Raw genomic sequence first — 144,179 nt, forward strand, 5'->3', positions numbered from 1 at the left:
CAATAAACAAAAGATGCTACTACCACTAGGTTGTATGTTAATATTGTCCAGTGGGAAATTCTCCAGTAACAGAATAAAACATGAGTTGACCTGACCTAACACTGCATGCATATTTTATCTCATAGTTACCTGCATCAGCCAGGTTACCTACAGGGCTCCTGAAAGTTTCAGCTTCTACATGAACCTTGTCTCTATTAGTGATATTAATATGGATTCTTTCCTTCAGCTCCTCAAACACAGGAGCTCTTTGACCGTCTGCTCTGCCAGAGACAATCACCTTTAATGAATATGCAGAGTGTGCATGTGTCCGTGCGTGTCCGTGTCTATAACCTCATCTACCTATATATTATACCTCACCAGTACCATGGACCAATGTCCTTCGTTCATGCAAAAGTAGGTTAGCTGACACTGCAGTTACCATGGCAACCGGCTCTTTGCTTCGTTGTTGAGAGGTAGTTAGAGAGGATGTTCTCACACAGACAATGTGTGTGGGGGATTCTAACAGGGGTATTAACAAGGTCACAGGGTCTGTTGTAGGTTGTATTTCCACAGCAGGTGTGTGTTCTCTGAGGTACGGGAAGAAAACAAAGAACAGTTGTTATGAAGAGCTTCAAGTTTCAGAGCAAATACTTTTGAAAGGATTACACTTAAATACGAGCTCATGAAGATAATTGTGCTAAAAGATGTTGTGCTTATTTTTTTTTTTTTACCAGATTTTTTTCCCAACATCTATAGGTCTTTTTGTTCAGGAGGTCAATATTTTAATAAACTATTACTCAGAAAATAATTTACATAAAAAGTTATACAGTGTAATTTTATTAATTTTTCATTTTTAAAAAAATGTTTTCCATTTATTTCAAATTTAACCTTTTATTGCAGTTTTCTGTTTTCCAATCTTGTGAATATATATTGTAATATAAATATGAATAATTTTTTATTAGATTTATTTTGTGAGATTTTTTAACATTTATTTTCTATCATCGTTATCATTTTGCCTTATTTTTCTTACATTGTTTAATTCCAAATCAATCTGTAGGATAAATAAAAATGAAAGAAAATTTTTTTAGTTAATAATAATAATAATAATAATAATAATAATAATAATAATAATAATAATAATAATAATTATTATTATTATTATTATTATTATTATTATTATTATTATCATTATTATTATTATTATTATTATTATTTTGGATTGAATTATATTTATTTTTCTCAATTTTCCTTTGTGGTTATAATAATGAATACAATATTGAAGAGAAATCAGAAAAAAAAGAGAGATATATAAATAAATATATATGTATTTGTATTTTTCTACCGCATAAATCCTGGGTTTCCTTTTTTTTAAAATAAGCTGTATATTTCCTTCCTCGTGCCACATGAACTGCTGTTTATTTCAGAAAAACATCAGCTATCACATTCATTTATTTTTTATCTGGTCTTGAGGATCCACAAAAAAGCAACCAGTTGACCATATTTTCAACTCTTCTCCAGAGTTCATGCCTCTGTGGGGCTCATGAAAAGCACAAGGAAGCTTGTTTCTCTTAATGATTTCACCCCAAATTAAAGTAGCCTCTAACTTGATTATGCTGAGCAGTAAATGAGGCCTCTACTGACTGCTCTCTTCTGTGAGACACATGACTTTGATGTGGTGCTGAGGGAGGTGAAAACAGGACAGCCTGTCTGTGACAGCTGCTGTACTACAGCAAAACTTTATCACTCAGATCTTTTAATGTATGTTTCTCTGAAAACTTTATTTGAACCTAAAATGAGTTTCGCTACTTATCACACTGAATCTGGTTTAAGAGTCTAAGTTTTTCAACCCAGTAAGACAGAGTAGGAACAAATTAAGAGCATGAGCACATTTTTTATTTGTATATAAGGTGGTACTGGGTGATTAGTGTTCACTGATATACAGAATAAAGAAAGTTTCTTTGTTGGCTCAGGTGTTTGCCCTGGAAGCTACAGACCATTTTTGACCATCAAAGAAGGTCCTACAAGTGGGTATTGCTTGTGTAGCTCTTCATGACTTATAAAAGGGAGGAGTGTTTTCCTGGCACATTTGACTCAGACTTTAACTGAAACATCAGACACTGATAGAGAAGGGTACTGAATTAGATACTTTCATAGGTACCAACCAAATGCTGTCTGTAGTACTGTGTACCGATCTGCATAAAATCAAACATTAGTACCTGAACACATCTTTGTGACTGTGAGAGAGTGAAAGAGTTGGTGATTTTCCATGCTGGATATAATTACAGCATTGCAAGTTATGTATTGAGAAACAAATTGTTAAAGGGGCTGTAAGGAGTTTCAAAGTGATCGTGACAAAGTTTCCTTCTATATATGCTTGATAGTAATGCACACTTTAAAATGAGATTATCAGCACCAATTTTACAGGTTACATGTTGTTAAAAATGCTACTTCTTAGCTTCCCGATCGGGTAGAGCAGGACTAAGTTTCTATGACAACACCACGCCAGCTGACAAAGTTTAGTAGTGAGAAGAGTGGTCGATGTTTTTCTCTGCTGAAAACGATTACTGTGATTAATTTTGTAGTGATGGTGGACACTGGAGCCGAACTGTCAGACAGAAAAAGGACAGAAGAGCAGAAGAAACAGGAGAGCGATAGAGCACAAGCTAGAGGCTAACATGGGAGCTAAACTGTTTGTGCTAATGTTGATTCCAACCCACAGTCAGCAGTTATTCTGCAGTGGTCTGTTCAAACTTGAGAGTCTATCAATAAAATGAAGAGTGAGGTTACGTTAGCTCTGATTGGTAGATGACTGGCAGGACATAACCAGGAATCACTAACGTTACACATTACAGACATGTCTTAGAGCACCGGGCTGCTAGCTGTGCTAAACATAAACAGCTACTAAACTGACAGTGTTTACTTGTTGTCATGTTAGCCTACAGATATGTTGGAGCACCAGGCTAAAGATAGTGCTACATATAGCTGGCTTTACTTGATGTCACGTTTCAAACTTTATCGCTATGTCACTGTACTGATATATACCTTACCTCGGCGCATTGTATTCAGTAAAAAGTAGTTGTGAACAAAGAAAATCTGTTTCGATCTGATCTCTATTTAATTCCAAAACAAAACACACCTCGCTAAAAGTCATTTACGACAGTGTGCAGAGACTCTGGGGCCAGAAGGTGGCGAGGCAGTCCGATTAAAACTGATCCCCCTCATAGCATCTTTAAGCTAAAACTTTTAAAATCTATTTCTTCATAAATTAATATTTATTACCACATAAACACACACACAAAAGTACTGAAAAGTGGTACCATTGAGTGCTGATACTGATTGCCAGGTAGTAAGCATCTGTACTTCATCGTTTGAAATGTGAAGCACAGACACAGAAATTCCCAGCATCTCAAGTGCAGCACCTCTGTGGTTTAAAGCCACAGAGGTGCTGCACTAAAGCCCTTGGTCTCTACAATAGAATCAATTCAATATTTCACTGGTAGATCTGAAAGCAGAGGGAGGTGTGCTTTGCTGGTATGTTGCTGATATTTTAGCTATTTATTTTCAATGAAATCACCTTTTCAATATATTTTACAGATTTACAGACTGAACCGATAATTTAACATGACCTACAAAAGCAGAAAAAAATGTTAAAAACTCAAATGTTTTTTTTGTGTGTAACTACTTTTAATGAATGCAGCTGCCATTTGGGCGCCAAAGGTACCGTAACTGTTGAGACAGTCTTTGCTGCTTTATATTGAGCTCACTGCTAGCAGTAAGGAATGCATAATCCTCAATCATTTTATGTTTTGTTGTTATTAAATAATCCCTAATCTCATCATATCTAATCTTGTTTTATTTTTTTTTTCATACAGTTTAATTCTCATACTGTATCTCAGCTGGCCTGCTTCATATTGTCTCATACATGATTAATGTCACATTATATCACATCTCCCTTCCTCTTATACCTCATTTCACCTTCTGCTGCTACATGTGTTTTTGTGTTCCTCCATCCATCACAGTAAACACAGGTTTTGTTTAATATGTGTTTTTTGTCGGCTGTGCAGCGGAGCAGCCATCATTCTCTCAGCAGAACTCATCAGTCTTCTTGTTATCCCCTCCTCATCCTCTCTTTATCCTCTCCTCTCATCTAATCTCTCCTCCTCTCATCCTCCTGTTCAGCCAGGAAGCCCCTGGATCCACATCAATGAGCCAAAAGATGGAGACAGGAGAGACAGAGGAGGTGGACAAGACAGAAAAAGTGTGGGAGATAGGGAAAGAGAGGAGAAGAAGGAGATGAACAGAGAAAGTGAAATAAAAAGAAGAGACAACAGAGTCTGAGAGAGAGGATTGAGTTTGATATAAAGAAATAAAAGGGAGAAAGAGTGAAAGACAAAGACAAGAGCGACAGAGGAGGAGAGTTAGTAATTACAGGACTCTGAGTATTTTCAAAGCCTCACTTTTATCTCACCCTTCCTGTGGCTGAGAAGAGGAGACGAAGCGGAAGGAGGGAGGAGGAGGAGCAGGAGGAGAAGAGGAAGACTAAAGTCCAAGCTTTGGTTGGACTCAGACAACAGGCACCAGTCACGAACATCACACACACAAACACACTGACTAATTTATGGCTGCTGTTTCAAAGACGTTTTATCATCTGAAGCAAGGTGTGTGTGTGTGTGTGAGTGTAGCCTGTAGGTAAGCTTCTTGTTTGGTACTTCAAAGGGGATTAACAGAGTTGTGCTATTTTCAGCATTAATGGAGCTTTCTCTGACAAACAATAATATTATGAATATGGTTTCTCTGTTTTTGACATTAGTGTGAGAAAAATGAGTATTGAGATAGCTTTAGTAGCCTTCATAAACAGTAATAGTTGGATCAGCTATCCTAGCACAAGTTGGATATAATTGACATTATTTTATACACCACTAACTGGACATTTATTATAAACTGTTTATTGTTAGAGAACATCTAACAACATTTACTATCCAAAGTACTGATTTCTGTCTTCAGTAACATCACTTCAGACTCTAAAAACTTGTAATGAGAACTTTTCACTATTTTCTTAAAAGTGATTGTGGGAAAAAAAAAAAAAAAATCCAGAGGCTTCCATTTTTCAGCCTGTGACCCCCCAAATAGCTGATTCCATCAAATTAGGGGTGTTTTGACAAAAAGAAATACAACAAAAAGTTTCAAAATTTTCTGTTGGTATGGTTTTAAAACATATTCAACCCCTATTTTTCTTTATGTTTCAAAATGAAATTCACGAACAAATTCACAAGTTAAAGATTTTGGGTGGCATTTTGCGACCCCCATTTTTGGAACCGACTGATTTACGGATTATTTAATAAAATAAAATTGATAAAAAAACAAACAAACAAACAAACAAAAAAACAGGAATAAGAAAAAAAAACTACACAAACAAACAAACAAAAAAAAAAAACAAGAAAGAAAACACACAAAAAGTTGCCGCCCCAATTTTTCAAGGTACAATGACTACAAATACACACTCACGGAACAGAATATCATTTTCAGCCTGTTATGAAACCAACACTGGTTTAATATGAAAGGTGGCAGAGATTTTCAGAATCATAGTTGAACAATGAGCCCAGCATTTAACCCCTTAATGCCTGTTGTTGCAAATTTGCGACACACCCTGCCAGGTCCTGATGCAGCTGAAAGGACCTTTGTATCTCATTTTTACCCATCGATTCATATTCTACACAACACAAAAATTGTGTCGAATCCACTATGTCACAATATATTGGGGATGAACTTCTCATTTCTATGTATATGATGTAATTTACTTATAACTATTGTGTGTACTGTACTCAAATTTACAACCCCAACTTAATTTAACATCTTTAAGAATGAAAAACAAAACACAACACAAAAACATCCTATTTTTTGTAATTGCACTGACAGTTTGAACTACTAATTAAAGACAGAGATAGTTCTAACACATTGGTTCTGTTTGTACAAAGATTTAAAATGATGGTTGTCTTTTTTTTTTTTTCTTAATTATTGAGCATTAAATGTGTGGCGCTTCAGTGTAGAGTCATTTTCTGTATGTAATGTTTGAAACTTTGTTCTTTGTGATATTTCTGTGACACTAAAACTTTAAAATAAATATGTATTTAAGTTTAATTTTTTTCCAAACAAAGTGTAAAGGGTGGGGGGAAAAAATCTCCAGCCTCAACCTAGACATTGGTTTCATCCCCATCACCATCAACTTGAAGGGTTTGGAAATTGTTAATGTTGACTGAAATAAACTGATACTACTTATATTAATTCTACAACAAAGTGAGAAATAAAAAATGTAAAACAAAAAGACAGTTGGCATGGGACTCCATGTCATGCAATGTCAAAACCACTTTTTTTCTTTTCTTTTTACCTTATTCACAACTTTAGACAGTTGATTTTAGTAATATGTATCACTGACTGATATACATTTTTTTTTTCTTTTAAGATTTTCAATAATGCAGATTCACAGAAACGTTTGAGTTATAATTGATAGGTGTATGCTTTCATTTCATCTGCAGTCTATTCACACTGCTGCACTACCGGTCTGTGGACACTGGGTGGCGGAGTTGAGTCGTAGCCTGCAGCGCGTTAATTGTCGCAGACTACAGTCTACCTGAGACACGTTAATGTGTTTCTCTTTCAGGGCGGAGGAAACTTCGCACTTTTTTTCTCATCAAGGAGGAGCCTGCAGACACACCGACACGCTCCAAAGTGGAGCCTGAGACACAAGCAACACTTTACGGAGTAAAAACTCACAGACAGCCAGACCCTCGGCGATGCTTCCCCGACAACAGGCGAGAGAGAGATTGATCACCGATCACCAGGACTGATCGTCGGCCGGCAGAGCCCGCAGCGCAGCGGAGACAGCAGAGCAGTGTGCCCCCCTCTCTGAGCTCCAGGTAAGACGTGCGAGCTGCTCTGCTCTCAGGAATGCGCAGACGGATTGCTGCAAGACTCCGGGAAATTCCTGAGAAGCTCTTATTATGCCAAACAAACATGTGCTTTACTGTAAAATCACTTTTGTGATGAGAAAGATGAACTGTAAGGGAATGTTAGGTCAGGACAGAAATACTGGGGATGGCTGTCAGAAAGAGGAAACACCTCAAACAAGTTTATTTACCTACTGATTTGAGTCGAATAGAAATATACTTTAAAAAGATTATCCAAACTTTTAGACAGCAAAGGGACATTTTGTATTTATTTATTACATTACAACCAATCAAAAAGTAGGTTAAACCTCTGGATATGAAGATGCATTATTTTGGATGACTACTTCTGATATAAGTGTTTGCATTGCTTTAATCTGCAGTCTAATGTTGCTTTGAGATGAGTCTGTGTGTCCCCAAACACCTCCTGGAGTGTGTTGAAGGTTCTGTGCGTGTTGCTGCAAAGGTTGTAGCCCAAGGTGGAAGAAAGTGAGACTGATTCTCACATCACTTGCTTCACTGTGAGGCCTGGGTTTTTTTTCTCTTTATTTGACAAGGCTGTGATTTTTTTTTTTTAAATCCCAAACCTGCAGATATGAACTCATAACTTCATTCTGGTGAAGAGATGACAGAAGCATGCAGCAGCAAAGGATTTGGGTTGGTTCTTTTAAAGTTATTAAGGAGGTTACTGAAAGTGTAGGGTAGTGTGCATGTGACACTTTCTCCTTGTATTGGAGAAAGTTAGCGTTTGTGACCTTGCACACCTTTCTCTTTCTGTCTGCATAATTGTTTTCTTGGTGCCGCCTGACTGTCCCGGGCCCCGGGGCCCCCGGGGGAAGTCCTGCCCGCAGACAGGCAGCTCGGCCCGGCTGGGGACATGCCGGGTCCTGCCGCGCCTCTGAAGTCTGCTGGCTGGCTTTGAACTGTAGCTGCTGGAGGTGGAAATCAATCCGTCTCTATCCCCCTCCCTCCTCTTTCTCCTCTCTTTCTATCTCTCTATCTGTATGTGTCTCTCTCTCCCCCTGCAGCCCCCAGCACAGCGTCTCTCCTGCCATCGAATCTTTCATGTTCACAGGTAGAAAGGGGAAAGAGACATGGAGAAGAAACAGGGGAGGGAGTGTAACTCATCTTCAAAAGAAGTTCATATGGTTTCTGAGGATTAAAGGGATGAAGGTGAAAAAAGGCTCACAAAGCCAGCGCCTGTAGTCATGTTCATCCTCCACTCGCCTGAAGTGAATAGATAATTTGTTTACTTACTCACTTGAAGCTGCTCCGTACTAGAATTCACACAATGGCCCTATTTATCCTGGAGTGATGTCATCCAGAGGAAAGTGTTGTGTTTTTCTTGTGAAAGTTATTGTTGAGATTTATGTCACAGCTGATTCTAATCCACGCTGCGTTTCCATTCCCCCCCTCGACTAATTTATAGAGCTCAGGAGGCCTGTTAGGCTCCGTGTTTCATAACGCTTCACACATCTAAGAGGAAATTCCTCCAAACACGTCAGAAACAGTTTACTCATGGAAGCTAAGTTATTTCAGCTCATTGGGCTATTACATTTAATTTATGGCAAAAATACTTTGTCGAGGCTTTTTATCTGAACTGTTTTACCAGAACTATCAACATGTGAGCAATTACACCCTTCACAATCACATCGTAAAGGATTGTAGTAATTGTCTTTGAGGAGACAGACTTTTAGATTTACGGGGTCAATCGATCCAAGAGGAGATAAATCCAAAGTAACTTATGTTTCACTGTAAACCTGATCTCTGCAGGGATACTTTGAGTCATTTTCAGGGGGTTTCATTACATCTGGAAAATGGTCAAAATGACTTCATTCACATACTTCTTCCTCAGAGTAATCGAGTTTCAAAACTTTGCATGTTGGACCACAGGAAAAAAAACTCCTAAAACTTGAAAAAGGGAAAAGTTGATAATAGTAATGCAGGTTATGTTGAAATCTAGTTAATACCATTTTATTTTGAAATAACCTAGAAAATAACTAACTAAATAAAAATTAAAAAAAAAAAAAAATCATACTCAAGAATCTTGAGCTCTGTCCGGATGCTGAAATTATTCTGCTCTTGTAATGCCCACAATCCTGAAAAAAAAGAGAGACACAGAGTCTCTAATGACACATTATCTCAGCTCTCTGCGGTGACAATAACTGCTGGATAAACAAAGTAGAGGCCACAGATCTTCACCAGTCCCTGAGGGGCTTTCAGCAGGTCCCCCACAAAATGAAAGGTAGCTGCATTTCATTACATTTTAATTACCCAGCAATAATCTCTGCATGGCAACATGAAAGAAGTAAAGATTTTTTTTTAATCATAGGTTTCACCCACACCATTATCATTTCCTCATGCACGGTGCAGTCAGTGTAACAAAGCAGTACTAAATCAGTGGCTGGAGCCTCTGCATGGAGGCCCCCAGGAGCAAGTGTAATCAAAATGACTTTTGTGGTCTAATTTCAGCAGATCTGACTCTTGTTAATCACCTTTTCCCTATATACAGAGTCTGACAATTAATGAATCACAGTGTGGAAAAACAGAAATCCTCAATGACGCTTGGAAACCTCAACGTTGTTGAGTATTTACTTTTAGAAACACGCTGGGCTGAACTGTATGTAGGGATGGGAACTGAATTTTGGTACCAAAGGGTACCTTGTTTGGGTACCTAAATGCATCCTTGTGACTGTGAGGGAGTGACAGAGTAGGCGATTTTCCATGCTGGACATGAACACAGTATTGCAAGGTTATATATTAAAGAATAAATATATTAAATTGAAAAACTTTGAGATTTCATTATTGGACAAATACATATTTATCATCGCATAAACACACACAAAAGTACCGAAAATTGGTACCATTGAGTACCAATATCGATTCCCAGATACTGGGCACTGGAACCGTATCTTTTAAAAGGTAAAAAGTTCCCATCCCTAGCTGTATGGTACTTAGTAGATAGTAGGATCTAGAGCAGTGTTACCCAATCCTGGTCCTGGGGGACCCCTGCCCTGCATGTTTTTTTATGTTCCTGACTCCAGCACACCTGATTCAAATGATCAGCTCGTCATCAAGCTCTGATGGAGCCTGATAACGAGCCATTCATTTGAATCAGGTGTGTTGGAGTGGGGTAACATCTAAAACATGCAGGGCAGGGGGTCCTCCAGGACCAGGGTTGGGTAACACTGATCTAGAGAGATGGATCAATCTACTTTCTTGTGTTGCACTCAGTCACAACTAAAAAAAGGTTTTAAATAAATAAAGCATGGTTGCTTTGCAGATTTTAATCCTCTATGTTATATCCCAGCCTTAAAGATTCCCCTGAACTCACACCTACACCTATTTAGAATGAGTAAACTGCAAAAAAGCAAATTTTATCAATTGTTTTTGTCTTATTTTTGAAATAAAAAAAAATGAAAAAATCTTATAAGACGTAATATGAGCAACATTCACCTGACCAGTCCAGACCGTAAATAGAGCTGACAGCGTGGCTCCTCCATTTAAAATTGTATAGTTTTGAAGTCAAAATACCCCCATCACAGGCGCTGCCAATGGTAGCTATTGTGCAGCCAGAGTCTGCGCACTGAAGACTGTGAGGGATTCTGGGAGAATTTGAGTTGAGTGGGAAAAAAAAAAAAAAAATAAATAAATAAATAAATATATATATATATATATATATATATATATATATATATATATATATATATATATATATATATATATATATATATATATATATATATATATATACTTTTGAGAGCCTTATCTCTTCTTGGCTCTATCTTCAAATATACAAGAACAGCAGCTGTCAATCATTGTTAAATATTACGTAAAGCCTCAGTTTTAACCTCTTACAACCAATGAAATCTAAACTTTTCAGAAAAAAAAGAGGACCTGAATACAAGGCAGCCAAATGATATTTTCAGAACACCACAGCAATTGGATGTGAGAAACATCCAAGAGGTGTAGTAATTTTTTTAAACTTTGACCACAGCCCATCTGGAATGACTGGAGAGATGGATGTTTTTACCTATTTTTTTGACCCATACTGCAGCCAGCCACCAGGGGGAGCAGTTTATATATTGACCTCACTTTGAACTGAGCAACATAACGTCAATTTTTTTTTTTTTTTTTTTTTTTTTTTTTTTTACAGTCTATGATACAGTGGGGGAAGAAAAATATGCTGGGTAACATTCGAATAATGTCTCAATACAAGCACATTTCTCTTTTTGTTTTACTTGTTACAGTTGATTCAGACCTCTTTCTTGTCTTTTAATAACATGGATTATGATATTTTTCTGGACTGGTCAGGTGAATGTGGCTCATACTAGGTCTAAATAAAAAAAAATACTGAGAAAAAGACAAAAACACTTGACAAGATTTCAGTTTCTTTGTAGAGTAGCTTGTGCTTGGAGAAGAATTAGCTAACAGCAGGAAATCTTTGGTGTCTGTTTCTAACTTGTGGTGTCTTCTTCAGTCTTCATGTGTTCACAAATGGTTTACGCAATCTCTTAATGCATGTTAGGATGAAGGGAGCCATAAAACATACAGACTTTTTCAGGCTTCCCACCTACATCCATTGCAAAACAAACAGAGACAGAGACGGGGAGAGACGTTCTGCCCCTGCAGAGCTAAAGAGGGGAACAAGGGATCAGGGAGAGGAGACGATGAAAGACAGATCACCGGCAGGCAAGGAATCAAAGAGACTACTGACTGACTGGAGCTGGGATAGGTGTGTGTTACTGCAGAGTGTATATGTGTGTACATGTGTGTGTGTGTCTTCTTTTCATGTGCCCTAAGAGTTTGTTTCTCCTGCGCACAGAGTGGGAAGCTGACACTAAGTCTGTAATTAAGGCAATCAAAAGATGAAGAAAGATGAAGAAGCATCACACACACATGCTTGCAGACACACACACTTTTCATATGGTGGCATTGATGTTAAATTACAGTAGGTGTGTTTTTCTGCTGTTTTAAAGTCTCCTCCTTTTTGAATATGAAGAATCTTTTAATCTTTCCAACACTTCCCACAGTGGGATGAGTTTAAATGAATCACAGTCTTCAGATGACATCTGAGCCGCTGTCTCTGTGTCCCAGTTACTGCAGCAGCAGCGCTCTCATCTGATTTGTCAATTCCAGCTAAGCATGTTTTGACACTCCTCTGCAAATACATCTCACACTGATAAACCGCGATGCTGCAGCAGGAAGGAAATTGAGTAAATGGATATTTAGTCAGCAGATGAGAGCCAGCTGCCGTCTGAGGTTTGCATCTGTCTCCAAAGTTGGAAATCACTTTAATCACGGGTTTATTTTCACATCAAAGTAAGACGGCAATCATGTTGAGCATTAGACTTATCTGTTTCTGGCTCATTAAACTTCTGACAGCGGAGACTTGATGGCTACTTTGTCCAGTGAGTTTGACTCCCTGCAGCTCTGATAGAGACTTATTACCACTGAGGAGTCCGAGGAGAATTCGCAAATACGCCAGAAGAAGTGCAGAGCTGTGATAAAATAATTAATGCAAATTCTTTTTGGTGCTCCTGCACCTCTTTCTAGTTGATTTTGGAGACATGTTCTGTTTCTTCTCAAGGTGAAAGCGGTTGGTCTGATTTGAGTGACAGCCCTGCTGCCTTCCCTCTATTTACTCCCCAGCTGCCTCCAAATCTGAGAAAGGAGACAAAGTGCCAGCAGCACATTCCTTCTTCATAATTCATCCCTCAAGAAAAAAAAAGAAAGACAGACAGGGTACTTATAATTACTTAAAGGTGGATTGACAGTGGATTGGCTAAATTCTTGAACACACACTTGGAATCATTATTGAAAGTCAGAGCAGAACTCTTGGTAACACTTGACTTAGGGTGGACTTTGATGCTTTTCAGGCAAAGTCGTAGAAGTATTTCAGGATGATTAGGGCCACTGTACAGTTAATGACATGGTATTACGCTGAATGGAATTACTTGATTCCTTTTGCTGATGATTATAGTGCTTTTTAAGATGAGTTTCTCTGATAATAATCATAATAATATCCTTGTTATTCAAAATTTACAAGTGAGGAGTTAAACACTTGTGAGAGCTGCATTTGTCAAGTACTCGGCTTCTTTTGTCAAGCAGGGATGTCAGCTTTTATTACAAGACAAAACAAGGAATCAGGGAAAAACATGATCGCACTACTAATTTCAAAAATCTAAGATATGATAACTTCTAGGGCTTGGATGGTATGCTTTTTTCATGGCTGGATTCCTTTACGATTTTTGGGGCACTGATTTGATATAAATTGGGATTCTATGATGTTTCTGATTCATGTGATTTTTAGTTCACTTTCTGAACACCAGACCAAGTGAAAAAGTTGAATGGTGATGATAATAATGTCTACAGACTATATCCAGAGCGATTTTTCCCAAAAAAATAAACACCACAAGTGAGTCAGTTTTTAGGATTTTTCAGGGGATCTGACATCTCAACTTTTGTCCAACCCAGCTTATACACACAAACTAAAATGAAAGACTTAAATGTAAAAAAGCAAAATGTTTTTTTTTTTTTTTAATAAAAAAAACTTACAATTTAACATTTTTAAACAAAATCTCTCAATACCAAAATACATCAATTTTTTTCTCCCATCCCTTATAAATGTGATGAGATCCTAGACTGCATGTTGATGCATATAGTGTCTGTGATGTCACCCATTTGTCTCTGATGCAGAGTTTTGAAGCCTAACATCAACAGATACCATATCGGGGGTCATTTACACAACAATGGTTTTAGGATGAAATACAAAGGTGTTGTTACATTGTGGCCTCTTGTTTGCACGAAGCTAAAACAGAAACTTTTGAAAACAGCCCCAAGAGTGGAAGTTTTTTAAACGCTGCGGCCACTGTTGCCATGTTGTTTTCCATTGAAAACTTCAGCTTGCTGCATTACACTTTCATCACGGCAACTTAAATTGTCATGCCCGAACAGGACAACGGACCTGTGAGCAATTGCGGACTACAGCGTTGTGATTGTGCTGCTAAATCTGCTGACTGTCTTTTTAACAAAATGTGCATCTGTTCCTCCACCTCTTCAATCAGCAAAGCAGTGACGCCCCCTCTACTTTGGCAGAGGGCTACTAAAAAACTCTACAGTTATATCGCCAACTACAGGCCCGGCATGCAAACAAATCCTTCAGCGTTTTCATGTAAATTCAGATTTTTTGCACTGCATTTTTTGCATTTTCTGGTGAAAGGTTGACATGCCAGGCCCTCGAAAAACTGAACCCAACCTAGCCTTGTCTGAATATGGAAGAAGTAAAGGCTTTTAGCCTCTTTGCAAACAGCTACAGGGTGCCTGCCTGTTATTCAAATCAGCCCTCACATGAGAAAAAGAGTTTGTGCCTCTAGAGAAACAAGCCAGTCAGAGCAAAGCTATTTTTAAAACCAGGCTGTAAACAGTTTTTTTTTCAGCTAAGATCTGAATTTCTTGAATTGTTGTGTATGTTGTCTGTTGCTTCTGCAGCCTGCCTCAAGTGGAGGCTTGATGAACTGTAATGTTCGCACTTTTGAAAAGGCCTTATTTATTTTAGACTGGAGGTTGTCACTTGGATGAGATAAAAAAAAAAAAAAAAAAAAAAGATAATTATCAAGGAAATTCTGTCTTAGATTGCCTGAACAAATAAATGATTAAAGAAAAAGTGGAACAAAGATTTAAGGATGGAGGGTAAAATGCAAAGAAACAATTCCTGAAATAGAGTTAGGTCGAAAACTTGAAAAGTTACAAAATATTCATGCATATATATTTTCCTTGAAAGGGATGATAATGTGATGTTTAAAGTCATATCAAGCATCAAGTGTAAGACGTAGAATTTTGTGTGTTGTGGTGTCTCAGAAGACTGTGGGCCTTAGTGTCTTTCATATATATCACAGAGATTTGAAAGTTTATAATGCTGAATTTACATTAAAAATTTAAAATTGGGATAAAGAATCTTAAAAAACAGAATAAGAAACTCAGAAGTGGTGACAAATTATGGGATGTTTGCTCAGCCAAATGAGCTGTTTCACTGAAAAGCCCTGGAATTCCCATCACCACTCACACAGACATACCGCAGTAGATAATAAGAGGCACAATAATCCAGTGTAAAGATAAACATATACAGTATAAGCTAAAATGAGTCTTGTCACTGTGATTTTTCCCCCCCGTGTTTTGTTTTAGCAGAGCTGTAAATGACAGACTGCAGACACTTGATAGAGGGGAAATCCACAATGTTGCTGTTTTCTGCTTCATGTTTCATCTCTGAACCCATAAGGTTGAAGTTTACCATAAAAACTGATCATCAATCTTCAACTGACAGAGGATTTTGTGACACTTTTTGCTTGTTAAACGCCTCGTTTTTTACGTTTGATGAATTTCGTCTTTCTTTTTTTTTTTTTTTTTATGAAGTTGTATCTGCATGATAACCTAATGAAGCATGAAAGCACCGAAATCATACATTTCTTTAATTTACTGGATTAAAGTGAACTGTGAGATAGTTGGAGAGCTTCCTGTAGACAGACATCTGTGTCATGTAAAAAAAAATAGAAAGAAAAGCTAATGCTTACCATGTCTTCATCTGTCAGGGGCTTTAAGATGGTGAGTTTGATATACTTGGTGCTTGGTAGCCTGGAAGACACCAGGATTTAGGGTGTTTTACACACACACATGCACACACTCACTCACAGGCAGAGTGGGTAACATATGTTAAGGATTTTACTCAGATTTAGCAGGTTGAGGCTTGGTCTATGAAAGGATAAAAATAACAGGGATACAGCTCCTTAACTCAGTATTGATTAACTGTGGAGCTTCTTTATGGCTCAGGAGCTGACAGATTATATATGTGAGTGTGTGAGACTGGGTTTAGGAAAGGATAGGCCTGTTTGGATCCCAATAGTATGGTGGCCGGTGGGTGTCAGTTTTGCAAATTTGTCAATTTGCAAAAGCCTCAATATGATAAATAAAGCTTCATAGAGGTTTCACCATGGGATATCCTTTATAGCAGCAGTCCCCAACCTTTTTTGCACCATGGACCTGTTTAAAGTCGGAGCGGCTCTTCTTCTGCCTCTTCACCTTTTTTTTTTTTTTTTTACCCTGCCTAAAGAAACTTTCCAAAGATGTTTATTTTTGTCCATTTTGTGGGGCTTTGGCGTCAAGAATGAGTCATAGACAGAAATGACGGAGAGAATCCAGTCATTTTTCAAAATAAAACGTTCTGAATCAGATAATGAATCAAACTGAAATAACGTAAGTTGAGTATTTTTTATGTGCGGCCCAGTACCGATTGACCCATGGACCGGTACTGGTCCACGGCCCAGGGGTTGGGGACCACTGCTTTATAGTACTTACATTTTTTTATGTACTGGAAAAATACGTCATGTCATCCTATTTAGCTTTATAAATTACTAACATTAGTATTAAAGCTATATTTATAAGATCTGAAGGTTAAAAAAAGGGGAAAAAAATAAAAAAAAACAATCATTCACTTTCCTATAAAACTTTTCTGTGTCTGTTAGGATTGTTGTGTCTGTACTTCCGTTGTGTTGTAGCCTTTTGCATTCATTTTTTTTATTCTTGCATATGTGTTGTTGCGTTTGCAAATCGACTGACACCTACCAGCCACCGTACAATAGAGCTATTCTGATGTTTCATTTACATGGATCGTAGGCTGACGGTGTGAAGACAGGATGTTTAAATGACAAACACAATATCAGCATGAGCAGTCCATTTTAACATTTATTTGAATGACAAGCATCAATAGCAAAATGTTGTTTATGGATCTCTAGATTAAGAATAGAAAGTATGAACAGAGAGGAGGAGAAAAAAAACAAGTCTTAGAGTTAAGTAAGATTTCTGGATAGAAACAGATTTTCCATGCAAAAACACTTAAACCAGGACCACTGGATGCATGTGCCACTGATTTAATCATCATCATCATCATCAGAAATTAAGTGTAATGGAAGAGCCCACAAACCCTCCTATAACTCTTTTCTTCATCCTTCTTGTTGGTTTGATTCTCGGCCAGATTCCGATGCCACTGATTGGTCTTTGACTTAACCGGGCAGGAAGTGATTACAAACCGACATAATGAAAATCTCTTGTTAAGGTTAAACACAGATGGTGCAAAGCCAATTCCTCCCACATTCCTCTGGTAATGGTGCTCAATGACATAAAGACAGAGAGGCTCCGAACTATCCCTTAAATTAAGAAGGGGAAATAAGGAAAACATCAAGGACGAGTGACTGGGTTTTAACAGACTCACAATAAATATCATAATAGAAAGGCCGCAATATGACACACTCTGATTTTATACAACGACCAACAGCTGTTTTGATTGTTTTAAATAATACCACAGGCGTAGGTTGTAGGACCCTGCAAATTAAAGCTACCAAGTGATTGAAATGATATGATCCAGATATTTCCAGACTTTTAAAGTTAACAGAATAGCATATTAACAGTTTGAGACACCATATGACTCTCTGCACACAGCTTGATGGCTCACCCCTGCTTACTGTCTGTCTCTTTCCCTCCTCATTTTATCCCTATGAATCAGTTTTCATAGCTGGTGAACTGTGTGTCTCTGGTGGTTTTTTGTAAAATCAATGACACATCAGTTAAAAACTAGAAGAAGTAGATTTACATTGAATAGTAAGCCTACACTTATAGTATAGGACCTTCCTTCATTTAGCTTACTGGATGGTTGTTGTTTTCTCAGATGTACATTTGCATAAATGTGAACTTATTGAATGTCCTGTGGTTTTGCTTTACATCTGCTAACAACTAATGCACCACAGTTACTGCAATGGCCGGATGAGTGGGGATTGCACAGCGTGGCTTCCACTAATCAAGCAGCTGCCTGAAGCCTCTGTTATAAACAATACTGTAAGTGCAACCCTCTTTGGATCTGATGACTGCAGTATTCAATCCTTAAATGCTCTCATAGCTTTGCTTTCAGTTTTGTTGAAGCTATATACTGCTCTTTCATTTGATTTTAAATGTGGTTAGCTTCTGCTGCCACCTGTTGCACTGCACCACAGGTGATGTGTCTCGCAAAGCTTTCATTGTAGCATCTGCTGCAGTATTGATCAAAGCTCTCACTGGCCAGGAGTGCATTACAACATATTGCATTAGGAATTTTTGAGCACAGCTTGACCCTTGATGCAGACCAAACCTACAACACTAGTTAGCTGTATTACTAAGAGCTAAAATTAAAAAAAAAAAAAAAACATCTCGCAATGAGGGAGGAATGTTTTACTTGTTAAGTTTCTTGAATTAAGTTTTTATTTCCATTTAAAGAAACTTGACTAGCAAACTTTCCTTTACCACAGTGGCAGATTATATGATTTATTTTTTGCTTTTAACAAGCAATTGAAGCATCATTTGCCTTTTAATTTCTTAAATAAAACATTTTTTTTCTAGACCTAAGTTGATTAAGATAAACCATAAACAACGGCTTAGATTTCAGTGTTTTGGAGTGTTGGCTTGGTTGTGTGTTCCACTGAGGTAGGGGCTCCACCTGGAGCTGTAATCGGTCCCTTGTGGATATCAAGAATATTTATATTATTAGAAAATTTCAGTTGGACAAGGGGTCTGCAACCTGTGGCTCTTTAGCCTCCTTGTAGTGGCCCCCTCAGGCTTAGACAAAGAAACTTATACAGACAAATAGAAGTTATTTCTCAATTTAATTCTTATTCATTTGGGTTTTTTTTTGTCTATTTTGTTGCACAGTTATCTTGAAGTTCAATCTGACACTTTTGTGTCATTAAATTGAATAAACGGGTTTTGATAATTTGTCATTAAGAATATGCATATATGTGGCCAGAAATTTTGCAAACAAGAAAAAATGTTGAGTTGAAAGACATTTTCTGAACAAGCCGTGACATAAAGAAGATCACACAGCACGCAAAAATGGACTTTGGTCACAAACACTCCTAATTCAGTTTTACAAAGCTGCTAAGCCACTGCTATATTATTATTATTATTATTATTATTATTATTATTATTATTATTATTATTATTATTATTATATTAAAGTGTACCAGTCTTTTTTTCCCATTGAGTTAACACAAATACTGAAATGACTCAAATAGGCCAGCACATTTCAATGTTGAATTCATTTCAAAGTAGGCCTACACACTACACTTCTATTTAAAGTTTTATTTTGTTATAAAAGGTAAAAATAGACAAAAAATAAAGCTTATGAAACTTTATAAGCTGTGCTATGTTTTGCGGCTCCAGACCACTTTTCTTTGGTGGAAGAAGGGGGAATGGCTCTTGTGATAGTAAAGGTTGCAGACCCCTGTCAGACTTGGACTAACAGAAAAATGAAATGTTGCAAATACTTCAATCCTAGCTCATTTGTGGATTCTGCTCTCACCAGAATACAGAAAAAAGAATAACCCAATAAAAATTATAATACACTGTTATCGTACAGTTTGGGCCCCGAGAATATTTGTTAGTGTAAGTAGGGTAGCAGAATTCTGACTGTTTTTCTTGAATAAAGAGCAGTGATGAATAGCCCATTTCCCATGAAAACAAGGCTCTTAGTTATAGAAGACTCCAGCTTGATTAGTTGACTTTGGGCTGTCTTTGCTGCTACAGCGTGAATGCTGTTTATAGAAATTAACACACAATGTGCTTACATAGTAAAGTCTATAGCATTAGTACAACAAACACAAACACAGCAAAGATAAAAAGAGAGTGTCTGGCAGAAACAGGAGGATGCCTGCTCAGACTGCCAAAAAAGGAGGAAGAGTGTCCTTGCCCATGAATGTGTGTGTGTGTGGGTGTGTATTTGTATGAGTTGATGTATGGGAATTTCCATTTGGCAACCTTTCAGCTACAGGGTCTAATGACTTTAAGTTAAGTCTATCACATTTGGCTGTCAAATTTTTGCATCGGCATGGACTGAATTCTGCTTTGAAGTTGTTGCAGGATAAATGAGGATAACGTGGTATTACGCTTGTCACCGTGGGCCAGGGAGCTGCGTCGAAAACAGTTTCATTTGTATGAACTTCTCGAGGTCAATTGGTTGTTTTTGTGGATTGTTTTAATGAAGCAGCCTTGAGGGTCCCCACATTGTTGTGCTGGAATTTGATATTATATTTCCTCTGCTCAGAAAGAGAGCAATCAAATGCAAGCAAATATAAAACAGGGAGGAAGAAGGAGCTAATGATGGGAGCAATGAGGAGAGGGTGTGTGAGGAGGGGGGGATAATGTTTATTTTTGCAGGAAAAAAAGCCATCTGGATTTTGCACACCCACCTACGGGTTCACTTATTCCTTCATGGAGCTGCACAGTACAATCCTTCCTATTCTGTTCCAGCCACACAGAAGTGCATAACTGTACCTGCTAATGACACAGCTAAAGACAGAAGGGTTATTTATCAGGGATTATGTGCTTGTTAGAAGATTAATACCCCAGGGGGGCGAAAAACGTGGGCTAGCTTTCATCTCAGACTTGCCCTGACAGAGAGAGTGAGGGTTAGAGAGGGTAGAAAAAGGTAGAACAGAGTGTCAGAAACACAGTCTTCAAACACTACTCTGTGTGTGTCTCGGTGCATGTGTGTGTGTGTGTGTGTCTGTGTGTATGACTGTAACCCCATAATGAGTAGCCTTGAGGGGGTCCAAAGCCATTTGGCAGTTATTCATTTCCTGATTGCAAAAAATGTGCGATCTGCCCTTTTATCTCTTCACACAAACACGTTCACACATGTACACGCACACACAAACACATGTACGCAGAGACACATACACACCGGTTGTGGTCGCACCACAAGGAATTGTGCAATTAAGATTATTTAGCCCTCAGAAGCCAACTCTCTGCTATATATCTAAGTGTAAATGTGAGTTTGCAGTGTGTGTGTGTGTGTGTGTGTAAGCTGTAATTAAGCGAGATCAAGCCCCTGAGGTTGAGGGATTAGCTGTCATTGAAGATCAGAAAGTTTTTCACTCAAGTCTCCGCCATGGAAGAGTGAAATCAGAGGTCTGGAGGCAGACAGACAGATTCTGACCCCAGATAGCAGATAATCGCTGCGTCTTCCTCATCTTCTCTCACACACACACTCACACAGACTTTATTGGGCCCTACAGCTCGAGGTGGGTTTCAAGTTTATCTGATAAAGCACAGAGTCGAACAGATTCGACCTCGGGACACATCAATCCAAACACTTACATTCCTTTGTGCCAAAGCTAAGGTGTGAGTGTGTCTGTTGTCTGGTTTGTGGCCCCTACGGTTAAGGTGTGGTAGGGTTCAGCTGGTGAAGGACGGGGAGTGATGTCTGGTGAAAACAAACGCTCTCTGTTGTCACAAAAAGTTTAAATGCTGGAGCCTCGATCTGTCCTGTGGAACACTGCAGCTCAGTTTTTTACTGTAAATCCTTTGCATTCACTCTCAGATACAACACACAAATATTTACTTATACTATTGTTTCCCATTTATGGACCTGAGTTCATCCACTCTGCAAGGCTGCTGATGAAACAATAGAGCTGACTGACGAAGAAGAGATTTATTGAGTTCCAGGGAATATGGATTGTTCAACCCAATTTCCAAAGAAGCTGAGGTTGATTATGTGGGTTTAATCGAAGATAAGAATCTATATAAACATTTAACCCTTATATGTATCTGTCTTTCTTTCCTTTCTTTCTTTTATATCCACTTATTAGGACTCAAAGAGGCTCCCTGAGAACCGCTCTGATAATAACAGTAATTAAAGGTGTGTTTGTGTACGTCTACTGTGTGTGGGTGTGTGGGGGTGAAACTTCCAATAGTACTAATGTTTGAACTTGCCATTTTTCTCTTTTACTGTAGATATATAAATATTCTCTGAAATCTCCTTTAGCTTTGGAAATAAATAGTAACCTGTGTGACTTTGAATGTTTTATCATAATGAAAACTTTGAATTTTTCAGATTTCTTTTATAAATTAATCTGGTTAGCAGTTTGTAAACTCTTCCTAGAAGCTTTCTACATGAAAGCCTTGTTGTGACATTGTTTGACCTGATTGTTATGGATTCCATGGGATGTCTCATCAGTGACGTGGGGTTGTTGAGAGTAGTGATGGGTACCGAATTATGTACTTTTATAGGTACTGACCGAATTCCATCTGCAGTACTAAGTACTGATCAAGCAGCAACCTCTGGCTGCGGAAATGCTCAAATCTGCTGTTTCTCCAGGGTCTGCTTGAGGCTGGCTCTGGAACAGTGGTGGCTGCTGGTCAGTCTAGGAGGGGAAGCTCATTTTCTTACGGCCTACATCAAAATTTGTTTATTTATTATAACGTAAATTCTACCCTCCTTGTCAGGTTGTTAGCAGCTGGAGCTACTATGTGAGACGATGATAGGCTGTAAGCGTGAGTGACAGGGGGAGAAGCTGTAGCTGTAGCTGCTTATTGGTGAAAACAGAGAGAATCCTTTAACACAACGCTCATCGTTTTTAAGAAAGGTAAACTCCAGTCCAGAACAACTGAGAAGATGCTCTGGTGGAGGGTTATACTTCAAGATCGCTGATTGGCTCATTTCACTGTCAATCAAAAAGGTAATCGGCCTCAGACAGATCATCCAATCATGATGCAGAAGCCCAGCGTCCAGGCCAGCCCACTGCCTCATAGACCCCCAGAGATGCTGAGCGTCCGAGGGCGGGACAAAGCCCAGTGTTTATCCAGTGACTGTCCAGTTTCCACAGTGGAACAACCCACCCTACACTTCCCCGCTGAAGTCAGAAGACGCTCAGCGTCCGACTGTGTTAAAGCGCTGAGACGCTACAGAGATGAATGAGAAGGAGGTGGAGCCAGTTACCTGTGATAGGAGCTGATTCTGAACAAAAGATGAAGAATTTCTAGCTCATATTTTGTCAATGAAATGTACACACAGCAGAATATATCACCACTTTTTTTAGGGACATTTTAGGGGAAGCTGAGCTTCCCTTGCAGTCTTAGAGCAATTGCCACTGCTCTGAAAAAAAGCAGAAATTAACATATTTACAGCCTGGTTCAAAAAACACCTCCTGTCTGAATTGCTGATTCTTTATCAGCACACACTATACATTAGGCAGTTTTGAGGATATTAAGATTGTGAATTTGCCCAATCAGAGGCTCAGGTCACATGACTGGCAGGGATCCTATAGCTGTGAAGCCTTTTCCACTTCCAATACAGCCACTATAGTGGATCTGCTTCAAAAATCTGTTTCAGAAACAGATTGGCAACATTGGGGAGACTACGTCCATTAGTTATACAATCTATGGTACCGATTCGTGCAAAATCAAAAGGTACCATGTTGAGGTACCTAAACACATCCTTGTGACTGTGAGGGAGTAGAAGAGTAGATAATTTTCCATGCTGAACATGAACACAACATGGCAAGTTTAAACAATAAGAAATAAATTTGTGAAATTAAAAAAGTTTGAGACTTTGTTATTAAATGAATGCATATTTGCTTCCACATAAACACACACAAAAGTTCCGAAAATTGGAACCATTGAGTACTGATACTGATTGCCGGGTACTGGGCATTGGTGCCGCATCGTTTCATATGTGAAAGGTACCCATCTCTAGTTAAGAGGACTAAACCTTACCTCAGGAATCTTTGTTCAGAAGACGCCGCGGATAATTTGAGGTTGCTACCTAATGCGCAGCAATTCCCACAGTGTTTGTGGAAGCTTCTGAGCTTCAGGAAGCAAACAGAAGAAACTTCCATTCAGTGTGTGCTCTTATCTGCACCGCCATGAATGCATGTGTGTGTGGTCTCAACACACACACACACACACACATACAGAGAGAGAAGAAGACTATCATCCTGCGAGATGGGGTTAAAGACAGTATAAACACGTATTGGCATGCTTTTTAAACTCTGTTGTGTCATAAAATTTGGATGATTTATTTCGTTTCCTGTGCTGTCTTAGTTAAGACATTAAAACTAAAGCAGATTGTTTGTTTTGTTTCATTACTTGTTCCAAGACCCAAGCCAACACACATCCTTTTAATTACAACAATAATCTTGCACATGTACAGAGAAGTAAACAAGCAATAATACTTTACAAGACAGACTCCCACTATCACATAAATTTGTTAATTTTGGCCTGACGGGGAGAGTTACACACAGACTTTATGAAGTGTCTCTATCAACATCAACAAAAGCACACACAAACAACAATGAGCGTTTTGTAAGTTCTGATCTTGTTATGTGCTGTATTAGATTTAAGCAGTCAGCATCCACTTTGGCATTTACATCATTGCTGTGTCTGCGATCACTTAAATGTTTTTATGTTCAACACATTTCATTGCAGCCAAGCTTCAGTGAACAATTATGTAAATTGGAAAGCGAGGAAGTTAAGCGGGGCTGTGATGTGAAGGCAGCTCAGAAACTCACTTTAAACTGAATGTTATCCCTGGTGTTAAAGGTGAGGTCTGCTGGGATTTTTGTTAATTGTTTGTAAACACAACATGCAAACTGGGCTCCTCCTTCTTGGCTCAGTGCCAGCGGCAGCACACACCTACAACTTTTAACCAAAGCTAAGTAAACACACTCACTAGCCCAGCAACTAACTGCAGCATTGCATTTCTACGTGACTCAGGAGCCATGCACCTGACTTGGCATGGTAGCACAAGCTAATCACAGGTATCCGACAAATATCTGGTTAGCAGAAAGCTAACTTGCATCACTCTTTTTCTCGTGCTGCTCTCCAAGTGCCCAAAAGTGAGTGAAAATCAAGCCAAGCCCCACCCTCATTTAGGAATAAAGCTTTCTTGGTCTGTACTACGTCCACTATTGTAGCCTCTTAGGACAGCTTTTTCCACTTACTGTTATGGGCACTTAAAGTCGCTTGCTCACTGGGCACACTGTGACCAAAACATCAACATCCAGGCAGGGGAGGGGGTTAACGCAAACACAGACACAGACACAGACACAGACACAGACACAGACACAGACACACATGTATAGAGGCCTGTAGGAGAAAATTAAGCAGAATTATTCCCTTAAAAGTTGACAACGTTAAGGTTTGCAGGGAAGACCCTACCTTTAAAGAAGATGATAAGGATTTCAAAGTAAGCCATAACTTGTGTAAACCATTGGCAGCTGTAATGACATCACCCATTGAATTCAGAAGCAGAGTAAGGAAGCCCAGCGAAGGCGATGGCCATAGAAATATTGGCTGTGTTCAAAACTGCCTACTTTGCTCGCAGTACGAACTGACTTAGCCAAAAAGCAGTATGTCATATGTGAAAAAGAGCAAAATTTCAAAACCTGCAGTATGGCAAAAATACCCAGATGTTATACTGAACTGGGTAAAACCTTGCATTCCAGTTCCCACAATGCCCAGTGCAAATAAGTTTAATCTTCATTTAGCGTTTATGGTACTCAGTTTTAGGTGCATTACTGCCACCTACTGGGATGGGTTATCTGTAGCACTACTTTGCTAAAAACGATTACATCTATTGTAAGTATTGTGAAAGACACTGATGGTTCTGTGGTTTTGAGTCATTACTAATCAATAGTAGTGGTGCTCTATTTGTCATGAATCCGTAAAAACAGGGAACAAAAAGGAGGTGAAGGACCCAAAGCAGATAAACAAAAAAGGTTTTTATTGTAACTAAACTAAACTAAAAAAAAAAAAACTGAACAAAAAACACTAGTAAAAATCCTATTAAAGCATACTGGCGCATACTGCTGAATCTGCTGAATCTGCTGAATCTGCTGAATCTGCTGACTGTCTTTAACGAAATGTGCAACTGTTGCTGGGGTGCGTTAGAAAACTCCTTTTTGGTAAGGAACCTTCCTTACTGAAGGAATGACATGGAAGTATTTCAGCATCAGCCATGATAGAGGCTGTTCGAATTCTCCAAACGTTAAGGAAAGGAAGGTTGTTGCTTCCTTTATTAGCTCCTTAAGCTTAGGAAACACTGGACCATCCTTTACGAAAGGAAAGGAGAAAGGACGCCCCATAATGCATTGCAGCAGCTGACGTATATAAATACGTCACTTTATGTACTTTGTTTACGTTTTAGTTTTGACGGACAATGAAGATATGTTGAGAATACAGAGTAAACATTTGGGCAGGCATAAAGAAAAATATATGCCTCAAAGATAACCTTCTGTTCATATCTTTAATATTTAATTTATTGGTGGACAGATAAATAATTTCATGTTATTATTCATAAAGCAGTTACTTTCAGAATTTACTTTTCTCCATAATTACCCATAATGTTGATCAATATCAAACAAGTGTGCTACTTGTTTCATGTGAGCAGAAAAGACAATGCATGGTCATAGAAAAGACACCTATTGTTGATGTTAATAGGTCACAAAACATCCCAGTGAGGTAAAGCAGATCTCAAGGACGGCTGTTGTAGTTCTCTTTTTTGGAAAATTGTAGTTTGTCATGGCTTACAGCGTCACAAGAAGCCATCGTCGCATAAATATGACGTCAAAGTGAAAGTGCAGTCAAATTCCTCTTTTACCGCAGTTCTCTTTTCCTTTCCTCTTACTCCCTCCTTTCCTTGACCCTGTGACATTTTCCATCGGAGTTAAGGTAAAGTCGAAAGCAAAGGAGTTAGGAAGGAGTTATTCGAACGCACCCCTGCTCTTAGCATTCACCAATACACCAGGTGATTGGCCCAGCTCTCCTTCAGTGGAGATCTACCAAAAGCTGCTTCTGGACAAGACAATTATAACTCCACCTACAGGCCTGGCATGCTTACTACAGTGTTTTCAGTCCCTCAGTGTTTCTGTGTAAACACATTTTTTTTTCACTGGATTTTAGCATTTTTGGATGAAATGTTGTGTAAACAGGGCCCAAGTTTAGGTAAATTGTTGTGAATAGCCATAACTGGGCATAGTAGCAATTAGTGTGTAATATACAAATGCTCATATAATTAAATGTTATTAAGTGATATCACTGTTCTTTATTGGATCAGAGGCCAGCCAACTGTGATGTGTTCTTACAGTTATGAGACTGAAATATGCCACAGGCTGTTCTGCTGCTATTACTTGTTTATGGGCGATGACGTGATGGCAACGGGACAGTGAACTCATCTAGGCCACACACACACACACACACACACACACACACACACACACACACACACACACACACACACACCACACACACACACACACACACACACACACACACACACTCTCGCATACACACTCTGGCATACACACTCCATGCCCACTGACAGAACTACTGTTGGCAGAAGCACTTGCATTCATGACTTTGCTGTTTTGTAAGACGATTTTGATAACACAAAACATTTGCTCTACAAGAAAAGACAATTCTTCTTTGTCGTCCCTTGTTCCCAGGAAGAAGACGCAAACATGTCAGAGAGGAGAAGTCAGAAGTCCATCTTTCTCTCATTATTGGTAAGTTTTTAATCCCCCCTTTTTTTCATCTCTGCTACAGGTGCAGAGAGCAGATACCTTTATAATCTAATCAGTGTGGCTAATCTTTGTTTTGTTACCTTCTGGCAGTGTTCCCAACAGCTTTTAGCTCTCTGCCTCCTCTGTGATCAGCTACTGTGTGCTCACACAGTCTGACACAGGAAGTCAAGACAGGGAAAGGATTAAGTCCGGGTATCAGTTTACTGCATTAGCAGTTGATGCTCTTTAAGGAGCAATGGTAGACCATTTAACCTGATCACAGTAGAGTTTAGACAATGACAAGTGTTGTATGAGTATTCTATAGCCTTGAGCGATAAAGATTAAAAACACTGAGACAGTATCAGTGTGTTTATTTGTGCACAGTTGTGTGCTAAGTGAGCGTAGCTGTGGAACACTGACAAAAAAAAGGTCCACAGGATGTTCAGCTTCTTCTGTGTCTGGAGGTGTTAAAAGGGACCTGTGACAGTTTACACATGAAACTGGCTTCACTTGTCACAAGAAGTCGTCTTAAAGAGAGCTTTGGAAAGGTGTGTAAGAGATCCCACAGAGCCCTGCATCACAGACTGAGGATGTGAGTTTGGAAAGAAAGGGTCTAATGAGAGATGCTTCAGAGTTACACAAAAAAGACTAGATTTCTCATCATCTACTTTTTATTCATCCTTTTTTTTCTAACTCTATTGTGTGTGTCTGAATATTAAAAAATGCAAATACAAGTTAATTCAAAAACTTAATGAAGCAGCATGAAGCAAACTCAAAAAACAAGTTAGCAGATTAATAACAGTCAAATTCAGCAGTTTTATGGCTCAGACCCTCACAGCAAACTGACAGGGCTGACATTTCACCCCATCACATTATGTTTTGTTAGCTGCTCTAAACAGAGTTTATTTATGTACCAACATTAGAACTGGGTTGGTGTTCATCAAATAGGGGTTTCATGCTTTTCCATGCTTAAGACATGGGTGTACAGTAACGGTAGTGGATGCCCATAGTAAATGTGTGCTGGTTTTAAATCACTTCATATTAATATTTTGTAGAAATCCCTAAATCAGTCCGGAAACTGCTCAAAATGGTCCATAATAAAAATTGCACGAGATCTCCATACGAGATGATGAGGTTATTGCATAAGGATCTCCCAAATAACTCCTACCCTGCCCATAGCTATGCCCCCCAGAAGGCAGACCTGGCAAGACATATAATTGGAACAAAGCATCAGCAGATATCTGAGCCAAAGCTGAACTTGAAGATTGACAATACTCATACTGAGCAAGTGAAAGAGACAAAACTCTTGGGTATCACCTTAAATCAGACTTTTTCTTAGACCAATCATGTTGATAATACTGTGAGCAAAATGGGAAGGGCTGTTTCAGTAACAAGGAGAATTTCTAAGGGTTTGCCCACAGATGTTATTAGACAGATCTTAAATGCGTTAGTTCTGTCACAACTGGATTATTGTTTTGTAATTTGGTCCAGTTCCTCAAAGAGTGATCTGAAGAAATTACAAGTGGTGTAAAACAAAGCCGCACGCTGTGCATTAAAATGCTCCTACAGAACTAATGTTAAAGACATGCATGACAGCCTGAGATGGTTGACGGTTTGTCAAACGTCCACTTATTGTGCAGTAAACTTTCTTAGAAACATAAGAGTAACACAGTCTGTTATATTTATATAATTATATAAAAGGTTATTAGAACACAGTGCCCATCATGGTTATGGAACAAGGAATGATATGGAAGGAAGGTTTAATCTGCCCAAAGTCAGATCATCAGTTATACAGAAAACAGTGATGTACAGAGCTGAAATTCTTTACCAAGGTATGTCATTCAAGCCAATACGAAAGAGGCTTTCAAAATGATGGTAAAGCAGCATCTACCAATATTTCACGAACTGTAATGACTTGTTCTAATAAGGCATTATTGAGGTATAATTTAACCCTTTTCCAATAAATGGGTATGAATTGTTGGACTATTCAATTGTAATGTAATTTTCTTTGAATGTTCTAACTTCTGTAAGTGAACCTTTGTCTATGTATGCTGTATGAGTGATGTGTATGTTTTGTATGTCTGGTTGGGTGTATAGGACCCCAGGAAGAATAGCCACGCTCTTGGCAAGTGCTAATGGGGATCCTTAATAAAGTAAAGTAAAGTAAAGTAAAGTGTTGACCTCATCTGTAGTGGTTGATGTCTTAAGTACAGTTTGGTACGAGTTGGATCAGTAAAACCTGATCCTGTTTGTGTTTCCACAGCCAACAGTGCCCTTCTTGGTAGGTGGTGTGTAAGCCAGGTGCAGATAGCCACGTCAGTTACTCAATGGCAGCATAACAGTTTACCCCACTAATAAATCCAAAGCGAAAGAAAAATGCAACACAGTAAACAAAGAGCAATGATGGAAGTAGAGATTTAGTTACTTCTATAGGTACTGGCCAGATTCTGTCTGTAATACCAAGTACTGATTTATGTAAAATTAAAAGGTACCATGTTTAGGTACCTAAATGCATCCTTGTGTCTATGTGGAAGTGGAAGAGAAGGCGATTTTCCATACTGGACATAAATACAGCACTGCAAGTTGCTATGTTCAATTGAAAAACTTTGAGATTTTATTATTTAATTAACATTTATTGCCACATAAACACACACAAAACCACCAAAAATTGGTGCTTCTGTGTACCAATACTGATAACCAGGTACTGGCCATTGGTACATACTGTTTTTAATGTGAAAGGTATCCACCCCTGGATAGAAGACATCCAGCAACTTGTCTTCTTTGTGATTGGCATGTGGCTCTTTGTTACAAAGAACAATCAAGCTTTGGGGAGGTGACAACTATTTTGTCTAATCAGTGGACTGCAGTGTTTCTAGCACCACCTTCTGGGGTTGGTATGTATTGCATCCCAACAGAAGTGGGACAGAACAGGTCAGTAATTTGGGTAACTGGTCCTGGTTTTAGTCTAAGGAAACGCCACAAAGTGCGTACTGTACCGAGATGGACTGAACTGAACTGCTTGGTGGAAACACGGCTTTAGATACCATTTTGATAATCCAGCTAAACAAAGGGGCCAAGCTCACTGGGGCCCCTGTAGGTAATACATACAACCCCTCCCCAAAACAAAACAAACAAACAAACTTTCCCTTTGACATCTTTTCCCTTCAAGAAACGTGTATTGCTGATAAGCAAACTGTAACCCACACTCTTTACAGGCTTATTCCATTGTAAAAACTGCTAATGCTTAGGTGTGACCAATAGGTCTAGGTCTATCCTGCAAAGTGTTCAGGTATAGTGGGTGTTCATATTCTGTTTATACTGTGCAAACACCCCTATTGTGCCCAGGGCTCGGTGCTTGGCCCCCTCCTCTTTATTCTCTATATCCTCCCCATTGGCAAAATAATCCGTCGTCATGGTCTCCACTTCCACTGCTACGCTGATGACATCCAACTTTACATTTACACAAATTCCATCACTGCTCCAACCCTTTCCACCCTGACCAACTGTCTAACAGAAATAAAATCCTTGATGCAAGCCAATTACCTTCAACTCAATTATGACAAATCCGACCTCTTAATCATTGGCCCCAAATCCCTCACCAAACCCACCAACAGCTTCAACCTCTCAATTGGCAATGCTTCCCTCACACCATCCTCTCATGTCCATAACCTCGGCATCATTTTTGACTCTCATCTCACTCTAGAACATCACATAAATCAACTCACTAAAACTGCCTTCTTCCATTTGAAAAATATCGCCCGTCTCCATCCATTCCTCTCCATTCCCACCGCTGAAATTCTTATACATGCATTCATCACGTCTAGACTCGATTACTGTAACAGCATTTTCTACGGTCTCCCTTCAAAACAACTCAACAAACTGCAATATATTCAAAACTCTGCCGCCTGCCTGCTCACGCACACCCGCTCCCGAGACCACATCACCCCTGTCCTCCAAAACCTTCACTGGCTCCCCATCAAATTTCAAATTCATTTCAAAATCCTCCTCCTGACCTACAAAGCCCTCCATAACCAGGCTCCTCCCTACATCAACGACCTGCTCCACCACTACACGCCCCCCCGTAACCTCCGATCTGCTGAAGCACACCTCCTCTCCCTACCACCTGCCACCAAGCACCGAACCTGGGGTGACCGAGCCTTTTCTGTCGCCGCCCCCACTCTCTGGAATGCCCTACCACTTCATATCCGTATCTGTCCCGACCTTCCCACCTTCAAAACACTAACAAAAACCCACCTTTTTAAAAAAGCTTTTAATGTCTGATTGTCTTTTAAATCCACTTGGTTTCTTTTCATTCGTGTTTTATTATTGTGTGTTGTTATATATTCTGTTTTATCCACTGTAAAGCGTCTTTGAGTATTGAGAAAAGCGCTTTTATAAATAAAATGTATTATTATTATAATTATCATTATTATTGTGTCTTGTAAAGACCTCAACCCAAAGACAGTCATCAGTATGACAGACCTGTTTTACTTCACCATCTACCAAAATGCCCCCTCACTTAAATGAGACTTACCATTTCAAGTTGTGTGAGTGTGTCTGCTGTGGAAAATATGTGGAAGGATTACCAGAAAAGATCAGTGCCTAGTCTTGACCAGAAAGTGTTAAAAGTGAGGGGTGCAGAGAAGGACTTACTGTACAGGGAGTGTGTTAATCATTCTTTACTGTATTCACAGTTGTTGGAGGTAAAGCTGAGTTTGTTTGAGTCTGGTGTAGATTACAAACACATTACTTGGACCAAAAGGAATCATCTCCTTGCAAACAAACCAAGGACATACTCATACACACAGGAAGAATACATTTGTATATCTAGGGAAGCAGCATCCTGTCTCTGCTGTCATGAGATGGTTCTGATGAAGAGGAGACAGAAAGGGAGATGTTATTAAAACAAAAGAGAGGAGATGGAGAGAATTAGTCATGCTCTTGATTTTTTTTTTTTTGCCTCCATTAGTTTCTGGACTGCAGATGATTTTTTAAAAGTCAGTTAGTTTGTTTGGAAAAGAACAAAGTGTGCTGGTTAAGCTATAAATACCAGCTGCTACGTATTACAGTAAACCACAATGACACAATGCCACACACATACACACACACACACACACACACACACACACACACACACACACACACACACACACACACACACACACACACACACAGAGAGATACCTGCACAGTGCACAGACATGCAGGCTGATGCGTCTCTCTTACACACAAACTCGTCTGGCAATGGCTTATTTTGACTTTCAGAGAATTACAGAAGAAGTTGTTGAGGGGAATGTTTGTTTTCTTTGCTGTTTGTTTTTGGCGGTTCAACTTATGATGTGTTTTTTTTTTTATTGTATGAATGAGCCATTGTCCAGAGCGCTCATTTATCTCTGCTGCTGGTGCAGATGTTGAGTGAGAGTCAAAATTGACTTCAAATGTTGACACAAGGACAAATAAGCACAGAGGATGACGTATGGCTCAATTGTTTCTCTACAGTAGGAAAAATATGATTTGATAAAACTAATATATATATGTGTGTATATATATATATATATGTATATATATATATATATATATATATATATATATATATATATATATATATATATATATATATATATATATATATATATATATATATATATATATATATATACATATATATATATTCATACCCTTGCTAAATCTTGTTATTTTTGCATGTAGTGATTAAATAAATGCTTGATGGGCCAACATCCCATAGGAGAAATGCAGGGAGCTTGTGGACACGTACAAGAATTGTCTGGAAGCAGTCAGAAAAAATAAAGGCTATATAATTGACTATTGAATAAAGTCAATTGAAAAGGGTATGAATAATTTCAAACACAGCATTTTTGGGGATTTCATCAATAAAATACCCCAAGAATAATTGGGTTTTGTTTTATGCATTGTTGCCATTCCTTCAATTGTTGGAAACATATAACTGATACACAAATTTGAAAACGGCTGGAGAGTGGTGGACAGGAAGTCGTCATCTAATTTCTTATGGACCTTTTTGCACTTTCTATACTCTTTCTTACTTTTGTTTTCTTAAATGCTGCTGTGACTCCTGAATTTCCCCTCGAGGATAAATAAAGTATTTTCTATTCTATTATATATATATATATATATATATATATATATATATATATATATATATATATATATATATATATATATATATATATATATATATATATATATATATATATATGTGTGTATATGTATATGTATATATATATATATATATATATATATATATATATATATATATATATATATATATATATATATATATATGTGTGTATATATATATATATATATATATATATATATATATATATATATATATATATATATATATATATATATATATACATATACATATACACATATACATATATATATATATATATATATATATATATATATATATATATATAGTTATATTCAGTGGAAAGTTTGAAAATTCATGTTGTACACAGCAGAAACTGAAGTCCTAGCAAGTGTTTGTGTTTTGTTTTTTCTAATACCTGCCTTATGAGACTTAATAAAGCCACATTCACCAGATATAACCAGAAAATCTTATTATTTCAAGATTTAGAAAAATAAGAAATATGCAAAATTGAAACTAGTAAAGAGTTGAAAAATGTCTGCCAATGGGGTTGAAAAATTTTGCTCAATTTCAGGCATCATTTTGGTCCTTCTATTCAGTACGTCAAAACATTTGTATTCAAGCTCTGTATTTACAATGCAAGATAAGTACACTGTATTTTTTGACATATAACAGTAAAAAGATAATGTCAATCAAATCAACACATGTACAAAGAGAATTGTAAAAACTCATTCAGCATGTTTGAAGAAACCAAACCCCTTCTTTGTGTTCAGATTATTAGGTTCAATAATGTGACAGTGAGCTCACTTCCTGTCTTTGCTGAGGCCAGTACAAATCACCAAAGATAATATCAGACTTCAAGATTGTTCAAATCCCTCTTTTTCACTGTAGTTTGATGTTTATGTGTAGAAAACTAACCCACACAAACCAAAAGGTCAAATGAATGTAGGGGAAAGAAATGATGAACTCATGAACCATCAATCAACACATGACTGACGAACCCATAAGTACAACTGTAAAGTTTGTGTGGACGATATTTTTGTTTGAAGAGATAAGAAAATGTTAAAGTTTAATGATCTTTCTTTGTGTTTCCATGCAGATGTGTTGCATGTTTGCTAGTGCTGAGTATTCCAGCTGTGGAGAGTATGAGTTCTACAACCAGACCAGCAACAGCTGCCAGGCCTGCCCTCAGTGCCAGCCGGGACAAGAGCCGCGTATGGTAAGACGTTCACACAACAGGTCGTTTGGATCATTCTCTTTGTCATTGTAATGAAAAAGTTCCTTTCTATACCTTAGGAGTACATTTTAAAGGAATCATTGCTACTAATCAGGGTCAGGAACCTCCCATGAGTCATCTGTTCAGACCACCCACACAACACTCACACAGGACAGCACACATAGCTGCACAGTGAAGGGTGCCTTAATTCAAATGAACAATGTTTTCTGGTTTATCACCCTCATTGACATCAATGTGGCATGCATTTCTGTGATTGACTTTCAGTAGTCACAGTGATTTAGCCTCTGTCAGACTGCAACAGCCAAAAACAACAGAGTGCAGGGGAATGCATGAGTGGGCACCTTGGGATGCCACACCCTATCAGTGAGACAGCAGCCCTGAAGGGTGAGCAGAAAGACAAATAGAGCCTATCATTTACTCAGGAGCTACACATGTTTTCAGAAGTGGGGTTTTGTTTTTTACTTCAGTCATTTCATTTTTTTGGGGGGGGATTAAAGTCCACAGTTTACTTCTGGCTCTATAATTAAAATATGTAAAATAAACAATTCAAAATATATCATTTTAACATACAGGTATTTTTATTCCATAAATGAAAGATGCAATCTTAACCCCCCCCCCCTTTTATTAATTCTCCAAAATCTTTTTACTTTTTTTTTTTCAACCGGTGACACATGTAGTAATAGGTCAGTAATTGCACATTTCTTTAAGGGTTAGTACATGCAAGACAGGAGTAGAACAATGATATAAACATCTTTAAACGGTGATAAAGTGCATATAACATAATTCCCAAAACATACACCCCCCACACCCTACAAATACTTATGAATACACTCACATGCAAACACATTCCCTTCCCTTCCTCTCGCCACATCATGGTCACAATCTTACAAACATAAAAAAAAAAATTGATAAGTAAAAGGTTCACAAATATTGGAGATGTAGATATATCAGGAGCAAACAAGATAAATGACAAGGCACCAAGACATATTTGGACCAAATAAAAAAAGAGAAAAAAAAAGAGAAGTAGATAGAGTTAACAAGTCACTAAAAACAAACAAATACAGAAAGTATCTCAAGGAATAGTCCCTTTTTTATTTACTTGTTTTTATCCTCTAAGAAAATGTATGTTTAAATCTGATGTTGTAAAAACTTTACCACCATCTGTAAAATCTGAGTAATCACACCATTATGATGCTACTATTACTTTCTTCAGATCTACACAAACACGATAGAGAAATGCGTTTAATCAGTGAGATCAGAGCTTTCTTTGCGTCTTTGGGTGCTACAGTCTGTAATTCACGTTACTTTGTTCCCTTGTCCTTTTGCTGCATGTGTGCAGTTCCTGACACCCTTTTAATCATATGATAACCAAAGGGCTCTTCTTCAGATAGAAAACATGGACAGTTATATTCACATGCAAAAACTTTAACAGATCACACTGAACAGAAAGACATCTGAGGATCCTTTGGAAGTGAGTCCAGGTTGGGTCTGATGTAACTGAGTTACATTTTGATGCTAGTTTATATGAACAGAAAACCAAAGCATTGACTTTTATTTCCTGTCACTGTGTTATTTTGAGTGATAAAAGAAACTAAGAGATGAGGATGTGCAAAATTGGGTATTGAACTTTTAAGTCAGATAACAAACTTTAGATTTTCTTTTTGGATTCTGTTTAAGATCTTCTCTTTGTGTGTCGTCACCCCGTTTTCTTCTACCACTTTTCCAGCATTCTAAAATCTCAAAATAAAGACCCAAATGATTTGCTCTTAGTGAAGGTTTTCCCATCCTTCTTACCTCTGTGATATAGGATTCAAAGAGGTGACAGATTTGCTTTGAAAAGAAAGAAGCTTTCAACCAGCCTGGAAGTCTTTTAAATGCAGAAGCGGAGCCATGTTGTTCAAAAGATCCAAAGGGAACTTTAACCCAAAGCGACAAGATCCTGCTGATAGCTCAGTGATGTTTTTTTTTTTTTTTTTTTTATCAAACAATTGAGCGGAGACTTGAGGACGTCAAACAGAGAAGAGGAGAAATATTAGATGTCTCAGAGAGTCGGGCTGCCGTAGCCCAAAGCAACGAGGCAGAGGCTTGTTTTAATAGACAGATGAAAGTAGGAGCGAAACGGAAGATGAAAGAACGTAAGCAAAGTAGAGAGAGAAAGTGTGTTTCAGCGAATGTGTGTGTGGCCTTGTGTTCGGCCACCCTGCTGTGAGAACCTCACATGGGGAGAAGGGAGGAGATCGATGGCATCAGGAGGGAATGATGAGTTGGTCATCTTAAACACTACCAGGCGCGGAGAGCTGTACTGACTTACAAAAACACACACAGGGACCTCTGTGGCCAATCACAAATTTCCTTTTGTCATCTCCAAACCACAATGCTGCATTAGCTCAGGACGGGGATTAAACCAGATGTGTGTTTCTGAGTGTGTGTGGTGTTCTTTTCTGAGTGTGTTTGTCCACAGCACAGTTGTAAATCATCATGTTGATCTAAGGATGAGTTCATTTAAAATTAAATTATAACAAATGCACTGCAGGAGAGAGACACTAACTGAACATGTGTGTGTGCGTATCTGTTCGTGTGTGTGTTTTTCACAGACCTGTGGATATGGTGTGAAGGATGAAGACTTTGCCTGCGTGCCGTGCCAGCAGGGGAAGTACTCCAAAGGAAAGTATGAGATCTGCAGACGACATAAAGACTGCGATGCCCTCTACAAAGCCACCGTACGCTTAGCGGGGACTCCTGAGAGTGACGCTGAGTGTGGGCCGTGTTTACCAGGGTACACACAACTCTCTTTCTCACACACACACTTTCACACAATGCAATGACAAAGGCAAATGAGCAGCTACTAAAATATGCTACTGGACGTTAGCTTAGCTGTCAGGGGATCAGCAGGTATTGCGCGGATGTGAGCCAGCTAGCATCCCTGATATGTGTGTGATCAGCAAATAACTCAAGGACAGATGATCAGTCTGCATTTAGGTTGTTATGTTGGCAAAGTAGGGGCCGTAATGAAATGGAAGTTGTTATACATAAATGAGGTCAGAAAAACAGTGATGTATTCGAACAAAAATGTGTGCCAATATAAATGATCAAATGGAAAATTTTATTAGTATACTGACAATGAAAAATTAAAGCTTTGCTTCTAAAGGTGAACAGCTGCAGACATTGTTTGTGACTAGAATTTAGGCCCCCTCTCTGTTTTAATTCTACATGTTGAAATCAAGCAGCAACCTCTGGTTTAAGAATATGAGACAATGCTGAAGTGCTAAAATTTGCTTTTTCTTGTGTGTTCGCTTGAGGCTGGCTCCCCTGGAAGTCACATACACACTAAGCCAAAAAAGCTGTTTTCACATCAGAAAATAACATATTTAGACTCTAATTCAAAAAACGTCAACTGTCTTAATCACTAACTTCACTATAGGCACACACTGTACAGGGGGTGAATTTTTTTCTAACTCGGCAGTTTAATCAATCAGTCAATCAATAGAATAGAATAGAATAGAATAGAATAGAATAGAATAGAATAGAATATTCTTTATTGATCCCCCTTGGAGGAAATTGTTTTGTCACAGCAGCTCACGAAAAAACAAAGTGCAGTAATGTGATAACTATAAAAAGAGAATACGTTAATAGAATATAAAATTAGAAATTTGAAGAAATATAAAGAAGTATAAGAAATATAGAAAAGTAGAAAAATATTACTATTTACATATTTATATAGGAGCGAGATATATACAAAGATTGGTTCTTGACAATAAAAATTTACAGTGGATACTGGGACGGTGAGCAAAAAGACATGTATTTATTGAATGAGCAAAAAGACATGTATTTATTGAATGAGCAAAAAGACATGTATTTATTGAATGAGCAAAAAGACATGTATTTATTGAATGAGCAAAAAGACATGTATTTATGGAATGAGCAAAAAGACATGTATTTATGGAATGAGCAAAAAGACATGTATTTATGGAATGAGCAAAAAGACATGCATTTATGGAATGACACTCAATCAATCAACTTGAATTTGTAGAGCCCTTATCAACACACAAGGTGGCAAAAGTGCTTTCCATCAAAATCAACATCAGGGACCAACAATTCAAATTCACTAAAATAAAATACAATAAAGTTCAGTTACTATGGCAAGAATATCTCATCCCATTACTGCATGTAAAAGCCAGTCTGAATAAGTGGGTTTTAAGCCTTTATCTAAAAAGCCCAAAGTCAGTAGTGGTGCATTATTCAAGGGGGAAGCTTATTCCAAAGTCTGGGCCCAGGGACTGAGAAGCCAGATCACCCCGGTGTTTGGTCTTTGCTCTGGGGACTTCCAGCAAGAGCTGATTTGAGGACCGAAGGCCCTACTGGGGTTCCGAACACACACTTAATCTGTCAGATAGGGAGGAGCAAGGCCATAAAAGGCTTTAAAAAAAGAAGCAATTTATTATCAATTCTAAAAGTTTAGAGGAAATCAAGATCGGGAGCTTGACCAATCTCAAAGCCCCCGTCACTTCCAATATGGCCGCGATAGTCGTTTTGCTTCAGAAGTCCATTTCAGAAACAGACGAGTGACTAAGTCCATTGAATAAACAGTCTATGGTTGCAATTAAGGAGTGATAAGATAATATCTTACACCAGAGGTCTTCAGCAGGGGTCCATGACAATTTTGGTTGATCAGGCAATTTTTTATAGTTTAAAATATTTTTTCCCAAATATTTCATTTTTTTCTCCATTTTATTGTCTTTTAACACATGTCAATGGAGAGGTGGAGGCCAAGGCTATTATCCTTTAGTCAGAAATGAACACATTCAGCATCAGCATCAGCAGCTCTCTCAAACTGACACAGGTTCACTCAGCATTAACTTCCAGCTCCGTAAGACAGAGGATGACCTGCCTCTACTGCTGCTCTGCCAATCACTCTGCCACATGTTAATGGGAAATGGTAAATGGACCAGTGCTTATGTAGTGCTTCTCTAGTCTCTCTGACCACTCAAAGCGCTTTACACTGCTGGTCTCTTTCACCCATCCACACTACATTCACACTCTGATAGTAGATGGTCAGTTTTAACATATAACATAACATAACATAACATAACATAACATAACATAACATAACATAACATAACATAACATAACATAACATAACATAACATAACATAACATAACATAACATAACATAACATAACATAACATAACATAACATAACATAACATAACATAACATAACATAACATAACATAACATAACATAACATAACATAACATAACATAACATAACATAACATAACATAACATAACATAACATAACATAACATAACATAACATAACATAACATAACATAACATAACATAACATAACATAACATAACATAACATAACATAACATAACATAACATAACATAACATAACATAACATAACATAACATAACATAACATAACATAACATAACATAACATAACATAACATAACATAACATAACATAACATAACATAACATAAGGACACTTCAGCATATAATTGCAGAATCTGGACTCAAACCCCAACCTTCCGATTGTGAGGCGCTGACTCTACCTCAAAGCCACACGCTTCATACTGGCTCAGTCGGGTTCCCCAGAATAGCTTAATACTGAATTTACACATGCACCTATATACATAGTCCTTGGTCTGAAAAATGTTGAGCACCCCTCTCTTAAACCTTTTAGGCAAAACTTGCAGGTGGATACTTGGCTGGGTGTCTTGCAGCTTAATAAAGCAGCTAAAACTGGAGGTTATTTTTGTTATTTGATTTTGAGACTATTGCATGCTAAGTGAAAATCAGTGCAGCTGGATTTGCCCACCCAGAACTAACTTACAAGAGCTGCTCAATCTTCTTTTTTGATACACACACAAAAAATAAATAAATAAATAAATCAGAAAACAAACTAAAAAAAGGCGAAAAGTTAAGCAAACCAAAAAATGTTGGAACATATTAACAAAACTTAACAGAAAAAATAGTCAATTCAGCTAAAGAACCTTTATGTTAAGAGCATAGACTGTATAAAACATGGACGTAGCCTCTGCAGCATCACATGAGCTGAGCTGTGTCTCTGATTGGACAATCAGATGATCCTAACATTCCTAAACTGCTGAGTTAGAAAAAAAAATCACCCCTCATGCAGTGTGTGCTGATAGTGAAATTAGTGTTTCAGATCCAGGTCTTTTTTTTTTTCAACCAGGCTATAAAAATGTTTTTAATGCCCCAGAAGTCTGTTTTTATGGCTGGGTGTAAACGCGACTTCCAGTGTTTCTGCATGATGTTTTTGGTGTTTGTGTTCTGACAAAAGCTGAGCAAGAAAAGTTAAGAACTTTTGCTGTTCAGTAAAATGCAGTGTATAAACACATGAGTGCAAGTTATAGAGATCAATGTTTTATAGAAATGTTTATGTTCATTCAAGTGATGTATTGCATCTATTATGTCCCCACCTTCTTTAACATGAGTTCACATAACCGCCATGTTTTGTTCATAAAAAAAACTCTGCATTCCTTTGTTTTCATCACACACTAAATCCTCAGCTTCATTTGCACATGACAGCTGCAGATGCATCTCCTGTCACTTAAAAAAAACAAGCCAATAAGGGATCTTTAAATGATACCAGACCCTCTGCTCCTCTTCCCCCTTCGTCCTTCCCATCATCCATCACCCCCTCCTTTTGCCTCTCTAGAGGAATTGACTTATTGTTTCAACACTGGATCTACAGTTACAACATACAGCGTGTTGTTAGGTTGTTTGTAAAGCTCTGATGAGCGATGGATAATTTACACAGAAATGTTCGCAGAGGATTTTTTTAATTCTTTATTTTATTTAATATCTGCGATTGAAAATCGTCTCTGTCGTCATCTCTGCTGTCCTTGTTTCACTCGGCTCTTGTTCCTTGATTAACCTCAAGTATTTTTGTGATGAGTTTGATGATATGATGTGAAAGTTTCCTGTTAAATCAATGGGTTTTCAGGTTATATAAATATACTTTCACTTTATAACAACATACAAAATTATGACACTATAATGTGAAACTGTGAAACATGTTGATGTCATGATATCACTTTCCGAGATAAGATTTCAACTATGGTAGACTCCCCCCTGTTAACTGGCACTTTGCCCTTTGTGATAAACCAGTGTCCTCATCCAAACATGGATGCACCACTGTTGATATTTCTGTAAAACGGTGGTGAACTGCTGTCTCATAGTACAATTTAATCAAACCATGCCACTATGACATATACCTTGATTTTTGCTATCAGTTCTTCAATTCCTCACTAAAAATAAGTTTAATTGTTGTACATGAGTTTTACATTTACTTAAGACAATGTTATCACATTTAAAAAAAAAAGGCAAAATGAATTGAAGGCTTTTTGTTTTAACAACAAAATGTTCTTAAAGGGGCTGTGAGGAGTGATCTTGAAAAAGTCTCCCTTCTAGACATATGCCTATTCATAATACACACTTTAAAATAAAATTATCAGCACCAATACTACAGGTTACAGGTAACTTTTAAACGATACATCTTAGTTTCCTAATTGGGTTGAGCAGAACTGGATGGATTTATGACATGTCTAAGTCTCTATGACAACACCAAGCTGGCTGACAAAGTTTAGCCGTGAGAAGAGAGATCTGTGTTTTTTTCTGCTGAAAACAATTTCTGTGATTAATTTTGTAGTGATGGTGGACACTGGAGCCTGACTGTCAGACAGAAAAAGGACAGAAGAGCAGCAGAAATATAAACAGGAGAGAGATAGAGCACGAGCTAAAGGCTAACACAGGAGCTAAACTGTTTGTGCTAATGTTGATTCCAACCCACAGTCAGCAGTTATTCTGCAGTGGTCTGTTCAAACTTGAGAGTCTATCAATAAAATGAAAAGTGAGGTTACGTTAGCTCTGATTGGTAGATGACTGGCAGCACATAACCAGGATTCACTAACGTTACACATTACAGACATGTCTTAGAGCACTGGGCTGCCAGCGCTACTTATGGACAACTACTAAACTACTGTACGAACATACAGCTTGATTGTTGTCATGTTAGCCTATGGATACGTCTTACAGCATCAGGCTGTCTGTAGGGCTACATGTAGCAGGCTATTGACATACAAACTTACGTTTGCTTGTTGTCATGTTTTAAATAACAGAGCTACCTAACTCTGCTGATAAATACCTTATCAGCTACTTAAAGAACTGACAGTTTGATTGTTGTCACGTTATCCTACGGATATGTCTTAGCACCGACTGCTAGTAGCACTACAATTAGCCAGCTACCAACGCACATTACAAACTTACAACATTAGCTTGTTGTCACACTTCAAACAACAGCGCTATGTACCTGCACTGATAAATACCTCACCTCATTGCGTTGTATCCAGTAAAAAGTTGTCTTGAACAAAGAGATTTTTTTCCAAAACAAACACATGCCTGGTTATAAGTCATTTTTAGGACAGTGTGTGTGAGACTCGAAGCCAGAAGATGGCGAGGTAGTAACAAGAAAACTTTCAAATTAACATAACAAGATAACATGCAAATATCTTACTCTAACATGAAAAACACCTTGTTCCAACAAAGTCTTTCCAGGTTATAATGTGATCTTCTAAACCTCTAAACTTTTTCCTGGAGTAGTGACAATATGCTTTCGTAATTTCTCTGGATGTAAAGCTTAGTTTACATTTTGACACATTTTTGTATTATAGCCCAGGGTGAGGGCTAGTTAAGGGTTTTATACTGAGTAGAAGATTATAATAAACAATTTTGCATTCAATTAACCATTTATTCATGATCAGTGGTGTGTTGTACAGATTTCTGACATTATGACATGAGTCAGAATAAATTTGCTCAGCACTCATAAGAACACATTCCTGATTGTGCAGACACTTGTAGTTAAATTATAGCGACTAATGTCAGTAATGCCCTCTGTCCAACAAATTCCAGAAAAGAAATATTAATTCTTGCATTTCTCATTCTGCTGATGAGCACAAGATTGAACCAGTTTCTTGGACTGAATCCAGATACATGAATGCATCAGTTAATAACCTGCACGCTGCATACAGTATGAGTACATTCTGCTCATGTTCTCAAGCTTAAATGATTTAATACCTCTACAAGCCACTGACAGACCTCCTCTTCCCACCTCTAATAGACGCGTCATGACTCAGGGGGATAATATGAACTGAGCTGTGTTTAGTGCCTTCAGGGCATCAATTACACACATTTCTCTACTCAGACAAACTTTTCACCTGAGCAGCTTTCTCATAGTTATGCCCCATCTAGGTGCAATGTCTGACAGGCAGGGCAGTCACACACACACAGACCTTTGAAGACTTTTTCGGAGGAATCTATTGTGTTATTGATAAAAATGACCACAGCTAGTGCATTCACTGGTTTTAACTTGTGCTTCTTTATGTCACCCAGGTATTACATGCTGGAGACCAGACCCAGGAACCTCTACGCAATGGTCTGCCATTCCTGCCAAAACGCACCACGCAACACCAAAGAATGTAAGACCAATATCCCCCCACCCCTTCCCTCCCTTCCTTCCGTCCGCTTCTTTTCAACTTCTCTCCAGAACATCCTCTGTTAATTCTACGAATTCCCCCTCTCCCCTTTTCAACCAGTATCTTCACACAGACCTGATTTCCGCTGGATTCAAAGCTAGCCAACATTAAAGTTGTCTGTCTAAATGAAAGGAAATAAAAGGGGACAGGATGTGCAAAGGCAGATGTTGAAAGCCTGGACTTGGTTTGAAGGAACGGTTGGAAGTCAGAGATTGTGTTTGCGTCCTGCCAGACCCTCTAGTTACTGTCCCTCCCTGTCAGCAGGCCGTGCTGATGGACACAAAAAAGCAACAACTCCCCTCCCATCCCTGTATCGCTGCTTTTTCTGGCATCAGTGGGGTGTTTGGCAGCTTAACCAAAACTTCCCTGCATACCTGACACTATATGGAGCTGCTGAATCCTCATGCATGGCGCCAACTGTTGGTGCAACTACATATCTTGATGTTAATTCTCACCAGAGGATGTCTGCTTTTTTTCTTTCAGTGTAAAACTTTTGTCTAATATACTCTTTATTCTTTCATTAACCCTCATTTTTACATCAATACACATTTGAATTCCACCACATTTTCATTTATTTAATGACTTTATTTCTCTGAGCTCACAGTCAGGCTATAGAATACCTGTGATAAAATAGAGGGAAATCCCCTCACCTCTCAAATGGTGCAGGGGATTTTGGGAGAGACTACATGTCTTATTCTCCAGTTTGTGAATCAGAAATTCACTCAGCCATAATGTCCCAATTTTACAGTTCCATGCTCAACTGTGTCTGTGTTGTTGGAGCAATTTAAACATCTAGAAACACACATATTTAGTGTGTAGAGTTTGAGTGTGTGTTGATTTTGATGCCTCCTGTTGATAAAGACTGCTGATTTTGCTCAGTGTATCTGTTTTTGAATTGTGCGCTAGTGACAAGCCATGCAGGCTTGCTCTTCTATGATATAGCCAACATGACGTCCTTGGTTTCCAAAAAGAATTTCAGCTTATTTGGACTCAAAGTTTTCTTCTTTGCCTGAGTCCATCCTAAAAAGGTTAAGATCCAGAGAAGACGGTGGTTACTGGATTATATTTAGATGGTTCAGTTCAAACCTTTGTAGTTCTACCTGAAGTCCAGAAAATGTCAGCCATCCATACTGATTGTCAGCCTTTTCAATATTACAACTGTGCCATTGTTGAAAAAAATCCTCCATTCTTTATTTTTTTCTGATAAATAGTATTGAAAAACGGTTCAACAAAGAAAGAGTCATGAACCTCCTCCCATCTTTACGACAGACCCAATTCTTTTGATTGAAAAAAAAAAAAAAAATACACAAATTAACTGGAACTGTTGGCAGATGTCACTCCAGTTATTTTTTTCTTTTTGAGAATAACAACTATCTAAGTGTTTTGTCATCCCCTTCCCAACTGTTTTTAGAAAGTAAGAATGACCTTTTTTACTTTAAAGAGGCTTTGAAGAGTTTGGAAGTGATCTTGAAAAATGCTCTGCACTAGATATAAACCTGATGTAATCCACACTTTAAAATGAGATTACCAGCGCCAACATTACAGGTTACAGGTGATTTTAAAATGCTACTTCTTAGCTCTCGATCAGGTCGAGCAGGACAGGATTGATTCCAGCAAGTCAAGGTCTCCATGACAACACCACGCCAGCTGGGAAAGTTAATCTGTGATTTTCTCTGCCTTCTGTGATTAATTTTGTAGTGATGGTGGACACTGGAGCCTAACTGTCGGAGAGAAAAAGGACAGAAGAGCAGAAGAAAGATAAACAGGAGAGAGATAGAGCACGAGCTAAAGGCTAACACAGGAGCTAAACTGTTTGTGCTAATGTTGATCCCAACCCACAGTCAGCAGTTATTCTGCAGTGGTCTGTTCAAACTTGAGAGTCTATCAATAAAATGAAGAGTGAGGTTACGTTAGCTCTGATTGGTTGATGACTGGCAGGACATAACCAGGATTCACTAACATTAAAAATTACAGACATGTTAATAGACTACATATTTGTTGGAGCACCGGGCTGCCGATAGCACTACATATAGCTGGGTACTACGTTTGCTTGTTGTCATGTTTCAAATCGTATAACTATGTTACTGTACTGATAAATACCTTACCTCTGCGTGTTGTATCCAGTAAAAAGTTATCTTGAAAGAAGAAAATTTGTTTTGATCCGAGCTCCATGTAATTCCAAAACAAAAACACGCCTCGCTAAAAGTAATTTACAAAAGTGTGTCTGACCAGGAGGTGGCGAGGCAGTCCAATTAAAACAGATCCTCCTCATAGCGTCTTCAAATAAAACAGTGAAATAAAAAAATCACAATCTTTTTTGTTACATTCAGATCCGAACTTTTTAGGAATTATTATTATTATCAATTTTATTTTTTAACCTAGTACCTCTACCTGCCCTCCTATTCATTCATTTCACCTCTAATTCTGCTGAGAAAAACTTAAGTCAGTCAACATATATTCCCAACTTTCTAGATATCACTTTAAGTACTGAAATGTAGCTTCATTGTCCAACTATTCAAGAGAAAAAAAAAAAAAAATAAAATATATATATATATATATATATATATATATATATATATATATATATATATATATATATTCTGCATCTGATTACTTTGCGTTTGTCTTCTCAACACTTATTGTAGCTCAGTTGTCAGTAGCATTGAGATAAATTGACTTTCAAGACTTGGATGTAATGTAATTGCACAATTTAGGTAGTTTTCTATGAAATTGAAAGTTTGACATAACTCAGAAAATAATAAGATTTCTTACAATACTTGTCAGAAAGAGTGATGACAGCAGAGGTGGAGGCTGATATTTTCAACTTTCAGCTCTGCCATTTGTGGGTTTGTGCAGATTTGACAAACGATCTTATTGATCCAAAATTGAGAGAAAGTCAACAGGTCCTGTTGATCCGTCCTGCTGTAAGGACAATATTTATGGTCCCATAATTGCTCGAAACCCCTTTGAGTATAACTGAAGATCTCAAAAACGAAGGGTATTGTCGTTGTGTCATTTTTAATGAGCATGTTTTGAAAGACGAAAACCCCAAAAAGCAGGCCGGGCCTGCAACGGAGAGAAGAAGGAAAACTGTGTGGGTGTGAGTGTGTATGAATAAACACTGGCTTTTCAACAGCAGGGTAATTGTTTCTCCCGGGCAAGGAAAGGAGTGATTGAGCGATACTGTAAAGGAGGGCAAATCAGAGCGATGGAGTGATGCAACAAGACAAAAACGTTGCCAAATTTATCAAGTGGTTTCATCTTTAATTTAGATGGATCAAGCCTGGTGGAAATTGGGTTGTTCTATTTTTAATTTCCTCATTGAAGTTTCATGTTTTAAGATATAACTGATTTTGGAAAGAGCATGTATTCCCAAAAGAATGAACAGATAAGACTTTTTTTTTTTAAATCTGTTTGGTAAGAGACCAGAGCCCGAGGCACAGATAAACTTAGCCGTATACTTTGCCAAAAGTTACATAAATGTAAAAATGTATAATAAAAACACAGTGTGGCACATTACCTTGTAAACCTAAAAAGTGCTCATCAAGGGCCATCATCAACTGGAGACACAGAAATGAATCTCATCTAAATATAAATATCTTGGTGTTATCAAACTACAAAGAGGATTCTTCTTCTTCTTCTTCCTTTCCTTCCTTTCTTCCGTCACTGTAAAAATGTCAGCCAACAAGTCCTGAGCCTCCACACTGATCAATTAAGAGTCTTTTTGTTCATCAAGTCAACTGGTTGCTCACATTATTGCATAAACAAGTGGTGTTCCCCCAGCAAACTCTTGGCAAAAAATGCATTTATAGTCAGATATTTATGTACTTGAGGGGCTTTCAGTAAACCAGTTCTATTTGTTTAAAAGTGACAGTTATTAGTTTAGCTCTGGTTCAATAAATTAAAAAAGAGCTAAAGCTGGGAGTTCTGTGTGCTCCGGGTAAAGGCAGGCCAACACTTGCCATGTAATCTGCAAATTACCTTGGCTCCTGCCTCGCTCTGTGTGTGATAATTAAAACTTCAGTGGGTATGGAGAAGAAAGATGATTAGCGTGTTAGTGCTTGTGCTGAAGCTACTCCTTGGCAGGCAGACTTTATGAGTCTGTGGGTCAACTTCCACCCTCTCCTTAAAATTATACTGATTTGTGTTTTTATTCCTGAAATAGGCAACAATACAACTGTATATTATGAACAGTACAAAAGCAACTGTTGGATTGTACCTGAGGCACTTGACACAGTAAGAGTATCAGGAGTTAACCTTTTGCCTCATACCTGTGTATGCAGGTATCACAATCCATGGCTGTGATTTTTCCCTTTGCTTTGTAATCCTACACCTCCAAGTTTGTTTGGAGCAAGAAACACAGATTGCCCTGCAGAGTTATTGTTCTGCACTGTGTTCAGCCTGCGAGACATGATTAAGAGAAGAAACCGCAAGACGCTAAACAGAATTCCAGTTCAGGCTCATATCCTTATCCAGAGAGTGTAAACACATACCCTGAGTTAATGTCTGCAGCCACAGGGCACTGATGTGTGTTTGTGTGTGTGTGATGACATGAGGCTCCTAGCCCATGGGAAGTGGCAGGGCACATGCCAGAAACGATCGACAGTATATCAACTTGGTGAAATAAAAGACTGATTAAAAGAGTTGATTTATGAGCTGCCAGAGGTTTACAGCTCCATTAGAGGAGGAGAAACAGTCCATGAATTATCCTGCCGCAGAGACAGAGGGAGGAAGGGAGGGGGGCAGTGGACAGCCTCCTGTGTCCTCACATCCCAATACAAGTTTGTTTACCATGGTGGGCACTGAAGGAGACTGCATTTATGGTGAAATTGTGTGGGTTTTATGAAAAATTATCTCTTGCTTTTCAATGCACTCTGCTAGAGAAGAAGAGTCTGAATGTGGGGGCAAAGCTGCCAGTCAATGATGTCTGTCCTCCGTGTGTATACAAGATACATGTTCATTATGTTTATCACTTCTAATCTGATCATGAACTCAAAAATATTAGTACAGAGATAAATCTTCTTTTATTTCACTTTAAAGGAACATTCTGCCATTTTAGTGGAGGCCCTGCCCACCCATGAGGTTACCACTGTCCGCTGTGAAAGTTGGTATAAAGCTGCACCAAGACCACCTAGACCAAGCAGGTCCTTAAAATAAAGCCACTGTGGAAGCGCCCCAAATCTGCAGTTCATGAAGCGTCCACTTGAGGAAGCTTTGAAAACAACATATACTCTAATTCATAGTTATAATAAACATGTTTACAGTCTGGTTCAAAAAACAGGTTAGGTCTTGATAGCACATTCTTAGGACATACTCTACGCGGGATAGATTTTTTTTTTTAAGTTATTAATTCTTTGAGTTTTTCCGCATGATTAATTAGTGCCATTGAAGGCCTCAACTCCACCTCTTTCACACCTCTTTAAAGGGGGCAGTTATGCTTTCCCATATTTTCAAAACAGGTTTAATGTTACAAGTCTAGCTGTCCACATGAAATGTGTGCTAATTTTCAAACCTCTACACATTCATATGTGGGGGTGAGTAGTGACAGGAACCGATCAATACAATATGTCTCGTGATACTTTGGTTACAATACGATAATATCACAGTATTGTGATATTCAAAACAGTTAATTGTTTGATCGAGAACAACTTTTCTATTTTATTGTGTTTGACATAATGAAAGTCAGACTCAGTGTTTCAAACACACACTTAACTTGGCAGTGTGTCAAGTTTAATTGACATTAAACCAATGTTTGAAAAAATGATTGGTTGAAAGACGTGGTCAGTTTGTGAAACTGATAACTGTCACTTGGTGTTACCAGTGTTACTCATAAAAGAAAACATGACTATGATTATTATTTTATCAGTCTACTACACTGTAAAAATTAAACTTTAAATTATTTTAAACTAACAGACCCAAGAATAGAGAGATTTTTTTACAACATTAAAACCCACATCATCAAGTTTAGGAATAAAATACTTTAAATATACTTTGAGATTATATTTATTAAAAGGTTTATAAGCAACATACAGCGGAGTAGCTCTTAGGCGCTATCTACTGCAGTGGAGGTGTGGAAGATGTATTGTACTTCCAACTCACCTAAAATATGAGTTTTTATTTTAACATAAATATCATTATTAAGAGATGAAATGTTGTGATTTTATCACAGGTCATAGTATTGGGATGTATTGCTGTATTGATATTTTTGCACACGTTGCAGAAATCCCTCAAACTGAGTTTTTTTTCACCAGAAAGTGCCTGGCCTTTAGAGGGTATCATCATCTAAAAAAGAACAAAAAACAGGAATTAGATTTTCACAAGACTTGCTGAAATTTTGAGGTCATCATATGAGGATCACCCATTTAGGTCATGACGAGTTGGAGAAATGGGCCTCAACCACCAAGGTCAGCCTATGGCCCTGCCCTTGATAAGCGCCCAGAGAGCTGACCAATCAGAGAAAAGGGGGAGACTTAAAAATGGTTCTCTCAAACATACTAAGGGGGTTCCAGGGCAACAGTATAAAGCTGTAAAAAAGTACAATATTCCCTTTTTAAATCCAGCTATGTCAGGTTTAGTGATGTTTTTAAACACGGCATCCAACGCTTCCAAAACTAGGTGATATGGAATCTACTGACCAGACACAGAGAACATCTGTGTGAGCATACAACCACCTTTAACACTTGAGAAAGAGCATGTCATGTATTATGTAGATGTAGCTGGTTTTGGTCCTGGAACAAGGCAGATACACAAACAGGATTAGAAGTCCATTTTTATTTTTCGCTAATGCTGACGATGCAGTGAATGAGTGTATTTTCTGAAATATGGGATTGTTTAAATCAGCACAGTAGGCCCTGCTCATTTGGAAATTATTTTTCCAGTCTGGTTGAGAGAAGTCATTTGGGAAAAGTGTTGAATGAGTGTCTGTGTTTTACAGGTAGAAAAACAGAAGTTCAAAGAGAAAAACCTCCAATTGACCCTGGCAGCACAACCAGGTCTCCTGTTGTGTCTACAGGTAAAAGTTTGAATAAAAAGTAATACAGACACACACACACAAACATACAAGCCTCATCTACACAATTTCAAAAGCATCCAGTATTTGAATTTAAGGGGGAAAACACAGACTAGCCCAGAAACACAAAATCAATCCACTAACACTCTATAACACCATTTATTTTACAGATCCCACTGGACAGGGTCACTTAGCGACAGCTCTTATTATCGCCATGTCAACCATTTTTATCATGGCCATTGCCATCGTCCTCATCATCATGTTTTACATCCTCAAGGCCAAACCCAGCGGCCAGGGTAAGACTTGCTCTATCTCACACACACACACACACACACACACACACACACACACACACACACACACACACACACACACACACACACACACACACACACACACACACACACACACTCACACACACACACACACACACACACACACACACACACACACACACACACACACACACACACACACACACAAAAAAAAAAAAAAAAAAAACTTGTGTCATAGGTTAGTGTTTATGTTTCATGATGTTGTCTCTGTTTGTCCTCAGCATGCTGTTCAGGACAAGTTGTGAAAGCAGTGGAAGCTCAGGCCAACAAACAGGAGGACAAGAAAGATGTTCCAGGTACAGTCCACTCCGACAAAATTTACCTGCACTGTTTCCTGCCTGCCCCTTAGAAGAAGAAATTAAATCTTCTGTAATGGTTTTGGTAATCTGTGAGAACAGGGAAAGAGGGCTTTAGCAAAATTTGTCATGAGTGGATGAGATGTTTGTTGCAACTAGTGCAAAACCCTGATAAGGACTGCAAAGTCCTGTTTCCACCAAGCGATGCGGTGTGGATGGATCAGTACAGTTTGGTATGGGTTGGATCGATAAAGCCTGATCCTGTTTCTGCTCCCACAGCCAACCATCCCTCCTCCTGGTAGGCAGCTTGTAAGTCGGAAGCCAATAGCTACATCAGTTACATAATAGCATGATGCCATAACAGCGTGACCCAGAGTGCCTTGCTAATAAATCCAATGAAGAAGAAAAACGTGACACAGTAAACAAAGAGCAACAATTTATACAGGCCCAAATATTCTCAGTAGATAAGTCTTTAATGAGAATCTACGGTTGTGTGAGAATGATGCATCTTGTTGAAAGTCGTCAATCAACAAAGTTGCTCTTTAATCCAAAACACCGGTAAAACTATTTTTCACTGGTCAACCTTCAACAACTTTTATTTCTTCTCCATACAGCGCTGACCTCATTTTAGTAGTCTTCAGGCCTGGGTGAAAACACAGACAATGATGGGCCACAGGGACCATTTAGTTCCTGTAAAAGTAGTTCTAGGAACTAAAAGTTTCTTCTAGTCAAAAAGCACAAAGAAGAATAAACATTTACAGATAAAAAGAGCAAAGATGTCTGCACATTCATACATTTGCATGCAGTACTGATGTTCTGACAAAAGCAGTAATCTTAGGTCTGAGGCCTCTTTTTCCTAAATAAACATTTAAGCAGACAGTGTTTCTAGCTAGATTTTTCAGTTTAGTTTCTATCTTTTCAATTAATGTTTAACCTTCAGAACTTTCATTGAATACAATAACAAACTCTGTCTTTTATTACTTTGTTTCACTAGTCTGCATATTTTCATATTTAAGGAGCACAAACGTTTCAGAGCTGTAAACCTGATTTATGCAGTCTTTGAGTGTGCACAGGGGTCATTTACATTTTAAAAGGTTGTAAATCCATTTCAAGTAAACTTTACCATGACATCATCTGCTTTAATTATATCAAACCTAATTATCCAACAACAGAACTGTGGCTAGTGAAAATGCTGAGTGGCTAGTTACTCTGAGAAACCACAAGCCACAGTGGCTGGTGGGCAAAAAAGTTAATGTCAAGCCCTGAACATCACACTAGGTGGGAGGGTGCGTGGTAAATTCAGAATGGTAACATAATTAGCACATGCATCACTACAGGAAAGATTGGATGAAGGTTTTGTGCAAGTTCCTTAAAAAAAACAAGAAATTTAAATGTGCTTAATTAAACTCAAACTTTATTTATAGAGCATATTTAAAATGACCTGCTGTACAGATTAGATGTAGCACAAATAACATGCTACTAAACTAAGATACATAAAAACCAGAGAAAATATAACATGAAATAAAATAGAACTAGAAAAGCACTCAGAGAGCGCAGACCTCCACCAAAGATATTGTGATTGTCACCAACACTTTAGTCCTACTTTAATGTTATACTCCCTTTCAGCAGTCTGTCTGCTACAATTTGGTGTTAGTTGCAGGTTTATACGATAATTTGTTTCCTGACAGTGTTGAAAATTATGATGACCCAGAACATATTACATGATCCAGATCTTAGAATGACTTTAGTCCATGATCATGTGTTTTTAATGACTGTACTTTGTCTCTTTTTGTGTTTCCTGTCTGGAACTTGGTGGTTTTGCTGCTGCCTGTCTTGGCCAGGTCTCCTTTAAAAAATAGGTTTTTAATCTCAATGAGGCCAACCTAGTGAAATAAAGGTTAAATAAATAAATTACTATCCTACTTAGGATCGTACTTTTACATCTGTCAGAAATATTGGTGAACTTGTCTTGTATTGTTTTGCAAAGCAATCTGACGGCCCTATCTCAAAATGAAAATAATCCTTTTTTAAAAAAAGTCCTGGATCCAGACAGTGATCCGGATCACCTCCAAATTTTTATCACTTCTTCCTTATTCCATTTTGAACATTTCCTGAAAATTTTATCAAGATTTGTTCTTTTTTTTTTCTGTTATGTTGTTCACAGACAGACAAAATCTCCGAAAACATAACCTTTATGGTGGAGGTAATTAAATAAAATAAATTAAAATGAATTAAAAGTTGTGCCAGATGCCTAGTCAACTTTGATTTAAAGCCAGGGAGAAGAGGTGAGTCTTGAGAGAAGATTTAAAAACCTCAATAGACCCTGATATGCAAAGTCAGGTTGTTCCAGAGCTGGAGTTCAGCAGACACAAAAGCTCTGTCACCTTCAGTTTTATGTCTGGTTTTGGGGGTGACCAGAAGCAGCCGAGCAGTCGATCTCAGTGTCCTGGCAAGGACATGAGGACGAAGAAGTTTGGTCTTTAAAAACAAACGATAAAACTTTAAAATCTATCTAAAAGCAACCGGGAGCCAGTGCAGAGAAGGGGAAATGTGGTCCGGCTGCATTTAGAACTAGTTGCAGGCGAGTTCCCCAGTCCAAAATACAGGGAGATTGAAGTGCTGTAGAATTTAGAGAAACAATCTTCTCTAAGGAAAACCATTCATGCACAAACCATGTTTTCTATTCTCTCAAAATCTGTGTTTTCGTTTTTGTAAAAATAAACAGTCACCAACTAACTATTATCACATTTCTACAAATGCAATTCCCACACTGCCGGTGTTAAAGAGACTCAACAAATACAGTATGCACTGACTTTTACACAAAGCTGCATAATAACAGCAACAAGATGAGCTATCATTAGTTTTCTTCCATCCTTTTTTTAAACTACAAAATGACTCCAAAACACTCACAGCGTACAATCTGCTCAACAGTCGGTTAAGACATCAAAGGATACCACCCAGCAGGGATTAGAGTGACGCTGTGTGTAATTTGACTCAATCCTGCTGCAAAACATTAATTCAGGTATCTGTGTGTCTTCTTTATTTGTTAAGCTCTATTTCACCTGAAAAAAAAATGTTCCCTTCAGGATTTTAGTTAAGTCAAGATGGAAGAGTCGCTGGAGCAGCGTGCATGTTTGAAATGGAACAACTTGAACTCACAGTTCATGTTAAGATCTGCCCTCCAACAGCCAATGCAAAGCTGATCAAGTCTATATTTAATATGTAATCAAACAAAGAGGATCACCGCGCGGCGTCTGACGGAATCATATCTAAATGTTAATCTGAGTTGGCTCGGCGTGTCAGTCGGGTGTGCGTGTGCATGTTTGTGATTTGGAGCATATGCAAATGAAAGGGTTTTTGCACTGTGTTAGTGCGTGTGTGTGTGTGTGTAAGTCGGCTGACAGACCTGCTGCATGATGAGTGCATCAGGGTGGAATGTGAAACTGCCAAAGCTGAAGCCATACGTTGCTTTAGGCGCCATTTCTCCTGACAATGATGCTCTGTTCAATTTCATTCCCAGACTGACTGACTAACCACTCACATGTGGTGTGGATGAATACACACACATACACTTACACACACCCACACAGACACACACCTACTGTAGCAGTGGCCACAGACACATTATGTGGTATAAAGAGGTCGCTAACTTAATTATTTAATAACCGAAAGGCATGATAAAGTCATTAAAGTATGATTAGAAACTAAATGTCGGCATTGTTTCTTCATGTTTGGTTTCTGTGTGTGAGTGTGTGTGAGTGTGAGTGAGTGTGTGAGGTAGAGAATCCCACCGCTCGGAGCTCTACCGGAGCTAGCTGTCATTCAAGCAGACAGTGAGTTAATAAGGCTTTGAGATGAAAAACACTGATGCTTGAAATCACAAACACACTCCTTCTTTCCTTCTCTGTATCCCATCCACACCCACACGCACACACACACACACACACTCACACACAGTATTTGTTCCACTTAGGCATCCACTCATTAAGCTGTCTTTCTCTATCAGAGCCCATGATGTAAGTGTGTTTTTCCATCATATCAATCTAATCATTTTATACATCATGCAGCTCTCCAAGTGGAGATACTCATCACTTAGAGATTTAGTCTCAGAAAACTGATCGCTTCAGTTCAATCCAACAAACATGAAACTATTGTGACTCTCCTCTGCATTTTATTTTATTTTTCCTGGTGTTTATTACATCTGTGTACACCCTTTCAAAGGGCTCTCAAGTTTTGAATGCAGACAAGAGACACCCCACCCCTGCGGGTTATAGGAATGGGGGTCTTTCATATTATTTATATTATAACTGGTGTGGTTGCTGTTAAAATAACTGCTCAGGCTTACAGAAGTATTACGCTAGGCACTGGAAATTAAACCAAGTAGAAAATCTTTATTGAATTTCTTTGTATGTGAATGTGCTGTTGGCTATAGGCTGAGTAGAGACCGTCGTGCAATATGGCTCATTCCAATTATCAATAACTTTTTTCTTTTTCTATATGGCAACTCAATCCACTGCTATTTTAGGATTTGACAGCCCTTAACATATCACAATACTGCAATTATAAAAAGAAACTCAGCAAATCTTCATCAACAACAACATTTTGTCTTAAAAAGACACATTTTCAGGTTAAAATTTCAATAGCTCTCTCATTTTTTAATTTGTTGACGCTGAATCACCTCTAATGTGTCCTGGACATCCTCTCACAACTTTCACAGAAAAAAGGGCAAATGTTAAATATGAAACTGTCTTCACCCCGGTATAAACAATTCGTGATGCAGGATACCTCAGGCTGAATTTATCATTTCAGTGAGTGAGTAAAAACAGCAGCTCGTACATGGAGTTTTCTGTCTGCGTCTTTACTCTCAACAGCACAGGGCACATACCCAAAGACTCCAAGCTTTTCGGGAGGTATTTAGGTACGATATTCACATGTACATCAGCTGCACTGTAAAGTGACATTACTGACAGACATCAACAGTAACAGCCACACTTTAAATGGAAGATACTGAGCCTGTAGTCCACAAAGCGAGTTGTGGTGGCATCAGATGTACTAATATGCAGGACGGCCATAGCCAATCAGAAAGTGCTTGGCTCCTGTCGGATCTGTGGCAGAAGTGGTACGCTAGGAAATGTAGGCTACATTTTTTCAGCGTAAGAAATACAATGTATGCCAGGAGTGCATGACAAAAGACCCAAGAAAGTGACTGTCCACACTTAAAAATGAGATTATCAGCGCCAATATTACAGGCTGGAGGTTATTTTAAAATGCTACTTCTTAGCTTCCCGATGGAGTCGAGCTGGACCGGAATGATTAACATGTCTTGGTCTCTATGACATCACCACACCGACTGACAAAGTTGAGTACAAAGAAGAAAAATCTATTGGAAAAAAAAGACATATGAGCAGAAGAAAGATAAACAGGAGAGAGATAGAGCACGAGCTAAAGGCTAACACAGGAGCTAAACTGTTTGTGCTAATGTTCATTCCAACCCACAGTCAGCAGTTATTCTGCAGTGGTCTGTTCAAACTTGAGAGTCTATCAATAAAATGAAGAGTGAGGTTACGTTAGCTCTGATTGGTAGATGACTGGCAGGTCATAGCTGTGTAGCCTACAGATACGTCAGAGCACAGCATTAAGTTTAGAGTCGATGCAAAGCACATTTTCTCTTTTGGCACACAGGTAGTGAATCTTTTCATAACTCATTTTCTGATTTATTAAACTTAGAAACATGTTTTGTACATGTAAGAGCATGGCTGACTTGACTGACAGGTGAACACTGCAGTTGTTCGCAATGAGGGTGAAAGCCTGCCTCTTTCTCTTATCTGAACTCGAAAAACAAAGCTGGGTTGAGTTCAGCATTGGCAATGATGAGCTTGAAAACTCTGAATTTTCTGTATTAAAATGTCACCAATCCCTGTGATATATTAAAAAGGATGTCAAAATGTCATATTCAGCACTTCTGCCAAGATTTAGATTCACTCTCTTCAAGTTGTGTTTTATTCTGTCCTTATGCTCCATTATAGCCACAGTATGAAACTCTGTGAAGTAGCAAAACCATCTCACAGTTAGCTCAAGTGTTGCTTTCTGGGTTAAAGCATTTTCCCTAAGTATCACAACAGAAACAGTGGCTTTTATGGACTCAATATGCCTCTTTTGCTATCAGAGGAAATACCCTGATGCAACCAAATGTCAATGGTTTTTGCCGGTTTTATCACGCATGGCAAAAGTGCACATAATCTCTTCATAAATCACTCATGTGTGCACAAGTTAATAACTTTGGCCCATAAGATTAGGAAATAGTCAACTCTACAGGACTTCATCGGCTAACTCTGAGGAAGAGTGTGAATAACATTGTTGCTTTTTGTTGATATTGATGACACTGTGCACTGGCAGCTGCAGCAAGAATTCCTCACATTGTTAACTTCTGTTTGTCTGTTTCTCCTCCAGACAATGTGGTGATCTACTCTGAGAAAGAAGAGTTTGACAAACCAAAAGCTCCTCCTCAGAAGACCGTGAAAAGGTGAGAAGCTTTTCTAATTCTAGTGCAAACAAACCAAAGCCAGACACATAAACGGATGATGAATGAATGGATTATGTTTGGTTAATGGTTTTATGCAGACAGGTTTCTTCTCTTAAAGCTACAAAGGTGTATTGTTTATATTCTTATCACACATCTCCTGATTGCACCGTCACTTTTGGCTGAATTACAACAGCTAAGAAATTTCCCAACTAGGTGTCTGTATGTCTGTGAGTTATATTAACCGTCACAGACACATTTTAACAAAATTCCCTTTTTTAAGTGTTTACAACTCTAAGCACATGCATATTAACCCTGGTATGTACAATTTTCTGCAGTGTTTTTGTCTCACAGTTTACATTTTAAAAGTCTTTGCATCAGTTTTTAGCAACATGGAGACTTGAAACAACATAAAGAGGATTTTTTTCTAGATTTTTTTTCAGCATCTGACTATAATTAAGCCACCACAGAACAAGTCAGAGCAGAAGAATTGTCATTATTTCTTTTTTTTCCTCCTTTTGCATCTATATATATGTCTGTGAGCATGAACCCAGAAAGCAATTTGGGTGAAGGTCTTTTTTTTTTTTTTTTTTTTTTTTACAAAGTAGGGAGCAATTATGTGGCTTTGGATAAGGTAGAGAGGTGTTTTTTTTTCTAAGGTAGCATACATGAGCCCTGGAGCCATGCAAACATGAAGAGACGGACAGAGGGGGCGGCTGCTGACGCCGATAGGGGTATTTATTCTGGGCTCTGCCTAAAACCACCACCAGGTGAAAGCACGCCCTGGCAGACAACAAAAGAACGACAGTTTTCTCACCTCCTTTCTGCACACATCTTATCGCCCTATGAGCAGACAATGCTGCTTTATGGGTGCTAGTTGAGAGAAGTGTGGGAAGACATGATAGCATACAGCGTTAGAAACACTACTACAGAGAGCCATTGTCCCCAAACGCTAGAGTACCCCGGTTGACCATGCTGGTATTAATACCCTGTTGAAATATAAAAGGGGATATAACTGAGAGAATAGGTGTGATACACACACATCCACACATACACACACCTTTACACCAATAGCAGTAAACAGTGTGGTAATGCTGCATGCCAGAAGATGTGCTAACTCACTGCTCTAGCTGCCAGAGTGGGTGTTAGATGTCTGGGAAACAATGCCATTCTGTGTGCATGCTCAGGAGAGTGAGCTTAGGATGGGGAAACAATGCTGTTCTGTGAGCATCCCTGTCAACAAGGTGCTTTTGGGAGAAAATCCAGAGTAGGCATAAAGAGGAAGAGGACGGGTAATGAAGTGATATTACACAGTATCAGGTTGTAAAAGGCACAGCTATTTCAGTCAGTCAGTCATGGGAATGGGGTGAAAACACTGGCAGCCATGGCAACAACAACAACCTCAGTCTTCATCAAGTCATTTTCGTCTGTCAAAGACCCAAGTGGAGAATTAGTTGGGACAAGTAGTCATTCTGTGTGCGTCAGTTGTCAGTCAGTGCGTCTCATTATGTCCGATTTGGTCATACAAGTTTTTCAACAGTTAACCACTCGCCATCAACAGCCTTACTCATCTTGTCACTAAACAACTAGAAGAACCCAAAGTTTATGTTTGTTTACTGTTTGTTGACTTCAGTTCAGCCTTTAACACACTACACATCTACTGATTGAGAAACTGAGGAACATGAATGTTGATCCTTTTATTTTGAAATGGTTCATGTTCTTTTTAACCAACTATGTACAGCACGTTAAGATTAAAGGTCCCATATTCTGCTCCTTTGCTGCAGTTTAATACGGATCATTGATGTCTTCATGAAATGGTAGTAACATATATTGGTCTAAAAACCCAGCAGCATCGTTTCCAGGCCCCTCTGTTCAGAATGGTCTGATTTAGTGGGCGTGACCTTCATATGTAAATGAGCCACCGCCGATACCGCCCTGCTCTTCAGCGTCACTGAGAGTGGCGCCACGAGCTCCGAGTGCACAATGTTTAGAAAACAGAGAAGCTCATTTACCGTAACATTACAGGCTAAAACAACAGGCTAACCGCAGCTAAAGTTAGCATCCTGAAGCTAACACAGAGACAGGGGGGACAATGAGGAAAAGCTCTTACATCTGCTCCACAGCACACAGCATTTAAAATACTCACATTTCCTGGATTCAGGACCAGTCTATTCACTAGCCCTCTGTTGTACTGTCCAAAGTTGGAAAAGCAGTCGGCCGTGAAGTGACTAGCACACACATGCACTGTTTTACTGAGAGTAGCTGGCACATTGATTGATAAATGAACTCAAGCCACTTAGTCTGGTCTTCTTCCGAGATGGGAAGCTCGAGCATGGAACTATGTGGCTGTTTACAGCCAAAAACAAAGCAGTGATGGCTTTTCAACTTTGGCATTCTCCTCCCCGCTGCCGGAGAGAAATCTCTCCAGCAGCGAGGAGGGGAGTAGGTGGGGAGAAAAAGGGAATCGCTGACTGAAGTCCCCAAATTCCAGACAGCTCGTTTTAGGTCAGGATTTTACATTCACAAGCACTACTAAGTACAGGTTTGTCATTAAATATCACATTTTGGGGGCTGGAAGGAAAGCCAAATACCCACAAATTTCACTAAAAGACTTAATAAAGTGATTTTTCCATAATATGGGCCTTTTTTTAAAAAAGCAAAAAACTACTGTTTTTGAGACATTACTATCTCATAAAATCAGAAAATATTTGTTTTGAATTTTTCTGTTTTTATGAGATACAATCTCATGACGCTTCACTGCATGATTCGTTGCTGCATGTTTTTGCCGCTAATCAGAGGTGGGAGGTCAATACAGGTATAGGTTTTTAATATGTTCTAGTTAACAGTTACATGTTTCTTCACTGATGGTTAAAGATTTTCAGGAATTCCTTGACTTTTCAGATTCATGTTTTTATGTTACTGTATCTCATAAAAACAAAAATCAAAAATAAGTATTTCCTGTTTTTACGACATAGTATCTCGTAAAAACAGGAAATTGAAAAATAAATAAAAAAGTTGTGTTTTTATGGGATAGTTATGTCATAAAAACATGAGATTTTTTTTCTGGTGAATGCAATATGCCAACATAGCTCATCTTTATTATGTAAGTGGAAGACAAAAATCATAAAGGTAGGGCTAATTGCAGGGCTGTTTAATTGTTAGCTGTGTACCATTTAATTAAAGGAAACCTCAGTCTGCCAGTAACACAACAAGAAATAACTGGCAGGAAATGTTTTCAATATTTTATGTGCACATGCATGGGAATGTTTAACGTGTGCTCTGGTTTGCAGTGAAAATGACGCGTCGTCAGAGAATGAGCAGCTCCTGAGCCGCAGCATCGACAGCGACGAGGAGGCATCAGAGAAGCAAGGATTAGCAGAGAACAACAACCCCAACGTGTCTCTCGTCAACATGGGGAACAAACCTGACCTGTGCCTGCTCTCTCTGGGCCTCCTGGAACGTGACCGAGCCTGCAACGGGAACCCCATCGTCACGGCCGATAACATCCAGAGCCCCAACCACGTCGGCAACCTCAACCACATCACCAGCACCAACCACATCAGCAGTGTGAACGCAATCAACAACAACAATAAAACCCCAGGGGTAGGAGGATGGAGCCTTTAATGAGCCCACCAGAATCAAAAATACAAAATCATGAATAAAACCTTTGTTCCAGCCTCCTTTGGAAACTTTAAGGCTGTTTTCTGATTTTTCCACACAGATGCTGCAGAATCGAAGGAAAAAGATTCTGGATCTCTACGCCAGAGCCTGCAGTGCTACAGAAGGTAAGTCTCCCTTACACAGACTAAAATATCCATCTTACCAGGCCTGGTAATTAATTATTGATCCCTGCTAACACTCTGAGGGCATTTTATTTCTTCCTGCTGAAGGTAATTTCTTTTTATGAACAGTATTGAAGTGAGACACGGAAGAAATTGAGTTATTTACGAGAAAATCTCTGTAGGAAGTGGAAATGCATCAGGAAGAAGTCATTACCTCTGTGCCCAGTGGTGCTTTCCACAAATAAACTAAAACTGTAGGCCTTTGATGACTGAATTTAAGAAAAAGTGAATGCATTTACATGTGTGCATGTTTGACATATGTGTTACTCTCGTATAAAAGAAAACACCAGAGTAGCAAAACTGCATCATCAAACCAAGACAGTAAGATTACTGTGGTGAGAAGGTGTAGAGTATTTTAGTCCCCTGACACTGAAACATCACTTAGATGAACTTAGAGCTCCTACAGTGGTATTTCAGTGTCAGAGGACGAAATTGTCAGAAATCTAGATTGCTACCATGTTCTGAATGACACGGCTAAAAAGTGGATGTCCAGTAGATCTCGTGTTTACAATGTTCATTATTTTGGTGGCATAGTGCATCATGAGGTTTGCCCTGAAGCGGCCTCTTCCTCACCTGTCACTCCCCACTCTTGCCCTGTTTCTTGCTCTATCCACTGTCCTCCCCTTAAGGCTTAAAAAGCCCTACAAAATCACTTTACAAGGAATAAAAATAAAAAAAGAAGAGTAAAACAATAAGGCAGGCTGAAACGCTAATCATAAGGGCCCATTTGCACGTTCAGTCATTAAACAAACAGGACCATCAGTCCTAAGGGTCTGCTATGGAATGGCCTGCTTGGCTGCAACATTAGCCGCATACAGGACTGAAAATAATCGTCCAGTTAACTACTTGCACCATTAAAGAGACGCAGGTTCAGATTCTGTCATAATTCAGAAAATTCAGGGAAACTCCATTAAGCAAACTCGAACTGCGCATGTCTACCACTCTTAAACAGTAATAAACTTGGGGAGCTGTAATGGTGTGACTGAGAGAAGATCAAGAAAAACATTTTTCAGAGGAAAAAATTGAGATTTTAGAACAATACACAAACAGTGATTAGCGAGTCAATCAGGTAAACAAAGAGAAAGAAAAAGTTTGGCGATCTTGAACAGAGTAGAAAACTTTACAACAACATAAGCAATATAAAAGCTGCCTTGCGAAAACAAGCGCTGCAGCAATGCCCCAGGACCTTGATGAACAACTCCTAAAGCAGTTTATGAACTCCAAAATTTTACTACACACATCTTGGAGCCCAGACGTATAAAAGCAAACAGCGAATCAAACTTGTAAAACTGACGTCAGCAAGCCTCACCACTTTAAAACTTCAATAGTGTCCCTTATCTCATCTGTTCACTGAAAAAATGTTATGTCTCCTAAATCTAAATTTAGGGTATATAGGGATGGGTACAGTATTAGGTACTTTTATAGGCACTGACCGAGTTCTGTCAAAAGCACCAAATACCGATTCACATAAAATATATTAAAGAATGAAAATGTTTAATTGAAAAAAATGTGATACTTTATTATCAAACAAATTGAGATTTTCATACCACATAAACAAAAAAAAGTACTGAAAATTGGTACCGTTGAATGCGGTACCAATTGCCAAGTACTGAGTTTTTTGAAAGTTTCCTTTCAAATGTGAAAGGTACCCATCATTAGCTGTATAGTTACACATCATCACCTTTCCAAAGGATTGTCCACTGTCTTTGCATAGTTCGTCATTAATGGTAACACTTTGTGTGATGTCTGCCTTTAAACAGCCGAACAGGGGCTGCAATCCTGCCATTAGCATCTGTAGTGGCAGGGTATACCTCCACTAAATTTTAACTCTTTTGGGCACACCAATGATCGGTTTTCTTACTTTTTTTGCCGTTAGTACAAACAGTCCGTTTTCCTCGCTAATGGCTGGTCATGCATCCAGGACCAGCACTCAAAACCATCATAAATCAGTGGATATCCATGTAATATTTTTGTCTAACTCCTGTATGTAATCTTTAGAATAAACCAAACAAGGGGAAAATGTTGCGCAAAATAAGGACAGAGTTTCCATTAGTCATCTTGGACCATGATATTCTGCATTGGATTTCACATTCAGTACTTGTTAACTTTTAAGCCAAACCAAGTTTTAATCATCAAACTGTCCGACCCTGCCAATCTCATCACCAGCCTGTGCATTACTGAAAATGAAACACCATTTGTATCCTCTGAATCATTCTTTGGCACTTCTAACCCTCCTCTCCCACTCCAGGCCTGAGCCCGACAGAGCTGCCCTTCGACTGTCTGGAGAAGGCCAGCCGCATGCTCAGCTCCTCCTACAGCAGTGAGGCAGCCGTAGTGAAGACATGGAGGCACCTGGCTGAAAGCTTTGGGCTGAAGCGGGACGAGATCGGCGGCATGAGCGACGGCCTGCAGCTCTTTGAGAGAGTGAGCACTGCAGGATACAGCATCCCTGACCTCCTGACACGCCTGGTACAGATCGAGAGGCTGGACGCTGTGGAGTCGCTCTGCTCGGACGTCCTCGGCAGCAGTGAGATGGCAGGAGGAGGAGGACGACAGGGCATAGGCAGTTTCCACAGTCAGCTGGTGTGTCCATCACCTTGCCCGTCTCCATCCCAGCGCTGTGCTAGTGTCTAAATGTGCTGAAGCAAAGACTTAATGGACTTTGAGGCCTTACAGTATACAAATGCATGGACAGACACTGCTCTGACAAGGAGGACAGCACATGTATAGAACACACTATGCCCCCATCACATGAAGAATTTCAGTTGACTTTTCCATGTACAATCCTCTCCTGCTCTTAGAGGTTTTCTCTGTCAAGAAGCTAGCAAACCAGAACACTGAGTGCCTTTATCATTTCATCATTCTGAAAGCGCATAAACCAAAGTCCAAAGACACAGAGGCAGAACCACAGATCAGATGTACTATTTTCTTACAAGCCAGTACAGATATTTTTACTTCTACAAAAGAAAATAATCAAAACTAGATTCTCTTACAATTGATTTCTTTGTTTCATGTACTCCAAAAGCAAAAATTGGCTCCTGTGCGCTGGACGCAGACAGGTTTGAACTTTTTTCCAAATTTAGTGCAGCTTAAAAACTGTCCTCAAAGTATTGTATTGACCCAAATATAAGTTGAAAATAATGTAAAAAGGGGGACCAACAGTTGGGCGAGTCAACCAACAACTGAGGCGGAGTTCAGACGCTGATTTCAAGATAATGATGATCAGTGCAGCGGAGACGTTGAACAACTTTCAGGATGACAAAAAATATGGAGTTACAAGGTGTAATTCCCATAGATCGTGTGTGACTGTTATTGAGAAATGTAACAAAGGCATTTCCATTACTAGAGCTGTCATCAGAATAGCATTTGAACACTTTAAAGAGGGATTATTAGCACCAATTTTTGCTATTCCTTAATGCTACATCATAGCTTCCTGATCGGGTGGAACCCCGCCAGATTTATATATTTTGATTTTTGTCTCTATGGCAACAACACACCAGCTGATGAAGTTTAGAATTGAGAAGAGAGATCTGTGTTTTTCTCTGCTGAAAACGGTTTCTGTGATTAATTTTGTAGTGATGGTGGACACTGGAGCCTAACTGTCAGACAGAAAAAGGACAGAAGAGCAGAAGAAAGAGAAACAGGAGAGAGATAGAGCACGAGCTAAAGGCTAACAGGGTGTTTACTTGTTGTCATGTTAGCCTTAATATACGTTGGAGCACCAGGCTGCCGATAGCACTACATATAGCTGGCTACTACATTTGCATGATGTCACGTTTCAGATTGTAGCGCTATGTAACTGTACTGACAAATACCTTACCCTGGCGCGTTGTATCCAGTTAAAAGTTTTCTAGAACAAAGAAAGTTTCTTTCGATCTGATCTCCAATTAGTTCCAAAACAAACACACACCTAGTTTAAGGTAATTTAGGAAAGTGTGAGTGAGACTCCAGGCCAGAAGGTGGCATGGCAGTCCAATTAAAGCAGATGCTTCTCATAGTATCTTCAAACAAAGCAAATTTTGGTTATTAGAGTCTTTTTTTAAACTTTGTTCTCGAAAAGACGGTGTCGTCTTATGATTAGAGTTATCCTGTATTTGGGTCAATACGGTAATGAACTCTATGCCAAAACTGGTGCCTCTTTGTTGACACACACTTCAATGAGGGCATTATGGGTAGGGAGATCATGAACTCATACTGAGATCAGAATGAAATTAGTCATCTGGATTTAAGTACTCCAGGTAATGCCACAGCCCTCTGTATCCATATACGGGAAGCAAACTGGTCAAACATCAATCAGTGGCCCTCAATGACTTGATACTTTAAGATTTTTTTTACCTACCCTGGTGGATTTAGGGACACTTCTCTTTTCTCATACTGAGTTCTGATGCAGGATTCTGGACTGACTTTTCTGAACACATCAGGACAGTATTTTTTTATTTCAAAGACATCATGTTGTTTCTTTGTGAGCTGATGTGTTAAGTACTACTCTGCTGTTCAAGTACTGCCTTTCCCCTCAAGTAAACCTGCTTTCCACAGCACAACACACACAGCAACACACTCTCCCTTACTGTAACTACTTCCTCAGCAGTGACCTAGTCTGTGACCCCCACCCCCATAATTCGTCCTTTCCCCACATTTTCCCCTTTTACCTCAATGCTGTGGTCTTGTGCTGCAGCCAGACCTAATTATTTGGCGTGTGGCTGCCTGGGCCCCTAATAAGCTGAAGTGTTGTGGTTTACAGAGCGGGTGCAAAGTGCCTGTGATTTCCAGCACCCAATTAAGCATTTAGGGCCACTTAACCACTGAAAGCCCAGTGGAAAAGCTTTAAAACCCTGTATTAAAAAGAGGGATGCCACAGCAGAGGCATGACTAACTGCCCCTGGGGGTGGCTGTGCCGTGAATGTTGCAGGAATGCAGCCGGTCGTGGTGGAAGCAGCGCTACGGTCGTCTTATAACGTCTGACCTTACTCAGCTTTTGTGGTCGGCTCAGTCATGCTCAGACAGGATTTAAGCTCCCCTCTCCCCTTTGGGACCAATAAGGCAAATGAGAACAGCATGCAGTAGTCCAGGTTGAAGTCGTCTGTGAGGAAGCTGGAGTCAGAGCACAGAGGCCAAAAAGAGCTCTGAGAGGCATCAAGTTAAACCCTATAAAAAGGTTTAAGTTAATGCACATTTGAGCTCCATTAATAGTGACGATGTTCAGAGATAAAATGCTGTAGGTCAGCATCCCGCTTTTATCTCACAGTTAAGCTTCAAAACGCAGCAGTAAGCTCCAAATGCCAACTTAAATAAGCAATGCCAAGACTCCCTTTGATCTCAGCTCATGGTAATAAGACTGATCTTTATCTGATGCCTGATGTTGTCAGCATAATGTCCCATGGCAGCTCTGCACAAAATCAAATACACCACCTGCTGCCAAGTTCTGTGTCTAATCCTTTTTGTTCATTTCTACAGAGCACAGTTTGGGGCTGGACCCCAGCGCTTTGAATTAATTAATGTGCGTGTTTATAAAGCATGTAATCATCCTTTTTCCCCTGATTATCCTCTGTCAAGCCAAATCAAAGCTCACATTTAAATATGCTGCCTTTTCCAGCAGGGTTGTGTACATCAGGACGAGCACATCTCCAAACATGAAACATTACTTTGACCTGGATGACTGAGAAGCTTCACAGTCAGGTTTAACTTGTTGTTTTTTTATATTTTTTTATGCTGTTGAACTTTTGTAAATAATCTAATTGGTGGAGTTGAAATGAAATGGACCAAAGCTTTGTTATTAGACAAGCAAAAGCTTGCCTGACATGTATTATGATGATGGGATGAAATACAGAAGCCAAACATGAATTACTTACCTCAGTAGCACACACACAAAGTATAGCAGAACATGTAGACACACAAACTCAACACAGAACCAAAGTATAACTGTATATATAAATTATTATTGTACATACTGTATACATGAATAAAGATTTGAAAAAAAAAAGACTTTGAATTCTTTCTGATAACTAAAGGATTGATAAGTTTGTTTACCATCAACGTCATCCAAAATATGGAAGTACATTTTGGTAATGGAAGTGGCGTTCATTCACACAAGTTAATGTTTGTTAAACACTAAATTAAAGCTGTAAACAGCATAAAAATGTCAGTATTTTTCTGTGGTCAGTTGTCAGAAACAATTCTATACCATGGAGTCAACTTCTAGCTAGTTCTGACCAATCAGAGCGACCAGTGTTTTGGAGCAGAGAGTGCCCATGCTAAATGTTGACTGGCAACGTGTCAGTGATTGTTGGATGATAAGTCGCCAGTTAGGGGGATCACATGTCGTTAAATGTGTCTTCTCCATCCAACCTTAGGTAACCACTTTTGACTGCAAATAAATAATTTAACTGTACATATTCTCAATCAATTATTCACTTAGTTTAGTTGATTAAAAAAAAGTGGTTTTGGGCCGAGGTAATGACCAAACGTAGACTCACCATGTAGAGTAAATAATAGAATAGAATAGAATAGAATAGAAAATACTTTATTTATCCCCGAGGGGAAATTCAGGAGTAACCGCAGCATTTAAGAAAACAAAAGTAAGAAAGAGTATAGACAGTGCAAAAATGTCCATAAGAAATTAGATGACGACATCCCGTCCACCACTCGTCCACCACTCTCCAGCCCAGCCAGTCTCCACCTCCACAGGGTCCAGGACTGAGCCTCCCCAGCAGTCTGTTCAGTCTCTGTCTCCTGGATCCTGTCTGCTCACAGCAGGCGAAGCTCCTCCAATGTGGGGCCGGCGTCCGATGTCGGCTCCGTCAGCCACGTCCGTGAACAGCACTGGGTTAGCACAGCTAGCTCATCCATCCCCCGGGGCTGGATCCCACGTCCCCAACAACGATGGATGGAAGGACAGGTCCACGTCATCACCTCCCAGCTCACATCCGAGAACCAGCACGTCGTCCTCACCACCTCCTCCTCAGCTCGAGGGAAATCATCAAGCCCTACACTAGTTAGCATTGACATGCTACAGGCTGCTAACAGCTAATTTCGCATGTAAACAATGCAGCCATGGTTACATGTAGGATCTCCAGACAAACACAGGAGAAAAGTAGTAAAAAATATCACTGAAGCCACAAAAAGTTTGGTGTCCATGACCAACAATGAACCATACAAAGTGATGATCCACTCCAAATACAAAGATGACGAAAAAGAGACGAAAAAATTACAAGAAACGGACAAAGACGAGAGAGCTGCTGCAACAGGCAGCTACTTGGGTAGCGCCTAGCAACCGTTAATAAGTGAGCATGTATAGATACTAACAGAAACAAACTCACGAGTGAGGGAAGGATGGAGCGAGAGATCGGCATGCGGATTGGTGCAGCGTCTGCAGTAATGTGGACTCTGCACAGGTCTGTCGTGGTGAAGAGGGAGCTGAGCCGGAAGGCGAAGCTCTCTGTTTACCAGTCGATCTTCGTTCCCACCCTCACCTATGGTCATGAGCTTTGGGTAGTGACCGAAAGAACAAGATCGCGGGTACAAGCAGCCGAAATGAGCTTCCTCCGTAGGATGGCCGGGCTCTCCCTTGGAGATAGTGTGAGAAGCTCGGCTATCCAGGAGGAACTCGGAGTAGAGCCGCTGCTCCTCCGCGTTGAGAGAAGCCAGATGAGGTGGCTCGGGCATCTGATGAGGATGCCTCCCGGACACCTCCCTGGTGAGGTGTTCAGGGCACGTCCCACCGGGAGGATAAGCGGAAGAAGATAGATGGATGGATTGAGAAAAAAACTCGATATTCAAAGTGGAACTACAGTATATTATCAAACTATTAACCAGTCTGATGAGCAATCTTAAAATACAAAATCCTTAATATTCTGACATATCTATCCGGCCTATAACCCAGGTCTTATGCTGTGGCCACACCGGACATGAATTGGCGAATTTAAACGCATGTCACGCCTGTGATGAGGGGTGACACGCTGACGCTTTATGTGTGTGCATATTCATCTCTCAACAAACCTCTACACTCAATCCCTGAGGGGCCTGCTGCCTCTCCCTGGTAATCCACCTCCACTGGCTCTGCCTGGCTGTTCCCTGCGACCTCATCCTCGACCCCCCGACCCATGTTCCCGGAGGTCTAATGAAGGGGTTGAGGAAAGAGAGGACCGCAGAGAACTTGCCGCTACCCCGCTCCTTTTTTCCTGTTCCTTTCTCCTCTCTTTCAGATAGGTGTCCCTGAGGCTCTTCCATCTTTTACAACAAAACTCCACTGAGGAAAACACAGTCGAACTTAGTGATGACCCGTGCAGGCAAATCCAGATGGAAACGAATATTTACAGAACTTACCTTCAAAACTTGTCTCTTCAGCGACTTTCACCCAAGCCTGCTCCTTTTTTTCCAGTCTCTGTAGAGTACACACGTTGAATCATATAACTCTGAACTCTGGTTGATGATTCACCGCACAGATTATTGGGGGGGGGGGGTGTCATCGCTGATTGGCAGACGTGACACCTCCTTATGCGACTTTTTGTCGAAAGTTTAACATTTTTAACTGAAGCATAGAGGCATTTGACGCCCTTAACGAGCCGTCCGGGTTGAATCTGCGTCCAAGAGCGTCTTTGCATTGACTTTGTACGTAATCTCGACGCAAATTCGCGTCCGGTGTGGCAGTCTTATTAGACTTAGCGGTCTGTGTGCTCTTTTTGATTTGGGAGGGTTTCTGGTTTATTGACACAAGTTCAGGTCTTTATATTTCACAGTCTGGTAAGTGTCCATGAATAATGCAGTTATAAGCACCATGTGACTTGTGTGTTTAAGCAATGGGGTACAGGCTTCAGTTCTCCACTGAAAACTTCTGTCCACTGAATGTCGGTTCACTTATCGATGGCTTCCATTCACTGATTTCTCATGAACCTGTGAGTTGTTTACCATCTATCAAACTTAGGAAAAAATATGCTTTTAGGTGGTCAACACTCTCACGTTGTTTGACAAACCATTGTTCTCTGCAGCACTTCTGTCGGCAAGATGTGTACAAACAGTAAATTGGTCAATAGAATGACACAGTTGTATTTGTTTTGGACAAGTGACTCCATAGTGGACTACTAAGATCCACACAGGGGTGGGTAATTTATTAAGGGAAGGGGTGGTAAAAGTGGTATTGAACAACCATGAACAACCATGAACAACCATGAACCTTAGTCTTGAGAAATAAAGCCAGTGCCAAAGTGCTTAAAGCAAAAGTAAAATATGACGCCCATATGGAAGTGCTAAAACTATCAGAAACAGATGGGTGATGTCACAGAGACTAAGTCCGTGAATTAAACAGTTTATGGCACAAAAAAGGCAATCCAAAGCTAACATAGATGTTCAGATCCTTAGCAAAAACCAGGTCTTTTTGATCTGAATTGCTTGTTTCCCCATTGTATATCTCATTAGTTTCAGAGACATGAGGCTCAGTGGTGGACAAGAACAAAGTCAATTTACTGAAGAACCAATCAGTACTTTTTGTTGTTCTTAAGTACTTTTACTTACCATTTTACTTTACCATTTGTGGGGAAACGTCTTTCTTATACTCTGCTACATTTGACAGACACATTTCTTGTCTGTTAATGGCTTTGAGACACCAAATGGAAATTCACTAATCACAACATTTTCAAGTTCAGTCAAAACGCCCTCAATTATACCTCATTAAAGATGACATATTAACGAGACGGTTTATCACACGAGACATGATTTCATAGGAAAATGACTGTAGGATACGATTAGATGAAAACAGCTCTATTCAAGTTGTTCTCACCTCGTTCTCACCCCATTGACTTGCAACTGCAAGTTTTAAGAGTGTTACACAGCCAAACTACCTTTTCCTTCCAAATGAAGCATAATAACTTGTATTTAGTAGCACTAATTGATATTCAGTTTCCACATGTTTTTATACGGTAGCTTTACATCAATGAATAACATTTTTCCCAACATGGCTTAAATTGACGCAAAACAGGACAAACTTAAGACAGCCCATCACTCAACCTCAGCCCTCCATTCTCTATGCTGTTTTCCTGAAAACCTAAGACCTGAGAAATCAGCCACCTGTTGGCACTGCTCTGTCATCATGGTTTCACTGTGTGGGTGTTTATTTGTGCCAAAATTCCCAAGGCCTTAGCTCGACCAATAGGCGTGCTGGCTGGGGATCAGAGGGGAGGATCACAGAAGGTCCGCCTGGCACTGGCAATGCCACTCCAGGGCATCAGACCAGCATCCAGGTCCTCTCCTCCTGTTTAAAACACTCATAGGTAATCCAAATCAAATGAAGGGAGTTTCAGTGTTTTAACACACGTACAAGAGATACACACGTGTATACGAAGGTGTGTAGTCGTGTCCCCAGGGTGTGTTTTTGCGTCTTCAGCACTTGGCCTCTTGGCTTGACTTTAAATAAGGATGAAGCCACTAAGAGCCACTTCAGGGCAAGGTGTGCCAACAATGAGACTAATTAAACCTCTGCCAGGTGGTTACACCTTCAACCTCCACACAACATCTGCTCATCAGTGTCAGTCATCAGCACCAACATCAAACAGCAGCAGAACAAGTGCTGTCCGGACCTCAGTCAGGTGTGTTTTATGTAACCGTCTGGATCAGATCAGGCATTTGTCTACAGTCCAGGATGAGTTGTGTTCGAACAGCGGAGCACTTTGGTAACTACCTGAAAGACTGTCACACCTGTTAGAACATAAAAGAAGCTGGTAGCAGCGTAACTTGTTTTACATCACTTATTCTGAAATATATCAAACTGGAGACTGTCAGTTGTGGGAAAAATTGTGGTGCAAGAAACCTCCTCATAGAATCTGTGTAGAGCTGCCATTTTTCACTATCTTAAAAAAGGATGGAGGATAAGCATCTTACTTGAGTGGAGTGTTCTAATTCAAGGAGCTGGAGGCAATCACTGTACTTTACCAAACAATGTTGTTCCATTCATTTGGATGGGCACAGCTGTGTTAACCATACACCACAATCACCACCTTAGCCCCACTAATTCAGCTAATTTGTAATCCTAAAGTGGGAGAATGCTTAATGTGTCTCTCTGTGTACGCTGGAAGACAATGGTTTTCAATTTCGGTCAGTGTGCCTCTGGGATCTTTGAATTTGACAAACAAGACATGCACTGCAAAAAAAGAAATCTAAGATATTTTGCATGTGTTGTGTTAAGTTAAAAATCCTATTAGACTTACTATGAGCCACATGCACTTGACAACTCAGAAATGTCTTCTTTCAAGACTTTGGAAAACAAAAATGACACCTGCATTGCTTGTTAAAGAGGGGATGTGTTTGTCAAGTTTCTTGTCTGAAGACATTATCCTTACAAACAACTCAGGTGGCATTTTTCATCTATTCATTCATTCATTTTCTATACCGCTTAACCCGTTCAGGGTCGCGAGTGGCTGGAGCCTAGCCCAGCTGTCATTGGACGAGAGGCGGGGTACACCCTGACACAAAGAGACAGACAACCATTCACTCACACACTCACACCTATGGACAATTTAGAGTGTTCAATGAACTGCGCTGCCCAAGTAGCTGCCTGTTGCAGCAGCTCTCTCTTCTTTGTCCGTTTCTTGTCATTTTTTTTCGTCTCTTTTTCATCATCTTTGTATTTGGAGTGGATCATGACTTTGTATGGTTCATTGTTGGTCATGGACACCAAACTTTTTGTGGCTTCAGTGATATTTTTACTACTTTTCTCCTGTGTTTGTCTGGAGATCCTACATGTAACCATGGCTGCATTGTTTACATGAAATTAGCTGTTAGCAGCCTGTAGCATGTCAATGCTAACTGTTGTAAGGTTTGATGATTTCCCCCAAGGTGAGGAGGAGGAGGTGAGGACGACGTGCTGGTTCTCAGATGTGAGCTGGGAGGTGACGTGGACCTGTCCTTCCATCCATCGTTGTTGGGAATGTGGCATCTATCTCCGGTGGGATGGACGAGCTAGCCGTACTAACCCAGTGGCAGAGTGGCTGCCGGAGGGCAGAGTGGCATCGTGTTGTTCACGGACGTGGCTGACGGAGCTGACATCGGACGCTGGCGCCACATTGGAGGAGCTTCGCCTGCTGTGAAAGACAGGATCCAGGAGACAGAGACTGAACAGACTGCTGGGGAGGCTCAGTCCTGGACCCTGTGGAGGTGGAGACTGGCTGGGCTGGAGAGTGGTGAACGGGCTGCCGTCATCTATTTTCTTATGGACCTTTTTGCACTTTTTATACACTTTCTTACTTTTGTTTTCTTAAATGCTGCTGTGACTCCTGAATTTCCCCTCGGGGATGAATAAAGTATTTTCTATTCTATTCTAACCTGGTGAGCATGTTTTTGGACTGGGAGGAAGCTGGAGTACCCAGAGAGAACCCACGCATGCACAAGGAGAACATGCAACCTCCGCACAGAAAGGCCCACTGGCCTAGGTGGGGATTTGAACTGGTGACCGTCTTGCTGTGAGGCTGCAATGCTAACTGTTGCGCCACTGTGCAGTCAAGCATTATTATCTTCTAAAATCTTTTAAAAAGATATATTTTTCTGGAATTTTCACATGAATCTGGCTCATCTTAAAGGTGCAGGGTGTAGGAGTTAGTAGCATTCCAACAAACAGAAAAGGTGGAAATAAGATATAATGATTATGTGAAGTATCTTCAAATAAGTGAACAATAATCCCAATAAAACTTTGTTTGTTTTTTTAATTAAGTCAGAAAAAGCTTTTTGTATTTAAATGACCATGGCTCCTGTTAATTGAGGTGGATATAGTAAAGGGCCATGTTTGTCTACAGCAGGTTTTAGGGAACAGATAGAGCTAAATGCGATTTTCAACACTAGCCTGGCCAGGAACTGTATATATCAGCACAGGGCTCCCTTTAAAGAACGCTGACATATTTTTGTGAACAAACTAATAACTTCAATACTTTTTATTTTGTGAGTGACTGCAAAATGTATCATGAAAGAGACAAAAAAGAGAGGTGTTGTTTAGAACAAAAAAATTTGTACTGTTAGATTTTATGGATGATTAAAAACTTTACCAAGAGTTTTACTTTTAAATTGCCAGAGCTTCTTATACTCTAAGGCCTCTGTTAAGTTAGTGTCAGGAGGAGTGAACATGGGAATGATAATACAAGAATTTGACCACAAACTATGGCTAAATGTTCCTGTTTCTACACGCTATACCTTAAAGGAGAAACCTTGGAAGCTGTTTGTCCTTTCTTCAGTCTGTACAGTGTGCAAATCAGTTGCTTGGTTGAACAAAAATGTAAAAATCTCACTGGAGGAAAGTATCAGTGAATTTCCAAATGTGTTACCCATTCCCTGAAGCATTTACACTTGTCATTGAGTTAGACCGGTTTTGCTATTTTGTGAGCTGCAGGGCTACATAAAATCCTAATCTTTAATTCTCTGTGTCCTTGAGTGCTGAGAAGGGCGCTTTTTAATAAAATGTATTATTATTATCATTGCGTTTTCTTGGGTTGAGCTGAAATTGTGAATAACATTAAAATTGAGCGATGCTGGAATGGCCTCGTCGTGTATATTAACACCAGACAACTTAAATTATCTGTTTTGGCTATGCCCATCTTTGCATCATTTTAAGGAGACCATTTTAATACCTGTGAGCAAGGCTTATAACGTATCAGTTGGGCCACATCCTCTTCCTGCGTTTTTTTTAAGAGGGTATGGGTAGAGATGGGTGGCTTTATATATTGTATATTTTGCTATGATTTTTACAGTTCAAGTTGAAAACTCAATTAAAAAAAAGGCTTGCCCTTGAGTAGTTGGCCTGGGTTCAATCCAACCAGCAGTACCTTTCCATATGTCACTCCCGTAGACTACATCATTTATAGAAGTAGTCTCTGTGATGTCACCCTTTTGTTTCTGAAACTGAGCTTTGAAGACTTTGGTCAAAGGAGGGCTGTATTGGAAATGCTGAACTCAACCAAGCTTTTTTTCAGTGTGGATCAAGTGGCAACCTCTGGTCTGAAAATGAGACAATGTGGACGCTAAAATCTCCAGTTTTTTCGAGTGTCTGTTAGCGGCTGGCTACAGAAGTGCATAAAGTAACATAAGCCCAATTTTCATTAAGTGGAAAAGGGGCTTATGTTCCTCCACTTCAGTTGGTCTGGGTATGAATTTTGTGATGTTTCCTTTCCGTTTGGAAAAGGCCCCTAATTAGCATCCTGCTTTTTGATACCCTTCTGTTGGTGGGCCTTTTGCCTCTTTGCAGACAGCTACAAGAGGTCTGCCTGTCCGTAAAAGCAGCTATGTCTTGAGTTTTACAAATCTACAGTTTCATAAAGAAGAACACAAGCAAGAATTTTGACAGAAAGGAAAACCTTAATAAGTACAACAAAGTGCTGCAAGTTATTTGGCTGCAGGTGCTGCCATTGAGTGCAAGACAACTTTTTTTTGTTTTTTCCATGTAGACTAATGTGTCCAGAACGAACAACAATTAATCACTGCATCAATATAGTTCAACATTCACCAACATTTAATGATCTGTGATAAATGTTGACTAAGACCTGGGTCTGGGACCTTCTGAATCACTCTACCCCTGAGGACAGTTTAAGGGCTTGAGTGTTCCCTGAACAGATGAGTCTTCAGACATCTCTTACAGTAGAAAGGGACTCTATGAAGCATAAGGACTTAGGTAATCCATTCCACTATTTGGGCAAAACAGAGGAGAAGAGTCTGGCTAGAGATTTGGAGACGCGCTGGGCTGGGAGCACCAGGTGACTTTCACTAGCAGAGCGTAGTGGGCCAGAAGGAGTGTAGACCTGGATCAGTAACCCCAAGTAGGCAGGAGCTGTTCTTGTCAATGCTTTGTAAGCCAGAAGAAGAGCTATGAATTTGATTGGAGCTGCCACTGGAAAATTACTGGAGATTAACAAAGTAATGTGCTGTTTTGGGCTGGTTAAAGACCAGATGTGCTGCTGCACTCTGGGTAATCTGTAGAGGTTTAAATGGAAAACCAGAGAGGCCTGCTAGATAATCAGAAATCACAAGGGCCTGTGCCAGAAGCCCCCCCTCTTCTGGCTGTTTGTGGCACAAGTTGATTGGAATCAAGCAGGACACTGATCTGTGGTTGAGTTATGAGTTACTAACAAAACTCACAAGTTTAATAACATTGAAAGAGACAACTGAAACCAAAATAAGCCCCGTACACTGTGTGCTGATAGGGAAATAATTAATTCATTTGAAAGCCGTTTCTTTGACCAGCTAACCTCAAGCACAATCTCAAAGAACAGCAGCTTTTAGCACTTCAGCTCTCTTTCTAGTTCTGGTTATATTTACTGTCTTTTCCTCAGTAACTTGGTTGATCCATCAAGGATGATCTATGTTTTAATGTAACGGATTAAATTTAACAGACTGTTTCCATATCGGTAAAACTGTTAGAATAACAAGAATATTTCTAAGTACAACCATCATCTGTGGACATTCTGGGAGGATTGTGGAAATAAGGTAATCGTATCCCAAAGTTTGGAAAAATACACAGGTGGATCAGGACTGACACTTCATTTAGCACATACAATCATTCAATCATCAGATGTAAGCTTCTTAGTCCGTGGTAATGAGGGGAAAGCAGAATAAAAGAAGTTAAAACAAACAGGAATGTTGGAAAGCAGTGTGATCTCTTCCTGCCTACCATAAATAACCCTTGACAGCTGCTTCCACTCACAACTCCTTTACACACTCCCTCATTTACAGTCAGGTATACTGCCAGTGCCTGCATGTGCTTATTGCGTTACTCCCGCAGCATACTTATGCATATTGCGGCTTGTGGAAATAATTTACATTTGGTGGTCTGCCATGTCAAATCACTGATTGACTTGACTTTATGGTTGTGCTGAAGTGGAACCACTAATGTTTCCCCCCTGCCAGCCTCCTCCGACACACCAAATAACATTTTAATGAGGTTTACCAGCCAGACCAGAGCAGGGCCACTCTTTGGGTAATTTTCCAAATTTTTGGTCCACTGAAAAACCCCAAACATAAATCAAGATCAGTGTATAAAGTCGTGTGGGTGAAGCTGTGCAGGGCGGACTGGCAGGGCTAAGCCGCACTGTGCTGACTGCAGCGCAGACCAGACTGTGCCCAAGTCATGAAAGTAAATAAATCAGCTGCCGATAGTTCCTGGAGTAGTTACAGAGGCAATAAGGCCCGGAAGAGAGTATCAAACTGAAGCATTAAGCCTCTACAGCAGCTGTAAGACGTTTGCAGATTCCTTCTGCTTCAACTTATGTCACGCAAAATAAATCAAAAATTTAAAATGTCTAAAGAAACTTTATAAACTTCCTGTTCATATCCTCATGTCTCCAAGTCATATTAATGTCCAACATATCTTTATTTTTATTTCCCAAGATTCTGTGCTGCATATGTTCAAACTTGAAGGTTAAAAACAAGAGAAACTGAAATTACCAGAAATTTAAATGTCTCTAATAAAGATTATGGTCTTGTCTTATAGTTAAGTAACAGACCAGATGTGGTATGTTGGGGTTATAAGTGACTCAATCACTGCAGATTGATGCCAGGGAATGATCATGAGGGAAGTCATTAAGAAGGTACATTATTAACAGCACATCAGTAGGAAGTTAATTAGAGAGTCTGAGTGCTTGACGACAATAGGGCTAATAACTGAAGTATTGGTTAAACTTGAAGCAAAACGTAATAGCTTACTTGGAGTTCCCTGAAAAGCTTTTTAGAGAACTTAAAAGATTTGTAAGGGTAATTGTGCTTTCCTATATTTAAAGATGCAATGAGGGTGTTTGTTTTAAGATTAAAAGGAGATTGGATAAAAACAAATTTTCTTTGTTCAAGACAACTTTTTACTGGATACATTGCATCGAGATAAAGTATTAATCAGTATAGCGCTACATTTTGAAATGTGACAACAAGCAACAGTGTAGTAGCCGGCTATATGTAGTGCTATCGGCACTGGGTGATTCGACGTATGTTTTGGCTAACGTGACAACAAGTAAACACTGTCAGTTTGTTTGTAGTTTAGTAGCTGTCTTTAGCTCAGCTGACAGCTCGGTGCTCTAAGACATGTCTGTAATGTGTAACGTTAGTAAATCCTGGTTATGTCCTGTCAGTCATCTACCAATCAGAGCTAACGTAACCTCACTCTTCATTTTACTGATAGACTCTCAAGTTTGAACAGACCACTGCAGAATAACTGCTGACTGTGGGTTGGAATCAACATTAGCACAAACAGTTTAGCTTCTGTGTTAGCCTTTAGCTTGTGCTCTATCTCTTTCCTGTTTGTCTTTCTTCTGCTCTTCTGTCCTTTTTCTGTTTGACAGTTAGGCTCCAGTGTCCACCATCACTACAAAATTAATCACAGAAATTGTTTTCAGCAGAGAAAAACACAGATTTCTCTTCTCATGATGACTAAACTTCATCAGCAGTCATGGTGTTGTCATACAGACTGAGATGTGCCATTGATCAATCCGGTGTGGCTGGACCCAATCGGGAGGCTAAGAAACAGCATTTAAGAATGATATTTATTGGTGCTTATGTTAAAGTGTGGATTACAATCAGGCATATATCTAGAATCGCGACTTTTTCAAGATCACTTGGAAACTCCTCACAGCCCTTTTAAAAATGGATAGAAAGCATCAGTGCTGGGTGTTCATATTGAACATGTACAGATTTTTACACACCAATGTCTTCATGTTGTAGATATTTCTGAATCTGACTGTAAACTACCTAAAATGGTCCATTCTTGATCTGAACATGCTGCTGAAATGATGAGATCACTGTATGAGGATCTAACAGGTTATTGTAAATTAGAGGGCTGGGCCTCAAACACCAAGGCCAATCAGAGAAAAGGGGGTTTGTTAAGCAGGGAGGCTAAAAGAGTCGGATTTTAAAAAAAGCATTTCAGACAGAGGCTGAATTAGGTGATCTCTAAAACAGTGATGTTTTTTTTTTCTAGCTGTAGGATTTTAAGTTATTTTCGGGACCAGAGAAAAAGTATAAAGCCAAAAACAAAATGACAACAACAACAATAAAAAAATGGCCTTTGCCCCCTCTTTGAATTTTCAGGACAAACATGGTTAACTTGCCCTCTAAGAACAAATAATAAATATAGTAAAATAATATTTAGTCAACATTAAATGTTTAACAAGAACAAGAAAATCATGCAAGTATGGCAGGATACTAATGTGAATATGATAACAATATGATTAAAAACAATAAGGTAAATTACATGAGGAACTTTTGACTTTGGTAGACAAATTGTATTTGTTGACTAACTATCATATTCTAACTGTGTACGTCAGAGAGAGACAGTAATGTTCACCTTCTCAGGTTGTTTGAGACATCCCGTCAGTGTCTGTCCTGAAGTGGCAGAAAAAAAAAAAACAGATTAGTTTGATAACAGATGGTTTGGACCTCCATGTGAACTCTCTGTTGTGTATAAAAAAAAAGATGGTCAAAGGAAAAGTGTTTACATGGCCGCCATAAGTCTGTTCCGCTGTTGATCATACAGCCGGATGTTTCTGTTTGATATCATCCAGATGCAACCAGAACAGCAACAATGGGAAAGCAATGTAAATGTTCTCTTCCTGTGTAACACAAAATATGACCTGTGTTATTGATGATATAATCTCCACAGCTTATGGCTGTGTGTATGGTCGTAAAACTGTAAGCAGGAACAAAGTTAATAAGCTCAGTAGGACAGAGGGTGATTCCTCTGTTCTGGTTCCTGTGTTCGTGCCATGGCAATTTACTTTCACCCTGGTTAAGTTTAAATTTTACAACTTATTTACAACAGCACAATCATTTCTAAAAGGGCAATAAAAGAAGAGTTTTCCAGCCATTCTGTCTATATGGAGAAGTTTTAATGTTCCTGGGGCTTGCTACACAGTAACAGACGAGGCCAGAGACCAAAGCAATTTATAGTGTTCACATTTTATCAAATGGGGAAAAGTATCAGCCTTAACACACTCCTAAGGCATTAAGAAGCATCTAACAGCTCAAAGAAAAACAAAGACAAAATAAATGCGGAAGATAAAAGCAGATTTTATATTCTATATTGTTGTTTACAACCAAAAACTAAAACCACAAACTAGTTTTTAAGTCTCATTTCACTCGATAAGATCCATATTCTCCATACTAGTCCCATAAATGTGTTATTTCAAGATATAACTCGAGAAAAATGAGAAAATTGATTTTAGAAGAACTTCAAGTATAGGGTCTGAAGGATTTAAAAAAAAAATCTACAAGAATAGTCCTGCTCCATTGTCACTTCTGGGCCCTTATGAATGTGTCAGTGTCTGTGTGTGTCTTAACACTCTCCTCTGCCTGTATGTTGATGTTTGGTTGTTTCAGGCAGTCTCTGGGCGAAGAGTGGACGTGGCTACCTCAGCCAATCACAGAGCATCCAATGCACATGCAAGTGAAACAAGCTATCCTGAGCAGCTTGGATAGTGGCACAGAGAAAGAAAAAATACTAAAACGAAACGCCAAACAGATTAAGCTTTTTCCTAAATGAGGGTGAAGCTTGGCTCAACTTAAGGGCAAAACATAACAGACATACACTGTGCAATATTTTAAATTATTTGATTTAGCTCCATGTCAAACTGCACGACTAAATACTGAGTTCAAAAGGTCCCAGCTCAGCCAAAATTTGTACCGATCCCCCTCCCCAAAAAAAAAATAAAAAAATGCAGGAGTGGCAAATCTGCTCAAAACGAGCCAACAGTTGCACAGTGTATGCCCAGCTTTACATTCGCTTTCGAGCAAGGGATAAAGAACGACAGGAGTTAGCTTTCTGCTAACCGGGTATTTGTCAAATACCTGTGATTAGCTTGTGCTAACATACCAAGTCACATGCATGGCTCTCGACTCTCTCCCATGTAAAAACACAATACTTCAGGTGGTTGCTGGGCTGAGTGAGTATAATCATGTAGTCACTGTCAGAGGCTGTGGGTGTGTGCTGCTGCTGGCACTGAGCCAAGGAGAAGCAATTTGAATGTTGTGTTTACCAACATGTAACAAAAAATTCCTGCAGCCACCCCCTCACCCCCCAGTTTTTTTTTTTTTTTTTTTTTTTTAAATGAACTTGTTGCTCGTCTTGTATGTTAAAGACAATAGGAAAAAGTTCTCTGACAGACTCACCATCTTAAAGCATGAGCAGTAAAGTGTTTCACACAATAACTAACAAGTTCATTTAGGAATTTGGAGACTCTAAAATCATTCCCAAACATTTCCAAAACAAGTATGTTTTAAATATCAGCAGTAATTGTTCCAATGCTTTCAGTCTCCTTCATAGACCAATGGGCACTGTGTCCCATACTGATGCCATTACTCCCATCAGCCCAACCCTTCTCTGGAACAAGCATTTGTACAGAACATATGAACCCCAGCATCTCATATGTATATCATATCTTAATAAGCTTCAGTTATTTTTAGTTTATCATCATCAAAAAGATTTACTGTCACCTCTCTTCCTCAGTGCACATCAGACACATATTAAAGCCATGTAAGAGACTAACACATGACAAAAGAAAAAAAAATCAGTCACAGAAACAGAAACAGGAGAGAAAACATGAGGCTGTCACCATGAAACATCAAAACAGGAAGATCACTGAGTCCAAACACTGAAAAAAATACTTCTGGACAAAAGAACAACAAAAATATGCCACATTTTAATTAAGGATGTGAAAGCGCATACATTACTGGAAGAGGAGACTGGAGCCTGTTGAATGTATTAACTGTGCACAAGTCAGTGTCATTGAAGGCTGTGGAGACCAGATCTGAGATTCAGGGAGAGGAAAGTGTGTGTGTGTGTGTGTGTGGATGGTTTTATGATAGAGCTCTTGAGTTCTCTAGAGTATCCGAAGGTGGAGGGAGGACATTTCAAACAGACCACTGTTCTTCCTGGATAAAATCAAACAAATAAGACACAAAAACAATCAGTCAAGATTCAGTTAAACCTCCAGTGCATGAGCAGTTTATTTCCTTTTTAACAACTGCTGAACTCAAGCCTGAGCTTATCACAGGAAAAACTGAAATCCAGGCCACAAGTTTGTCTTATCTTTGGTAAAAATGTTTTATTAGACTAAACTACTTATCTTCACCTGACAAGTTGAAAAAAAAAAACATCTAATTTCAAGATATTAACAGACATAAAGTGAGGCCTGAATTGCTTAAAACAATCTGCCAATGGGGTGAGAAAAATTACCTTGTTGAGTTTCATATTGTGATGTTACAGCCCCTGCTCTGTGCCTATAAGTGTGTGTGTTTTTTTTTTTTTTTGCAAGTTTTATCCATCTGCTTTGAACCCACCTGACACCTGGTTTTCTAATGGCCAGTAGGTGTCAGCCGATTTGCAAAGCAACAACACGACCGCAAACCTAACAACAAAAATGCAAAAGCCACAACCAAATGAAAAAGCGAAAAGATGAATGGAAAAGCCACAACACAACAGAAGTTAAGAGGACATGTATCCGAATGGACACCGAAAAGTTGTAAAGGTAAGAAACAGATTATTTTCTTTTTGCCTTCAGCTATGATAAATATATCATTAATGCTAACGTTATTGGTTCACAAAACTTTATGTAACATGACATATTGTTTCTGGTGAATAACAATAAGTACTATGAAGAAATTAAAAGGCGAGACTCTTACAAAGCTTTATTTATCATAGATGAAGCTAAAAAAGATAATCATTTACTTACTTTTGCAACTTTTCTGTGTCTATTGGGATAACTCACCTCTTTTTACTTCTGTTGTGTTGTGTCGTTTTTTTCATTTTTGTTGTAGCTTTTGCAATACTGTTGTAGTTTTTGAATTCATGTTTTTGCTCTTGCATTTGTGTTGTTGATAGTTGATCCTTACATCATTCATGTTGTTATAGAAGAAGATATATACATGCAATATAAATATAACAAAAAGACAAAAAAAGTGTTTGCATTCATGTTTTTGCTCTTGCATTTGTGTTGTGGCTTTTGCAAATCGTCTGACACCCAGCGGCCACCTTCATTTTCTTTGTCTCCAGGACTCCCCTGCATCCAGCTCAGCCACCTGCCTGTTCACTGCAGTCTGGACCTTGGGACCCTCCCCGCCTAACCTTCTTCCTTGAACTTTCAACAGAAAGTACCTTTTGGAAAACTAGACGCTGCTGAGTCTGCTTTTGGGCTCAGCCTGAAACCCTGACAACAAAAATCTCGACAAGTAAATTTTCCGTAAATATCTGAAGCATGATATTTTTCTGAACTTTTCAGGTGAATGTGGCTCATATCAAGTCCAGTGAGACTTTTTTGAATGATAAAAACAAGACAAAAACACGGGCCTTGATTTCAGTTTTTGCTTCGCACTTTCTTATGACTCTTGTTTCTTTAGAACTCACTAGAAAAATTAAATTCACTCTTTCAGCCATAATTTTCCTTAAAGTACAAGGGCTAGTTCAACAGTCTGTGACCTGCACCTCTTGGACTCATTTGCAGTGGCTCCTTGTATTTTTTTAAACACACACACACACACACACACACACACACACACACACACACACACACACACACACATATATATATATATATATATATATATATATATATATATATATATATATATATATATTTACATTTTTCTTTAAGAGGGTGATGATGATTAATGACATTGACACTAAAAAGAATCATGCATTAACATATTGTTTAACTAAATATACATCACATCTGTCAGTAAAGCCTGCCACGACTCTACTTCATTTCCTACAACTCCTCCCAGTCATTTGACTGCCAACATGACGGCGTAATTTACCTGCTTTATATGTATAAATTTTTTTTTTATATGTTTGCAAATTTGAGATAGAGTAGATTCCTAAGTTGTTTGAAATTTTTTAATCAAATTTAAAAAAAAATTAAAATAAACTGTTTGAATATTGGATTTTTTTTTTAAGTTGCAAATTTTTGAGACTTTTGCAAGTTGAAATTTCAAACTTGTTTAGAAGTTTAGCACAATTTTTAAGATTTCAAATTGTTCGGCATTATGGAAATTTATGAAATTTCTAGTTTTTAAAATTTTTGGCAAGTTTTTAAAATGAAAAAAAAAAATACTTTGAAAATTTTTGGCATTGCAATATTTCTTGAAGTTTTTGCAGATTTATTAAGAAAAAGAAGACTTTACATACACAATTTCATAAATTCATTGAACTTTTTATTGAGATAATTTTTCCTTAGGTTTTAACAATTTATAGAATTTTACACACTCTGTAGTCTTTATAGTGAAGATAAAGTTGATTTTGTGGCTTAGGAATAACTTTAATCCAGGTGAGCTGAGGCAAATGGCTCCTCTGAAAGTAAAGGTTGCAGACCTATGGGCTAGTTGGTAAAACAAAAAAGCAAATAACTGACAATGGAGGTAACATGTCAAGTGTAGATTTTTAAAAGTGATCCCTGTGTATTGTCTAACTGTATCAACACAGAGTGTGGTGTTTCTGATACTAGATGATTTATGAGAAGCTTGGAGACTGTTCTCACAACATGACTCCTGGAAGGCTTTTAAGTAACCTTTTAGCAAACAAACACAAGCAGAGCAGAGAAAACAGGACGTTATCAAAACAATTTGCTCTAAAAAACAACATATTTGTTTTGACATCTTTTGAAGGGATGGGAATGAACGACTTCGTTTTGTCATATTTTCCTGATTTGCACAGAAATTAAAACTACATGCTACAAAAACAAACCAGGAAAACACCCACGCAGTTAAACTGAATTCGACAGGGATGCAGATGCTCCTCAGAAAAGCACTGAAGATATTGCAGTTGGAAGAAATTCCAAATTGTCACTCCTAGCTCTGACCTTCCCTTCATCAAACCCAAACCTCACACACAGAGATGAAACACAGAGAGGGTGCATCAGTTCACACAGATGGAAACTCCATACTCCTCAATCAATAAAAAACAAATGCAGACTTTATGAAAACCTGAAATTAGTCATTTCCTAGTGACCAAACATTTGCTCTCCTAAAAACACATTCCTGCTCCTTCAAAAACTAACTCTACAGTGTCTCAGAGCGAGCAGAGGAGTGAAGGAATACAATCTGAGCTGCAGAGGGACTCCTTGGCTGGTACCGGGTTTATGCTGGCATCAAATCACAGCAAAAGATTGGACGGAGAAGAACAAGATCAGGTTCGGGGTCAGAAAGGATAAGACGGGTAGAATCTGATCATGTGGGAAAGAAAAAGCAGGAATGGAGAGTTTGTTCTGACTTTTTCCTGAGATAACATCACCTCACCCTGAGGTTATAAAGCTGCAGTGGATACTCTGTGCCAGTGCTTGAACATCTCAGGTTTAAAGAGCAGACACCATATGCTGATCTTCTATAGCTGCTTTAAAAAAAAAAAAAAAATACTATTAGTTAATTCAAGCAAAAATCTGCATCATTAGGTTTGAAAAAAAAAAAAAATCCCCTTTCTACAGGAGGGAGTTGTTGGGGTGGCGCGTTTGGGGCATTGACGGGTTTGGAGCGTCGGCGCGTTTTGGGTGTCCGACACCTCTACACTCGAGTTAAAAATATTGAACTTTTGACGCAAATCTGTCTGAGGATGTGCTGTGGCAGCCAAACAGCGATGACTTTTCCGTATGACGTCATTGATTTGATGATGTTGGGGGCCACCTGCTCTGACTCCAACCCCACCGGACGATGGAGGAGAACACAATCTGTGCGGTGTGTCACTATCCAGATTTATACTATATTACATGTGTACTCTACAGAGACTGGAACAAAAAGGAGCAGGCTTGGGTAAAAGTCTCTGAGGAGACAGGTTATGAAGGTAAGTTCTGTAAATATTCTTTTCCAGCTGGATTTGCCTGCACGGGTCATCACTGAGTCTGACTGTGTTTTTCTCAGTGGAGTTTTGTCATAAAAGATGGAAGAGCCTCAGGGACACCTACCTGAAAGAGAGGAGGAAGGAGCAGGAAAAAAAGAGCGGGGCAGGGGCAGAGCCAGGGAAAAGATGGACGTTCTCTGCGGTCCTCTCTTTCCTCGACCCCTTCATTATCCCCAGGGAGACCTCTGGGAACATGGGTCGGGGGGTCGAGGATGAGGTCACAGGGAACAGCCAGGCAGGGCCAGTGGAGGTGGATTACCAGGGAGAGGCAGCAGGCCTTGATTATGATCTCCAAAGCTTTCTCACACTCTCCTGTTGTGCTTTTGAAACCACAGCTCATTGTTTTTCAGATGCTCTTTTGGGCTTTCCGTCTTTCAATGAGCGGGCTCTCTACTCCGCCGGTGTGGTGTGGCCGTGACATAAGAGAGAGGGAAGGATGAAATCCACAAAATGTGATTGGCTGTGAAATCGGTGTTAGGTGGTAGTCAGCAAAATGGAATCTGTGCAGTGTGATTGGCTGAGAATTCAGAGGGGGCCGGGAGTATGAGAAATGACATCAGTGCAAAGTGATTGGGTTGGAAAGCTTTGAAAAATGACATACTTGTAACGCCATTGTTTGCAAAGAATGGAGATGCTGCCCTGTGATTCCAGGCAGAGAGAAAGTCAAGCAGCCCTCAGGTGCCACGACCATGATAATAAAATATGGGACAAAACTATGAATATCCATGTGAACATAAGTGTCAGATATTCACGTCCATGCTTGACTTTTAATACCATGAAAAAAATAAACACAAAATTGAGGCTACATACATATTATTTATTACAGTTATTATCATTATTATTATTATTATTATTATTATTATTATTATTATTATTATTATTATTATTGTGACGACTCCAACTCAATGTGGTAGACAGGGCCTTACTATTTTTCCCACAGGCTGTAAAGCAAATGGGGAGCAGAATTGGTGTAGGACTGGATATGAGGGAATGAAAAAATGCACTAATGCCTGTTGGAGGCAACTCTCACCTCTAGGTTTATTCTAATAAACGTTGAAACAGAATCATTTTTCCTTTTTCTCCTCTTTGTTGCGGCCTCAAAGCTGGCTGTGACAAGTAGGAGCTTGTCTACATTTCCTGTTCCTGCCGACTTGTAAGTACTAAGTTAAAATACGGTAACATGGTGATGCTACTTATTCTTCATTTCAACCAAGTTGTCAGGTATGGATCACACCTTTCTAGCTCCACCTTCTGGGGTTGGATCAGTATGTCTTGCACCCCAACAGAAGGGTGCCAAAAAGTGGGACAGTACTGTTCGGTAATTTGGGGACCTGTTCGGGTTTTAGTCAAAGAAACGCCACAAAATGCATGTCGTACTGAGACAAACTTAATTAAACTGCTTTGTGGAAACAGGGCTTTATTATCAGACAGTTGATAGTGACTGAGTTGATAGAGTGAATGAATGCTAAATGTAGTGTACAGGCACTTTGAGGGCCTCAGAAGACCAGAAGAGCACGACACATATTCACCCCTGGGCTTATCAAATTAATTGATAAAAAATAGCGATTAATAATTCATTAAAATAAAAAAAAACGAGATGAAGTCTGGGCAAGAGTGGCTATAAAACACAAAGAAAGCAGCTTGGTTGTAATGCCTTCATTGTACAGCAGACATCAGCCACTGCCAGTAGCCCAGCCATCACACTGTGTTTGTGTATTTATGTGAGCTGAGGCAGCCAATTAGATTCTTTATAAAGGGTGAAGGTTGAGTTAACAAGATGTGTTTGGTACTTGGTAGTGCATGGGACAGAATCGCAGAAAAGCTGTTGATTGTCTCTGTATGACCTTTAACCTCATGTCGGTAGGTTTTGAGTCCAATCAGACCTCTTTTTCTGTATCCGGCAACCTACAGGTGTAATCTTTTCCCTCTCCAAACCTCACTGCTCTCCACACTCCCCTCATTCCTGCTTGTAAAATGCCATAATTAGCAAGCCTTGCTAGATTTACAGTCCCCTTGAAACACACAGTTATGTGTCCACACACAGGTCCAGCTCCAGTCATCTGGTACATGTCTCTGCTGTGTGTTAGCATACACCAGGCCTAAATGATATGGCTCACAACCCTGGTGAACTGGCCCTTCCATGTTAACACGCTGCAGCTGTTGGTCCACTTCTGTCAGTCTTTTGTCTTTCTTAAACGAGCCAGGAGGTTGTGGAAGTCCAAGGTTTTATGGCCATTACTTCCAGATCTAATCCCTGGCCCATGTTTATGATTGATGTGATACAGTCAAACTTTTACCTATCACATGTGGTTTTCATAGGGGGATGATATGGGGTGATACAGCAGGAGGAGCTGCAGTAACTCAAACTAAATAGTGATAGAAAAGGCGGTCGATAAATCTCAGCTAGATGAGCGATCACAGCACCTTTCAAGGCTACGTCAAGCACAGACAATTTCCTGCACAAGTTAGTAGAAGATGATTTTTCAAAATAAGTCTTACACTTCCAAGCAAGGTCCTGAGGCCAGATCGAAGTTTAAAGACACTTATAAAGTTCAAAAAAAGCTTGTTACAGCTTAAAAATCTTCAGAACACTTAATATCGATCAAACGCTAACTATCTACTTATGCAATGGTGCCGAAATCAGAGCTCCCGACTCAAAAAAGGACAAAAATCTTGAAAACTGTTTAAAAATAAAGTATGTCATCAAATTATTTTCATCTTACTTGCATCACGAGAAGTGCTGTGGTTGTGTCTGACTCGGTTTGGGTTTGAGTATTTCTTGGATTTTGACATTCTTTCTTACTTGTGTTCTTGTGTTTACTGAGTTTTATTTGTGATGTTACAAATGGAGGTGTTAGATGACCTCCAGCTCTCCTAACGAGCCTTCACTCAGCTCAGCTGTCCTCAATGCACCCGGGTGGTGCTCATCAGTCTGGGTAATCTTTAAAAGGAGGTTCTTTCCTTAGGAGTGTGACACCAGAGAGCCAACACCTTCAGTTGGTTTCGCTTGTTTTTGGGAGCGTGTATTTGTTGGGGGAAAGAGGGTGTATATACACTCAACGGGCACTTTATTCGGTACACCTTGCTGGTACCAGGTTGGACTCCCTTTTGCCTTCAGAACTGATTTAATCTTTCATGGCATAGATTCGACAAGGTCCTGGAAACATTCCTCAGAGAGTTTGCTCCATATTGACATGATAGCATCACACAGTTGCTGCAGATTTGTCGGCTGAACATCCATGATGAGGATCTCCTGTTCCACCACATCCCAAAGGAGCTCTATTGGATTGTGATCTGGGGACTGTGGAGGACATTTGAGTACAGGGAACTCATTGTCATGTTGAAGAAACCAGTCTGAGATGATTCCAGCTTTATGACATGGAGCGTTATCCTGCTGGAAGTAGCCATCAGAAGATGGGTACACTGTGCTCATAAAGGGATGGACATGGACTCAGCAACAATACTCAGGTAGGCTGTGGACTTTAAACCATGCTCAGTTGGTACTAAGGGGCCCAAAGTGAGCCAAGAAAATATCCCCCACACCATTACACCAGCAGCAGCAGCAGCCTGAACCGTTGGTACAAGGCAGGATGGATCCATGCTTTCATGTTGTTGAGGCCAAATTCTGACCCTACCATCTGAATGTGGAGCAGAAATCCAGACTCATCAGACCAGGCAACGTCTTTCCAATCTTCTATTGTCCAGTTTTGGTGTTGCTGTGTGAATTGTAGCCTCAGTTTCCTGTTCTTAGCTGACAGGAGGGTCACCCGGTGTGGTCTTCTGCTGCTGTAGCCCATCTGCCTCAAGGTTGGACGTGTTGTGTGTTCAGAGATGCTCTTCTGCAGACCTTGGTTGTAACCAGTGGTTATTTGAGTAACTGTTGTCTTTCTATCAGCTCCAACCAGTCTGTCCATCCTCCTCCGACCTCTGGCATCAACAAGGCATTTTGATCCACAGAACTGCTGCTCACTGGATATTTTCTCTTTTTGGGACCATTCTCTGTAAACCCTAGAGATGGTTGTTGCTTAAAATCCCAGTAGATCAGCAGTTTCTGAAATACTCAGACCAACCCGTCTGGCACCAACAACCAGGCCACGTTCAAAGTCACTTAAATCATCTTTTTCCCCATTCTGATGCTTGGTTTGAACTGCAGCAGATCGTCTCGACCATGTCTACATGCCTAAATGCATTGAGTTGCTGCCATGGGATTGGCTTATTAGAAATTTGTGTTAACAAGCAGTTGGACAGGTGTGCCTAATAAAGTGGCCGGTGATTGCAGATTGAAGAGATATGGGTCAGTTGATCTCTAAGGAGATTTTCTCTTTGCACAGTTTTAGAAAACATTTTGATTTTGATTTTTTGTACTATATATGGATTTACCACAAATACTACATGGATGGAAGAAACCAGAGGGGAACAAACAAACAAACAAGCTGTTTAAACCTGCTGGTTGGATCACAGAACAGTACAAAACTAACTAAACTTAAGCCATGTGTCGACTTACGGGACTGTTCAGTGAGCTGCATCAGGATGTCAATGGGAGAGCGTAGACCTACACTACCAGCTTAAAGCTCGTACAGCAGGACACACACTCCCCTGTAGTGAATGAAAAGACCTCTGACCTCTCTATGTGGAGACCGTCAATGAAGCTTATACTCCTTTCTTTGAATTAGCCTTACCTCATTCAGCTCAAAGAATAAAATAAGTCCAAAGTTCAACAAATGTTGTCTCTCATCCAACCTTTATTATTCCATTATTCAGGCCGTGGTTCTTTTTCTTTTATATCTCTATAAACCAACTCATGCGTTACCATCTGCCATTCCTCTGCAGTCACTTTTAAAGTCCAGAACTCTTTCAGACTGACATACCGAAACGTCTGATCTGTGATCACCTCCGCAGACAGTTCTGAGAATTTCTGAAGTTCTGGGAAAGTTCTTCACAAATGTCCGGCAGTGCTGGATTTACACAGCCTGACATGGGATAAAAGCTTTCTTTATGAATTTGGACTGATTGTTGCTAGTTCCTTCCAGAATGGTATCTATTATGTGTAAAAGTCCAGGAGATGCAAGGGGATGAGGCATCTCTCCATTATGCTCAATCTGGTTTCACGTCAATCCAGAGCGGGAGAGGAAACCTGGAGAGCAGACTGACAGCAAACGGTCTATAGAGACGTCCTGAGAGCAGTGGAGCATTATGAGCAGATGTATGGTTGATTCAGAGGTGAGTTTCACAACATGCCATGGTATATAGGCTGCAGCTACTCAGTTCTTGAGGATTTATGGTGTGGAAGTCCACTGAGCAGGACTTGGATGTAGCTGAAAGCTCCTTGCCCTTTTCAAATATCTGGATCAGAGTCAGACTGAGAACGTAAAGCCCTGCAGGCTGCTCTGGGAAGATAATGAGCTCCGGAAAGAAAACAAAACTGGCCTAAGCAGACGGCCGAAGATTGGTTTGAGCTGAAGTAAAGAAGAGAAATGGCAGGTTGCAGTAAAAACATATTATAAGTATTACCAATATGGATTCTTTATCTTAATGCAAACTCTGTAGGGTAAAACCTATGCAGCTTCTGATTATCAAACATTTATTTTCCAACGTGCAGCACAGCAGTGAGTTATTTTCCTCACACATCAGCTCCTTGTCATGGCTGATGAGGCTGTTTTCTGTGCTTTTCCAAAAGTGCATAAACATTTCTTCTGTTACAACATTACAACGAGCTGCTTTGGGTTGAAGTCTCTTCCTGTTATTGATATGGTCACAACACTTGTGTGCTCTTCATTCTGTGATGGAGACAATGCTAAATAGTAAGGAAGTTTCTGAGCTAAGTATCATACAATATCAAAAACGTTATAATTGTTTTTGGTGTTAAAACACGCGAGCTAAATTCCTCATATGGTGAAGCATCTTCATTTTTTAACTAGGGATCCAAATTAAACATGCCAACGTATGAAAATTTGCAAAGCATCATTTGTAGCAAAATCAGAGCTGGAGCAGATAAGAGTAAGTTACATTCAGAATTACAGATATTTAAGATTTTGACTTTGCCTAAACTTCATTTGAAAATTCCCCAAAGTTGTTCTGAAGTTTCAATTTAAGAACACCACTTTTGTAAAAATGCTTCCAATTTTTGTCAAGATATTTCTATAAGAACAGAGGTTTTCCAACACCCTTATACAGATACAAACTTGATCTATATGAATTGATCTGAGCAGGGACCTCCTCCAGGAGTTGGTAAAATAGGTCAAAAATATCAACATATGATAGGCGCTAAAAGAACAATATATATAGCTGTTCAGATATTATTATTATCAACTTTTATTCACAAAGCTGACCTGGCCAAGAAGTCAGCAAGATTAGTAGTACAACAGATTTCTTTTAGCCAGTGTTGCTTAATCCAGGGGTTCCCAAACTTTACAATGCCAAGGCCCCCTAAACAGTATCTGCTTCTGGCCAGGGACCTCCTTCAGAAACCAACAGACTATGCTTCACAACATGTAAAGAAATGTCAACTTCAAGAATATTTTTTCTAACTTTTATTCCCCTTTCATAACTATTACATTTGTTTAGAACAGGACATTATTAACAAACAAAAGCCAGACTCACACAAGTTTGTTGTTGCAAAAAGGAGAAGGCATTCAGGGCTCTGTCAGCCAATGTGGGATACTCCTTTCTTACATGTAGCCCAGGGGTGGCCAACCAGTCAGAGACTGAGAGTCACAAAAATAACAGTGGTACTACAAAGAGCCACATCACACGCGTGGTCTTACATAAAATGAAAATCAATACATTTCCAATTTTCAAAGCAAGATTGAGTGGGTTTGTAAGCGTGTTTAAATTTGTACTTGGAGCCATGTCAAAGACTAATTTCTGTTTTGTACTGCAGAAGAGACTAAGTTCCATCTATCTATCTATCTATCTATCTATCTATCTATCTATCTATCTATCTATCTATCTATCTATCTATCTATCTATCTATCTATCTATCTATCTATCTATCTATCTACGAGCAATTGAGAAGAGCACATGTAGAGAAGAGAAACTGAAACTTAAGTATCAATTTCATCTCACCCAAATATTGATATACTGATCCCAACGTTGGCATCAGTATATCAATATTTTAGATTGATTGTCAAACCACTACCCATAACAATATATTAATATATGTTTTTATGAATGGTTCGAAGAGCCACACACTGGAAGGCAAAGAGCCACATGTGGCTCGTGAGCCGCAGGTTGGCCACCCCTGACGTAGCCAGTAGTTAAACAGGGGAAGAGCCTCAAAGTTCAGTTCAGTTTTCAGATAACTTAATAAGAGGCACAAACCACCAGGTCGACATGGCTCATGACATCATCACACCGAAGTTGCAGCTGCCTCATGAGGTGCAGTTAGGTACACTAAGAAATGTGAGCATCTGACGATCAGAGAACTGTATGTTCAGGACAAATAGCTTAAGCCCTTCAGGTTGCAGCCCCCACTTTGAAACCCATTGGCTTGATCCACTAAAATAAAACCATTAACATATATTAGACAAAATAAAACTGCAGTTAATGTTCATATTAAGTATGTTTGACTTAATATAAGCTACATTTACCTGTTAAGTCTAGAAAAAAAAAATCAAGTTATTAAAAGACGATAATGACCACCAGCAATCTTTTATAAAGGCATTATTCCTATTGTAAGAAACTGGACAGGTACATTTTCTGACCCTTTCTCCACTTTTTTTTTTAAACTCTTCAAGCATTGAGGTATCTATCTTGTCTGTTAATACCTTAAAATGAGACACCTTGTCACACTTGTTGTGAGAATGTGGTTAATGTCAAGTCTAATGACACATCTTTTACCAAAATATTAAACAAAACTTGGATTTCATTTTTTCTATTTTTTGTCCTTGAGATGACTTGAGCCCAGGTTTGGGCCAATACTGATTCTTTATCAGCTCTGTACATATTGTGAAGAGCTGATCATGATTCTGAGAAATAAAATGCAATAGGCTTGTAAACAGTTTTGCAAGTTGATGTGTATTGTTTTTTCATATTCCAGTCCTGTTGTTTAAAATCTGTTTTTGATAGATTATTTATGTTGACTCTGGGTACAGAGTAAATCATCAAAAACACTTTTTAAAGTCAATTTTTCATGTCCCAGTGTTAGACTTTGTGGAGCCAGTTTGGCTCAGCAAAACCGAGTGGGTGATCATATTAAACGTTATCACTACATTTCTTCTCTGTTTTTCATATTGGAGTAAAAAGTAACTGTTTGGCTCCTACTTCATGTCAGCTGTCTCCTGGCAGAATTTTTTTTTTTTCTGAACTGTTTGAATTCAGTCCTGGTCGCTGGAAGGAGATAAATGAAAGAAGTCAGAGATCTGTGGTTTCCAATCATTGGAGATTGACTATGTTGTGAGTGTGGCTTGGAGTGGGCGTTTTGTATTCTGGACCAGAGATCTGTCAGTCAATCAAAAAGATAAAAAAGCTATTTTTTTTATAAAAGAAACTAACATCAAAGACACAGTTGAATAATTCAAATGGATGTGTTGATGTGCATAAAATTTAAAGTTTTGGTACGTCTTCACTGTGCACATACAGATGCGCTCAGTATTATTACCTTGTGTGACAGTGTGGAAGATGATGAGGATGGAGACGATGCGTGGTGAGGACAGGGACTCTGGAACAGGGGCCGTCTCCTTAAAGGTCCAGCAGCAGCCTCTCTGCAGGGCTTCTGCTCATCTGGATCATCAGACGTTGTTCACTGAACTGACGGCTCTGACACTTGCTCTCCTATCCAATGCAGAGCAGCAGACAGTCCGACATGCTGTACAAACACACAGACACAGACATCCACATATGCTTGTTGCACAACGTTTATGACTGTTTATGCATTTGTGTTATATAACTGAAAATGATCCTGGCATGCCAACTCTGATCTTCGTCAAACATCATGGATAAAAAAAATCAAAAAAAAAATCGGTCAGGCTGTTGGGGAGCCTGCAGGCTTCTTTCAGACTTCTCAAAATAACTGATGCAGCCAATAAACCAATTTAGCCAGCTCCCTACAGCAGGATTCCAGATGAGGAGGCTGTGAATAACAAACTGTGGGCCACGGGCGAGGGCTGAGGCTGGAGCGCAGCTCACATCAGGACTGCGAGGTTGGGCAGTGATCTAACACTAAACGCCTGCAGTTCTGTGAGCAGAAATTAAGCAATAAAGTAGATAAACCTGCTTTAAGTAGATGTGTATCTCTCTGATGTGTAGCTTGCATGTGTATGGGAAAAACTGTGTGTTATTTAAGTTTTTCTGCTTTCTTTTTGAGAATTAACAACCCTCTCTTTGAATTTTAGCAGCATGCAGGCTACAAAATTCAGACATAAGCTCAATCCCTTAAATTGTTGGTGTCTGTCAGCACAGTTACTTCATCACAAAGAGAAAGGGGAAGTTGCTGAAGGGTGCAGGTATCCAAAAACATATTTTGGTCCTAGATTAAATAACTTTCTTTTTTTTGATTAAAAGACACTGCCTTTAGCTGACGTATGAAATGAAACAGATAAAACTCACCAAATTCCCCACACTGCAAAAAACTGAAACCTTGTCAAGTGTTTTTTGGCTTCTTTTAAGTAAAAATTTTCTTGTCATACTCAATACGAGCCACATTCAACTGATCAGTCCAGAAAAATGTCTTGCTTTTAGTTCTTTAAAGATAAAAATGAGGTCTGAATTACTTGTAACAAGAAAAAAAAATCTGCCAATGGAACAAAAAAATTTTGCTGGAAAACTTGCTTAAAATAAGATTAATGTCTTAATACAAGTAACTTGTCTAATGTTGCTGCAGAGACCTCTACACTCCTGAGACCCAGAAGAAAAAAGTGCTGAAATTTCTGATTTTTCTGAATTACATAATTGTCTTAGTCCAAATTAGCATGATATAATAATTTATTTTCGTAAACATTTTTTTAATGTCCTTTGCAGGGGACAGCAGGACTTCCTTGTATTGAAAAACGGTCTTTCTTCTGTCATTTTTTTCTACAGTTTTAAAGGGGGAACTAGGAGTTTTTTGTGATTAAAACAAAATAATAAATCGTTTCTGTCTCAATGTTAGCTTGTCACAGTTGTAGCTTGTTTGCCCTCACTTTTCCTGGTTTATAAATGTCATCAAATCTGATAAGATTCAAAACTTAAAACTTTGATTGAGCTATGGAAGTATGATCATGTGGATTTTGTATGTATGTAACGCATTTGTACTTATATGTGTGTTCATGTATGTGTGTATTGATGGGTTCTTAAAGGTCAATTAGTGAGCATGTCAATCCTCTGTGACCTGAACTACTCTGCATTTCAACTAAAATATAGATCTAGCAAGTTCCCATGTCCACCATGAAGGACACAGGGGAAAACTATTATTTAAAGTAAGTAAATAAAGTAAAAAACTAAGTATGACATCAAAACTTCTCAAAATTCAGCTTATTGATTTTTGTTGTAAGAAACATCCAATATTTTCCTTTTAAAAGCACAACATTTGCATAAATCTGATAAATTTCTTTTCTTACGCTCATAAAACACAGTGGTTGGATAAACTTTAACAAATCAGGTATCACTGGAAAGCCCAGGATGTTCTCTTAAGAGAATGACAGGTTTTATCCTTGCAGGCATTTTTTTTTTATTTCGAATAAAGCTCTGAAAGTGACATCCTCTACAGAAGACAAATAAGCATTGTTTGGTCTCAGGAGGATGTTCAGAAAACTGTTCTTTTTTTCATCTTTAACTACTTGCCATTTTGGGGGGCTGTCCTTTGCTGTGTCATAGCACCCTCTTGTGGTTTAAAGTGCTAACTGTTTGCCATGTACTTTCTGTGGATGACATGATTTAAACTAAACTTATAACAAAGAAATATTATAACTAGGCCTATATCATTAAGTCTGCACTGTGATACAAATAAAGGCTTTAAATCAAAATGAACCATTCATCAAACGAAAGAACTTAAGGACAGAAACTACAACATCCATGACCCTGAAGGTGCATTTGTGACAACTTCTCACCTGTCTCTTCATTTTGTCGTTCTGCTCCTTGATAATGTTAAAGCAGGGCAAAAGCTTTTTGTTTTCTTCTTCTCTCAAAGAAGATCCTGCAGCTGGCCCAACTCTGCTTGTGTTTCTGGTGATAAATCACTTACATATCCATAGATCAAGAATGTGTAAGTTATAATAATGATTTGCCCACAACCATACCCTCACAGTGGGACACTTACAACATAAGCTGACTTTGGTTTGCTTTTTGGAGAGAAACACTCCAGAAACACTGCAGAATAACTGCTGACTGTGGGTTGGAATGAACATTAGAACAAACAGTTTAGCTCCTGTATTAGCCTTTAGCTCGTGCTCTATCTCTCTCCTGTTTATCTTACTTCTGCTCTTCTATCCTTTTTCTGTCTGATAGTTAGGTTCCAGTGTCCACCATCACTACAAAATTAATCACAGAAATCATTTCCAGCAGAGAAAAACACAGATCTCTCTTCTCACTACAAAACTTTGTCAGCCAGTGTGGTGTTGTGATAGAAACCTAAACCTGCCGTAAGACAATCAGAATCAGAATCAGAATCAGAATCATCTTTATTGGCCAAGTATTTTCAAGAATACAAGGAACTTGACTCCGGTTTAAACTGCACTCTCTCAGTACAAACGTGGATAGAATTACAAGAGTAGAAAAATAGAGTTTAAGTAGTATAAAAAGAATAATAATTATTACAATATTAAATAAAGAACTGTGCACAGAGTAAATACAAAATATATACACAATTTAAGTAAGGGAAATAGTGCACTGAATAAATGTCATAAAAAATGTGCAATTTGCAACAGGGAATGGAAGATGGATGTGCAATAGAAACAGAATAGAGAGACTGTTGCTGTACATGAGGTATATATGTTGTTTATGGCAAGTTAACTGTTCATCAGAGTGACGGCCTGGGGGAAGAAACTGTTCCTGTGTCTGGACGTCTTGACGCACAGAGCTCTGTAACGCCGACCAGAGGGAAGCAGTTTAAACAGTTTGTGTCCGGGGTGTGAAGGGTCTGCAGAGATGTTGCCAGCCCGCTTCCTGGTCCTGGACCTGTACAAGTCCTGGATGGAGGGCAGGCTGACTCCGATGATTTTTTTTTGCAGCCCTGACATTTCGTTGCAGTCTGTGCCTGTCGTGTTTGGAGGCTGAGGAAAACCAAACCGAGATGGAGGAGCACAGGACAGACTGAATGATGGGGGTGTAGAAGATGATGAGCAGGTCCTGGGGCAGGTTGAACTTCCTGAGCTGTCTGAGGAAGTACAACCTCTGCTGTGCCTTCTTCCTGATGGAGTCTATGTGGGAGGTCCACTTCAGATCCCGGGAGATGGTGGATCCCAGGAACCGGAAGGAGTCCACAGTAGACACGGTGTTGTTCAGAATGGTGAGGGGGGGCGGAGGAGGGGGGTTTCTCCTAAAGTCCACTGTCATCTCCACAGTCTTGAGCGGGTTCAGCTCCAGGTGGTTCTGACCACACCAGAGGACCTGGTCTTGCTCGACCTGATCAGGAAGCTAAGAAGTAGGATTTTGAAATTGACCTGTAATATCAGCTGGTTATCTCGTTTTAAAGTGTGGATTACCATCAGGCATATATCTAGAAGGGCATCTCCTCAAGTCCAGTCAGTTTCCCAAAAGCCTCCTTCTTTTGCTTCAGCCTTGTTTCTCATTCCTGCAGCTTCATCTCCCAATCCTGCTGGTCTTGTCGCTCTGTTTAAACAAACATAAAAACATTAGTTGATCTAACTATATTTCAGTTTATTTACTATTTTAAAAAGTAATGAGTCAGATTTTTCAGCTCTCTAGTAAAGGTTACATCTCCTGGTACACCTCAGTAAGCACTGAAGAGCCCAGAGTCTCCTGGGAACCAAGCCTGCCATCCAGACAGGAGGACAAGGTCACATAGCATCACTCACACTCTAATTTATGGCCTATCTAAGTGAGAGGCTTTTATCTAAATAAATAAATAATCAAATTTTAAGTCAGTGAGGCCTGTTTCATTCTTCACAATCACTTCAAGCCGTTATTATAAATATGCAGAGAAGTGGTCGGTTTGCTGTTCCAGGAAGCGCAAACACAACAGAATGGAAAAACTGGCACATCTGTTTCTGTAAAAAAAAAAAAAAAAAACCTGAGTGTCTGTCAGAAATTGATTCACTGCTGTGTCCTTGCTTAGGTTTTCAGCACTGCCATGAATACCCCGGTCACTGCAAAAACAACAAAATGATACCAAGGCACAGTGTTTACAAGCTGAGGACCAGTATCTGCATTTCAATATCTTGTCTGGTTGGCTTGTTGCTGCTTTAAACAGCTTGTGTAAAGGTTTACTGTGACATTGTGTGTCTTTGCTTTGCTGCCCCATGCTGCCTCTAAAATAATTCATCTGATGAGTTTCTGGCAATATCGATGAAATACACAAAATATAACTAAACCAGTGTCTGGGGCCTTGTGTTAGGTGTACTTACCATCATTTGTTCCTGAAATAACGCCATCTGACAGACATCTGGAATCACACAAGCTACTTTCAGAACAGGTTTTAATGGTTTTTATCATTCCATTGTAAGAAGTGTGAAGATGTTGACTTTTCTGTTGTTCCCAAATCAAAGTAATTGTAAATTAGCAGGAAAGATGATTGGTATCTTCTAAAGAAATGGTATTTACGTTCCAACTACAGGGTGGGCCAGAGAGATATACCCATCATATATCTTTATATTGTTTGCTTAGCTTTTGTCCTATAAACTTAAAATTTAGTATAGTTTCTCTTAAAAGGCATAGCTTTTGATGTACCCGAGTTCATTTGTTTACTCCTAATGATTGTTCGAGTATGGCATCAAAGGGTAAGCGCAACCAGATTGTGGCCTTGAAGGAGGGTGGACTGACAGCAATGCAAATCATGAAAAAGGTGAATGTGTGTCGTAAGACTGTCTACAATGTCATGAAAGGATACAAGGAGACTGGCAATACCAGCAGCAAGCCAATCCCTGGAAGAAAACATTCAGACCAAAAGGGTTGTTGAGATGGTGAGGAAGAGGATCCAAAGGAATCCTCACAGGAGCATGAGGTCAACAGCAAAGGAAGTGAACAGCTCAAGAACTTTATAGAGAAGAATCATCAAACAGGATCTCAGACTGAAAGCACTAAAAATGCAACACAGACAACTGATTTTAGCCGCTTCTAAGAAAAAACGGTTTTGGAAACCAGTATGTCTTCACACAAGATGGAGCACCAGCTCACACATCCAATGTCACACAGGCCTGGTGCAAGCAGCACTTTCCTGGCTTCTGGGACAAGAACATGCGGCCTCCGACATCAATCCAATGGACTTTGTGATCTGGTCTATCCTGAAGAGTATATCAAAGCAGTGTCACTGCTTTGCAGACAGCTCTGATGAAGTCATGGTCAAAACTTGATGCAGAGACAGTGCGGGGCTCATGCCAGGCAGTGCTAGGTCGTCTCCAGGCTATGATAAAGGCAAAGGGCGGCCATATTGAAATGTAAGTCTTTTTGGTGACAGAGAATAAAGTATAGAAACTGTGTTCAATGTTTATGTTTGTTTATATAAATTAATTATTTAAGTAGTTTTAAAACAGCTTTGCCATGTTTTGATGATTTTTTTTAAACAAATAGTACTGATAATAGTTTTCACAAACATTCTAGTGTTGATTTGATGTTTAAGAACCCAGACAGCACAAAAACTGAAAATTCCAAAACGAGATTTGCATTTTTTGCTAAATAATTTAAGGAACCTGTTCACTTCCTGTATTAAATAAAAGTTAAATATAACCCACTCAATGTTTAATTGCTCATTACTTGAAATTAATATTTAGTAAAATTGATCAGCAAACCCCTTGGACTTGAAATGTACTCCAAATTAAATTTAATGACCTAAAGCCATGGTCGAGTAAATTAGATCATTCTATGAGTCAGACATGCTGTTTTTTGTAAAACAAAAGCTAGGTTTGTCAAACCAAAGTTAAGTAAAGGCAATATTCAAACCGAAGACTAACCTCTTTCCACCGTGCCAAATATTTCTGCGTCAGCCTCTCTTTATCTGTGGTGCTATGGTCTTAAAAACTGCAGGTTCATAGCTAATGTAAGCAAATTCAACAAGGATACAGCTAGGGATGGGTACCGAATTAGGTACTTTTATAGGTACCGACCGAATTCTGTCAAAAGTACCGGGTATCGATTCATGTAGAATCAAAAGGTACCATGTTTAGGTACCTAAACGCATCCTTGTGACTGTGAGGAAGTGGTAGAGTAAGTAATTTTCCATGCTGGACACGAACACAGCATTGCAAGGTTTTAAATTGAAAAATAAATATATTAAATGTTAAGAAATTGAGATTTTATTTTCAAACAAATTGATATTTTTTACCACATAAACACAAAAAAGTACCAAAAATTGGTACTGTTGAGTACCGGTACCGAATGCCAGGTACCGGGCATCGGTATCGTATCGTTTCGAATGCGAAAGGTACCCATCCCTAGATACAGCAGTTTGGTATTGACTTTGCTCCTATGGACCCCTCCATTATCCAAACTTAAAACAAGCTTCAGAAATCATAAATTGTACTTTTACCTGTCTTAAAGCAACTCCAAAACAAACAAAACACTCAAAACGTATCTCAAATTTAGCAGAGGTACGATCACGTGATGTCATTGTTGTTTGCTCTGTGCGAGCAGCGCCCTCTTGTGGTAAGCAGTGTGAACACAGCAGTTTGCATCACGTATCAAAGACTTACTACCTTTGTGGAACGTCGACAGGAAGATTAGCATTATTCAGTGCAAGTGGCGGACTCTACCATCTTAAACACTACACAGACACTGAATTAAAAAAAAGACTTTGTTCATATCTCTTAAATTTCTAATTTATCCCTTTAGTTCGTGGGGGGCAAAACTTGCTAATTTTCTTGGTCCCTTGGTCTCTTGGTCCTCATGCAAAAAAGAGCTCATTAACCTTAAAAAAAAAAAAAAAAAAAAAAAAAAAAAAAAAACGTTACGTTTAAGATGAAAGGGCAATCAGGATTTTAATTTTCTCTAAGAGCTGCAATTGATCAGTAAAAGAAGTGAAAAAGTTTCACACTATCAGTTTTTAATGTCCTGAGGCGAAGCACTGATTTGTGGGGCTGGTGGTGCAGGGCATTTTATTCATTGTAGTAACTCCAACAAGACACAGGGTGTCAGTATCCTTCAGGCAACATCATCAGGCTCTACGCAGCGCTTTCCTGGCATGTGTCGACTCTCCTGGAGCTGAGGTCAGTCTACACCATGTTCAAATATCTTGTTTGTGTTCATCAACAGGTCCATGAAGCACAATTCTATCTTATTCAAATAGGCTAATCTTGCCATTTTTATTTATTTATTTATTTATTTATTATATTAACAAAGGACAATTAACTGTATTATGAGTGGTTTTGTAGGGTATCATCATTTTACAGGTAAAAAGATGTGCTAAAGAAAATCCCATAATTCTGAATTATTCAAAAGTGACGCAGAGCTGCACTCACACCCATTAAAAATCACAGCCACATAATGTGGAGCAACAGGTTTAAAAAAAAGACTCAGACCAAGTTGTTAGGGATAACCACACATTAACCCTGAGTGCCTCATAAATCCATTACATTTGTGCAAGGTTCACTGTAGACACGAGCAGTCTACAACTAGGCTTTAAGATTAATGACCTCCGTCTCTGTTTGGCTAATTAGCAGTGAGCATCATTAATACACGTTCCCATGATTCCATCTCTGAGACCCTGCAGGCTTTTGCTGACATGGAGAGAAATTAGCTGGCACACACACTATCACTGATCTTCATTACAGAGTTATTTGCTTGTCCACTTTATATGGAAATTTCTGTTCTTTCATGTTAATTAGTGATTTTAGTTTCTTATTTGGACTTTTGTTGTCCAATTATGCCAAAAGGAGACAGTTTAGGACCATCCATGGTATGTTTCAGGGGTTGCGTGTGTATGTGTACAGAGGTTTATGATAATTGTGTTAAGGTCATAGGTTAGCTTATAGGTTAAATTGAAAGGCTAAGGTCAGGTTGAAGGTCATGCATGTAGCTGTAGCTGTTCTTTCTACTGTACATGAGCTGTTGTTTTTCCACTAATACAGCAGGCAGGAAATATAAACAGAAATACCAAGAAACCTTTTTTTGTGGTTTGTCTTCCTGTAATATGACAAAAATATCCCACGGATAACGGTAAGATAATTAGGACTGATGGTCACCAAACAGTGGGGCATCTTGTGTATTATTCTCCTGTTTATTCCAACAAAGATTACAGTCTGATTTTTTTTTTCCCAGATTAATTTTCTGTGTGCAGTTCATGTGTGTGTGTCTGTGTGTGCAGACACTGGTGCAGCGCAGACAGTCTGATGGGATGTGCCCGGCAGTTATCGCACCTACCTTCTGTTTTCAGACGAACATCACAAACACACATGAGCCAGCCCAGGGGAAACAGCTAAACAAAGGCAATCAAGTCCAATCATTGAATTAACAACATATTGCTATGTTGTACTGGTGATGCAATTATCCCCCGTCTCATGATACAAGGCTGTGCACACACACACGCATACACACACAAGCGGTCTCACACTCAATTAAAGTGGTGATGGCAGCGCTCTGCTGTGAGAATGATTGCGTTTCAATTGGCATGACTCTTTGAGTCCTCAGAGCAGTATTATGTATGCTAATGCAAGCTGTAAAGACGGATCTGAGGTTCAGGGGGGGCCCCGGAGCAATTACACTGCCTCAGAGTGCGGACAAGACGCTGTGTCCCTGAGCATGAGGCTCTTTTATGGGCTTTTCATATTAAGATCATAATCTAGAGATATGGTGGGGATGGCCAATAGAGGAAATAGAGACTGTAAGGTTAGATCTTTGTGTTGGTATAAGTGGACTGGCCTTGGGTATTAACCCCTTGATGCCTGTGGTCTCAAATGTGTGACATACCCTGTCAGGTCCTGATGCAGCTGACCTTTGTATCTCATTATCACCTCTTGATTCACATTCTATACAAACCAAAGACCCTATCAGATCCACTGTGTCACCATGTATTGGTCAGGGAATGAAATTCTATAAAATGTGACTTAGTTACAACTATTATGTGTACTATACTTAAATTTACAATGTTCATGTAATTTAACATCTTAAGAATGCAAAAACGTTAAAACAATCTTTTTTATATGTATATGATTTTTAATCAATTCAGGCAGTAAGGGGGTTAAAAGTAAACTTTTTCAATTTTTATTTTCATAAATGTCACACATTAAGTACAGTCAGAAACACAAAGTTGAGTCACTGGAGGCGGGGATGCTACGATTTTATATGAAACACTTTTTCAAATACCAAGTTGTAGCTGTGACCAAAGGTCTAAGCAGAAATTCCCTAAAACTAAAGTAATGCACAATAGTCACATTATAGGACACAAACAACAAATCCCCAATAAGTTTTTCATATGTCGTGCAGCCCTATTTTTTCCTGCAAACTGAATACAGCACAAGTTAATATTGTTATATTACATCTTGTTCCATAAGCTTTTTTCAAGTTGTAAAACAATGTATGAAATGTTCACAAGTTCACTAAAACTATTCCAGTTTTGCTGTCAGTGCAGTGAGCTGAATAACACGCCGTTTATTTACAACCTAAAACAGACAATTAATCAAGATACCAACAAATTTATCTAAAAAAAAAAAAAAAAATTAACATCTAGCCGACGCACCATCCCCAACATCAACATCATGAACAGTAGAAAGATTCTGGGATTGACTAAAGAAAACGTCTTTCACTCAGCTTCCACTTCTTTGACTCGATGTTGGTGCCTTTCTCTGTATGCATTGAAAAGATACTCTTTTTTCTCCACTAGTGAGAACAGAAGAGACATTGATACTAATGGAACAGATTTAGTTTGTTTGTTTGTTTATGATTTTAGATTTCTAAAGTGACAGTTAGCAGCCACACACCATCATTTTACACCAACTAAAAAATGTAGAAGCTAAATTAAAAAAACAAAACAAAAAAAACACACCAGTATAGTCTCACAGGCATACAGACATTTAGGATATTTCTCAAAATTGTACAACTTTTTTTGTCTTAAACACAAATATGAGAAAAAAAAGTGTATATTTTATACAGCTTTCAGAAATGAACCTCTAACAACAAACTATCTACAGTGAATACCACACCCAGTGTAGCTTTTTCAGATCATCCATCACTATCACTGGTTGGTCCACTCATGGTCTGAGATCAGAGTCAACACTCTGGGATTGATGAAAAATACTTACTCCTTCTTCTTTCACTCAACTTTGGTGCCTTTCTTGGGATTTGTTAAAAAGAAACACCTTTAGAAAAAAAAAAGGAAGAAAGAAAAAGAGAGTGAAAGAAAGACAGCCTCAGGGATCTAAGCCTTGGTCAAGTTAATTTTGGGAGTCAAGTAGAGTTTGAGTTGTAGAAAATATGAAAACGATTCAAATGTTTTTCTTCTGGTTTTTGTCATCTTACTTTTACTTTGTGTATGGGCTCAGAAAGGGGGTAGGAAAGGCACAAAGATGGACACAGAGAGAGGGAAAGAGGAGAAAAAACACAGAGATGGAGACAAACGGAGAGAGACAGGAGGCTCAAATAAACTCAGACAAGAGAGACGAACACAAATGTATTCAGAGACAAATGAGGAAGATAACAGCCCAGATGGATGGGAGAGGCAAAGAAATGATGAGGCTGTAGTGGTAAAAGATGACAAATTAGGTAAACAGTAGGTGTAATATATGTGACCATAGCTTATCTCATTGTTTTGTAAGCTATCCTCACTTAGCAGGTGACTTACGACAGACCACAAAGCCCTGTACAACCCTGTGCTGTGACCTCATGAAAACCACTTTTCAGTCTTTTAAAAATATGTTACAAATATTAACTGACTGACAAGTTTTCACCGTAGAATTTACAGAGATTTATGGATAATGGAGCAAAAAAAAAAAAAAAAAAAAATCAATAAATAAATAAATTAAAAAGCATCTGTTGAACCTTGAAAAAATAAAAATAAAAATAAAAGATAAAAATAAATAAATAAACCTAAAAAAAACAAAAACAAAACAACAACAGTGGGTTGTAATGAGATGAAGCCTGGACTGAGCAAACACAAAATAAAACCAGAGTCATTGATATATTTCTTAAAAAGTGGATTTAAATTACATTTTTCCTTGAAACCTGTTGTATTTCATCTTAAAGTCTTCAGTTATAGCACATAAATCAGTTTTATGAGTGCGTCATTAACAATTCAGAAGCTTTCTGGGTTAAGTTCCAGATGAATTGAGGTCAGAGGAGTCATTAAAAGAGCACTTAGAGATAATTATTTCAATCAAAACATGACACGCTAACCGCAACGAGTGTCAAAATGTTGTTTATTTTGTTTCTTAATTAGTTTATAATCTGCTTGTGCTCAAATCAATTAAAAAACCCACTTGATAAGGATTTTCTGTTGCTAACTCTCCATTTCACCACTCTGAGCTATAACCCAGAAATCAGCACGCCACTAAAGCCCTGCAGGATTTATCCTTATAATAACTTCTGGTCTTTAAGAGCCTGTAATTGCTTTGTCAGGTTATATTTATTAGATTAATTTCTACAGACTTAATTGATGCATGAATATTTTAATGTTTACTTCTGACATATACTGTACAAGGCCTTTGGGGCCCTGTGAAACAGCAGGGCAGAGAGGGAGGAAAGTATACCCTGGACTTGTGGAGCCCTTTGAAGCTCACCTTTTTAATGGAATCTTATAAAAGTGTTTTAATTATTCAATGGATTCATAGTTTAATCAGATTTTTAGATTAATCTAATTGTTCTGGTGATGAAATATAGATGGGATCTAAAGATTGTAGGCAAAGAAATGAGAAAGTTCTGTACTGCATGGTCAGTGCCTCATGTTATACTTTCACTGTAACTCAGTGCTGGGATTGACAAACTGCTGTGTAAACATGCAACAGAGTCTTCATGGAAAAGACAGTTTACTCACTCTTGATGCTTCATTATTATGTTTAATTAAAGATGCTATGAAGAGGATCTGTTTTAATGCCTCGCCACCTTCTGGCCCAGAGTCTTACACAGACTGTCCTAAATGACTTTTAGCAAGGTGTATGTTAGTTTTGTAACTAAATGGAGATCAGATCAAAACAAATTTCATTTGTTTACAACAACTTTTTACTTTTTACCACGCGCCGAGGTAAGATATTTATCAGTACAGTTATGTAGCGATACAGTTTGAAACATGACATCAAGCAAACGTTACGGTTGCCAGCTATATGTAGCGCTATCGACAGCCTGGTGCTCCGCAAATCTGTAGGATAACGTGACAACAAGTAAACACTGTCAGTTTGTAAGTAGTTTAGTAGCTGTCTATATTTAGCTCAGCTGACAGCCTGGTGCTCTAAGACGTGTCTGTAATGTGTAACGTTAGTGAATCCTGGTTATGTCCTGCCAGTCATCTACCAATTAGCTTGTGTGTTAGCCTTTAGCTTGTGTGTTAGCCTCTAGCTCGTGCTCTATCACCCTCCTTTTTTCTGCTCTTCTGTCCTTTTTCCATCTGACAGTTAGGCTCCAGTGTCCACAATCACTACAAAATTAATCACAGAAACGGTTTTCAGCAGAAAAAAACACAGCCGATGTGGTGTTGTCATAGAGACTGAGACACGCTGTAAATCAATCCGATGTGGCTCAACCTGACCTGATTAGGAGGGGAAGAAGTAGGATTTAGGAATAACCTGCAACCTGTCATAATGTTGCTGATAATCTCATTTTAAAGTGTGGATTACGATCAGGCATCTATCTAGAAAGGAGACTTTTTCAAGACCACTGAGAAACTCCTCACAGCCCCTTTAAAGACAAGAAAATTAATACTAAAAGAAAATATAATAAACAGTATTTTGTTACTTTTTTCTTTTTTCATTTCCACCAACTTGTGTACCTCAATATATTTTTAGTCTCCACCCATTTAAAAGTTCCTGTCAGAATATTTAAAGGATAGGAAAGCTCTCCAAATTATGAGTTTGAAGAGGGGGTGTCAGGCTTTCTTATATTTTAAACCTGGATATTAAGTAATAATACTGGTTGTTTGTTAAAAGCATGCAAATTTTCAAACTGATACACATTTTATAGACATCCTTGAATCTTCAATCTTGAGTCTTCTCTCAATATGATGAGGCCATTGCACAAGGATCTCTGAACTGGTTTATGACACTTTTAAAGGGAGGGCCTTAAACACCGAGGTCTGCCCATAGATAAAACACCACAATGGGGTTATTGTCTAATGCTTTAGCTTTACATAATGTAAAGCTTACAGGGCCACTAGAGGAACATTATAAAGCCTGAATAAAAATCACAATATGCCCTCTTTAATCCTCATGATAGCATAGGGGTCTTTTGATGATGTCATCAGGGATACAAGCCTTTTTTTTTTTCCAAAAACTGCATTTAAAAGGAGCATGCAACTTGAAAAACATAATATATATATTTACCACTGAAGAGGGTATAAGATGGTATAGGTGATATGAATCATGGGAAATGTAGGAAGCAGTTTTTGTTGCGCACTGAATAGCTTTAGAAATCAAAATACCTCAGCCTCTGTTAAATCCTTTGTTTTTTCACTCTACTTTTTGCAAACTGTATCACACACACTGATGAGCAGATGAGAGAGGAGCAGATGAGACCAGTGAACGTTTGATGTAAACAAAGAGGGTTAATGTGTACAATCACCATCTCGTGCTTCTCCCCGTCATGGTACTTCCAGTGAACCCTGCAGGAAAGTGCAACCCTGTCTGGAAGTTGGTGGACCTCTGTAACTCTACGATGATTGCTTCAGTGGCGTCAGAGCCCTCAGTTTTTGCATGCCCCTCTGCTGGCAGGATGAATTGAGTCAGTGTTAAACAGATCTCTGCCTGAGTCAGCCTCTATAAGAGCTGAATACATTGACACGGTCCCTGAGTGCTGTTTGACCTCCACTCCCACTCACAAAACACACAGCATTCCTCTGACTGCGTGTCAGTGTGTGTGACCCTGGGTTCTTAAGAGCTGATCTCCACGCTGATATTGTTTAGATGCTGATACTGAATCCCATAATCCATCATGCTCATTACTTGCATTATTGTGAAATTCAAAGTAGCATAAAGTTTGAACACAAGTGAAAGCAAAGACACTGTGAGGAGTTTGGATGTTTGTTAAGTCCAGTGACTCCTTGGGACAAAATTAGCCTGAGTTTCTAACATAAAGACATCTAACATTTTCCCTGAAGACCTTCACACAGTGATCTAAATGTGGGCCTCTTCATTCAATCAATCAATCAATCAATCAATCAATCAATCAATCAATCAATCAATCAATCGACTTTATTTATAAAGCAAAAAAATGTGAACACAAAGTGCTTGACATGACATAAAGAGTAATTTAAAAAAAAAAATCAAAATACAGAGACCCGACAACCCCCATAAACACACACCAACAGACAACCCTCCACCCCAACACCAAACCCACATTTCCACCTTACCCACATCTCTACCTTACCCACACCCCCGAGTGCACAAGGAGAGCACAACATAATTGAAGTCAGTGCAGATGAAATGAAGAACTGTTGAAACGATGTCTGGAGACTTTAATGAGGAAACACTGAAGGTAAAAAAAAGAAGTTAAAACTCAAGATAAGAAAATAAAACAACTGAATAGAAAGAAACAAATAAGACAATAAAATACTAAAAGACTAAAGCAGCAAAAGAGAAAAAGATGTCAAACTAAAACTTGAATGAAAAAAAAAAAAAAAAAACTGGTAGAAGCACTGAACTCAATAAAAAGATAAACGGTTTAGTTTGAAAGGATATAAAAGTTTAATAAATATATATTTTACTCTAACAGATCAAAATTATATGCCAAGATCAAGATCAAAATGTATTTATATAATTAGATTTTTAAGAAAAAATCAGCAAAAAGCTAAACCAAAAAAGGTAAATTCTGAGTTTCCTTTTAAAAATGTTTAAGCTCTGTGCAGCTATAAGGTCAAACATCAGTTTCCAAGATGTTAAACTGAGTCAGGAATTTTACACTTGTCCCCATAAGATCAGAACTTATTTCCTCATTTTATTGGAATTACAGAAAAATGCAGTGAACAAAATGTATAGCCGACAGAGGGCTGGTCATACACTGTATTAAACATGGATGTAGCCTCCTTGACGTCACCCGTCTGTTCCTGAAACTGTAAAATGAAGCCAATACAAGGACGGAGCCATATTTGTGATGACACCTGCTTAGAGATTCCTTTTGAACAGTTACAGGGGGACTGTCAGTGTTAGACCCAAGCTTTTTTTATGCTGTAAGAGTCAGTTCTCATAGCTGGGTCTTTCTGCAGCGAGCCTCAAGCGGATTCTCGATAAACAGCAACTTCAAGCACTTTCGCATAGACTTCATTTTTACTATCCACATGTTTCCCCTTGGGGCTGGCTAATCAGAGGGACTGAGCAGTGAGTTGGCCTTGGTGTTTGAGGCCCTCTTTAGGCTTCTAGACTTAGTCCAGGTTCAAAGTCTTAGGGGTATCTGGGAAACTGCATATATTTTAAATGTTTACGCCTGTCATCCACACAGAACTGAGGCTTCAAGTCACTAAAAACAACGTTTACTGAAAACTCGGGCCAAAGTGAAGATTATGAAAAGCTGGTTTTGTGTAGACGCCTGTAAACAGAGTTTTTGGTTCTCAAACTTCACAGCTGAATGACAGGGGCTCATTCTGATTGGCTGGTACGTGTTTATCCTCTGAAAAACATGGTCAAACATGGCTTTTGGCATGCTTTAAGCCGCACTTATCCATGTATTTGAGGATGAAAGTATTTTAAAAAAGAATGAGGAGGGGGTATTTGTTTTTGAAAATGCTCGGCTATGTGTTTACAAGGCCTAAAGAGCATCATTTCACAGAGACTCATCACTATTTGCTCTTTGTAGACACACTTGAGGAAGCCATTCAGAGGCATGAACAAGTATTTCAGAAGCATCAGTGACATCACGTAGAAGGACAGAAATAGAAGAATGAGGTTAAAGAGACCATATCCACCAGAGGACCTTCATCCGGGACCCTGGCGGTACTGTCATTCCTGCAGCATTGAGTCATGTGGGATGTTTCTGCATAGTCTCTGGGCTCCACCAGCCCTTTTTTGGGAATGTCATGTTTTAACAACTCCAATGCCTTTTAATTCCTGCTTCTAAAAAGTCTGTCTGGAAGTACTGGAATGTGTGTGAGGCAACAGGCCAGACGCTAGTGTTTGGAAATAAACTGTCTGTCTGATCTGATCGGCCTCATTCTCAGGGACGTGGGAGCAGCAAGTCTGCAATACACGTCGTACACACACACACACACACACACACACTGTGTACAGTTATAGATGGGCATGCTTCAACACACCTCACAAAAATTTCAGTCCATTACTACTGCATTCCAATTCCTGCAACTTGGGTCCAAAATATGCAAATGCATGCACACATACAGAAAAAACACTGAAAGAAACACATGTACAGTACATTTTCAAAACTGAGGAGAAATCTTGGCAACATTTGTTGAGAAGTAGAATCAGGATTGTGCGAAGGCTAGTTTGATGTTGTTAATATCATTCCAACAGGAGTGTTGATGAGCCTGATGGAATGGCTCTGATTCAATTGCAGGAGGCTCCTGGGAGACCGTCGGAGTTAATGGACCATGTGTGTTCATTTTATCATCTGTTTGTGTGCAATCATGTGTGCATGTTAGTGGCTGTGTGTGTGTGTGTGTGGGTTATGAGTCCAAAAAGAAGGACCAATGAAGGGGAGTGTGATGAGATAAGCTGTAACAACATAAAAGGAGCCTAATTGTTCCCTGAAGGCAGGGCGTTAGGAAAGTGACAGGAATGACTCAAACCTCCCTCAACACTGGCAGCCACTGAGAACAGACCCAGATTACAGACATAACAACAATAAATGCTGAGAAGAGGCTCAAGGAAAAAAAAATAAGTTAGGAAGAGAAACATTTTGTCTTTCCATATGCAAAGGCTCAGTAGTAAAAATGTATGTTTGAAATCTTAACGCAAGGCCTTAACTCGCTCCTGTGTTTTCTAAGAATTTTCTAAGGAGTGGGAGAAATTCCTGACATATTTGATGTCATGAGTGTATTAACAACAGTAAATTTCTCCAACTTTTCTCCATGCACCCCTGATCCCTTTCTTTTTCACTGCTCAAATAAACAACCCTCTGACAGAAAGCGTTTGTTTATATTTCCTGCTCCGTTAGCTTTGATAACCTACTTTTAATGCAGCACGGTGCTACATGTTTATCACTCCCTGAAAGTGACAGCAATAGCCCCCAAAGGTACACACACATTAGTAACAGTGTTGATCAAAGCAGAAAATGTTTGAGACCAAAAGAGTCAAACGTGTATCACATCCTCTCTGTTTAACAGTAATCTCAGATTTTGCTCCAACTGTCCAACAGTAGCTTCAGAGTTTCTTCTGTTGCTCCCCTCACTGTGTTGGGTCAACACTCTTCAAATTTCTATAACCCTGTGTCATAAAACATTTTGTAAATATCTCTAATAGACCCAGACCAAAGAAGCCACTGGATTTTAAGTTGATGCAGACCTATTTTTGCTCTTCACCATGGGTTCCTCAACTTTCGGCCCACAACCCACAAAAACAGCGGTGACCAGTGACCCCTCTACACACAGGCCAATCCCAAAACAGACAAAAATGAATCAAGATAAAAACTTAGATTCTTATTTTAGCTGAATGATAGGAAATTTCGCTACCTGGGTCAATTTAATCTTGTGCTTCTGTGGAAGTTTTCTGCTGCCACATATACTATTGTTATCCTGGTTTAGTCATCGCTGGGATTCATTAGCAACAGAAAAAGCAAAACAGTGAAAAACAGGTTAAAACATTTCTTTTTTCATGGTTCTTTATAAACTATAATCGTTTCTTAATGTTACAACCACAGCTCTTAAAGGGGTAAGGGAAGTAACATAAGACCAGATGTTGAAGGTAAATAGGAGTGTTAAATACAATAAATAATGGACTGATGAGTTCAACTAAGGATCTTTTACCAAATTAAGTTGGACTATCACAGGACCTTTAAGCAAGCTAAGTTTTACCAAAAAATGATCTTTTACTAAATTAAACACAAAAAACTAGCAAAGACCAAACTACATTTAATAAAGACACAAGCATGGGGTTTTGTGTGACAGCAGGGTTCCTACAGCTCAAGCCAAGTTAAATTGAAGACTATTTAAGACTTTTTTGAGGCTGTTTGAAATCAAATTTAAGACCAAGTCGACAACGAACCACAATTGAAACAAACAAAACAACAAAATAAAAACTCCACATGATTTACCTGGGTGAGAGGCCATTTTGACCCAATGTTTATTTTAAATAAAACATCACTTTTTGCCTTCTTTTTAACCCCATTTTTACAGCTTTATGCCTATTTTGCCCCTCATTCATCTTTTTTTTGGCCACTGTCAGAAACATTTTTGTAATTTTTACATGTTTTTTGAAATGAAATATCAAATTTAATTCCCAATTTTGCTGCCAAAGACTATTTTCCTAAGCTGCTTTTGGATTTTTCTGCACATTTTTCCCCACTTTTTTTTTTTTAATTGCAATTTCATACCTGTTTTGCACCTATTTATTATCCTTTTTCCACTTTCGTACCATTTTTGCCCAGTTTTTGCAATTTCATCCCTTTTTTGACCTTTAGTCATACACTTTGTCCTACTTCTGGACCATTTTTATCTTTTTAAGTCCGTTTTTTTTGATCACTGTCAGAAACATTTTTGGAATTTTTACACGTTTTTTGACATTTAATTTCCAATTTAAATTCCAATTTTGCTGCCATAATCAATTTTCCTAAGCCACTTTTGGATTAATTTTTTTTTTTGCCAATTTTTCACCTTTTCTTTCCCTCTCCAGGCACTGTAGTTAAAACCAAGACATGCGTCTGCTCTGAAAGATCCCGGTGCAGCCACATCACTGCTTTGTTAGTTCTGCTTTTGTGATTACACAATGTTGCCATGACAATAAATCAGTGGATTCTTTTTTAAAAAATATATACATTTTGTTAAATATTTTTTTTTAGTTCATAGAACATAAATCTTGTTTATGTGTTTAAATTGGTGAGACTTTTGAAAATTGGACAGGCCACAGCAGGTCAGTCACTTCCGACTAAATTTCCAGCCCCCCTTTCAAAAATTGGAAGATGTCGGAAACTCTAATCACCAGCACCACCTGGCAGCCTCAGAGTAAGGAAAAAGAACATCCAAGCACCCAGCGCACAAACGCGCAAACTCACCAGCACAAGCAACACTCAACAGCCAATATGACCAGGGCCGGAACAGTTAATATCTTAAAATCATCCAATAATGGATGAAATTTTCGAACATATTTCGCGACTCCCCTATCAGTGTTTTGCAAACACACACTTTGGGAAACACTAGTTTATGTGCCTATGTGCCTACTCATATGAAAGTGGCTTCCCATCCATCTTCTTTCCTCCGTCATCCACCACATTCCTAGAGCATGTCAGTTGACTTCATGTGTTGCTACAAGTTCTCCTTCCATCTACTCAGTTTCGTACTCTGAAACACTTAAAGTGTCTCACATCACCCAACTTGGGTGTTAATGTAATGTAACACACTTAAAAGCTATGTGAAGCATAATCTTCACCTTTTTCAGCTTTCAATTCTGCACCCCTGAGACCATCACAATCCCTGACCTCTAGAGACAGTTTTACTCTACTGATGTTTCTACTGTTTCTGTCTCTCTGGTGACTCTATGCCCCTATCTTCTGTATATATGAAGAATGTTTTAAGTAAGAACAGCTGTTTTCAGCAAACTTGTTTGGGGTGTTGTGCCTGTGTTGACCCCCCTCAATCCAATCCATCTCTCCACCAGGTGGGGTTAAGGGGACATTAAAGCCCACTCTTCAATTGTGTCTCTAAAAAATACCACAAGGTCTCACTGACATCATTTTTAATACGCTTGTGCAACATTTAGACATCTCTTTGTCATGGACTAAAAGTGATATGCTTATTGTCAGTCTGTGCGAAGGTAGAACAACACACCAATAAGATTAAAGAGGCCCTTCAGAAATCCAAGCTGGTCCAAGTATCGACACCATATTGCTTGTGACTGACAACCTATACTTTTGTTGTTGTTGTTGTTGTTGTTTTTTTTTCAAAATTACAGTAAAACAGGAGAATCCATGAATGAGAAACCTAAACGGAGATTGGATTGAAACAAATTTCCTTCGTTTTCTGGATACAATGCGCTGAAGTAAGGTATTTATCAGTACAGTTACTTGGCGCTACTGTTTGAAATGTGACGTTGTAGTAGCAAGCTATATGTAGTGCTATTGGCAGCACAGTGCATTGACGTATCTGTAGGCTAATGTGACAACAAATAAACATGGTCAGTTTGTTTGTAGTTTAGTAGCTGTCTATATTTAGCACAGCTGGCAGCCCGGTGCTCTATGACATGTCTGTAATGTGTAATGTTAGTGAATCCTGGTTATGTCCTGCCAGTCATCTACCAATCAGAGCTAACGTAGCCTCACTCTTCATTTTATTGATAGACTCTCAAGTTTGAACAAACCACTGCTGAATAACTGCGATGGACTTTAGCACAAACAGTTTAGCCCCTGTGTTAGCCTTTAGCTCGTGCTCTATCACTCTCCTGTTCATCTTTCTTTCTTATCTATCTGTCTGACAGTTAGGCTCCAGTGTCCACCATCACTACAAAATGAATCACAGAAATTGTTTTTAGCAGAGAAAAACACAGATCTCTTTTCTTACTTCTAAACTTTGTCAGCTGGTGTGGTGTTGTCATAGAGGCTCCGACATGGTGTAAATCAGTCTGATCCTGCTCAACCTAATTGGGAAGCTAAGAAGTAGCATTTAGGAGTAATCTTTAAATTCTTGGTTAAATAATCTTATTTTAAAGTGTGCATTATGATCAGGTATATATCTAGATAGGAGACTTTTTCAAGATCACTTAGAAACTTCTCACAGCCCTTTAAAGTCAAATTAATGTCAGATATTATATATTTTTACCAGGAGAATTATTGATAAACTCTCTTATAGATTGCAAAAATTCAAAACTATGAATGTAATTCTATGGATTCTTGGTAAAAAAAAAAATGTCTTCCAAGATTTTTTTTTGGTGTCCTTGTTCAGTTAAACAAGTCCAGAAGAATGTTTTGTTCAGAATAATGACAAAACTTTGAGAATTTTAAGATGTTAGAAGCCAACACTTAGACTTGGGTTGCTTGTAATGAGTAAATCAGGAATCTGCCAATGGAATAAGACAAACTGAAAAATCAAATTCCTCAAAATGTGTTCAGATTTTCTGAATGCAGGTAAGATTTGACAGTTTGTACTGTTTCAAGTGCATGTCTCTCTTTTCATTGTGTTTACACAAAAATGTCTTCCCTCAGGAAAGGAGGATTTCACTGTCTCAAAAGCAGGTTTTTGTAAAAGTTTCTGTCTTCATCCAAAGCCAGGCTGAAAATGAGCATCTCTATGACATTAAAACTTACAGCTTTTGGCTCACCTCACATTTACTCCATTGAATCTATTTCATCGTACACCCCTCAGGACTCTTTCAGGCCCGTCGGACCTCATATAAACACATCAAACACATTACAACACCTTGGCTTCGAAAACACAGAGGAAACAGCTGTGTGAGAGTGTGTGGGTCCATGTGTTAATGTACTTTTTGTAATGTTTAATGTGTATCAAATTCCTAATTTGCTCACATGTGGGCACCATACCCACTTTGAGTTGGGTAATCAGGCCCTTGGCAAAAGCTGCCCCCTCTGAAAGCCAGGAGGGCCTGAATGATTTAACTGGAAACAGAGAGATGAACCAGCTTTTCACCAAACACACGGTTTCACAGTGTGAGCATGAGATAAACAGAGCGATGAGAGAGAAGGATAAGAAGATGAAAAAGGGAAAAAAGCTCTGGCCTGGAAAGTTTAAGCTTGCACAATCAGAACCTGCTCAGCGTGTAGTTTTATAAACTGGCTCTCGTGTGTTTTACTAAATTATTGGTTTGGGAAAAATAAAATCTAACAGCAGAAGCCCCAGCTGTGCACCAGCCTGAAGGGTCAGCGAGTCCCTGGAGTTAATCAAGTCTGGTAATGGCAGGCATGTTGAATGTAGGGTCACCTAGTATCCCTGGTTACTCAGTGAAGAAAGTAATTCACAGCCCATCAGATGTACAGTCCAATCAAGTTCCAGCAGAAATAACAAGCCTACCAGAAATCACATATTCATTGCACAACTTGAGGATAAAACAGGGCTGAGGAAGCCATACTCAGATTTCTCTGTGTGTAGTTTGTGTTGGATGGGTGTCGTAAAACAATGATCTGCTCCCAAAAATGCTGTTTGTGATTGTTGTTACATATAATTCCTTGTGTATAGGCAGCTGTGGAATGATTTTGACAAACAAGATGCAATATTTTGAAGCAATATCATCAACTCATTTTTTTCTTTTTCAGCATTCCAAAGATGTTTAGAATACTAATAAAATGCTTCGAGGCTGCTAACCTCAGGGAGTTGACATTTTGTACAACAAGGATGTGAGTCTTGTGTCAGAGGTTACAGGATTGAGTGATGGATAGTTTTGTAAAGATTGTGGAAAAGTGTTTGTGACTATTTTGTGCAATGAAATAAGATAAAATGAGATGGAATTAGATATAAGACAGATGAGTCAGATAGATGATAGAATAAAAAAGTTAGAGATGCATCAAGATACTTTTTAAAAGTCTTATTTTCAGCTTTTTACACTGCAAAAACTGAAATTTTATCAAGTAATTTTGTCTTAAGGTGGTTGACCACTATAGGGTAAATGCTGTTAATTTGGCAGAAGCTCTCTCTTCCTTGTCTGTTTCATGTAGTTTTTTCATCTCTTGGTAATTTTTGTATCTGGAGTGGGTCATTACTTTGTATGGCTCATTTGTTGGTCATGGACACCAAACTGGTTTTGTCATCAGTGATATTTTTTACTATTTTTGCTCCTGTGTTTGTCTGGAGATCCTACATGTAACCATGGCCACATTTTTTACATGTGAGATCAGCTGTTAGCGGCCCATGGCATGTCAATGCTAACTGGTGCAAGGCCTGATGTTTCTCCACAAGGTGAGGAGAAGGAGGTGAGGGTGACGTGCTGGTTCTGAGGTGTGAGCTATGAAGTGACGACATCGACCTGTCCTTCCATCCATCGTTATTGGAAACATATTTAAGATTCAGGATTAAAGATTCAGTTTTATTAGTGTCCCCAGAGGGCAAATTGGGTTACAGCGGGATGCACAAAAAACACACAAGACATGTAATTACAGTATATATATATATATATATATATATATATATATATATATATATATATATATATATATATATATATATATATATATATATATATATATATATATATATATATATATATATAACATACACACAGACAATACCACTGAGCTATATGCCAGCACACGCCATTCATCATTAAAATAATGCCAAAATAGCATTAGCTCCAATAGGATAGACAAGCTAGCCATGCTAACCCAGCAACAGAGGGAATACCAGAGGGCAGAGCAGCATCATTCTATTTACAGACATGGCTAACAGAGCAACTTAAAAACAGGAACTTAAAACAAGACATTTTTCTGGACTTTAAGGTTAAATGCAGCTCATATCAGTTATTTTTAGACAGTTTTTTGGGGCTTAAAATAAGGCAAAAACGCTTGATAAGATTTCAGTTTTTTTTTTTGCAGTGTATGCCTTTATTCTGAAATGATTGGAGCAGGAAACCAGAGGGGAGAGAATTAAATCTGATAGCTTATATGACCATGATCCTTTTGATCTCTGATTAAGGATGGATGGTTTTGTTACACTGGAAAAACTGAAATCTTATCAAGTTTTTCTTAATTTTCGTACAAATTGTCCTGTTATACTTGATATGAGCCACATCAACCTGGTCAGTCCAGAAAAGTGTCTTGCTTCAGGTTATTTGGATGGAATGGAACAGGAGAAAAGTTACTTGCATCAAGACATTATTCCACTTTTAAGCTAATTTGGGCAAATTTTTCTAGTTCCATTGGTAGATTTTTTTTTTTTAATGTTACAAGTAATCCAGACCTCATTTTGTCTTTAAATAACTTGAAAAAAGGCATTTTTATGGACTGATCAGGTGAATGTGGCTCATGTTAAGTATACAACTCGTTTTCTATAGAAGATAAGACAAAAACACTTGATAAGATTTCAGTGTTTTGCAGTGGACGTATCAGAGCTGGATGCATGTGTCTGTAAAAGACTGCAGGCCTCTGCTCCTCAGTAGAGTTGTGTTAACAAAAGCTTTATATTTGTTGTAAGCATAGTGTTTTTATTCCTAAATGAAATGCAGCACACTGAAATGCGACTCACTCAACTCAAATCAAATCCACACTGAGCAGCTACTTCAGCTTGTGTAAAATCAAGACAGCCAGAGGGGTCCACTGGTGGAGAAATATGTAACCAAACAGAGCGGCTATTCTCCTTCAGGGCTCATTTGCATTTTCCTTGGTGTTAGCAACTCTGCTTCACAAACTCTTCCCCTCGCTTACACACACACACAGACACACACACAGGCACACACATAGTGAGGGGTGTGCGTGGGTAGATAGAAAGGAGAGGAATCCCTGATAAGCCCGATGCCTGGCGGAGGGCACAGAGAGAGGAATGGCAGTTATGTCGGGCATTCACAACACTGTGTGGTGTCACCAAACAAAGCCTTCCCTTCTCCCGCCTGTCAAAGACACCATTGTGGCGTGAGGAGAGAGCCTTTATATCACACACACATTCCACACATGCCCCCCCACCCCCGTTACACACATACTCATGAGCATACACACACTAAAAAACTCCAACACCTAGATTAAAACAGATCCAGAAACAGATTTGAAAACGTCATTTTTCTTTATCCACTTTGTTTCTTTTTTTTGTTATTTCTTTTGCTCCTGGCAGGCTGTGTTGACAGAATTGTGACTTCCAGGGGAGAGGCCAACATTCCCAGCATGGAGCCCCCAGTGAGAGTCACCTGTGAGGGGGGCGAGAGCAAGGGAAGTCCTCCCCATCCTCTCTGGAAGTCTGGGAAGTTAATGACAGCTGACACACTCCCCAGGGGGTTGACGGTGATACTGTATGAGGCTTGTTCCTGTAAGAGTGAGAGGGAAGCTGCCTCTTCCTCTATGTATGTGTGTGTGTGTGAGAGAAAGAGTGTGTGTGCTAGCCTCTTCCTGTCGCTCTGACAAGCTCCTGACTGCTCCTGCCACCTTCACCTCAGCCACAAAGGACACATGGGATGGCGGACATGACAGGGGGGCGGGACTCCCATATGTCACGTGTCTGACTTTGCAGGGTGACTCTGCAAACACCTGTCAATCACGGATGAGGACCTGAGATGCTAGGACGTGTGTATTTGGGTGATCTAAGAGCAGAAAAAATTGTGGGAGAATGCTCTAAATATCAAAGATTTTGAGCGTTTTCAGAATTAAATTTTAGATGGTGCTCCTTAAATTTTCAGACTTAGTTCATTAAGCAGTCTTTCATTTCACCACCCAAAAAAGACGTTTAATATCCTAAAGTAGACCACAGGGATGTTCATCAGTTCAGTAGAGATCTGCCAAAGTCCGTTTCAGGAAAAAAGTTGGGATAATTTGAGAAGATGGAAAAAAACAATTAACATAACTGAAATCAGATTCTCTCTTTTTCCACTCTGGGTGACGTGTTTGTGGAGAGGGCTGGGTGGGCAGCAGGTGCCGACAGGCAGAGAGTATTTGGGGCCGGCGTTTCTGTCAGCCTTGCAGAGAGCCTCACAGCATGTGGGTCACCACCACAGAGGAAGCTCCCAACTTCACTTCCCCAGGCTTCAGTGACAGGACCCACCAGGACTCTAAATCCAGACAAGAAGTCCTGCTGAGAGGCTTAATGTCTGCAGGGAGTCTGGTTAGATTGGTGGATAAAGACCCGGACAGTAGGGGCTGAGTACGGAGACAAAAGAGGGACAGTGGAGGGACAGTAGAAGGACAGCAGGGTGGAGGGGAATTACCTGCCAATTAGGCAAAGTTAATGTGGAGAATGATGGATGTCAACCTGTCAGAACCCAGGGAGGTGGGGGATCAGCTGGATAAGCTCCATGTTATCCCTCAGATTACACTGACATGATCACACACAGACAGGGACACATGGACAGTCAGTCAGGCGCACCCAAAGTACATACCAGTGAATCTGACAGTTAAAACTTGTAGTTCCAGTGAATATTCCATTCAAAAGTATGGAAACTTCAGGTTAGTTTGACTATTTTGAGTTGCTTTTATATTAGCCAATTTTTTGGTAACACTTGTTTTGATGGTCCGTCTGTTGATGCTCAACAACTATCAGAATTCTCAACAGACCAGTAACATGCATTCACCAACTATTAGTAGAAAACAGGGTGCATTTCAAGGTTTTACAAATTTTAAAAAGTTGTCTCCCAATTCTCTTATGTTTTTAAACAGGCTATTATTTGACATACAACTATCTGTGGATTGTCATCTTCTTCTTGTAAGTTGATACTCTGCTACTCTGAATCGATCCGTCAGTTGTAAGTCAACAGTAAAATGTAGGGCTGCACGATATTGGAAAAAAACGGACATTGCGATTTTTGGGGGTTTGCGATATTAAACAAGGAAGAATTTTCACCAGATGACTTGAATAGCTCTGTTTGGGAAGAATTTGGTTGACTCACAATGACACCATTGTATTCCTATAAAACCGTTAAATCCAGGCTAAGGGGGTTTATCCGTGAATGATGAAGATTGCTGTATATGAAAGGGATCCAGGAGGTCAAGTCTCTGTACAAAATAGATTAGGTTTCAATTTCAGTTGCTTTTTTCCCATTTCTCCTATAAATGGGGGAAATGCGATAGTCACATCACATGCACTATGTGACTATTGTGCATGTGACTATTGCTATGGCGATGTTCAATATATTGTGCAGGCCCAGTAAAATGTCAACAAAATCCAACCATTTTTGATTGTCAACATGTGTATAGACAATGATCAACAGACTATTACTTGGCATTCTAGACTAAGCATTTGTAGACCTGGGTTAGGACTATCCAATTGAAGTGAAACAGTTGACAACAGTTCAAACTCTATAAATTATCAACAAAGCCAAACACAGACAAGTTTTGCCCAACTGCATATCAGACAAGGAAAGCTTATTTATTTGAGTTACAAAACATACTCAGTAGGCACGCACAATTACGGTAACATTTCAGTAGACTTGTATTTATTTTTTCCCCAGAACAACTGTACAACTGTTTTCTGAGAAAGATCCCAAGGAGGGAAACCAGAGGCAGCTTGATTTTTTCCAACTGTGGTAAACATTTCAACTGACAGATTGATGAGTCTTGTTTAATATAAACTGATAAACTGTTGATATGAAACTACATATCCACTGATAATGCACCTTATGTATGTATGCTTCTTTGTCAACAGACTAACTATCAAAATAAAGTGTTACCGATTTTTTTTTTACATGAATCAAATTACTTGGCACACATTCCTCCTATTTGTTTTTTTAGTCCAGCTTAAAATAGTTATCTAAAAGGTGAACTATTTTTTGTGTAAGTTGAACCAAGTTTGATATATTTTACAGTGTAAGTGGACTTGCCGTCAAATATTCCAGTAATGAATTAAACACCAAGTAAATCAGGGCTTTTTCTGTGCATGTGTTAACTGATTAAGTTAAAACACTTCACTGATAATTTTATTTTTCTGTGTCGACCCAACTCAGAAAAACTAAGTTTCCCCACTTGTTCAACTTCCAATCACTATTCCTTTTTTAAAATTTGTGCTAATAATACTTTGATGAAAAGTGAGTTGGGTTCACTTCCATTCAAGTCAGTGTTTTACAGTGTAGGCCGAGTATTATATATATATATATATATATATATATATATATATATATATATATATATATATATATATATATATATATATATATATATATATATATATAAATATAAATAACTAAATTAACTAAATTACTTCAAGATTTCAGTTTGAGCAAAAACTTCCCTTTAACCTGAGCTAATATTAGTCATACTTAAAGAAAGCACTGTTTAGCCTGAAGACAATGGAAGGGGAAAGGGCAGTTTGGTTTACTGACTAGTCAATATTCTCTCGGATGTGGCTTCACCTTATTTTACTTTGGTTATATTTGTATGTACTGGTCACTGTTGTTGCTGATCGGAGTCACCCACATATTTGAGATTTTTCTGGCATGATGCCAACATAGTTATAAAAACACCTTTTCAGGTTTTGCTGCTTTGTTTTTCCATTTACAGTCTGTTGAGATTTTTGTGTTTGTCTCTGACTTTTGCATCATCTGAGCATGTGCAGCAGGCGTCTCCTCATGAAGGTTGCTGCCCATTTCAGAAACTCTGCCCTTGTCTGTTGCCTTGAAACTTATCTGTAGCCAACAAGTCATTGAAAAACTTTTTTTCTTGTCTTGTAATATATTTGTGTCTTTATTTATTTCATCTTTTGGATACAACTTTTAATAGACAAATACTTTTTCAATGGGGTATACGTCCTAAAAAAACAACATATGTAGTATTTAAAGAAGCCTGTTTTTTCTTGCATGCAGTCAATAACATTATGGTTGTGCAACTCTTTTTTTGTTACAAGGTTTAGAAAAATTGTGTTTATTCTTCATGGTATAATACCCAATCTCACACAGACAACAATACAAATAAATCTTTAAAATTGTTGACATCTTTTTCAACGCATTATTTTTTTTAATTTACATTACTGGAGCTGCCAGTCTTCTATTCTTCATATCTGCTCTTGTAAATGTATGTTTTCAAATAAGTGCATGTAAATTATGAGACTTTTCTTCCTGGCTTTTGAACACCAGATTGCTCCAGCCCTGGTTCACAGAAACAGCTGACTCTTCAGTATCTCTTTAACTGCACAGCTTGTGACTCCACATCTTCAGTAAACCTTCCTGTAGTTGTTGTTATCCTCAATGAAAACCTGTTCCCAGTGACAGCTCTAAAGCTACAAAATGATGTGGGTCAATAGTCCAGGAATGCCCCTCTGTGGCTCTGGTATGTGTGGTATGGTCATCTTTGGCAGCATGGGACAGTAGCAGCAGGTAGGGTCACATAACACGGGCTGGGGTGATTGACGGGCAGGTGGTAGAGCAGGAGATACCCCACTGCTGAGTGACTGTGTGTTTGCAGGTCCTTTAAGATAGTTTGGCTAAAAGTACAATGTAGATTTTTTTGGTCAGATTCCTGGCATTTTTAAACAGGGTCATTTTTTTTTATATTTTTTTTTATTTATTTTTTTTAAGGGCTGTCATCTGAAAATTGCCTTTTTTTTCTTTTTTTTTAAATATTCTGTTTTAAATAACTAAATATAGCATCATCAAATTAGTAAAGAACAGGAAGTAAGGTAACACATGGGAGATGTCTAATCTTGACAACTGATTTTCAAATAATCTTCATATAATTGGGTTTCTTTCTGATAGTTTCACTTTTAAAGGATGATTATTACAACAAGAAACTATTGCTGGTCTTAATTTGCAACAAGTCACAACAACACAATGACAGATTACTTTCTAACATTACACAGCAGTGTAAATACCTAATTATTCTCATTGGTCAAGACTCAAAAGCAACAGTGTGTTGTTAGCTGTGAGGACTTTTTAAGTGAGTTTAAAAAGTCTCCCTTCTAGATATATACCTGACCGGCCACACCGGCTAATTAAGTTTAGTAGTGAGCAGAGAGATCTGTGTTTCTGTGGTTAATTTTGTAGTGATGGTGGACACTGGAGCCTAACTGTCAGACAGAAAAAGGACAGAAGAGCAGAAGAAAGCTGAACGGGAGAGAGATAGAACACAAGAGCTAATCTGTTTGTGCTAGTGTTCATTCCAACCCACAGTCAGCAGTTATTCTGCAGTGGTCTGTTCAAACTTGAGAGTCTATCAATAAAATGAAGAGTGAGGTTACGTTAGCTCTGATTGGTAGATGACTGGCAAGACATAACCAGGATTCACTAACGTTACACATTACTGACATGTCTCAGAGCACTGGGCTGCCGATAGCACTACAAATAGCCAGCTACTAAACTACTTACAAACTGACAGTGTTTACTTGATGTCACGTTAGCCTACAGATACGTCGGAGCACCAGACTGCCCATAGCACTACTTTGCTTGATGTCACGTTTCATACTGTAAGGCTACATAACTGCATTGATGAATACCTTACCTCTGTGAGTTGTATCCAGTAAAAAGTTGTCTTGAACAAAGAAAATTTGTTTCAATCTGATCTCCATTTAATCCTGGCAGGGCATGACCAGGATTCACTAATGTGACACATTGCGGACACATCTCACAGCATCAGGCTGTCAGGAGCGTTTCATATAGCCATCTGCTAAACTACAGTACAGACTTACAAAGTTTGCTTGTTTTAAACAACAGCACTACATAACTGTTGATAAATACCTTACTTTGTCACATTGTATTTGGAAAAAAAGTTGCCTTGAGCAAAGAAAATTTGTTCCGATTCGATCTCATTAGAAGTCACATCTTCATGACAGTGTGCGTGAGACTCCAGGCCAAAAGGTGGCGCTGCAGTCCTAGTAAAACAGATCCTTCTCATAGCATCTTTACTTTTCAAATTTCTCGAATCAAAAAACTGAACATAAGTTTAGTAATTCAGATCTTATTCTTGTCTTGATATTTTGGAATAAAGCTTTTTAGAACTATTCAGGGTCAGGTGAGTTTGGCTCCTATCAAGCCTCATAAGAAAAGTTTGACCCAAAATAAGACACATACTCCTAGATGCTGAGATTGTAGTTTTGACCTGTGACGTGTGAGATGATCAATAAGGCTCAACATAACTGGTGTAAGACTGCCATTTGTTGGCCACAAGGTCATTTGTCTATTTTGAGTCAGCGCTGCACTAATGGGCAGAAAATGGAAAGCCCTGCAGAAATCCCCACAGAGAGAAAAATACCACAGACACCAATGATTCATATAAATGACTGACACAAGACTAAATAAGCCAGTTTATGTCTAACATGGTGTTTATAACAAGTTTATTACAGTCTAGGAAATTTTAAACCTCAAACTTAAAAGAAGTTTCTGAGTCATAATTCTGTGTTTATTCATGTAATTTACAGTATGTTTATAACTAGTCAATCAAACCTATAGAAAGTTTTCAGACATTTCCCCAAACTGATGTTGTTTTTGATCTACCTGTTAGACGTTTTCTTTCCCCTCTGTAGCTCCATGTGAAGAAATGAAATGCTGTCAATGGGGAAATAAGTTGTGTAACTGTTGGTCATAAAAAAGTCTTTAACCTACATTCCAAACAAAGCAGTGTTGGCAAACGAAAAGGGTTGAATCTGCTGCTCCTCTAGATGCAGACAGAGCTGGAGTGGAGCAGCTCAGAATGGAGACAGAGCAGGGGAAACAGGTGTTGGTTGCTAAATGTGCTTTCAGTGAGCAGAGGAATGACAGCTATGTACTGGCCTCTGTGGTTACTGGCACATTACCCAGAGCGGAGCAGCGGAGCAGACAGAAACAACGTACCGCTGCTCCTGCTGCTGCTGCTGTGGCTGCTCTGGCCTTTATGAATGAAGTGCCTTTCTCTCTGATGGAAGGACTTTGGTTTAGTAAATGGGTTTGGCAACAAACAGGCACAGGGGAGATTATGATTTGATAATATGCTGTGTGTATTAATCTCTTTTCCCATCTTAACTGAGCTACACATTTGTTTTCTTGCTGTCAAAGCTCATAATGTCATGATTCATGATCATTCCTAAGTGTTCACGTCTTTCGGTGAATTGGTTCTCTTTTGAAGGATTGCTTTTTGGAAAGATTAATTAAAAAATTAAAATTCTGGGAAGGGAGCCATCATTGTGTATCCATGCTGCTCTGTGTGTGGGCAGGCAGAGGAATGCTGCAGGCCTGTGTTCAGAGTGTTACGGGTGGATGTTCTTGCTGTACATTGCAAACAGGCGAGAATGTTATGTTGTTCCTGTGGTGAATGTATTGACTTTTGATAGGATAGCCTGCTTTTGGCTGTTAGCGCTCCAACAGATCTCATGCTTGGCACCGTTTTGAACAAGAACCATAGTGAACACTCTTTTTCTCAAGCCATGTGGGACAAATATAAACACCAGCCCTGTTGAAATGATTATGAATGCCTGTTTTTACCTCCAGTACTAATTAAACACCCTGGAGTGATAAAAGGGAAGCCATGCCCAATAAAATGCTCACTGCTCTCCTTTTACTGTGAAGCATAGCAGAGTGTGCACGCTGATGCTTCTGAGATGCTAAACGTCATTCACTAGCAGTCTGATACTAACCAGTACAGTGCCTTCACTGAAACCTTTTCAAAGCCATTTTTGATTTTAGTTCAACATAATGCTGCTTTCAGCTGTAAGTCTGTTCGAGTCAGAAACAGAAAAGGAGACTGCAATCATAATGTGATTCATCACAGCTGCTCACAGAACAACAACATACAAATCCTAATCCCTATAAAAGTAAACTGTGCGCAAAAACATAAGCTGAAGGGCCTTTGTTTGTTCTGTAAAGAGGGAGTTCTATGCTTTCCTGTATTTTACAAATTAACAATGCAATCCTTTGTGGCATATATTCAACAATGTACTGGAAACATTCCTCAGAGAGTTTGATCCATATTGACATGATAGCTTCACAAAGTTGCTGCAGATTCATCGGCTGATCATTCATGATGAGAATCTCCCGTTCCACCACATCCCAAAGGTGCTCTATTGGATTGAGATCTGGGGACTGTGGAGGACATTTGAGTACAGTGAACTCATTGTCATGTTGAAGAAAGCAGTCTGAGATGATTCCAGCTTTATGACATGGAGCGTTATCCTGCTGGAAGTAGCCATCAGAAGATGGGTACACTGTGCTCATAGAGGGATGGACATGGTCAGCAACAAGACTCAGGTAGGCTGTGGACTTTAAACCATGCTCAGTTGGTACTAAGAAAATATCCCCCACACCACTACACCAGCAGCAGCCTGAACCATTGATACAAGGCAGGATGGATCCATGCTTTCATGTTGTTGAGGCCAAATTCTGACCCTACCATCTGAATGTGGAGCAGAAATCCAGACTCATCAGACCAGGCAACGTTTTTCCAATCTCCTATTGTCCAGTTTTGGTGTTGCTGTGTGAATTGTAGCCTCAGTTTCCTGTTCTTAGCTGACAGGAGGGTCACCCGGTGTGGTCTTCTGCTGCTGTAGCCCATCTGCCTCAAGGTTGGACGTGTTGTGTGTTCAGAGATGCTCTTCTGCAGACCTTGGTTGTAACCAGTGGTTATTTGAGTTACTGTTGCCTTTCTATCAGCTCCAACCAGTCTGTCCATTCTCCTCTGACTTCTGGCATCAACAAGGCATTTTGGCCCACAGAACTGCCGCTCACTGGATATTTTCTCTTTTTGGGACCATTCTCTGTAAACCCTAGAGATGGTTGTTGGTTAAAATCCCAGTAGATCATCAGTTTCTGAGATACTCAGACCAGCCTGTCTGGCACCAACAACCATGCCACGTTCGAAGTCCCTTAAATCACCTTTCTTCCCCATTCTGATGCTCGGTTTGCGGCACCAAGAAGAAATTGGACAAAAAAAAGGGAACTAGGTAGATAGAAATCAATAAGTAGATAATACATATTTTAAAAGGTACAGCAATTATCTCAAGGACTAGTGCTATCAGTATTAGGCATTAGATCAAGGCTATCCACATAGCTTATAAAAAACACGTTGTAACATAAGGGGAATGTTAAGGGAACGTTGAGAGAACCAAACATCTGACCAACGTGTAACACAAACTTTCTATGGGAACCAAGAGGCAACCTAAAATCACAACCAAACGGAGAATGAAAAATTGTTTGTTGGGAAGCTCCGTTTTGTTTGGGCGTCTCCTCTGCAAAAGTTAGAATTTTTCTGAGTTTCGTGACTTAGAAATTTCCTGCTTAAAAAGGACCACGAGAGCGGGCCAGGCTGCTTAAATGACATCATTTGTCTGCAGGAAACTAGGACCTTGCGGACACGTCAAGCATAAACCAAGCTTAACAGGCCTCTGGAAGACTGGCCAACCAGAGGGAAGGGGTTCCACATTGTGGGGTGTCTTAAAGAGACAGCAGCTAAAACAAGTGTTACAGACAGGTTGAAATATGGGTTTCTGAAACACCAGCATCAGGAAAAAAGAGGCTTCTACATTGGGACCCAGCTCTTAATACTTTGCTGAATGAAGGCCCTGATGTATTACTTCCTACACTATTATACTGTCCATCAACGTTGAACATCCACCAAATTTCATCAGTGGCTTGGACTAAACTCTGGCAGTCAGTCACCTCACTGAGAGTGTTATCAGCCGAACTTCTTTTCTCCTTGGGTGTTCCTATTTTTTACTTAAGAGTGGTCAAGTATCATCTTAACAAAGAAGACTCCTCAAATAACTACCATCAGCAGGACAAGGGTGCTGTGATACTCCCAGCACGCTTCATTAGGCTGCCCTGTTGACACAAACTGAGTGCTGAAAGCTGAGTCTTTCACTAATACCCCCAACACACCTAATACTCACACAAGGAGGGAAATTAGCTCTAATTATCCAAGTGATTTGTTGACATGGAACGGGCTGGTGGAAGTGAGAGAAAATGTATGATGAAACCTGATGAGAAGGTGCTGAGGGAAATATTAAGGGGAAATAATTAATGACATATACTGCTTTTAATTTTTTATTTGCCCTCTTTTATTTGAATCCTCTCCTCTCCTTTCTGCTGTGATTCTTCCAATCCCCCACCACCATTCCCCCTGATCTCTGTATTTGTATAAGTTTGGGTTAAGACAGCTGGTGTTGTGTTGCTGATTGTGAGACTAATCATCCGCTCAATTACTCTGGAATGTGTGGCTGGTCCGTGTTATGACTGATCAGCTTTCCCTTTCTCTCTGACTTTTTCCTTTTTATCTCTGTCAATGGACTCCAGCTCTTTAGAGGCAGCACCTTTTTTTCAGCATCTGTCTTCTGTCTCCTGCTCTCTCCGTGTTTTAGCTCCAGTGTAGGAGCTGGTCACAGATAGATGTAAGTTGTTACTCATATTTAGCACACAAAAAGCTGTTTATCCTTTGATCAGTGGATTTCACACTCTACATCTGGTTTACTGAGTGCAGTGTGTTTACAGGATGACGTTTATATAGTAAATCACTTAAAGTAAAGAGAATTTTTACACAAATATGAAGAAAAAAGTTTTTTTTTTTACTGTGATTTCTTTTTTTTTTAATTTGTCAAAACTGCTTCTGTTGTTCTTAATTTCTGTCGTGATTTTCCGTGTTTGTGTTGTTCATTTCTGGTGTTTGGATTTTTTTGTATCTTGGTTGTTCCTTGTGATTTATGTGTTTGAGTTATTCTTGTGTTTTTTTCTTTTTTCTTTCTACTTTTTCTACTAGTTCTTGTTCTTTATAGTTTTGATTTGGTTCTTGTCATATGTGGGTCTTATGTTTATTCTTAGTGTCTCTGTGTTTTGGAGTCTTCTTGTCACTGTCTATAGCAAGGATCTCAAACTTGTGCCATGGAGGGCCAAGAGGCTGCAAGTTTTCTTTCCAACCAAGAACTCCACCAGCTGATTTCACTGATTACCTCACCTTCAAGCAGAGAGCAGGGAATAGTCAGTGAATTCAGCTGGTGGAGTTTGAAAACCTGCAGCCTCTTGGCCCTCCATGGCACGAGTTTGAGATTCCTGGTCCCATTCCTGTGTGTTTGGTTCAGTTCTCCCTCCTGACCTTGTGTTTCCCTCCAGTGTGATTGGCCCTCATGTGTTTCACCTGTGTCTTGTTTCACACCTGTGTTGATTGTCCTTGTGTCTATTCAGTCTCAGCAGCTACGTTTACATGCAGTCAATATTCGGGTTAATATATCAATATTCCATTTTCTGAAACATTCAGAATAACCCACAGTGAAGAACACGGAGGCACGGAAATGATGCAATGTCCGTCATTTCCTCTTAGTCTTTCTGTATCTATAGTAACAGCAGCAGCAACAACAGCAGCAGGAGTAGTACGGTACTGAAAAGACCAAGATTCCTTGCGAACAGAACATGCAAATAACACAAATTAATGTTCCTTTGGATGGAGATATCCTTCTTATTGTATACCTGACCAAATATTCAGGTTAGAAAAAGAGTAACCCTGGGAGGATTTACAGGTTTTTAAAAACAGGAATATGGACATATTCCAGTTTTTGGAAATGGTTATTGGTGTTAACATGGCCATGCACTACCAGGTTATTGCTAATAATCCAAATATGAAAGGGTTAATGACTGCATGTAAACACAACCAGTGTTTCTTGAGTTCTGTGTCAGTTGTTTGTGTTTGCTGAGTGTCATGTTGCATGTCTGTGATTTTTTTTTTTTTTTTTTTTTTTTAGTATTTTGGGGTTTTGTTTCTTTTGTTAGAGGTTTTGGTATTGAGTTAAGTTTTGAGTTAAGTTTATGTAGAGACCTTTTCTTTAATCTGCATTTAGGTCCTGCACCTCCTTTTGTTACCTATTTTTTCTGGATTCTTGATAGTTTGATCCTATTTGAACCACCTTTTTGCTGCAAGTCTTTAAAAATCGTGCAAATTTATTCAACTTCTTTAGACCAAACCAACCTAATGACACACATGATAATACCTAATATGAAATAGTTGTTTGATATCATTATTTCTCTAAAGTTACTGAATAGCATAAATAAAGAACACGCCATCAATTATTACTAACAAGTTTTTAAAGATCAGCACAAAAAAAGGCTTTTTAATCTTTAATGAATATCTAATTCTACACATGCAGTATTTCCTAAAACTCCTTGTTTTAATAATGGACATATTAATTCACTTTCATAAAGCTTCCACCTCGGTGCAACAGTATCTCAGTGTTCTTCCTGTAGTGGAAGTGCCTGTGGCTCTGCCAGTGGGATGCCTGTTAGCATATAAGTACACTACATGCTGATGAGGGAGCTACATGCTAATGATAATTAGGAGATCTAGAGGAGGAAAGGAAGAAAGGATTGTTAAGGAGAGGATAGGGCATACTTTGCTTTACAACTGTAATCTCTCCATCGTTCCTTCTACAAATGAACAATTATTAATATCTCTTAACATATCCAGTGGCATTAAAAATATGAGTGAATTACCCACTGATCCACAGAAAACATCTTACATGACTGGTCTACTGAAAACCCATAGTTCTCAATGGAGAGTCTGTCCAGGCTTCTTAAAAAAACAAAACAAAACAAAAAAACATTAATATAAAAAAAAACATCCTGTCTGGGTACATAACCTGAATTTTGTTGATAGTTTTGCCTTTGCATTTCAGTAAAAGCTCATCATTTCATGAAATGCAGCCCAATCTCTGAATGAATGCTGTTTAAAAGGGAACAAATGGCATCAATATCGTGGTCAAATGAGCCTTTCCCATCAAGATTTTTCCACTTCAGTGAAACACAATTTGCTGGCACTTCAGACTAAAAGCATCTGCTGAGGTTCAGATCCAAAAGCCCTGTTTCCACCAAGTGGCTCAGCATGGTTCGTCTTGGTACGGCAAGCATTTTGTGGCATTTCCCTTAATCAAACCTGGTCCAAAACTGGTCCCAAAATTGCCAACCTGCACCCCCCCACTTTTTAGGACCCTTCTGTTGGGGTGTCAGACATACGGATCTGTCCCCAGAAGGTGGAGCTAATAACACTGCAGACCACTGATTGGTCGAAAGAATTGTCACTTACTGTGACCGCAGCTGCTGTATTTCTCCTCATGGCACACAGTCTTCTCTGGAACAAAGCTCGGTTAAGCTTTGTCACAAAAGTCACATGAAAATCACAAAGAAAACAAATTGCTGGATGTCTTCCATCATTGCTCTTGGTTTACTGTGTTGCGTTTTTCTTCTTGGTTAGATTTATTAACAGGGTACACTGTATGGCAGTGGTCCTCAAACTTTTTCCCGTCTGGGCCAAACAACTTTTCCCTTCTCTGATGCAGGGCCAGGGTCAGTTAGTAAAAAAGTGTGATGATCGCAGAGGTGTCCAAACGTAAATATCTATTGTTTCCCAGAAAGCCACACATAACCAAATATTAACCCTTTCTGGGATCTTGACAGGAAAAAAAATCAGAATATAAATAATAACACTGTTAATGACATATATAACACTATTTATGAAATGAATAATAATTAAATGACCCTTTTCAGGTTTTTTATTGAAAAAAAGACGATGAAATATTAACTTTCATGTAGACTCCACTGTTTGCAGCTCTCTCTCATTAACTTCACTGTGAAAACCAGAAAGCAAGTAGGCTAAGAAACCTGATACAACAGCTACCAGCAAAATACATTTCACTAACAGTATGTATTTTTTTTTAAGGGAGGGGTTTCAGATAGGGCACAAACTGCAGAAAGGTAGAGTAAAAAGATAAATTATGCATGCATAAGTCTCGATCATGGGGTCAGGCTAAAAAAAAAAACAAAACATGATGCACCTCTGGTATTGTTGAGGGGGCCGGGCAAAATGTGGAGGCGGGCCGTATCCTTAGTTTGGGGTCCACTGCTGTATGGTGTCACGCGATTGCGTAACTGACGCGGCTATCAGCATTTGGCTCACACGTCGCCTACAGAGAGGGGCACAATTCACTGTGGAAAGACAAACAGGATCAGGCTTTACCAACACAACCTGTACCCAACTGTACTGATCCAGATTGGATGGCTAAAGTCTTTCCTTCTGTTGAAGACCGTAAGAAGGAATACTAAAATGCTACAAGTACAGTTACTTTGATAAAACTCCATTCATCCAATGCACGAGTGCTAGTGTTGATGCATAACCAACCAGAGACCGTTGAAGTGAGAAGATATTTCTTGACACAATATATATGTGGGTTAAAGTTACTAAATATTTTCAATCATCTTAGTTTCCATGTTGTACTTCAAATGAGTCTACTGTACAAAGAATTCACTTTGAAGCTCCTTATTTGCAGGACAGTTTGAAAAACATCAGGGCCCATATGAATTTTCAGCCATAAGAAATGAAATCAGACTGTTTTACTTACAGCGGGAAAAAAAAATAAAAAATGGTGGTATACATTAGCCAGGTTAACAGCCCAAAAGAGTGGTAATGGTGGTATTCAGCACCATGACAGTCGCTGTCGGCAGGCAGACGCTGCGCAATGTGTTACAGTTACGAGACAAAATATACAAAGACAGTGGACAATCCTTTGGAAAGGTGGTGATGTGTAGCCATACAGCAAATTTAGATTTGGGAGACGGAACTTTTTTTCAGTGAACAGATGAGATAAGGGAAACAATCTAAGTCTCAAACCAGCGAGGCTCACTACCGTCAGTTTGACAAGTTTGATTCTCTATTTGCTTTTATACGTCTGGGTACTTCAATATGTGTGTGGGGAAATGTTGGTATTCATAAACTGCTCGAAGAATTATTCAGGTAGTCAAAAATAAAACAAAATAAGCAATATATTGCTTATTTTATTTTTTTGTTTTTTTACTGTGCGCTCAAAAACTTCACACGCTTCACTGAAGATCGCCAAACTTTCTCTTTCTCTTTGTTTTCCTGATTGACTCTCTAGTAACAGTTTGTGTATTCTTGTAATAAAATCTCCATTTCTTCCTCTGAAAAATGTTTTTTCTTGATCTTCTCTCAGACACACGTTACCTCTCGCCAGGTTTAACACTGTTCATGAGTGGTAGGCATGCTCAGTTCGACTTTGTTTGATGGGGTTTTCCAGGAGGTTCCAGATGACATAATCTACACCTGCATTACTTTCATGGTGTAATTAGTTAACTGGCTGATTATTTTCAGCTAACGCTGCAGCCAAAGGGCCGCAGCCAAAGTGCATATGCGAAGGCCTCTGTTGAGATTTCAGCATGAGTGTGAGGTTGTTTTTTTTTTTTGCCTCTACATGACTTCACCTGCTCACAGGATGATTGGTCAGCCAATCAGCTGCAGTCACTCTGCAGATGGAAGGCTTATATCCTTTCCACTGTTTACTTCATTTTTTTTTATTTATAAGTAACTAATGCAATATAAAATAAATTGAAACACAATACTTTCTATGGAAAATAGTAAAATATAGTCAAAAGGACTGGTTTTCAAAACTACTTCAAAAACATTCAAAAACAAAAGCCACTGGGTTACAGTAACTGGAGTAAATTGAGAATGAGGAACGTAAGAAAGAGGGCTGGAATGTTTGTGGGCTACTACTGCTGATCAAACCACCTGGTCTGACCACTCAGTTTACACACACACACACACACACACACACACACACACACGCACGCACGCACGCACGCACGCACGCACGCACACACACACACACACACACACACACACACACACACACACACACACACACACACACACACACGCACGCACGCACACACACACACACACACACACACACACACACACACACACACACACTTAGCCATGCTTGCATAAGCTCAGCCAGCTGCTGATTAAATGAGGATGAGTACAAATAATGCTCGTACTGGCACCAAACCCAGCCTGAGTTAGGAATTCAAAAGCAGCAACTTTGTTTTTAGTTCTTATTTCAATTGTCAACCTTTTCAAAGATAGTGAACACTCAGATCCATATTCAAACCTTTCTCAACATGTTATGGTAAACTTTCGTCACAGCAGTGTGACTGTTTTCCGAATGGAGCCATGAGACCATCAACCACGACACCTGAAACTTGTTTTTGTGTGTGCATGTGTCTCTGATTGTCTAAGCAGTGTGCCGTTCTCTGACAAACTTCCTGTCCAGACAGGAAATACATTCTTTGTTGTGTGCTTCTCAGTCTGGGTGTGCATGCGTGTTTATGCGTGTGTTTGTGTGCAGACAGACAACAGGGTTTCATGGTATCTTACAATAATGGACTGTGGAATGCAGCCCACTTCCCCTTGTGCCACAACTCAGCTCATGCTGGTCTGTTATTCTCAGTTTGTTGTCTAGCTATGTTTTTACCCCAAACAAATATGGTTATTTTTTTTTTGTACAACAGCTTTATCTTTATTTTATATTTTAATGGCTGGGTGTTTATGACAGTAATGTTTGTGTTTGATCATTCAGTTATCTGAATATCGGAGGAGATGATTTGTCATTTTATGATATGAGTCAAACACAGATTGTATTTCTGATTGAAATGATGTAAATCAGTAAATTGTATTGTATTGTTTTTTGTTTTTTTTTGTTTTGTTTTTTTTTTTTACATTTTATGGTACTTTATCATATCATGGCTGCATAAAGAGTTATGTTATGAGCCACATTGTTTGATGTGGTTTTATATGTTGTATTGGTTTTCTGAAATATTTTATTGTGCATTAAGTATTGTTCATGTAATTTGACTCTTTTTTTTAATATTAGCTCTGAATGGACTGCATGGTATTTCATGGTATGATAACGTACTGATTAGCATGCTATGGCATCGTATCCTGTCATATCCCAACACTATGTTTAATATTGTATTGCTTCATATAGTGTTGTTTTGTTTCATATTGTGTTGTTTTGTTGTGTATCATTAATTGTTTATTCTATTATAGTGTATTACAACATAAGCTAATGTGTTGTGGTATTTCGTATCACACTGTACCATACTACTTGACTATTCAATTACAACGTTGGTCCGGCTAAATCTTCATACTGAGGACATGAGCTGGGCCGCACATTTTTAGCAGCAAAGTTCAGTTGCTGTGGGCCTTTCCTGAACTCTGCAAGTCGTCTTTCCTGTGGCACAGCTCTGGTTGTAAGATGCAGACAAACTCTGAATTTTAGCCACCCCCTCATGAGATCCCTCTGGAAAGTTTGTCTGAAACGCAGTTTGTTTTTCAGTGTGGTGTCTTCGGACATTATAATTTTTCAGCACTGCAACACACTCCATGCACAGCAAACACATTGGTTTGGTAAAATAAATAAATACTTTCCAGTCCTCAAAGGATTAAATTGACCATTATCTTTGCTGATTTTTTGTTTTTGTTTTGGTATTGACACATGCTATTTTCACCTGTGTAGGACTGCTAATGTTAACTTTTCAAACGGACCTGCTCAATGACACAATGCATTGGTTGCCAGGTTACGATAGTTGTTGCAGTCAATATTTGAAATAATATTGGAATTTTATAAGAACTTGTCTTAGTAAAATATGTTTTTCTCATTTTACCCTTGACCCAATTACTTGGCAGCTGCTTTCGGGCCACTCAAGGGTTGTTTTGGGGCCAAATGTGGACCATGGGCCACTAGTTGGATAGAGCTTCTATACTTTGTACTGTATCCTTAGGCAACGTGGCGTAACTTATGGTTTCGTATCACGTCTTATGTAGGGATGGGTACCTTTCATATTTCAAACAATACGGTACCAATACCCGGTACCTGGCAATCAGTACTGGTACTCAACAGTACCAAATATTGGTACTTTCTGTGTTAATGTGGTAAAAGAAAAATCTATTTGTTCAATAACAAAGTATAAGATTTTTTCAATTTAACATATTCATTCTTTAATATGTAACCTTGCAATGCTGTGTTCATGTCCAGCATGGAAAACCACCTACTCTTTCACTCCCTCATAGTCACAAGGATGCATTTAGGTACTTAAAAATGGTACCTTTTGGTTTTATGTGATCCGGTACCCGGTATTTTTGACAGAATTCGGTCGGTACCTATAAAAGTACCAAACTCGGTACCCACCCCTAGTCTTATGTTGTACATCCTCTTGCTGTGGAACAAAAATAAATGAACATTTTATCCCACTTATCAATAGAAACAGTACAGAGGATTATTGCTGCCATGTCAGTGATAAAAAAAGAGTTGATGCTGTGATACTCACATTTTAGCCTGAGTACTAAATTGTTTAACTTGTATTGTTGGTTTGATCAAACTCTACTTCATGCTTGGGTTAAGACGGGGAGTTTCTGACAGATTTTGAAATGCATGGAGCTCTACAGAAGTAAGAATAAGTCAGACATGACACAGATGAGACCTTTTTTTAGATATCCGGCATGGCAGCAATACACCCCTGTTGAACAGACCTTTAATCTAAGGGTAATTGGTATGGGTACGTAGGTATCTAAGTGATGTGCTCACTTTATATATTTTGTTGGAAATAACTAAACATATTTTAAAAAATAAACTTTCATTCATAAATAATGTTCAAGCATTTATTTCTTAAACACACAATACCACTATTTACACTACACAATCTCTGAAAGCAACATGGCAAAAACTCAGGCAACATTTTTTAAGCAAATCTCATCCAGCAAACACCTTAGCCTGGCAAAACTGTACACACAAAATAAACATTCAATAACAAAAATTTACTGTACAAAAACAAATGCGGATCAAAATCAAGTTCTTGAAACAGAACCACTTGGTCTCACAATGCACTAAAAAGAAATATCCTCTGTGACAATAAGGAAGATGTCTCCCATTCTTAAGCAGTAGTGAACATTTCTCTGTTTTTTCTTCTTCACAGGCGCAGACAGCAGCAAAAGCATGAAACCACTGTCAGGCCAGTCCAAAGCCTGAGTTCATCTTCCAGAAAAACTGTTCACACAGTGCAGGACTCATGGTTTGAGCTGTGATAAGCTATGCGTGTCCGTTTTAACAGTGCTGGTGTTGCAGCCAATCAACAAGAGAGCCACAAAAATAGGTCCTATTTGGTGTGGATTAGTTCCATCTTCAGAACCAAACTGACGTCTTTGCTTTGGTTTGATCAAGAACTGCATGAAGGAGAGAAGAAGGTTAGATATACTCATAGAAAATAATGATGTTGAAAGCTCAGAAGACGTTTTTTGAGATATCTACCTGAGTCATACACCTCCAAAGGACCATGGTGTGGTGAGGGACTCCAGCTGACGGAAGTAGCCGTGATGGGGCTGCTGCTGCCGGGGTTCATTTCTGTTTTCACCCCCTCACTGTGAGGGGAGCTCCCTGTGCTGGCACTGGACTGGCTATGATTCCTCACCCCGGACATTAGCAGAGGGTTGAACCTGGGATCCAACGCTGGGCTGTGAGCGGGGTATGAAGGGAGCATGGGGTGATGGTGGTGGTGTCGGGTGTGGATGTGGGAATGGGGGTGGGGACGGTAGACGTGGACATTGGGGTAGCCACTTGCACTCTGGGGACTCAGGCTGTAGGTCCAGCTTTCAGGGAGGGCAGATGGAGGTGGGAGGCTGGTTTGGGAGAGGCTGTGGTCAGTCCACAGCGCTCCATCCGGGTGGTTAAAGGAAACTGGGCTGGTGGAGAAGTCTGAGTGGACTGAGACTGAGACAGATGGGAGACAGGGGCTGGCCTGGGATGGATAGGTGCTGTTCCACACTGGGCTGCTCTGACTCTCAGAAAGGGACCCACCATCTGAAATAAATTGAAGCAAAGCTTAAGGCAATGTAATTCATTGGAGCCTAAAATTAATCCACCTGGGGACCTTGGTGAAGCAGAACTTTGTATGGCAGGCAGAAACCTCAAGCACAACCAGACACGATGGTAGACAGCCATCTGTCTGGACTGAATGAGCCATGGAATTCTTCTTTATCATGAGCTAATGATAAAAACAAATCACTAAAGCAAATTAAAACATAAATTTAAATATTTTGCCGTCTTACCTTTCCATAACCCAGTGGTGGCTGAGGCAGACGGCTGAGTCACTCGGATGGGTTTGGCCTCGCTGCTGAACGTGCTGGCCTGGCTCAGAGCCCGTGAGAAATGTTCATCCACCACATCGCCGATGTCCCCTTGGAAGTAGGTGAACAAAACACACCGGGAGCTCAGGTACTCTGCCTCAGCTGGTTGAGTACCATCCTTCAGCTCCGTTGTGGATCTATGACCTGACTCGGTTCCTGGTGCTGCTGGACCCTGCCGGCTGAGGCCCTGATCCCTGGAAAGCATCCCTCTCCCTCCTCCTCCTCCTCCTCCTTGCTGCTGCTGCTCGATACACTCCTGCATTTTACTGTAAACACTCAGGCGTCTCTGGAAGAAAAGGGAATATTCACCAGTCAACCTCAAATATTTTTTCACAGATTGCAAAGAATCAACATCCAAATGCTGCTCAGCGTTTTAATCACTAATCAATGAAGATCTTAACTCTCATGTGGGTTCAGGTTTTATCTGAGGGCAGCTTGGGAGCTGTGTGAAAATGAGTCCCTTTTTTCTCATACTGCATTCCCACTGCTCAATGAGTCTCATCCACATACTTGAGTGACTGACCGGCTGTCATTACATCACCATCTGACCGCAGGATTAATAGTTCCGTGTCATTACGCATGACCTGAGGTGAATGCGGAGCAACAGGCTGGAATTTTATCGTCTACAACACAGACTGAAGTGAAGGGGTGTGAGTATGAGGCGTAAAGAAAGTTTGAGGCTGTGTCCCAAACAGGATCACGGGAGAGAAAAACTTATTTAGAGTCAAAAGGCGTTTAAATATATTGAAAAGTGAAACTTAGTGAAATATTTCTTTACTTTTATGTACTTAATCTCTTAAACTGACAGCTTAAGCCAGGATTTATTCTTTGCTTCATATTTTGCGCATCCTTTTTTATCATTATGCTGTTAAACAAAACACCCTCAGGAGAAGTCATGACATATTTACGCATCACGTTACGAACAGTCATCTCCCGTTAAGCGAAGACGAAGATACAAAACTTTTTTCCGCTTGAGTGTCACTCACCTGTTGTTGCTGGTGATGGTGGTTGTAGTACGTCGCCTTGTACGCCGCTGCAGGGAGGTAGTGCGCTCCATAGCTTTGATGGTACATCACATCCAGGCAGCTCATAGCGACGGCGCGGAGCGGTTAATGCCAAGAGAAAGTCTGGGGAGGGGGAAACGCGCGCAGCCGAAGGCAACACTCCGCTTCTGAGACTTGACGGGCTATATCCTCCAAGCCGTCAGCGCCTCCATATATGCCCAAACGCGTACAATGGCCATGTCGTCCAGTTTGCATACGCACAATGCGCCTCCCGCGGTGCGCCCCACCAGCACCACCCGCGGCCACAAAGTGGATCAAAACGGTAAGAGACAAACACACTGTATCCTTAAAACAAACTCCTCTCCGACAAGTTTTCACTGCGCTTCTGATTGGGTGAATACTTCATTCCCTCCTTCTCTCTTTCTGTTATGGAGGGGAGTTATATTTAGAGAGGGCTGGGGCCACTCACCCACGCCCACCAGGGAAGGGCCTGCTTGGAGCAGAGGAGTAAAGCAGGACACTGATAGTCAGGAGGCTACAGGTGCCTGTCAGAGCTGAGAGCATAGTCAGGATGCTGGAAACAGGATCCTTGTGCTTTAACAGATCACCATCCCTAATTGTGTATCTTAACATGCAAGTCAAATCTGTTGGCTTTCATCTGGAAAAGCTGTAGCTTCAGCTTCTTGATTTGTGAGACTGGACAGTTTGGACTCCACCTCCAGCATCCTGAAGAAGATCAGAAAGGCATCCACAGAAACGTTTCAACACAGATCACCTGCTTTTGGTTTTCTGTCATTAAAAGCAGAGTTTAGTGATTTTCATATGACAGCAACAGGTGCTTTTCTGAGTCAGTGGTTCCCAAAGTGGGGGTCTCAGCACGCTGATAGGGAGGTTGATCCTCACAAAATCAACCATCTATTTACTATTTCCCATTTCATCCATTCTCATAATATTATTAAAAAAAAAAAAAAAAAAAAAAAAACAGGTGTCAAGCTTTAACAAAACCATGCCATATCAGTGCACAGACTCTATCCTTAAGCCTCTCACAGCTTTATATAACTCATTATGCAGATTTGTATTGGGGTGTCCGTTCAGAACCCATCATTGCCTCATCTATGAGTCCCTAAACTGGCTTCATCCAAAATCCAGACAAAAGTTTCACTGTCTATTGTTTGTCTTTAAATGTGTCCATTTAGTTGTCCCACTATATACTATATAAAATCTTTTATTCTGCTTTTAATGAATCTGTTCCTACTTTTTCCTTTGATCTGTTGGTTCCGCAGCTTCAGTCTTTAAAAACAAGACAAAGCTTGTTAGAATCATGAGGCAGTGCTGCAAGATCACTGGGGCCTCTCCAGCACATTTATGAAAAAGGCCTTGGTGATGGACCCCCAGCATCCTTTACATGAGGAGTTTCAGATGCTGCCATCTGGGAAAACGTTAAGTCTTCCCAGATGCAGCACACCCAGATATAGACTATCTTTTATTCTGTCCACGGTTGGTTTCTTAAATAATCTGTAATCACTGTAATCTGTGTGTGGACAGTGCATGAATTTTGTGTGATGTTGTGTCTGATGTATCTGTGTCTGAATATTGTTTTTTTCATTGTGCTAACTACTGACTACAAAATGAATTGCCCCTCGGGGACATTAAAGTTCTACTCTACTCTTCTCTACGCTCTACCTTTAACAGTTCCTGGTTCCATATCAGTCTCCATGTCCTCTTCTTCATATGAACTGCCCACTCTTCACAGTCCCAAGAATCCATAGGTCACAAGTCATTTATGTACAATGCTCCATCTCTCTGAAATAACCTTCCTTCTTTCTTAAAATCAATAACATCTTTCAACAGCATCAGATCACAATTATTCTCCTACTTACAAACCAGTTTTTCTTGCTTCGTATGTTTTTTTTTTTTTTTGTATATCCTTTGGTTTTGGGGGGATTCATTTATTTATCTACTGTTAAAATATACTGTTATTACTATGAAAATAACATCATTTTTGTAATATTCTTATAACGTCATTAATTGGTTATTTATGTTTTTTCTTATTTCTTCATTATGATTGTGCCTAAGTGCTTGTGTTAGGATGGGTGTAGGGGGTATATTTCAAGTAGGGCTGTATGTATGGTTTGACTGTCCTGTATGACTTTAATTCATATTGTGCATTGCAATAGTTGTTTTGTAATATATGTTTTGGGCTGGGATCTGAAAATGAGATGCTACATCTCAGGGGCATTTCTAAATAAATTGAATTGAATTGAAATGTT

At 39.2% G+C, this 144,179-nt stretch overlaps 2 protein-coding genes across 3 annotated transcripts; one reads left to right on the plus strand and one right to left on the minus strand.

The window, feature by feature from the left end:
• Positions 1 to 6,672: 6,672 nt before the first annotated feature.
• Positions 6,673 to 68,118, plus strand: edar (ectodysplasin A receptor). 2 transcript variants are annotated; one of them, XM_074694872.1, is made up of 12 exons: positions 6,673 to 6,893; positions 27,221 to 27,280; positions 34,512 to 34,631; positions 37,244 to 37,425; positions 44,073 to 44,158; positions 51,150 to 51,227; positions 51,395 to 51,520; positions 51,781 to 51,855; positions 58,306 to 58,378; positions 61,666 to 61,978; positions 62,097 to 62,160; positions 64,466 to 68,118. In XM_074694872.1, the coding sequence occupies exons 2-12, from the start codon at positions 27,236 to 27,238 to the stop codon at positions 64,849 to 64,851; spliced, it is 1,548 nt and encodes a 515-aa protein (XP_074550973.1). In that variant the 5' UTR covers positions 6,673 to 6,893; positions 27,221 to 27,235; the 3' UTR covers positions 64,852 to 68,118. The 2 variants fall into 2 exon arrangements, with proteins under 2 accessions (XP_074550973.1, XP_074550974.1); XM_074694873.1 differs by lacking the exons at positions 51,150 to 51,227; positions 51,395 to 51,520.
• A 71,367-nt stretch (positions 68,119 to 139,485) lies between these two features.
• Positions 139,486 to 142,307, minus strand: vgll3 (vestigial-like family member 3). Its single transcript, XM_074695230.1, has 4 exons — positions 141,892 to 142,307; positions 140,828 to 141,191; positions 140,031 to 140,579; positions 139,486 to 139,945 (listed from the first exon to the last, which is right to left on the minus strand). Exons 1-4 carry the CDS (start codon positions 141,994 to 141,996, stop codon positions 139,905 to 139,907), a joined length of 1,059 nt encoding a protein of 352 aa, XP_074551331.1. The 5' UTR covers positions 141,997 to 142,307; the 3' UTR covers positions 139,486 to 139,904.
• Between the last annotated feature and the right edge of the window lie 1,872 nt (positions 142,308 to 144,179).

This window comes from Halichoeres trimaculatus, unplaced genomic scaffold, assembly GCF_033239565.1.
Source record: "Halichoeres trimaculatus isolate MK-OKI-2021-1 unplaced genomic scaffold, fHalTri1.1 fHalTri1_scaffold_19, whole genome shotgun sequence".
Lineage (NCBI taxonomy): Eukaryota > Metazoa > Chordata > Actinopteri > Labriformes > Labridae > Halichoeres > Halichoeres trimaculatus.

What these genes read in the sequence shown, in the direction of transcription:
- vgll3 (XM_074695230.1), bottom strand. Translation starts at nt 141,996, where the DNA reads ATGAGCTGCCTGGATGTGATGTACCATCAAAGCTATGGAGCGCACTAC. An exon ending in ACCATCACCAGCAACAACAG is followed by an intron (nt 141,192 to 141,891) that starts GTGAGTGACACT and finishes CTTTTCTTCCAG; the next exon opens with AGACGCCTGAGTGTTTACAG. An exon ending in TTTGGAGGTGTATGACTCAG is followed by an intron (nt 139,946 to 140,030) that starts GTAGATATCTCA and finishes TCCTTCATGCAG; the next exon opens with TTCTTGATCAAACCAAAGCA.
- edar (XM_074694872.1), top strand. Translation starts at nt 27,236, where the DNA reads ATGTCAGAGAGGAGAAGTCAGAAGTCCATCTTTCTCTCATTATTG. An exon ending in CCATCTTTCTCTCATTATTG is followed by an intron (nt 27,281 to 34,511) that starts GTAAGTTTTTAA and finishes GTTTCCATGCAG; the next exon opens with ATGTGTTGCATGTTTGCTAG. An exon ending in ACCACGCAACACCAAAGAAT is followed by an intron (nt 44,159 to 51,149) that starts GTAAGACCAATA and finishes TGTGTTTTACAG; the next exon opens with GTAGAAAAACAGAAGTTCAA.